Source organism: Leopardus geoffroyi, chromosome C1, assembly GCF_018350155.1.
Source record: "Leopardus geoffroyi isolate Oge1 chromosome C1, O.geoffroyi_Oge1_pat1.0, whole genome shotgun sequence".
Taxonomy (NCBI): Eukaryota; Metazoa; Chordata; class Mammalia; order Carnivora; family Felidae; genus Leopardus; species Leopardus geoffroyi.
This window is the reverse complement of record NC_059328.1, coordinates 103,655,321-103,790,365: the sequence shown is the minus strand read 5'-3', so window position 1 is coordinate 103,790,365 and position 135,045 is coordinate 103,655,321. Positions and strand designations below refer to the sequence as shown.

General features: G+C 45.7%; 1 protein-coding gene and 1 long non-coding RNA gene across 10 annotated transcripts in view; both read right to left on the bottom strand.

The window, feature by feature from the left end:
• Positions 1-21,490: 21,490 nt before the first annotated feature.
• BCL9 (BCL9 transcription coactivator) lies at positions 21,491-105,708 on the bottom strand. 9 transcript variants are annotated; one of them, XM_045478887.1, is made up of 10 exons: positions 105,395-105,708; positions 42,527-42,659; positions 40,301-40,392; positions 35,572-35,884; positions 34,044-34,360; positions 32,635-32,824; positions 31,647-31,746; positions 26,554-28,795; positions 25,027-25,287; positions 21,491-23,924 (listed from the first exon to the last, which is right to left on the bottom strand). In XM_045478887.1, exons 4-10 carry the CDS (start codon positions 35,622-35,624, stop codon positions 22,807-22,809), a joined length of 4,281 nt encoding a protein of 1,426 aa, XP_045334843.1. In that variant the 5' UTR covers positions 35,625-35,884; positions 40,301-40,392; positions 42,527-42,659; positions 105,395-105,708; the 3' UTR covers positions 21,491-22,806. The 9 variants fall into 9 exon arrangements, with proteins under 9 accessions (XP_045334843.1, XP_045334850.1, XP_045334847.1 ...); XM_045478894.1 differs by lacking the exon at positions 105,395-105,708 and adding an exon at positions 47,272-47,452 and having other exon boundaries at positions 21,491-23,888; positions 34,266-34,360; XM_045478891.1 differs by lacking the exon at positions 105,395-105,708 and adding an exon at positions 46,254-46,461 and having other exon boundaries at positions 31,593-31,746; positions 34,266-34,360.
• A 22,756-nt stretch (positions 105,709-128,464) lies between these two features.
• The window catches only part of LOC123596691, an 8,281-nt gene continuing 1,700 nt past the window's right edge, over positions 128,465-135,045 (bottom strand). The window contains exons 2-3 of the long non-coding RNA XR_006711808.1: positions 134,465-134,525; positions 128,465-129,357 (exon numbers count right to left, since the gene is read on the bottom strand). This is a non-coding gene — a long non-coding RNA (uncharacterized LOC123596691). The remainder of the gene's footprint in view (positions 129,358-134,464; positions 134,526-135,045) is intronic.

Genomic DNA, 135,045 nt, shown 5'->3' with positions numbered 1-135,045 from the left:
ATCACGAAACCCTCTCCACTTCCAACCATCTTTGTGGTGACAGCTCCCAGACCTACTTCTGTAGCTGAGGTTTTTCATCTGGCCTGCAGACACTCATGACCACTAGGACGTCCCATAGGCCCCGAACTTTCAATGTCAGAATCAGCCCCCTCTCTCTCAGACTTACTCCTCCCTCAGCCTTCTGTATCTGAATGAAAGACCCCTCCACCGTCCACTCAGTTGCTAAAGCAGAAATCCATTCTTGTCTTTTTCCTCTCCCATTTTCCTGTGTCTCATCAGTTAAGTTCTACCAGTCTCTCATGTTTGTTGTTTGAATCTATTCATATCTATCTTTGACGGTCATTGTCCCCTCCCCATCCTCACTCTGCTAATTACTATATTTCCTATTTCGCCAAGAAAGTAAAAGCAATCAGAAGATTGCTCACCCCCGACCGCTGCCAAATCTCTTAACTCACATGCATTGGTGCCCATAAGGCCTTCTGTCCTGTTACTAAGAATGAACCATCCCACTCCTATCTAAGGCCAACCTCCAGCTTTGCACTGACTCCTACAATTACCTTTTTTCTACATTGTTACTTTTATCTTCCTACCCTACTTATTCTCACTAGCATACAAATGTGCTGTAAAATCTGTCTTACAACTTTTTCCCACATCTTTGACCTACTATGGCTACTTTTCTTTCCCCTTTTACAGCAAAACATCTCAAAACTTTTCAAAAGTCATTTAGACTCTGATTCTTCCCATTCTGTCTTGAGCCAACTGATTCACCCCACCACTGCACGGAAACAGCTTCTGTCAACGTCATCAGCGACCTCTGAGTGCTAAATCCAACAGCCAATTTCCGGGCTCACTCAGCTTCTCATCAACAGTCTGGGGATATTTTCTTCATTTGGCTTCCATGACAAATACTCTCTTGGTTTCCCTCAAATTTCTCAACTTCTTGATTTTTGCTAAATCTACCTTTTCCTAATCTCTAGGTGTTGGAGTATCTCAGGTCTTAGTCTTTGGATCTTTTCTCTACCTTTTTTCTACCTTTTCCCTCCCTACATGATCTCAGGCAGTTCCATAGTTTAACATATTTTTACACAAATTTATCCCCAGATTTATATCTTCGCTCTGGACCTTTCCCTTGAATTCTAGTCTCATTTCCAACTGTCAACTCAACATCTCTACATGGATATTTAAGATATTTACTGTATATTAAACTTCCCATTGTTCACGATAAACTTAATTTCTCCCTCTTCAAACCTACTTGTCGCACAGGCTTCCGCATCTAGGTTTAAATGGTACCACCTCGGGCAGTTGCTTGGGCTAAGAACTTGGGAATTTCCCTTGCTGCCCCTGTTCCTCATGTCTTACATCTAATGCATCAGTAAATCCTATTGTGTCTCTCTTCAGACTGCATTGACCGCTTCTCAAGACATCCATTGCTACTTAGTCTCGGCATCATCTCTTACCTCTTCGAAGTCTCCCTGTTTCTGCCCTGTCCTTCCCCCCCCCCCAACTTCTCAGCATAGGTGTTGCTTTTAAAACAGACCATGTCACTCCTCGAAATTTGCCCCAGCTTCCCATCTCAAAGAAAGAGCCAGTCATCATAATGGTCCTCAGGACCTTATGACATCCTCTCCTATCTCTTCCCACTGTCCTCCGTCTGTGCAAGCCTTCTTGCTGTCCTCGTATGCCTCATAGCCATGCAGTGAGCCTCACCTCAGCTTGGGGCCTTGGCACAAGCGGTTTCCTCTCCCTGGAATGCTCTCCTAGACATTTGCATGGTTAGCTTCCTCTCTTCATTCAGATCTCAGCTCACTGCCATCTCAGAGAGGCCCTCCCATGTTAGCTTATGTAGAAGATTTCAGACCCTTCTCTTCCCTCTACGTCCAGCCTTAGTTATGCTCTATCACCTTGTGTTAACGGGCTGAATGATGTCGCTTCAAAATTCCTATGTTGAAGTCCTCTAACTCCCAGTACCTCAATGTGACTCTGTGGAGATGGGGCCTTTAAAGAGGCAATTAAGATAAAAAGAGGTCATGTGGGTGGGCCCTAATCCAGTGTCTTATGAGAAGAGGGGAGATGAGGACATTCACAGAGAGGGAGGACCATGTGAAGAGACAGGGAGAAGATGGTCATCTGTAAGTAAGGGAGAGAGACCTCAGAAGAAACCCAGCCTGTTGACACCGTGATCCTGGACTTCAAGCCTCCAGAACTGTAAGGAAATACATTTCTGCTGTTTAAGCCACCTGATCTGTAGTATTTTGTATGGCAGCCCTAATCAACCAATACACCTGGTCCTGTATCTTTTTCTCTCGTGATATTTATCAGTGCTTGATATTTATTTGCTTGACTAGAATGCAAGCTTTATAAAGATAGACTTCACCTTGTTCACTGATATGCCCTCAGCAGCAAGAATAGTGCCTAGTACATGCTAGCACTCAAACATTTGTTGAATGAACACATCCCCTCTGTCACTACTATCTTGGGGCCCATAATATCCTCCTGCATTACTTAGTGGCATCCTAATACCCTTTCTTGCCTTCTGTTTCCCTTTGAGAGCTGGCCCCTGCTTATCTCCAATCCACGCCTCGCACCTCCTCACATATCCCCCCTGGCCAGACTGAACCGTTTTAGGAACAGGAAGCCTCCTGTGGCCTCTGGACTTTGGTACACATTGTTCCATCCCCTGACCCCTGACGTACTCCCTTTTCCCACCTCACCCCTGCTTATCTAGATACCTCTCATGTTTCTGCTTGTCTCGCAACAGGGGGCTGTCTGTCTTGTTTATTGTGTTCCTAGAGCCAAGTACAAGAGTTGGCACAATGGACTTCAGCAAAGATTTGGGTTTTTTTTTAATATTCTTTTTTCTTAAATGTACTTATTTTGAGGGGGGTGCACAGAGGGAGAGTGAGAATCCAAGCAGGCTCTGGGCATCAGCCCTGGGCCCAATCCCATGAACTGTGAGATTCTGACCTGAGCCCAAATCAAGAGTGTGATGCCCAGGGGGCAAAGATTTATTGAATGGATTTTTTTTTAATGTTTTTATTTTTGAGAGAGAGACAGAGCATGAGTGGGGAGGGGCAGAAAGACAGTATCCAAAGCAGGCCCCAGGCTCCGAGCTGTCAGCACAGAGCCCCATGTGGGGCCTGAACCCACAGACTGTGGCAATCATGACCTGAGCCGAAGTCGGAGGCTGAACCCACTGAGCCACCCAGAGGCCCTTACTGATGGATTCTGAAATCCCTCCTTGTTTGTGCTCCTGTGCACTCTTTCCCACTCGCCACCAGGGGGAAACATAGAGTGAAGGCAAACACCCAGGCTTCCACTGGGTTCAAATTATACACTACTCTGTGCTTTTCTGTGACTCCTGGACAGGAATTTCTGAGCCTCTCACGTAAAATGAGATGATTATACCAACTAATTAGGGTTGTTGTGAGAATTAATTAAGTAAATGTAAGAGACTTCAGAGAGGGTTTTTTGTTTGTTTGTTTGTTTGTTTGTTTTGCCTTTTTGTTATTTCTGCCCTCTAGATTCTGAGTTGAGACAGGCTTCCTCACCTCGTAGGGAAATTTGGGAGTGCACTTTCCAGCCTCCCTCTCAGCAGACAGTGCCTCCTCTCTTACCCCTTACCAGGGGCAGTGTGCTTGTGTGTACAGGGGAGCCCTGACTCCCTCCCTCACCAGTCACGTGGCTGTGGGCAAGTCACTTAACTTCTCTGAGCTTGTGTTTTTCCAATTATTAAGCAGGGATGTTAACATTTGCCTACCTGACAACCTGCCCTCAGGATAGATGTGAGCATTTCATAAACTCCTCACCCGCCCTTGGCCTTGACTCCTTTCTTTTTATGTTTTTAAGCGAGTGCTCCTAAGGTTAAAAGGATTTGCAGAGGGAGTCGCTCCTTGGATGGCCAAAGTTAGGGCCTCCCCAGGTAGCAGACAGTGGTGACTCTTCTCCCACATCCCCCGGCTTGTATGGGTAGATTGACTTTGGTGGGAATTCACCCGGCAGACCCTCCTGAGGACCTCGTGGCTGATCTTACTTCCCAGAGCTCTTGGCTGTCTGGCAGGTGCTGAGATGAAATAATTGGCATTAGACAAGGCCAGTCACTGCTATGTGCTGACTCCCCTTTAATAGTTTCATGTAGATGGTTCAAAAGGACAGCCAGGGGATCAAAACTCCAAAGGGCCCACCTGCAGAGGAGGAAGAGAGTCCCCATCCCACCCCAGCGCCAGTTCTCAGAGCACCAGGACCTGGCATTGCTGGCCCGTTTGTATTTGTTGTAAGCAACTCAGGTCTTTGCACGTGGTACCTGGCACTCCTTCTCTTTGCTGGAATCCTCGGGGGGCATTGCCCATGTATCTGCAACGGAGGCAGGAGGGGTTAAGAACAACTATTTCATATATATTTTACTATATGCCAGGGAAGTATCATTCTTCAACACTGGGGCTAGAGTTGCCATTCCCTGAGTACCCTGGGGCTGCGAGAGAAAGCTCAAGTCCCTCTGCCTGGCTGGGGAACTCTCTAGGAAGAGGGCTGTGTGCTCCATTCAGACCCTGCCCTCTAGTGGCCCAGGGGACTGGCCTTGCAGTCCTGACTGCTCTGTCTACCCTGCCAGCCTCTAGGAACCTGGTCCCTGTCTAAGGAGGGGGAGAGAGAGAGAGATGAAAAGCACTGTCCTCAATAAAAAGCTGATCTTCCCAAGGACTCCTTTCTCTCTACCTGGCTTTTGAAATGTAGGCTTCCCTGAAGGATGGAGTTGGGGTGAGGTGGCATGACCCACAGTCTTCATTTTGGAAGCAAAGATCCAAACTGGTATCAGAACTTGAGAGAGCACCGGTCCGGGAATCACAGGCTGCGAGTTCAAGTCCTACCTCTGTATGTACCATCTGTGTGACTTTGGGTAAGTCCGTTAACTTCCCGTGAACAAGCTTGTATATCCTCATTTGTGAAATGAGGCTCTCATATAGTGTCTCCTTCCCAGAATTATCCCCGGGCTCTTCTCCTTGATTAGCTATGCCATGCACTTAATGTTGTGAGGAGGAAAGTGCCATACAAATGTAAGGCATCACTCACATTATTCCTCAGAAACCTCTTCTGAGCGTTCCTCTGAGGGTTCCCGAGGCATGGGCACCCTGTGCTGGATAGCGTACTGTTGGTGAGAAGATCCTGGTGACTGTTTTGGGGGAGTTTAAGCTGCTTGTGGGACGGGGAAAGAAACGCCTACCTTGGAGTAAAGATAAAGAGTCAGGGATTTGGATTCCAGCCTTAACGCTCTCCCGGGCCCTATGACCTTGGACAACCCACTTAACATTGCAGAGCCTCTGTTCACGAGAATATTGATGGGGAGGCTGCTCTCTGTGAGTGGGAGGGAGCAAGTGGTAGAGGGTGAGAGCAAAAGAGCTCTGGGAAAGGTCTGGAACATGTAGCTGCTCAAGAACAGCTTCTTGAATGAATCTACATCTTCATGTGTTTGGGCCTTAAACTAGACTTCAGTGGCTCACCATAGGCCCAGAAGTGTGAGTCGCTCCTTGTGGTGTGGGGATCCTTAGAGAAGGCAGGTGTGTGCTTTGGAATCCAAGGCATGGCCCAGGTAAACAAGTAAAGCAGGTGTGCCATGAGGTTGGGGCCAATGGTGATAAGGCTGTTTGTACCGGTTGGGAAAGCAGGGCATTTTTCTCTGAGGCAGGCTTTCTGCAGAGGAAACTCTGGATTCGAGAGAGATTAAACGTCTCAAAGGTAAAGGAGAGATGTAAGGAAATGGCCTGCACTGAATCACTGCAAAGGACAGTATTCATCAGAGAATTAATTTGGAAGGAAATAGAGTGTGAAATAGCAGCAGAGCTTTCAACTCTGGGCACTGTGGCCTTAGAAACGAGGCTTGCCAAGGCCCAGCCCGGGAGCTCCTTCCAGAAAAGCAGTCGGGGGATGCCCAGAGACCACAAATTGCTGAGCTCGGAAGGAACTGATTGAGTGTGTAATTAAGGGGAGGGTTGTATAACACTTGGGTAAGTCGAATTTGATGGGGTCAAACCAGTGGGGCTTCTGGGAGATGAGAGAGCGGTCCCTGGAGCTGTTGGTAAGGGAAGCCAGATGCATAAGTTTAGATCCAGCTTACCTGAGCCTTGTGGAGACGAGGGTGGAAAAGATCAGGAAGGGGAAAGGTTGAGTGAGTGTTCCCTAAATCAGACGGTCCCCAGATGCTCAATACCATGGTGGTTCTGTTCTGGGAGTGAGGTAACATTACGGAGCAATGGGAAAAATCCCCAGAAACTGAAAGATCAGAGGGCCTGTGACTTGGCCAACGACCCATAGCATGAAGGAGCTTTAATGGACTCTGAGTCCTGATTGTGGGTCCAGAGTGTGTCTTGCGGTGCCACGCGGAGGGTGACAGCTGGAAGGGAACTGGCCAGTGTGTGAAGGGGGTGTCCTGTATCCGGGATGAGGGTAATCCCGGGAAAGGGTACCATTCACAGTATATCTGTGGACAAGATGGATATGTGTTGGCCAGATACCGAAACAATTAGGTCTGTTCATAACTGGTTGAATTCCTATACCCCAAATCCCTACCTAGTATTCCCTAATCCGCAAGGCCCCACCTGACAGGACCCCTGCCCACCCTTCCACCTCATCCCCTACCCCTTGCTTTCCCCTCAGATCTTGAGATGTTGGCTCCTGTTTGTGATTCAGACCTCAGCTTGAATGTGATTCTGTCTTGTGTGGGTTATTTCCTTATGTGCTTATGTGTATGGTTAATTTAGTGTTTACTTTTGTAGAGATACACTAGAAGCCTGGTGGCTAGACGCTCAGGCCCTGCAGCCGGACTGCCGAGGTTGACGGTCCATCATTTAGAATCTGTACGATCTCGAGCAAGTAACTTCACTCCTCTGGGTCTCTGTACACTTAATCTAGAAAATGGAACAGTGATAGTATTTACCTCACAAGATTTTGTGAAGAACAAACACGTGCAGTGTTTAGAACAATGCCTGGCACATAGGAAACACTCAATAAATGTCAGCTATCATTATTATTTTTATCATCCTCTGTCTCCCCCTCTGCAATCAGCGGGAATCTTGTCTGGTTCGCTCACTGCAGGATGTTTCTCTAGCACGTAGATCAGGACCTGGTACATAGGAGGGTTTCAATATATATTTAATTTGAATGTGTTTGCTGAATTCATAAAGTAACTAAGTCAATAGTCAATCGTTTTTCAGGGACGTGTTTTGTGGCATATGTAGGCCTCTGCCCATTTGGACATATTTGTCAATAATCTGAGTAAAAAATACAACTGAACAACCAGGGTGTGCAGGCTGGATACACTTACTAAAGACATAAAACTGGGAGGAATAGCTTATTGAATGACTGAATGACTGAGTGGATAAATGATAGGTGTATTAGATATGTCCATGCCAATATCATTTGTTTGTTTGTTTGTTTGTTTGTTTTGATGCTGGGCCGAATATTTTTTTTTTTTTTTTTTTTAAATTTTTTTTTTCAACGTTTATTTATTTTTGGGACAGAGAGAGACAGAGCATGAATGGGGGAGGGGCAGAGAGAGAGGGAGACACAGAATCGGAAACAGGCTCCAGGCTCTGAGCCATCAGCCCAGAGCCCGATGCGGGGCTCGAACTCACGGACCGCGAGATCGTGACCTGGCTGAAGTCGGACGCTTAACCGACTGCGCCACCCAGGCGCCCCGATGCTGGGCCGAATATTATGAGATGGAACTTACTGGGAATGAATACAAAGTTCTTGATCTCAAAATCAATTGCCCACAACGGGATAAGGGTGGTTGTGAGCAATGTGTTCCGTGTGAATCAAGAGTATGATGTGTTCCTCAAAGTTCTAAATGTGCTGTGGCTGTGCCGGTGCCTGGAATGAGGGCCGTGGTGCTGTCCCTCTGCAGAACCCAGAGACCTGTGCTTGGATCTGGCAGCCACACTTGCTAAGCAGAAACAGACAAACACGCCAACCGGAGAAGGACCTCCCTTGGGGGAGGGATCAAAGGGGCTGAGGACATATTTGATACAGTATTTACATGGGCCCTGAGGACCGCACTCAGACCAGTATATAGGCTACAGGGCCATGGAGACCTGAGGTCAATGTAAGGAAAACCTTTGAGATACTCTGAGCTGGCCATGGGTGAATCGGGCTATCTCGGAGGGTTCCTGTCACGGAAGGATTTTGAGTTTACACTGGCATTTAGCCAGACTATTGTAAAGGCTCATACACCATCCAAGGGGTTAGAATAAATGGTTTTAAAGTCTCTACCCACCCTGAGAATCCATGGCTCTGTGATTCCACAGCATCTTTCATTCCCTGTAAACAGTCTGAGTCAGAGGCAGGCCTCATTTTTCTTTTCATGTGGTCAGGGATGGGGTTTGGTCCTCTAATTTGATGATTCTGAACCTTAAAGAATCCCTTGAAGAGTCCACCATGTTGGGCCCAATTGGGCTTGGAGGCGCCAGGGAAGAGTAGCCCTTGCAGACACCTTCTTGGGGCTGCTCCCCCCATCCCATCTTACAATGTCCATTGTAGTTGGTGCAGCTTTCTCTAAGGCTTTTCTGGGCTACCTTTCAGGGGAGCAGCGAGAGGACTCCCTGGGTCTCCCTTCTGAAAGAAGAAAGTTTCCAGCTCCAAATAGAACTTTCTTATTGTCCAACCAGCACATCTGTGAAGCTTTTAGAATTTACTCACTAGCAGAGACATTTCAGATGTCTGCATTGTGAGCTCTGGGGTAAATCTCAGAAATGCTCTGATAACTCAGCTGGTAGTAGACCTATGCACATATGTTATCTGAAATCAGTCTCACAAACTCAGTGGCATTGAAATGTGAAGCAGCTGGCTCAGAGAGTTCAAAGTGAATGATCTGGCAAGAGGCAGAGGCAGGACGTAGACCCCCTACCTTTGACCTTGGGGTAGGCTTGGTTTTTCTCCCCACATCTGTCCCCTGGGATGTTGCTTTCCCTTTGGCTTTGTCTCCTTCCCCACATGTGGTACCTCCTTCCTTTTGGTGTCTTCCTTTTTCCAAAGCTTACCTCCACGCATGCTCTGGTTCTTCACCTCCTTCTTGAGGTCTTCCTGCCAAGGATGGCACAAGTTCTCTCGTATCCTTGGTCCCTCCCACTCAATTAATTGCTTCCTTTCTTCCTGACTTAGTAATATTACCATTGTCTCAAACTGTATTTCTGCTTTCCTTCTAGCCAGCATCCTGTTTCTCTTGCCTAGTACTGCCAAACCCACTGAATGTGTACAATTCAGCATCTCCGTCTCTTTCATACCCAGACCCTTTCCCCTGATCCTTACGCTGGCAATCTGACTTCCATTTCTTAACCAGAAACACCCTCTGGGGGACCAGAGCATCAGTCAATCAATTTTGAGAGCCATTCTTAGCATCCTCACCTTCCTGGATTCCTCAGGAGCATTTGGCCCTGTGGACCACCTCCTGGATCTTGCAAGCCACTTTCCCACCCCCTCAGGATTTATGCAACTCTATACTTTTGTAGCTACCCCAGTGACCGGATTGATTCTTTTTTTATCTGGACAACCATTTCTTCATCAGTTACATGAGAGAGGTGGGCTAGGATCATTTCTAAGGTTTCTTCCTATGTTACGAATTTCAGCCTTCTTTCTCTGGAATTTCTTCCCCTACTTCCAATGGTGCCAATCCTTCATGACTTAGTTCCTTGCCCTCCACTTGGTTCTCTCTTCTCTTACTTCCACGGAGAGATAACCCATACTCAGCTCCCGGTGGAGGAATTCACATTTCCATAGCTAATCCAAACCTGTCATCCCCCTGCTCTTATTTCCAACTGTCTGCACATAGTGGCTAAACCATCCCTTCATACTGAGCACTTCCTCAACCCCAACAAGCACTGGCTTCCCAACTTCCCCAGTTTTTACACATGATACCAGAGGCTTGTGTGAGGCGGGGCAGGGAGGGGAAGCTAACAGCCTCTAGGCTACAGTCTGAGAAAATAATGAAGAAGTAAAAAACGGGCTGCTATCTGGGTAAAGGGATTTTGTAGAGGAAAGACAAAATGAAACCATTTAACTCCAGATCCTTCTCTCTTCCCTAATCAGGATTTTCTAAGAAGGGAAGCCATCTTCAAGCCAAAAAAGGCCAAGCATTGTTGGGATGGATGAAAAACTTAGATGAGCATATAGCACCTGGTTGCTTCTAATGAGTTCAGATCTTCGTGTGCAGATGCATAATGCCCTGAGATAGAGGAAGAAGTTCTAGATGTTACTTCAGAGAGTAGCCTAGGGCAAGTTATAATTATCTCAGAGAACCAAAATATAAAGGCAAATGTGGTCCTAGTTTTTCAAAACCCACAAAATGAGAGACTGTAGAATCTGAAGACCAAGAGCTTCTTTGTCCCCAGTAGGTCTAGAGTTGGTTCTTTTTTTTTTTTTTTAGGGGAGTTTTTTATTCTGTATAACTTTTTTTAAACGTTTATTTATTTATTTTTGAGAGAGAGAGAGAGAGAGAACAAGAGCAAGGGAGGGGCAGAGAGAGAGGGAGACAGAGAATCCCAAACAGGCTCTGTACTGTCAGCACAGAGCCTGATGCAGGGCTTGAACCCACGAACCATGGGATCATGACCTGAGCTGAAATCAAGAGTTGGACACTTAACCAACTGAGCCACCCAAGCCCTAGAGTGGATTCTTTAACAAGTAAAAGTCTGTGAGCAAACTCTCTTCTCTGTTTGGGTTAATAGACCAATAAATCAAATATTCCCAAGAAATTCGATAAAAATCTTTCCAGTCAAGATGCTCAACGTCGCTCCTCATCAGGGAAATACAAATCAAAACCACACTCAAATATCACCTCATGCCAGTCAGAGTGGCCAAAATGAACAAATCAGGAGACTATAGATGCTGGAGAGGATGTGGAGAAACGGGAACCCTCTTGCACTGTTGGTGGGAATGCAAATTGGTGCAGCCGCTCTGGAAAGCAGTGTGGAGGTTCCTCAGAAAATTAAAAATAGACCTACCCTATGACCCAGCAATAGCACTGCTAGGAATTTATCCAAGGGATACAGGAGTACTGATGCATAGAGGCACTTGTACCCCAATGTTTATAGCAGCACTGTCAACAATAGCCAAATTATGGAAAGAGCCTAAATGTCCATCAACTGATGAATGGATAAAGAAATTGTGGTTTATATACACAATGGAATACTACGTGGCAATGAGAAAAAATGAAATATGGCCTTTTGTAGCAATGTGGATGGAACTGGAGAGTGTGATGCTAAGTGAAATAAGCCATACAGAGAAAGACAGATACCATATGGTTTCACTCTTATGTGGATCCTGAGAAACCTAACAGAAACCCATGGGGGAGAGGAAGGAAAAAAAAAAAAAAAAAAAAAAAGAGGTTAGAGTGGGAGAGAGCCAAAGCATAAGAGACTGTTAAAAACTGAGAACAACTGAGGGTTGATGGGGGTGGGAGGGAGGAGAGGGTGGGTGATGGGTATTGAGGAGGGCACCTTTTGGGATGAGCACTGGGTGTTGTATGGAAACCAATTTGACAATAAATTTCATATATTAAAAAAATAAATAAATAAAAATAAAAATAAAAAATAAAGAATTAAAAAAAAAAAAAATCTTTCCAGTCAGTGTATGTTTCCCAGTCTTAACATACTGGCAACTTCCTTTTCTTCTGTTGTGTCATATGTGTGTTTGTGACCACTTGTTTCGTGTCTGACTTCTTTAGTAGACTATGAGCTTGGTGAGGATCAGAATGTGACCATCCCTGACCAGTTTGCTGCCATATCCATCATTCTAGCTTTGTACGTTCTGACTAAAAAAACAAATAAAAGAATCAATCACTTAATAGGTAGATGGGAAATGTGAGCTGGATGATAATGGACTTATAAGTGATTGTAAAAGTACATTTAAAAATTAACAAACTACTGAAGTGATGTCAATCTGAAGATTAGTTCCAACTATAAAACTCTTAGAAGAAAACATAGAGGAAAAGCTTTATGACCTTGAATTCGGCAGTGATCTCTTGGATATGACGCCAAAAGCACAGGCAAGAGAAGAAAAACTAGACAAGTTAAACTTCATCAAAATTTTAAAACGTTTGTGTATCAAAGGACACTGTCAACAGAGTAAAAAGGCAGCCCATAGAATGGAAGAATATGTTTACAAATCCTATATCTGATAAAGGATTGCTATCCAGAATATATAAAGAGCTCCTACAACTCAATGCGCGCGCGCGCGCGCACACACACACACACACGCACACATACCGGTTCAAAATGGGCAAAGGACTTGAATAGACATTTCTCTAAAGAAGACATACAAATGGCCCATAAGCACATGAGAAGACGCTCATCATCAGGAAAATGCAAATCAAAAGCACAATGAGATACCACTTCACACCATAAGCCATCAGATAGCTATGATTTTAAAAACCCAGAAAATAACGAGTATTGATAAGGATGTAGAAAACGTAGAACCCTTGTACACTCCTGGTGGGAATGTAAAATGATATAGCCATTGTGGGAAACTGTGTTGGTAGTTCCTCAAAAATTTAAGCTTAGAATTGCCATAGGATTCAGCACTTCCACCTCTGTAATGAAGTCAAAAGAGAGGGGCACCCTGGGTGGTTCAGGTGGCTAAGCATCACTTTGGCTCAGGTCACGATCTCACGGTTTGTGGGCTCAAGCCCCCTGTCAGGCTCTGTGCTGACAGCTAGAAGCCTGGAGCCCACTTCAAATTTTGTGTCTCCCTCTCTCTGCCCCTCTTCTGCTTGTGCTCTCTCTCTCTCAAAAATAAACATTTTTTTTTAAAAGGAAAGTCAAAAGAGAAAAGAAGTTAAACTAAAAGAAGTTTAAGGAAAAAAAAAAGTTAAAACAGGGACTCAAACAGATATTTGTACACCCATGTTTATAGCACATGATTCACCATAGCAAAAAGGCAGAAGTAAACTGAGTGTCCATAGATAGAGGAATGGGATGAACAAAATGTGGCAGATACATGCAGTGGAGTATTACACAGGCTGGAAAAGGAAGGAAACCCTGCCACATTGCTACCACATGGATGAACCTTGAGGACATTACACGAAGGGAAATAAGCCAGTCATAAAAGGACAAAGACCGTATGTTCCCACATATATGAGGTAGAGTGGTCAAATTCATAGACACAGAGAGTAGAATGGTGGTTGCTAGGGCTACATGAAGGGCAAAATGGGGACTTACTGTTTACAGGGGACAGGGTTTCAGTTTTGCCAGATGAAAGGCATCCTAGAGATGGATGGTGGTGACGGTTGCATGGCAATGATGCCCTTACCGCTGCAGAACTATGCACTTTAAATTGTTACAATGGTAAACTTTGTTTTTGTTTTTGTTTTTTTTTACCACAATAAAAACAAACGGGTTTTAAAAAAATGTAGCTTTAATGGTGAGCTTCAGGACTTTATTCTGGACCCTTTCATCACTTGGATGAAAATCTTAACATCTTTGCTTTTGATATAAAAATCAGAACCAATGCCAAGGATTTTAGGACAGGTTTTTAAGGACTTGAAGATTCTAGGATAATAGATCAGAATTGGACTTGAAAGTAAAGAGGAATAACTGTAAAATCCTGAATTCAGGGTAAAAAAATATACGGAATTAGGGGCAAGGGTTAATTTTACATGAAAAAGATCTTGGGGTTTTCATTTCCTAAAATTCCCCCCACAGAAAGGGGGGGGGAAGGTGAACTTTCACCAAGGAGAGGAACTTTGTTTAGATAAAAGGGGGCAACAGTCTCACTGGGCTCTGTGTTGACCAGACATTACTAGGGCACCAAATACTACTGTCTTAAGTTCTTGGTGGCATACTTTTAAGAGGTTTATAAATTGTAATGAAACAGAATAAAACTATGGGGGCTATTAGGGAACCCAAAACCAGACCTCATTGGTCGTGATTGATGGACCAGGGAATTTAGCCTGGGAAGAAGAAAATTAGGAGGGACCTGATAACTGTTTTCGAACATCTGGAAGGCTGGCCTGTGAAGTAAGGACTGTCCTTATTCTATATTCCTAAGGGCAAAATTGGGATGGCCAAAGAGCTAACGGAAACCTGACTCATTGTGTCCAGAATTTTTTTTTTAATGTTTATTTATATTTTGAGAGAGACAGAGAGAGAGGGAGAGAATGAGCAGGGGAGGGGCAGAGAGAGAATTGGACAGAGGATCTGAAGCAGGCTCTGTACTGCCAGCACAGAGCCCGACGCGGGGCTCGAATTCACAAACCGTGAGATCATGACCTGAGCTGAAGTCGGACGCTTAACCAACTGAGCCACCCAGGCGCCCCCGTGTTCAGAATTTTCTAAATATTAGAACTGATGTTATTCAACAGCATGGCCTCCTGTTACAGGACGGCCACCTGCCAGGGATACTGCAGAGCAGGAGGTAGGTCCTTTCCAACGCCATAATTCCTTCTTTCAGTTCCTTGGTCTCGAAATCTTGGTGTCTTGTTTGAGTCCTCCCTCCTCCTCCCCCCCACCCCGTGTCTGATGAAAGCTTGGGGCTTCTTCCCTCACAGCTCTCTTGGCTCCACTCTTCACTCTCCATTGCCAGCAGCCTCTCGTCCTCCACCCTGGAGGACTTGTACATGCCGCCAGTCAGCTCTCCCAGCTTTGGGGCTGCCCCTTGCTTCAGTCCCTTCTGAGTCCCCCCGCCAGACCCTACCCATTTTATACACTAATTATCTTATCGTGTAGTTCCCCTGATCTAGACCAAAGAGTGGCTTCTGCTGCTTCCCATATCAAGATGAGATTACCTTTCTTGGCTTTTGGAGCCATTCTTCTTTCCCTCTCTTTTCAGTTTCATTCTGTTACCCAAATGACTATTTTGCTGAAGCTGTTCCCTTCAATGTCAAGTGGTCTGATTGTCTCCCCCTGTTCATTCCTTCTTCCATTCCCTCACGTGTGTTGTCCCCACCCCCAGCTTTATTATACAGACCACCTCATGTACCATAACCACCATGATGTCTTGGCCACCCAAACTCACACGGACCCTTCGTTTCTCTCATTGGCAGATATTTACTGATCCCTCTTAGAAGGTGGGCACTATGCTAGATGCTGGTGAATAAGTGATAAGCCAGAAAATTCAGTTTTTGACTTCATGGAGTGGGTGAAATAGAATGAACCCTTGCTATAAGGGACACAAATGGGATGTTGTGATGCAAAATGGTGTGTGTGTGTGTGTGTGTGTGTGTGTGTGTGGTAGGGATGGGCAGGTATTTAGATGGATGATCAGAAAAGGCCTGAGGAGGTGACAATCTGGGACGTAAGGAGGTGAAGGCATCAGTCACTGGGAGTGGCTGGAGTTAAGAGCATGTAGTCCAAGGAACCAGTGTATGTGAGTCCTGGCACACTGGAGATACTGGACTTAGAGTGGTTTGGCTGGAGCACAGTGAGTAAGGATAGAAGGGCATGAAGTGAAACTGGAGAGGTACCTGGGTCATGTGAAAGATCTTCGATTTTATACAAATTGCACTGGGAAGCCATTACAGATTTTTAAGGAAGGAATTGATGTATCTGGGCTATACTTTTTAAGATCGCTCTGGCTACCATGTGGAGAGTAGACTGGAGAACAGCAAGACTGGAAGCAGAAGTTAAGAAATGAATGTAGGTTGAGACACCACCTCACGCCAGTCAGAGTGGCTAAAATGAACAACTCAGGAAACAACAGATGCTGGTGAGGATGTGGAGAAATGGGAACCCTCTTGCACTGTTGGTGGGAATGCAAACCGGCGCAGCCACTCTGGAATCAGTGTGGAGGTTCCTCAAAACATTAAAAATAGAAATAGGGGCACTTGTACCCCAATGTTTATAGCAGCACTTTCAACAATAGCCAAATTCTGGAAAGAGCCTAAATGTCCATCAACTGACGAATGGATAAAGAAGATGTGGTTTATATATACAATGGAATACTACTTGGCAATGAGAAAGAATGAAATCCTGCCATTTGCAGCAACGTGGATGGAACTGGAGGGTATTATGCTGAGTGAAGTAAGCCAGTCAGAGAAGGACAGATATCATATGTTTTCACTCATATGTGGAAATTGAGAAACTGAACAGAAGACCATGGGGGGGAAGGGAAGGGGAAAAAATAGTTACAAACAGAGAGGGAGGGAGACAAACCACAAGAGACTATTACAGAGAACAAACTAAGGGTGGATGGGGGCTGGAGGAGAGGGGAAAGTGGGTGATGGGCATTGAGAAGGGCACTTGTTGGGATGAGCCCTGGGTGTTGTATGTAAGTGATGAATCATGGGAATCCACTCCCAAAACCAAGAGCACACTGTATATACTGTATGTTAGCTAACTTGATAATGAATTATATTTAGAAAATAAAATAAAATAAAATAAAATAAAATAAAAATTTTAAAAAAAGAAAAAGAAGTGAATGTAGGGCACCTGGCTGGCTCAGTTGGAAGAGCAGGCAGCTCTTGATCTCAGGGTTGTGAGTTTGAGTCCCACGTTGGGTGTAGGGATTACTTAAATCAATAAACATATAAGAGCTTAAGGAAAAAAAAATGAATATAATAGAGCAGGTGAAAGATGGTAACTTGAACTGGAATGGAGAGAAGAATGGAAAATAGACATAAAAGGATTTGCTGCTGGCTTCATGTGAGAAGTAAAGAATTAAGAATGACTCCCTGTGTCTGAGCTGAGAACTAAGTGGATGGACCTATATCACTTATGAAGATTAGATGTGGGGGAAATTCAGAAGTCAAGTGTGGGACTTGTTAAGTTTGAAGTGCCTGCAAGACACCCACAAGGCAGTGTCCAGGCGCCAGTTGACTCTGCAAGTCTAGAACTCCTGTGAATAGGCAGAGAGGGAGATAGAAGTTCTAGAGTTAGCGTACAGACGGTGACTAGATGAATTAGAAGACTAAGCAGAAAGCCTAGGACCAAATGTAGGGCCTGTTTGTATGCTGATGGGAATGATGGAAAGCCAGGGGAGAGATTAATAATGCAGGAAGGGGGTCACAAGTAGTCACAAGATCACTAACTTCATTCTGTATAGCCCCAGTCATCTTTATTGGTGAATTCAGTAATTATTTCGGGGTGTGATATCAACATGAATATGGTGATGCAGAGAATAGAATATGGTCATACTCTATAGTCATTGCTAGCATGTATCTTCTCAATGAGACATATGCACGTTCCTTGTAGGCAACTTGCATACCTTCATATTCCACTGGTGGTAAGACCTTCTTATAACAGTCCTTGCTGAAACCTTGGACTCTGTTACACAGATCCTTTCTTTCCTGGGCCAAGTGATGCCTGGTACTTTGTATGGATCTGTTCCTTGTATTTCCTTACTGGTATCATTACTTTTAAAGGCCTTGCAGGAATGAAGAGAATTCTAGGGATTCTCCAGCCTCATTGACAGGGAAAAAACAAACTAATCTTCACGGCAGCGTGTTGACATTTCAAAACTGGCATTTAATTATTTACATACCTTAGTATATTAAAGGTGCCTATACACTTGAATAAATAAATCCGTGTGTGCAAAAAATTTTAATAGCACAACTACTGACAGCTAGAATAAAGAACTTCACCAAAGCCTGGGAGACCTTTTGCATTTGGGGAAAGAAAGAAATCACAGTTGTCCATGGATTCCCTGTAACCAAATATATTTGGTCTGAACGCAGTGGGGATGACTCAGTCTCTAGCAAGGTGCTGGGCCCGGCTTGGTTGCATTTGATGCTGAGAACCTAGCAACCGGAGGCCAGTACTCTCGAGCTCTTATAGCACCACTGAGAACTGAACATGCGTGCTTAGATCAGATTGATGTGTGGGGATGGGCAGGAGTCTCCAGGCAAAGAAGCTCACGGAGGGTTTCTGTGTGGGAAGCTGGGAAAATGAAAGCTCCTGGAGGCTTGGTAAAGATGAGAAAGAAAAAAAAAAACAAAAAACAAAAAACCACAGGCTCCAGGAGCCTTTAACAGAAAGAACTTGGGCTGCGGCAAAAACAAAAATCAAAAAACAAAAAACTTTAAAATTTCAATCCATCTCGAACGCTAACTAATTAGACACTGAATACCATTAAGATTTGTAAGTTCTTTCTGCCCTCAACTCTAGCTCCAGACGCTGCTGGAGAAAGGAAGAGGGTGGTTAGCACCGAGCACCTTCTCTTTATCTACTGTGTCTGTGATCATATACTCACCTTCTTTCTCTAGCAGTATTGGTTGCCAAACACAACTAAGCACTGAACCAGAAAGTTAACAGTTGAAGTGTGGTCACCTACAGGCAGAAAACAGATGGAGTCTATTACAGTAACCCAGATAAAGAGCCATGTTAAAGAGCAAGACCATTTTTATTCCCACAGTCCCCATAGCATACCTTCTTTTTAACCTCGTTTATTATTTAACTCCCTCCAGTATAAAATATACCAGTTGGCCACAAACTGGTCTTTCTGCTTTGCAAACTGTTTGCTTTAGATGTATCGTTCGAATTTTACCACCGAACTGAGATGCCATGACTGTTCTTAAGAGACAAGGGTTTGTGGCTCTGAAAAACAATGACTGGTGTAGGTGAGAGGAAAGAAAGCAGCAGTAAGCCTTAAGTTGTTTAAACAAGCACCGAAGATACAGTTCAATCTAATGTTTTTTAAAGCAAAAGAGATGAGTCTGTGCACTTACGGATTTTGCAGAATAAGCACGTCTTTGCAAGTGACCTTCCTGTGTTCTCCCACCCCACCCCCAGCCTGACTCCCACACCACAGCACACTCCTGAAGGGCCAAGCTGATCACCTGCGTCCCTTGCTCAAATGTTGAAGTTCGGGCCCCTCCATGGGCCCCACCCGGCTCTCTGTGACCTCTCTCCCTCTGCTCATTTCTTACCTCCACCTCCTCTATAGCGCCCATCCAATTTCAACAGGCAGGCCTGTTGAAAGGTCCACCACCACCTTCCACCAGGAAAAATCACCTTCCCCGCTGGCCTGTTGCACCCTGCACCTTCACCACGGTAATGACCGTATTGTACTGTAATGATCAATTTCTGCACCTGTTCCCTCGTCCCAGCCTCAGCACGGTTCTGGACACACCGTAGGTGCTCTCTAGATGGTGGTTGCTAAGGCAATGAGTCCTTGTGTTAAATACAGCTTCCCCATCCTCGCAGCACTTTGAAAGTACTCAGAAAAGGAAATGACTAAAGTGTAGACTGTTCAAACGGAACACCACCACCACCCTGCCTGGGGTACCCGTGCCACTGGGGAGGAGGAAGGACTGAGGCCGAGAGCCCAGCGCCGCTATGGAGCTGCTGTGATTGTCCAGTTTACAACAGTCAGGACTGGCTACACCATCTGTGGGGCCCAGTGCAGAATGGCACTGTGGGGTCCCCTATCCAACGATTACTGAGAATTTCAAAAGGTGACAGCAGACCAAGCCCCAGCCCTGGGCAGCTGCACAGGTTTCCCATCCATGAAAGCTGGCCCTGGTGACAGCAGGGGAGTAGGGAGTCTGGGAGAAATTTTGGATGAATTTTTTTAAAAAGTAGCTTTAAAATCTGCAAATTTGTTTTAAAATTTCTATTTTCTCATGCCTCGCCCTTCACAAGACCCCCACAGTGGTTTATTTTCATTTATAAGTGCAGATCCTTTTAAAAAGCTTATTTTATTTCACGTTGTTTTAGGGAAAAAAAACACCACACTCTGTTAGTCCTTAAGAAATAATGCTATGATCCACACCCCACCACTTACCCCCTGAAATGAAGTAACCCATCATTATTGCACTTCCTCCATTTCGCCCTGAAATTGCGGGGAGATGGGCTGGGCTTTCACAGGATTATGTTAACATGAAATATCTTTATCAACCTTTTGCTAATTTTTAAAAATTAGTTCTCTGTGCAACAGCATCCAGTCCCTCAAATGTGATTTTATTTCACAGCATTCTTAGTAAATTAGAAATTGTTCTGTTCAAACCCCAAATGAACTTAGTTTATCAGATATCATCGTGATGAAATGTTGTTGGTATCTGCTGACAGTGTAAATGAATGAAGATTTATGAAGGGGGCTTTTCAAAACTGCGCGGCTCTGCAGCGGGCAGCTCATCTGCACTGCCGCACTTGTCCAGCAGGGGGCGGCGCGAGCAGTGCCACATTCCCAGCGCCTCCCAGCAGGGGCCACCCCGCTCTTGCCCTCCCGTGGCTCTCTCTTAGGGACAGTAGCAAGGGACCACGCACTGTCGGTGAGCACAGCACCATCAGGTGCAGCAGGCAGTGGGGCTGCCCAAGAAGCCAGTCCAGTGGGCAAATGCCAGGTCCCAGCCTTCCTTAGGGCTCTCCTCCCACGTTCCCCATGCTTCGCTGTTCCCTGCTCTCCTCTCTATGCTTCAAAGCCAGAGGACCTAGGAATATGGCTAAGTTCATGAAACAAAACCCTCATTTTTGCTCCCCTAGCATAAACTTTTCACCACGCAGGACCATCTGAATAGATCTGCGCCAGAATCCTTAAACTTGAGCTCAGCTTTCTCATCTGCAAAGGAGATGAGTACCACCTACTTCGTAGGCCCCTCAAAGATCTGCACGAGAACACACATGGAGGGGACCGTGGGGGAGGTGCTCTCACGTTTGTTGTCTGGGGCTCCAGTGTTACCGAGAAGCCAGGGCTGCCGACGGTGGGAGAGAAAAACGGCTCTCAAACACCCTTCCCGGAGACAGAAACGGTCACAGGAAAAACTCCGGACTGTAGAACGCCAGCAGAGCCCAATTTGTCCAAGTTTGTCTGCAGCTGACTCCGCACCTGCAGCTCCTCACTTCTTCTCTCACCTGTGAACGAACACGCACACAGACGCCCACTCGCTCCGCTAAAAACGCCTAGGACCTAAAGAAATCCACACGCCGGAACAAATCCAAAGGCACAGAAACACAAACAGCCAGTCCCTCAGACGAGTACCTTGCAGGGTGCACGCTGCTGCGCTGGGGGGCCTGTGTGTGTGGTGGGGGATCGAACCGAGCACAGCCTGAGCAGGGCCGGGGGAGGGGAAGACACCGACGAGCAGGCAGCGAGGAGGGGAGGCAGAAGGGACCGCAGAAACCCACCGACTGTGGAGAGCCGCGATTTGCAGGGACAGCAGGAATGCGTTGCCTTAAGATCCAGGGACATTTCACAGCTTATGCAAATGACTGCAAATCTACCTTCAGCCTTAATTACTTCACGCCATTAAACTGACTCTCACAGAAATTCCTGGGAAAGACCATTCTGGTAAAGAGGTGAATTGCAGCACTGGGGACGGGGGTTGCTCTTCTGCCGACAGCCTGGCTTTCACGACTAGGACACGACCCAGTCCGGCAGGATAAATCCTCGGGGGCTTATTCCTCATTCCGCCTCGTCCACAGGGAAGAGGCTTCACCTGGGCCGCTGTAGACTTTGCTAGCCTTCCTTTCCTCATCAGCCAACTCCCTACAAGGTGGAAGCCTCTGGGCCACTTGGCAGCCACCATGCCCCATACCGAACAGCACAGGAACCCAAATGAACAAAAAAGGCAATTGGATTTTGTAAGAAACAATATATTTTATTTTTCTGACACCACAGCTCTGGTGAGTGGTTTTGTACCAAATTTAATGGAGGTTACACAGAACGTTTTACGCATGGGAGGGGGAGGGCAGGGGAGGAACCACAAAATTAAAAACAAAAACAAAAACGAAATCCTGGATAGCTTTTAGCATCTGTTCCACTCCCACATCGATAAAATTCACTTGGGAATTCCTAAGAAAAGGAGAACAGAAAACAAGGTGGGCAGGGAAGGGCGTGTCGGGGAAGAAGAGAAAGGGAGCAGAAGACCGCCGAGCATCCCAAGCACAGGCCTTTCCCTCGCGGAGCCGGGACGACGCTCGGCCTGGAAGGCGAGGCTTTCATTAGATTTACTTCCCCAAAAGAACACCGTGTATTGCAGCTGCCAAAGGGAAAGAGGAGGAAAGCAGGGGTCACCAGTTGGGGGCGGGGGCACGGGAGAAGGAGATACACTTAACCAAGAAGATGAGGGCAGGGTGGGGGGCGGGGAGGAGAGGGAAACTGAGAGAAAAACGTGAAGGTGGGCTTGCAGACTGGAAGAGACAGACCGTGCCGGAGAGCACTCGAACCGAAAAACAAACGTCCTAAGCTTCATTATTTTTGAAAAGAAAAATCTCCCCCCTCCCCCCACCCCTCGCTGAACTTAGTTCCTTTTTTTTTGTGCTTTTCATTAATACTCTGCTCTGAGGTCGTAGTTTGGTTTTTTTCTATACACTGGAGTTGAAAGAAAATAGTCCAAAGGTCTGAAGACGGATTCTCCACCTAAACGGCCCAGCATTCCTGTTCTCCTCTTGTCCCAAAGACTAAAGTCTCTGCTAAAATCCCTTTTACAATATAGTACAGTACACAAAAAAATAAAGCCCAAAGCAAATAAAAAAACAAACAAAAACAAAAAAACGAAACAAAACAAAAAAACAAAAACAAAACCAGAAAAGAATCCTGGGAGAAGCCAGTCCAAAGGACGTAAACATACAGAGAACGGTGCAACACATGACCGATGGCAATTCTCGAAGCACAGGCTACAGATTCCCAAAAGTAGGTGCCATCATGGGATACCCAAGTCCACAAAAATAATTTTTAAAAAATAAATCTTAAAAAAAACACACCTGTTGATTAAATGAATCATTTGTGTTCAGGTAAATCCATACATTCTCGAGTTCCCCCCTCCCCCAAAGCAGCCCTCGGGTCTCTGCTCTCCTATTGCCTGACCAACAGCACTCCCGGAACTCCCTCAAGGCAGCTCTCAGGACCCGGAATCTCATCTTGACAAGGATCGGCACATCCAATCTTAGCAGCTTAAAACATCATGTTTCCTGGGTTGCCAGGTCCTTGGCTGAATCCACCCATGCCCACGTCAGCGGCCATGCCCCGGGGCCTCATCTGTGGGGGGATCATGATGTTCTGTTGGGGTCCCATCATGCCCTGCATGGACATCATCATGCCTGGGGAGCCCACAGGCCCAGGGTGGGTGTAGAGCCCAGCAGGCCCCCGATCCTTGCCGGGAATCATGCCCACGGCGGCAGCCGGATTGCTCATCAGGGTAGGCTGGCCGGGCATTGTAGATTGTGCTGGTGACATCATCCGATGGTGAGGTCCCATCATGCCTTGCTGGAGAAAGGCTGGTGGTCTCATTGGGTTGTGGCCTGGCATGGATGGAGCCGTGCCAAGAGGGATGTCCGGAGTTCCCACTGGCCCTGGCCCTCCCATGCCAGGTAATGCTAGTCCCATTCTGGGGGCCTGTTCGCCCATCATCCCCTGCATGTGCGAAAACCCAGGCCCAGGCCCCTGGGGCTGTTTACGGCCTGGGACTTCCCCTCGAGGGAAATATTGCAGTGTCTGGCTAGGCTTCTCAGATGGAATAATGCGAGACAGATCAAACTCCGGGATTCCGGTGGCTCCAGGTCGGATGACCTCCTGCAGGTCTGGGTCTGTAAACACCGAAGGCATGCTGTTCCCCAGGACGGTGAAGGAGTCGGGACCCCCGGGGCCTCCAGGCTTGCAAAGTGCTGCATCTGCTGAACTCTGGGGCAGGGTGCTGGGGCGGCCAAGGGGGCCTTCTCCTGGGAAACCCATAGCTCCTGGGAAGCTGCCCTGCCCCCCACTGGGGCCGTTGTGAGGGAACGGAGCCTGCTGTGGAGGAGACTGTACTGGCGGGAAGCCCTGGGGGAAACCCATCCGTCCTTGAGGTACCATCGGAGGCTCCTGGGACCCATGCCCCATGATAGGATTGTGTGACATCAAGCCAGGCCCCATCGGGACCCCATGAGGAGGTATGTTGGGTCCCATGGCATTCGGAGAGGGCATCTGATTGGAGTGAGAGAGCGGCTGGGTCATTCCCATTGGGCTGAGGGTTGGCATCGGAACCACGGGGTTTGGACCTGAAATTCGAGGATTCTGTGTATTAATGCCCATCCCTAGAAAAATAAAGATATCAAAGGAATCACCTTAACCGAGAGCAACTTAGAAAAACTACAACAAATCCAATCAGCAACAACAAAAAGCCAAATGTGCAAGGTACTCTGTTGGGAAAACATACGTCACGAAATCCCTGCCCTCAACAAGATCGAAATGCATTCTGGAGCACAGACACCCAACAGCTCTACGAGAGGTTATATTTTGAGTGTCAAACTGTATGACGTAAGAGTATGTAGAAAACAACCAGGAAGAAAGTCTCCTGTGCGAAAAGTTACAAATTAATATGCAAACCAGTGTAGTCTTCTTCATTGGAGACATTTCATACAGAAAAAAAGAATCTGTCTGAAGTAAGTATGGTCCTCTTTGGAGAAAGAGGATTAATCAGTCCTACAAGTCCAAGAATCAGAAATAATAGCAAGGAAACCAAACAGGCCTTTACCAACTGACGTCTAGCATTATCTTTTTAGACTGCCTTACTCAGAGAGCATTTCACACTCTAGGGTGTATGAAACGTTAAAGAAACATAGCTTTTAACAGAGAGGGAAAGCATGCAGTTTCTACTATAGTCTCTGGGACATTCAAGTATTTGGTTTCTCTGTGGAATTACTACTGAGTATGGTAAAGACGGTGCTTGCTAGGAAACGGGGGCTTTCCACCATCTCAAATCCCGTGGCTGCTTGTGGTTGGAGGCTGCCCTTCCAGAAAAACACTTAAAAACTAAAGACATCCAATCAGAATGTTAAAAGGAAACTGCTTTCAGTCTTGCTCCAGGAGGACCCTCCCTACTCTGACCCTCGACACCCCCCCCACCACAAAAAGGGAAAAACGAACCCATCCAGGCACACAGAAGCATCAGAACTTCTATAAGTTCATTCTAAGAACTGTCAAGAAATCTGCTTTTCAATAAGCACGGACTGAGTCAAACTAATACAAAATTGCTATCTTCCTCTAGTGCAGACACTTTAATTCTATCGACGGTATTCTTTCTCAACTCGTTGCACCTCCACCCGTTGAGGTCTGCAGCTGTCGACAAAGCACGCGAGAAGTCTCTCTTTTGTCTAACACGGGCTCTGTATCCTAGCTTCCTTCCTGATTGCTTACCTGGCATATTATTCATTGATGGCAAGTTGGGAGAGCGAGCTGGAGGGGAGTCGTCATCGGAGCTGGCCACAGTCTTGATGGCGTCGTGGTATAAAGGGGTAGAACTGGGCATTGCGAACTTGGACATTCGAGACATCATAATAGACAGAGGGTTCTGGGAAAGGGTTGGCTCGGGAGGCATGGTGTAAGGTGTACTAGAGGGAAGACTTCCAGGGATATTCACAGAGGCAGACTGGCTGGCTGTAGGAGGTGGGGGGCCGCCTAGAAGAAAGCAAAATAAAACAAAAACAGGCAGGGAATTAGATTGCTCTTGAAGGCTATCGGGCCTATGATTATGAACTAGCAAGGCCAGGGATGCGACAGATGAACAGGACAGTGTTATTAGACCCGGGACACGAATCATCAGTCTTCTAGTCAAGATCTGTGTGTGTGCAGAGGGCAGACCGCAGCGCAATACAGAGGTGACGAATCAGCAGACGTGAAGACAAACACGCCAAGAATGGCTCAGACAGAACTTGAAGCTTGGGAAAAACACGGCTTACGGACAACTATTTCACTGAAAAGAACACGACATAAGCGGGTCTTTCCCTTGCTGATCACAACTCAAAATTCAACTCCGGTATTTAGTCTGCTGTGGAGCCAGACTAGCGATCCGACCCCAGCCACCAACCCTACACATGCTCTTGATTAATTCCCACAACCAAAGCGTTTGAACAAAAAAGTTCTGAGGGGGCTGTCCCACCGTCCTGCTTTCATGACCCGCTAACCAATGGAGAGGGGCACTTTAACTTGGTAGTATACGTTTTCTATCTTACTCGGAGTCTAGTTTTTCTCAAGTGGGGACAAGGCGGACCTAGTATTTACACCTCGGTGCTCATCTTCCACGGACCACCTCTGGTCCCATTCATAAAACCACCATCATCAGTGACAGCTTCTCCTGGGAAGAAAATACTGATAAATTGCGGCTGATCTGTGAGAACAGCAGTCTACCAAAGAGGTTTTGGGAACTGCTTCTGTGGCCAACGTGTATTTACGAGAACCACTCAAATCTCTCAGCGGCCTCCCCTTTGTGCTTAGGATTATACTCAGAGCCTGTGGATGCGAGGGCAGCCCCCTCCAGTGGGCGGGCCTAGTATTTAAAGCAGCCACATTTACCCACCCTTAAGGCATTTTATTTCACCAACATGTTCACCGTGCAAATGTAAATTTGTCTGTGAAATGACAAATACTTCCCATTTTCTCCTCTTCCTTTTAACAGTCCCATCTGACACACATACTCTGCCCTGAGAGCCGTGTTTCTCTGCCAGGATGGGACGCCTGTGCCTAACCCCGTGGAAGTACCGACGATGCACCCGGCCACAGATACGTCCGTCTCGGTGGAGGCCACCTCTGAGTGCAGAGCTCAGAGACATGTCTCCGGGCACCAGCTGCATCAAGTCAGGACACCAGCTTCCTCAAAGGACATAAACCAGGCTTTTGCAATCTCTGGCTCACAAGGGGCGACCGTGAGGACGCGAGCGTACTGACCTGACTCTACACTGCCCAGCATGGCTGGGGAGGCCATGGTGAGGGGTGCTTTATGGTTTGGAGGGATCCCGGGACTCTGGAGGGGAGGTTTTGGAGAGGAGGTCCATCCAGGTGACGGGGCAGGAAGTGATGGAGACTTGAGGTGAACAGGCGAAGCAGCAGCAGACCCCAAGACAGGGGGGGACTTAATGGACGCAGCAGCAGCCGGGCCCGCCAGCATGCCTGCCAGCTGCGATGGAGTCTGGGGGGACTTGAGGTTCCCCGAGGGCGAGCCCAGCATTGGTGACTGGACTTGGCACACCGTGGGAGACTTCAGAGGGTTGATGCCTGGGGAGTGCCCCTGGCTGCCTGCCGCAGATATATCCAAGGGCTTCCGCCCCAGGCCACGCTGCACTGGAGGAGCGGTGTTGAGGCTAGTGGGGTTACTGGAAGGGTTGAGAGGTAGTGCTGGCATATGACTGAGCCGGCTGTTAGTCCTTTGGTCGGGCCCGACTGGTTCTCTGAGACTCCGCAAGCCACTGTTGCTGCCTGGACCCTGAGACATGGGGAGAAACGGCCTGGGGCCCATGCCGTACTCTTGCTGGGGGTGCTCCCCAAACGGCAGGGGCACCATCTTCTGCTGAGCAGACAGCACGTCTGTGCCACCCGGGCGTAACTTCATCATCTCCTCAGGGCCCGTCCCAGCCTCTCTCATCTTCTGAGGTATCATCTGAGGGTTGGATCCCATGTTGACGTTCAGACTGACATCTCCCTTCATCCCACCGGGAACCATCCCAAACTCCAGTTCCCGACCAGGGCCCATCTGCGGGGGCATTCCTTTCGGAAAGTCGCCCCGAGAGGGACTCAGAGGGCCCTCGACGGGTATTCGAGGGAAAATGGGACTGCTCCCAGGCTCCATGTGTCGCTGGGAGCCGGGGATCAGCCTGTTCATCTCCATGCTGGGCCTGATGCTTTCCATGCTCATCCCCGGGGGGAGGCCCAGCTGCTTCTCCGCCAGCTGCTGTTGAAACATCTCTTCGGACAATCCTTGGGGGTTTGGGAAGCGTTCCCCTCGGCCAGGACCACTGAAGACACCCTGGCCAGGCGGGAAGTTTCGACCGTCTGCGATTTTTGGCACATCGTCTGGCCAACTGACTCCAGAAAGACCCGGTCTCGATGCTGGGTTGGGGACGTTCGGTCCCTCCATTTCAGAGTTGATCATTCCCGCAAACCCAGGGAGGCGCATCTGGCTCCCTGCCATGTTGGGGTGGGGAGCCATGCCCCTCGGGGGCAGAGAATGAGGCATGCTGATCCCATCAGCAAAGGGCTCTGCGCCCCCCGGACCCCAGCCTTCACCGGGGGCCATCTGGTATGGAGGGGGAGGCCCTCGGCCCACGCCCCGAGGCCCATGCTGATGGACCATCATGTCCTGGAGGGAGCACTGCTGCACGACAGCGTGCTCCTGCTTCCTCCTTTTCTCCTCGTAAAACTCCTGCTGCAGCTTCAGCCAAGCTATCTGCTCGGGGGTCATGTGGTCCAGGTGGTCAGGTCCCATGGGCCCAGACTGGGAGTTCATGGAAGGTGGAACCATTTCATCTGGAGAAAAGGGCACATCTCTATGTCCTTGAGGGCCAAATGGAGCTCCCACATCTGTCCGGGGCCCAGGTCCCTTCCCTAGGCTTTGGGATTGAGCCATCATGGCCTGGATCGGCCCTTCTGGTTTTTTCTGAGGTCCATCTAATACCCCAGTGTTCTGCTGGGGTCCCCCACTTTGTCCTCCTGTGAATTCTTTCTCGTCGGGGAAAAGCATCCGTTGGATATCTCGGAGCGTTTGTAAGGAGCGCTCCCGGTGCTCCAGCTGCTCCTGAGACAGGCCATCGGGGTTCTCTCCCAGCGCGGGGGGCTCGCCACTGGACGCTGGTGGAGGTGGGGCGGCTTTGGGATCTGCTGAAGAGCTGCTGCTCCCCTGGGAGACAGGGGTCACCGCTCGGTTATTGGGTGTCGAGTTCGGCCCAGTACCGTCTGGGGGCAGTGGCGTGGAGCTGGCGGGGCTGCCCCCAGGAGGGATCAGTTTGTTTTCTACACCAGGACTGTCCCGGTCCAGAGGACGCGGGGGTGCAGCAGGCTTGGGTGCTGGTGCCGGAGTGGGCGGGGTCGGCTGCAGCCTGGTATTCTGGGAAGAATTCTGGTCCTGGCTGGCCGGAGCTGGGGGCTGTGGTGGGAGGGGTTTCGGATCATTCCGAAGGGCAGATATCTGTGTGTTCTGAAAACAAACGAGATTTTAAAAAATCATTGGTAAGTTGTACAAAGAGGCGATGAAAAAGGCAAGGCACGTTATAAAGGATTTGTCCCCGTCACATAAATCTACTCTGACATTTGCTGTACAGCCCCACTCTGGACATGGGGACGTTCTGATTTTTTTCTTTCCCTTTACTGTCAAATGGCATCCTCTTTCCCGTGCTGAAGATCAGGTTTCAATAACTTTATAAGCATGCCAGGGGGAGAGCCACTCTGCCAAAGTGAATACATTTGAGTATCTATTTCGAGGAACAGGTTTGATATCGCATGTACCGTGTGTTGCTGATTCAAAGAAAGATTAGTTTCTTGGTATGTGGGAGGCTGTACCTAACACCTTTTCTTTTCCCCGAAAGTACAACTGGGTATGCAGACTTCTCACTGTCAATCAAGAGGGCTGATGTTTTCAACCGAAAGAGAAAGTCCCTGTCACTGACAGCTCTGTACTCTCCCAGCTGGAGGAAGCAGGGAAGGCCGCTCAGTGTCAGCGTCTCCTCTGGCAGGGGGACTACCTAAGTACTCCTCTCCTTGAGTTTCCAGGGGGCCTGACATCTCTGGTTTCTGTTTTCAGTTTGTGATCACTGATTCCATATTCGATAAGAATTTGTACATTAACTGTAGTAAGATAATCCGCAGGCAGGAAGCGTCCGTGGAGAAATCTGAGGCTATCTAGCTCATGGTGTCTCTCGGTCTGTTCTTTCCAATAGTCGGCAGACCGCCCTTTCTATAGGCTGGATGATAGCCTCGTTATTATTTATTAAGTACCAGCGCTACACTAAGTCCTGCAATAGGTGACAAGGATGCTGTTAGTGCCTGGAAGAGGGACGTGTGTGTCCTGGGTCTACACCCTGGTGCTGCGGGAGGTACTGGAGGAGAACCGAAGGGCCCTGCCTACAAACCCCAGCTCAGGGATCTTTCGCCAGGCTCCAGGGAGCCGCACGATCCGTTTTTTGATGTTCATTCACTCCTACTTGTTCACTCAATCCAGTCTGCGTTTCCAAACCCCTGCCTCCCCACTGACTCCCTGGAATGGTTCCCTGTGTGCACATTTGTACACGACTCATCATGTGTATCTCCGCATGGAACAGTTTGTGTTGCATAAACACAAAGACTATCCTCGGGTGTTCCCGTTCTGTGAATATGTATGTAAATGTTTCGCTTGCAGGTAGCCACACACATATGTCTGCAGACAGAGACCGGTTCGGGGAAGGCTGGCTAAACCTGAGAGGGCTCTGTGTGCTCCGAGTGTTTTCCATGTCCCCGCCTCCCTCACTGGAGCGTGGAGGTCACCTTCATCCTCCTTCCAGGGCCATTTTAAGTTTGCCTTTGGTGGCCAGGTTTTGTTTGTTTGTTGAGGGGGTGGGCATGGACTCTGTCATGTGACCAGAACAGAGGAAGCACTTCAGTGCCACTTTCGATTTCAGATTTGGAGCAACGGCAATCTGATTATTCCCAATTCCAGCTCCTTCTCCGACTCATTTCAGTACTGGAGAAGGTGGAGGTGAAAACTGGTACAATCTGTCATCCAATCGATCAAATGTTAGTCTGTACTACAACGTACCCTGTGCATTCCAGATAATATAAATCTTAAACATTGTATATGTGTATAAAAGGTTTAAGTGTCAATTAAAAAAACATATACATATATCAAAAAATATTATGTATGTCCACCTCTATCCTTCTTGACTAGCAGAAATGTAAGAGCAGCGCGAAATGCCTTTTCCAAGTCTAGCAAAGCCCAAGCTCTGCTATGTCAACAGAGAGGGGCTTCGTTGATAAACGACACAGATGAAAACTTTATTTTATCTTGAATTGCCACTCCAGTCATTTAATGTCACTTAACTGTTCCCATGTCGAAGACCCAACCCAGCGCTAGATCTTAGGCTTCCTGAAAGCAGGGACTGTGTCTGGAACCTCTTAGTGTCCCCACGGCACTCGCCAACACCTGTCCCAAGAAATAACTTTTGGTTCCATCTGGAATGCTGTCTTGAAGCAACCACAGTATGCTTTTTCTAATGTGGTTTGCAGCAGGCACTTAAGTTCCAGACAGGAAACAGACTAACGTTTATTATAATTTTGGAAATATCAAGCGATTAAAAGCACTCAATGGTCCTCTCACTCTGAAATACATGAGGATCATTCTGAAAGTCACTGAGACTGTAATTATGGTATTATCAGCATGTGCTCCAGGACTGTGGCTTTAGTTATTCCTTTTCTGTTCTGCAACTAACTCAAGAACATTTGTCAGTTTTTAGAAACCTGCCCCGTACACAGGGTCTGAAGTCAGCTTTTCCCAGAGATGGTGAGTTAACATGAAGGAAATCTAAGGTCTCCACATAACTCCTTTTTTATTGTGTCTTTCTCCCAGTAATCCATCAGTATACCAGCATGCTGATAGAAAAGGCTGGTACAGGGGCGCCTGGGTGGCTCAGTCGGTTGGACGTCCGACTTTGGCTCAGGTCATGATCTCGCGGTCTGTGAGGTTGAGCCCCGCGTTGGGCTCTGTGCTGACAGCTCAGAGCCTGGAGCCTGTTTCAGATTCTGGGTCTCCCTCTCTCTCTGACCTTCCCCCGTTCATGCTCTGTTTCTCTCTGTCTCAAAAATGAATGTTAAAAAAATTTAAAAAGAAAAAAAAGAAAAAAGAAAAGAAAAGGCCAGTACAGTGTGATCCGCCTGAAGCCACACAGCGCCAGGACTAGGTGTCCAGAATGCAGCTTACACCATCAAGACTACCCTCCCTGCCAATGACATTCACCGTCTCCCACCTGTACAGCTGCTGTAGAGCCTTTAAACCACACTCCACTTCCAGAATGGCCTACCAGAGGGGCTGTGCTTCGCTCTGTCTTGCTGTTAGAGATGTTCTGGATGTGGAAAGTGACGATAGTTTCAACCTGGCCCTTCAACACAGCTTCCGCAGCTCTGCAGAGACGAAAGAGACGTATACGCTAGGACGTGCTTCTATTTCACTACCTGTAATTCCAAAACGTTTTAACCCCAGACTGAACTTGTACAAGGGGAAGGAAGGCGGTTCCGTGTAGACAGCCACCAGAAATGTTGAATAAGAATCGAGAAACACAGGGTTTTCATTATCTGTGTCTATCACTTACCACCAGACTTCTGAAATCTAATGACAGCCATTAGCAAATCTCAAAAGAGGCATGTAAAAAACCTGAGATTTTCTCCTTCAAACCAATGTCCTGTGGTAGGTGTGTTTTTATGGAATCCTAGTTCAAAATCCCAACCACGAATATGAAATCTCACAATACCTAATGATACTCTAAGGCTGTCAAAATTCACTTTGTATGTATGTAAGGTATAGTCACATTTTTTATAAATTAAATAAGTAAAAAATCTGCTGGTCCATCCACCAGAGACATAGGTACCAAAACGTTCACTGTAGTTACCTCTATGAACTCCAGGCAGATTTTTCTTTTTAGTTATTCATATTTTCTAATTATTCCAAGATAGACCTGTATTACTTGTGTTATTTAAAAAAGGATGCTAAATCACAGAAAAGTGTATATTGTGTAATTAATCTCTTTTATGTTTAAAAAAGATCTAGATGTATATTACAAGCATAAAAAACTTCTGGAAGGAAAGCCCAAGTATCATTAGCGGTTGCCTCTGGGGAGAGAGGGTAGGGAGGTTTAATATTTTATTTTACTTTACCCCTTTCTGTCCTGTTAACTTTAAGTGATCGTAACACAGGTCAGGGGAGGGGGGAAGGAGTAGTCCTCAGTGGGAATAAGAACTTAGGTATCCAAACACACAAGCCATGCCAACAGCAAGACACAGCCATTAACTTACTTATTGGCCATCTCAGTAGAAAACACATACACCACTTTGGCGGGAGTCTTCTGAGCAGGTGTGGGCTCTGGAGCAGTAGTCTGGCCATGGGAGGGGGTGGAAGACCTGGGGGCTGTAGCATTTGACGGGGTCATCGAGTGTGGCGTGTGCTGGGAATCCTGGGACTTTATGTGGTCAGCAGAATTACATTCTAGAAGAATGAAAAGATCCGCGTCACGGAGAGAATAAAACTTCTTCTGCCAGCATTTATATAGCACAAGCCCACCTTGAGAATTTCAAGGAGGAGGCACCTTGCTAACAGGAGACCTCTAATTTTAAAAACTCCAACACACTTGCCCCGAAATGATGAATTACAAAGCACTCCTCCCCCACCTCCTTACTTCTCTAGGGCGCATCCTTCAGATATCAGCGCAAACATCCCTCCTTCCTGGAAACCTTTTTGGAACCTCTTGGACTGGATGCCCCTGTGGGTTGAACCCATAGCCCCCACATTCTCTGATTTCAGCATTTGTCCAATTTGATTGTAATCGTTTAACGATGTGCCATCTAGGTGCGCTCACATCCTCGGGGACAGCAGCTGCATCCGTCTTGCTGACCGTGGCCCCCCAGCACCCAGCACAGCGCTGGCACTCATGACAGGCCTCCCCACAAACACCCGAGGGAGGAATGAAAGACGGGGGACAGTCACCAGGTTTTCATCTCTAATTTGGGTTAGGGGCTCACACTTCCTCTCCTGGAATGCTAACTTCATGCTCTTGCCTACAGTTAGGATTTTTGGTTTTACACTAGGAGGAAAAACAACTAAAACCACAGCCATTGGTCCCACATTTCTCCTGGCTGGCCCCACTGCGGGGCCTCCCCTATGTCTCCCCCAACGTAGCCACTCATCCTGCCACACTGAAATCAGCCGGGACAAACCCACACTAGTGCCAGCGCTAACCCTCGTGCCTACAACGCTGGCAAGGTGGGAGCCAGAGAGCACAAAACCCACGTCTTAGAGGGCGAATCTGACAGAGAAAAGGAAGGGATGCCAGGAAAACTGCTCGAGTGCGGGCCACTGGGGTCGACAGGCTGGAGCTGCTGGTTTGATTCTGGAGTATAAATAGCACGGAGGCCAGACACATCCATAAGAACGTGGTTAGGACCACGGAACGTCCTACTGTAACCCCCAGAACACCTGCATCATCAAGAGCAAGAGCTCCTCAACAAAGTGGTTCCACACTGCTCTTCACAGTGAGCAGGAAAATGAGAAGAAATGGTTCCCTCTTAATAAGCCGTGACAACGCCTGAGTCTGATACCTACTCTCCCCACTCGGCTGCTATTAGGCTCTCCGGCATCCAGCAATGGCGGAGGCCTTCCCTCGGGAATACCTACTTCCCTCTGAGTCTCAAAGATCTTATAGACATACCTTTAATGTCAGAGTCATCGTTTGGAGTCCCAGGATCTCTCTGATCAAAGGAGTCGGCGGAAATACTTCGCTCCCTTTTCCCCTTGCCCTTGGCACCATTTCCAGCCCCATTCTTCAGCCCCATGCTCCCACCTGGGCCAGGGGGTGCTTTAGGGGTATGGCCCCCACTCTTGGAGTCACAGGGGGATGGCTGGGATTGGCTGGCTGAGCCCCCCTGTTTACCCTGATTGGAGAATTTGGAATCCAGCTGGGGGTTTCCAGATGGGGACATCACTGTAGGGGGACGGACCATCACCTCCTGCTTTGACTTAGGGCTACTAAAAGAGACAAATAATAAAGAGAGATCAGATGCCGGATACAGCTGGGCAGCCCAAATCAGGAAGAAGCAGTTTCTAGGAGCGGGTCAAGGAGACACAGAGGACTAAGTAACTACCCCACCTTTCACCTCGGCTCCTTCCTCACCCCCTCCAACCCCACTCTCATCTCGGAGCTATCGACAGAGAGGAGGGTCAGGCAGAGTGGCCTGCCAGGTCTCAGGAACCCTAGAGTCACATGGGGACCCATCTCTAGGGCTTCTGTCAATAAAGGACAATGGTTTCTATGTACATAGAGAAGTGACTCTCACACTAAGACTAGCTCAGAGTAAACAAACAGGCATCGTTAAGATCAAAATACTACCCACCCCCTGGCTGATGACAAGGAACAGCTGTAACGAGAGCCTAGCTTCCCTGCTGGAAAATACGAGCAAGACCCGGAGAGTACACGAGGAAACCCGCTGCTGAATGGCAGGTTAGGGAAACCCTGCCAGACACGAGTCCCTCAAACAAGCAGTATCGCACGCCAGAGCAGATATGCTAACCAGTGCCCCAAGGGATGTGGAAAAAGTTCTTTCAAATATCCATTTAAGGGGCCCCCGGGTGGCTCAGTCAGTTGAGTGTCCGACTCTCGGTTTTGGCTCAGGTCATGATCTCACAGTTGGTGGGTCGAGCCCCGTGTTGGGCTCTGTGCTGACAGTGTGGAGCCTGCTTGGGATTCCCTCTCGGATCCCCCCCCCCCCCCCGCCTCTCCCCTGCTTGTGCTCTCTCTGTCTCTCTCTCAAAACAAAGAAAAAAAAGTTTCAATTTAAGTACTGTGGAACAGAGGAGAAAGCTTCACAGCAGGAGTCCAGTCCAGGGCTGGTGTTTTAGTCCTAGGATCTCAGGCCTCCTCACCATTCCAGACCTCGGCTTCCTCACTCGCCAAGGTTAGCACATGGTGCTGGGTGAACTCTAAGGTCCTCTCCTTTGCGCTTTGGGGAGGGGGCGGGGGGTGGAGAGGCGCGGTGGGAGAACAATGGGCGGAAGAACACCAACGGACGTCTCTAACAGAAAGCCCGATGGTACTATAGCCCGTTTATTATTCTGTTTTCTCCTCTTTTCCCCACTCGAGTCTCATCTGCGTCCAACCCAAACACACCGTTCCCTCAAGGAGTGTTCATGGTCCACCTGCGACACCCCCAGGGGGCAGCCGGGCAGGCTCTAGCCCTTACCTCTGTGTGTTTCCTGATGGAGAGTTCCTCACTTTGGGGTTACTGGAATGCATTGATTGAAATCCTGAGCGTGCAGTCACAAACAGGGACGGGCTCACCGAGTTCCTCTCGGGCTGCAGCACAGACAGCTGCTGAGGGCAGTGGCGGCGGCCGGCGGCTTGCTGGGCGCGGCCCTCAGCGCTGGCCACCTGTATGCCTTTTTCCTCTTTGCTTTTCTCTGCTGTGGAAGTGGGTCCTTTCCCCTTGCAGCTCCGGCATCCTCTGGGTGTGTGCCTCCTGCTGCCAAAGGAAAATCTCGCATCTCCAGGGCACACTACGGGAAAAGGCCACCCAGAAAGACATAAAACACCCTTACAACAGGATCAAGGTTACAGTCTAGCCAACTAGACGCGGCGGCAACATCACTCCTCGGCTTCCAACAGGGCCAAAGGGGGAGCGGTGTTCATGCTCTGGCGAGAAGGCAGCTAGAGAGTGACAGGACTCTCTGCCAAGCACACGGGCCTCCCACCAAGTATCATGTACCGGGCGTCGGCAAGCACACGAGAAAAACATTTCATCTTCAGCCATATATTCTCCCTTACGTTTCTCCACTTCCAGATACAAACCCGCCCAAAACGCAGGTTTATCTGCTCTTTTCAAAACAATGCTTTGAAACCACAGGGTACTCCCAAATCCATAGCAACTATCCGGTGTTTCGCCTCTGATGGCAGACAACGGCACTGAAATGTAGCAAACCCATCCCGATTTCAAACCACGAAACAAATTAATCTCTGTTTATATTCTCGGGGCTTCAGGGTGGGGAGACATTGGAGGAGGTCCTTCTGAGATCGGCTGCTGAGCCAATACCAAATACAATCAGTTCTGCCCCCTGACTTCCACGATCTTTCTATTAAATTATGCCAAGGATGTGTCTGGAGTTCTCGCTGTTTAATGACAGGGACCGTAGGCATGGCTAAGCATAGGAATGATCCATCATATTGAAGGTAAAAGAACATCTTTGGAAGCTAAGATAGTTTTTGAGCCAATTTGCAAGGCTAATTTGAAGCATAAAGGTCAAGAAAATATTCCCAAACCTAGCCAGAGAGCAAATGAGAACGCCCTTTACTTCAGGACGCCTGGACTAGTTCAGGGACAACCAAAACCCACTTTCAGTCACTGATCCTTCCAGGGCAGTTCCAATATGGTTTTCTGGTAACCGCTGTCCCCTCTACTCTCTTCTGATAGCTTGGCGGGACTTCTGATAGCTTGGCGAAGGGGCCTGGGACTGAGATAGAAGGATGTAAGATGCAGGACTTGTGGCTGAAGAATCACAGGGAGCCAGAAGTAGCTCGGGTGTTACCGCTTACACACACTTTGTGGGACTCCAGAACCGGACTGGAGATTGGGAGTTGTTACAGGTTTTGGCGCCGAGTCTGATCACGGTCAAGGGTTAAACATCCATGTCTTCCTTTGGAAATCTGCAATAGTCCCAGCTATTTTACCTGAGACGCTAAAAGGAATTTATGGAAGTTCTCAGTGCACACAATTACTTTTTTTTTTTTTTTTTTCTTTTCTTTTTAAATGATGAAGTCAGGAAAAACAACCAGAAGAAAATGGTATGGAATGTTTTCTATGCCGACCTCGGGGGGAGAAACATCCCAAAAAAAACATTTTGGTCTTGATGGTATTTAAGGTTGTACTTTTAGCCCCCACCACCTTCAGCTTTTTTTTTTTTTTCAGTCTGAACTATAAAATTGATCGTGGTTGTCAAGTCTGACATGCATAATCATAAACCATTTTGTAACCTCTCACTAAACATCAGGAATCCCTGGTAACATACAAGTAGCTACTGAATCTTGCATGGACAAAGCCATCAGAAAACATTTACCTCAGGAACAGAAAAGTAGTTACCACCAAATAGTCTCCTTCTGTAACTTCTGGTACTTTCTGTCTGCATCACACATTCTAGCACTCAATCATATGTCATACTGAATAGTCCTATGTGTATGTTTTATCTCCTTATGAAGAAAGACTATGTTCTTTGAAGACAAGAATCTTGTTTTCAAGTTCTTTGGCTTGTCTATAATACTCAGCATGATGTACTAAGATGTGATCGGACCCTCAGTGACATACTCTGTCTGCTTCTCCCAGAACAGAAACACCTGGCATTTGTGGTACACTTTCTCCAAAGGAACTCAAAACATATTACAAATATCAAATCGCCTCAATCTGCCAGGCCTATCTTTAAAAAAATATTTTTTAAATGTTGATTTATGTTTGAAAGAGAGAAACAGAGTGTAAGTAGGGGAGAGGCAGAGAGAGAGGGAGACAACAGGATCCGAAGCAGGTTCCAGGCTCTGAGCTGTCAGCACAGAGCCTGATGCGGGGCTCGAACTCTGGAACTGCAAGATCATGACCTGAGCTGAAGTCGCTTAACCGACTGAGCCACCCAGGTGCCCCAGTCTGCCAGGCATTTCTGATGAACTGGTAGCAAAGATGATTTCTGATAATAATACTGTGAGCACACAACACTTTTATCTTCAAAGTACTCCTAAAGACAGGTTCTTATTCTCACGAGTTTCTCAGCCTTGATGGATTGGCATTTTACAGGTGAATGGAGGGAGCACATGTGAACGGTGTGCATGGCTTCTTCCCAGGTTTGCAATCGGTTCTCCCCAACCCTACTTTTCATCGAAGCCACCTCCTCACCATGACCTTAAGGGCGGAGAGACAGCACGAAGGCTGAAGCAGGCATGTGGACTCCCTGACTAACGGGGAACAAAATCCCGGGTTTTCAAAACCCCTGGATGAGCCAGGGGAGTAGTTGAAGTCAGTCACCCTAGCCTCAGCCTGGCAAAAGAATCCACCAAGTGTCTCATCATATAGTTCCAAAGACTACAATTTGGCTCTTTGGTGCCTACATTTGCAGGCTGGTGCTCAGCTGTCATTTTAAGGACTGGAAAAGGTCTTCCACAGAAGATGATTCATTACAGCCACAGAGAGACTTTTTCCTCCAATAGAACTCAGGCTTCCAACTTGAAGATCTGTTCATTCAATGCTTCTCCCTTTTCTTCTTAGCTCATATTTAAAATTCTCCCTAACGAGGTATCAGGCACTCTTTCAGGCAAGGCCTGTACATATTAAGTCACTGACCACAGCGCCGGGAGGCAGGTGCCCCCACCTATTTGAGAGGTGAGGAAACTGAGGCTCTGAAACGTTTAGCCGTTCGCCAGAGCGAGTTGGGTCATACGTGAGTTAGTCATATGCGAGTTAGTCATACTCTAGTAAGTGGGAGAGCTGGCATTCGGCCAGGCCCCCGGCTGTGCTCTTCATCACTGTCAAGATGGGGACTTGGTGGACAAGGTGAGCTAGCGCCCGGAAGACAGTGCTTGGCGGCATGGTATCAGCCTCTGGGTTAACTGGTACTACGACGACCATCACTGTCTAGCCAGCTCACTCGCTTATCCTGCCCAATGGCATTTCATATCTTGTTCCTCTCCAACTGTCCCCTTCCACCCCGCCCTCCCCTCTCTCAGGGCACGGTCCTGCCCAGGACTTAACAAGGAGAAAAGAAGTCACCAGGCAGGACGTGACGTCGTCCTCACCACCAAGTCTGCAAACCTGTTTTCACGGTACCCACCCCCTCCTTCTTCTCTATCATCGAAACAGAGAAAATAGCCCACTTTTCCTCAAAGGTCAGTCCCGCCACAGGCGGTCTAGACCCCATCCCTTCCAGCTTTCCACGAGCACGCTTTCTCTCTCTCTCTCTCTCTCCCCTTGGGTCTTCCCCGCTATCTGCTGTGTGCTTCCAGCCACCACGCAGACACGTGGTATGTCTTCCAGCGTTGAACAGAGACCAAAAAATTACAGGAAAACAAAGCATGTTCTTAGTCCCTCTCAGAGCCAAGTCTCTCCACAGAGTTGACAAGACACGTGGTTTTCCCTTCCTTACTTGCCGTTCACCCTTTAACCATTTTAAACTGACTTCCACCCCCCACCCCCACCCGGATCACAGAAACCACTGTTTTGGTTAAGGTCACCACTGGCCACTTTTGTAACCTCATCGGACTCCACCTCTTAGTCTGCCAGTTGATCACCTCCTTCTTGGAACTCTCCCCTCTCGGTTTCCAGGCCGCCACACTTCCCTGGTTTCCCTCCTGCCTCCCCAGTCGCTCTCCACCTGCGCCCTGTGCCAGCCCCTTCTCCACTCAGCCTCTACGACTCAGAGCTCCTCGGCACTCTTCTCTCCCCATTCTGTAAGCTCTCTCGGAGCCAATGACTCCCAATTGCCCATCTCTAGCTCAGCTGGCGCCCCGCAGACCTGCACACGCAGCCACCACCTTGACGTCTCCCTAGATGGGAGAGGAACTCTTCATCCCTCCCCGACGCACCTGCCCCTCAGTCTTCCACACTGTGGTTAATGGCACTTTCGTCCACCCAGTCGGTTCTTGCCGGAAACACGGGAGTCATTCCCGACATGTCTCTCCCTCACCACAACCCTCCGTATGGAGTCTGAATATTTTTGCCGAATGCCTGAAAGCTCGGCTTCGGGATTTCTTCTTCAGGAAGGGAAGGCAGGGGTCAAGGGTGATTTGTTTGGTCACCTCTGTGTTCCCAGCGCTTACTACAGCACCCAGCATGTGGTGTCTGCTCAAAAAATATCTGTTGAACAAAAGCCGAAGTTCTTCCCCAAGATCATCTTTCTAAGCCAGCCAGGTTCTCTAGTGCCACCATCCATCAGGCTACTCACCGAAACCCCAAGGGTCACGATACCGCAGTGCTCATCCTGGAGGTGAGGAGCTGGGGGAGTCCGGGAACCCCTTTCTCAAAGGTGACCCTCACCTGGATGAGGATGAAGAAGAAAAACTTCTAAATGGATTTAAAAAAAATTTTTTTTTACATTTATTTATTTCTGAGAGTGAGAGACAGAGCACAAGTGGGGGAGGGGCAGAGAGAGAGGGGGGACACAGAATCCGAAACAGGCTCGGGCTCTGAGCTGTCAGCACAGAACCCGACGCAGGGCTCGAACTCACAAACTGTGAGATCATGACCTGAACCGAAGTCAGACGCCTAACCGACTGAGCCACCCAGGCACCCCTAAACGGATTTTTTTTTTTTTTTAAATCCACTATATCGTGTTGTCACTGAACACCTTAAGAGAAGAACAGATTTCCTATTTATTCTAGAATACTACATTGAGAGGCTGTTGTCACCTCCCAGGTAAAGGGAATCAACTTCCAATTTTTTAAAGAGTGTGTTATCCAATCTGCAGACATCTCAAGGCCCTAGGCCTTGGGACTCTGCCTCTTCCCCAACTGCACGTTTTATTTTCAGCGACTGGTGAAATACTAAGAGCAAATAAAATCAATGTTTCTATTTTTTTAAATTTCTGGGCATTTGGTAGGAGAAAAACACCCCTCCCATTTTTGCTTCTGTCCAGTCCTTGTTATTAGGGAGAAGTGAGAGCTGGCTGGGAAGGCGGGAGACACACAACTGGAGACATGATGCCAAAGGCACAGAGCGACGCAGCGCAGTCCTCCCCCTTCTCAACCGGGTTCTGCATCACAAGCGTTCAGCAAGCACGGTTCACATACTTTCGGGAGAACTTGGGGCCAAACGACCTGGCCAGATGATTTCCTCTGACTGAGTGCCTACTGTGGCACAAGGCTACATTGACTTGAGCTAGGTAAGTCAATAAAACAAGCTACTGGTCGAGCAGGACAATTTCCAGTGTGAGTCCTTGTAAAACAGAATTAGAACCCTGAGCCTCCCCCCTTTGCCCAGATTTCATAGTTCTGAAATTGCAAGGAAGAACCAAGTTCCAGACTGTTCTAAGGCCACACTACCTCGGAATCTTTAAAAGGAGACTCTACAAGGTGGTCACAATGTTGTAAAGAAATTCACAAGTTAATCTGACCAAGCTCAGAACCACCTCTACAATTCCAATTTCCATTCCTCCAATGATCCTTTCCCATTTTCCTGCTCTAAGAAGTCAAGTTTATTACAACTATGTCATGTTTAACAAATTTCATTTCTACACTATGACCACTGCTCCATAAAAGGCAGAGTATCAAACTTAGAATGTGGAACGAAAAGGCCGCAGGATTCCATTCCTAGCTCATTCTTGACTTCTGGCATGCCAACTCCTAACAGGCTTCCTTGTAGAAAGAGTACACAACAGGAAGAACCACTCTCTCTCCAACATGTGGGGGAAAGACAACTAGGCGATAGGCATGTGCAGAAAATCTTGGTCCACACAAAATACAAACGTTGTGTTTTCATACTCGAAGGGTCAAAATGCCTCTAGTGCCCTATGGGCCAACAGACCTTAGGCAAGCAAATAAACATTTCTACCAAACTAAAGAGTCTTGGCAAAATGTAAACATTCAAAAATGAACTTCAACTATCATTTGGAATGATGGCCACCCAAAGTAAAATGTCAGCACAGATGTCCCTTCTTTGTGAAATTCTCCTTGATTCCCAGCTATCCCTAGGCATGTCCTCTGTGGCCCTTCAGCGTCATAGTCACAACACTATTACACCTTATAAACTATCCCTGTTATATGGAGACACAGAGCCCCCTGAGAAAAAGGGTCATCATCTCAGCACCCGATGCCCAAGAGAAACTCAATAAATACTGAGTGATCCAAGGATTATAATGAGCTTGGGGCTTAAGTTTTGCTACCTTTGGCTTGTATTTACACAGACCAATGAAGACACGCTAAACACCTGTTTAACGTCTTCCCACCTGCCTTTCCCATGAGGTGAGCAATTGCAGAAGTCCCTGCTCACAGGAAAGTATAAGGTGACTACGCTTACAGTTTAGAGTTGCATTCGACTTGATGACCTTTGCTTTGGGAACTGTTACAATAATGAACAAGTGGAAGGTATAAGAGACCCTACAGAAACAGAAACAAAACTCTAAAATACTCAGAGTGAATCGCAGAAGTTACATGTTCATCATCAGGTTCTTTACCTTTCAAGATGTCCGATCTGCTCTCTCTTCTACATTGGGACACGGAAGAACTTTCCAAGAATGAGCTCTGCCCCAAACAGAAGGGAATTTTTAGGTCAAAGTGGAGTGACACCAGCTAGTCCCACATTGAGTCCTACAGAGACAAGAAGAATGGAGAAGTTCATACCCCAATTCACACCAACTGCAAAGAAAACCACCCATACCCCAATGCTCTGTGGCCAACAGAGTATTTGGAAGGAGTAGTGAGAAAATAATTAGGTCAAAAATGGAGAATGAAGGCAAACCACTAAAACTCAAAATGCAAGGAGACGGAGCAGCACAGCCCAAATCCGCCCCCCTGAAGACGGGGCTGTTTTGCAAAGCAAAATCCGCCAGACGTGAAAGCCTGATGCTAATCATCGTTTTTACTTTTCTCCACAACCAAGAGTAGTCACCAACAGGCTGCAAAACAAACTTTTACTTCATACCTTCTTTACGCTCTTGGATTTGGCATGATGGAGATGTCGAAAAAAATACTGCAAAGCTTTAACCGCGAGTGGCCATAAGATCATTTAATTTTCAAAAATCAGCTGGTCTAGGGCAGGAGCCCTTAACCTGGGACCCACTGCCTCACTTTGGGTCTGTGGAGAGACTTGGTGGCAGCTGTGGACTTACTGGGGGGAAACGTCCATCTTCGTTTGTACTCACTCACCTCTTCAGCAAAAGTCAGCACTGCCTTCAATTGTGAAGGGAGGTAACGACCCGTGATAGTATTAGCAACCCTGTGACTGTCACCAAGACAAACCACAGGACATTTTCATGTCACATTATACTCGCTGCAGATACTTCAACACAATATTTACTCATCGCTAGTTCAAAATTACAGTATGGTTAGACCTGCAGCTACATTTTGTTATTTAATGTGTTAGAAAGAAGCATATGTATTACTATATCGTAACTGATGAACATTTTGATAACTGTTTCCATGTCATTTGTAAGTCCATGTGTTTCATTTTATGCATTTTAAAAACACAGTTCCCAAAAGAGGTCCTATATTTCATTAGCCTGCCAAAGGCGTATGTGGGACATAGGAGGTTAGGAACAAATAAAGTTGCTCTGGGACAAATGAAGTTTCTATAGACTCTAACAGCGCAGTCAACCAAGGCAGACGGACAAGTGGGTTATTCCACCAACAATATTTCATAGTTGAAGAAAATTAAGGCACCATGAAGCCAAGTAACATGTCCAAGATCACACAAATTTAGGGCAGGCATCAGTCTAGGTGAGCATTCACAGCATGTACATTCCTACTCTGCATGGGGACCTCTCCTTACATTCTCCGATTGTCACCACTCTTACTTCCTCGTAAATGGAGAAGAGGTATCACCTTTCAAAAAATCAGTAGGAACCCAAAACCCAGATGATAGAACAAGACAGATGCATAAGGTACTCCTTTTTGTTCCTTGATCAACTATGCTGCCATGATTGTTACAAAAGCTGAAAGTGGTCTGTTCCCGAGAGAGCAGTCTTTTAGAAGTGAGAAAAAAGTTGGGCTACATCATCTCTCATTCTCAGAAGTGTTCAAAGCAGTTTACAGATAGGCATTCACTTGTTAAGCAATACAATGTGTTATGAGTGGTCAGGGCAGTGGGATCCCCACTTCATCAATGGGAAAACTGGAGAATAAATATGAGAGATTGGTTCAAAGTCACAGAAGTCAATGGGAAGCCAGCTTCCTGATTCCAAGTTCATGGCTCTAACCACCATCCCAAGTCACCATGATCAAATAATTTAGTTGGTTATAATGCTTGTGAAACCTCTGTACGTTTTCCCCCCTATAAGCCAGAGAGCATTTTCTTTTGATTCACAGCAGCAGACATTTCTGAAGGCTATGGGGCAAATATCCCATAGAACAAATTCTAATGTGCATAAGTACTTTTTCACCTATGTTAGTCATCTAAAAATCGAGGTCAGGGATCCTGAGCTCAAAAGCCAAGTTACATACAACTTGCCTTCTAAGAAGAGACCAGTGTGGAATCGTTCCTTCACCTTTTAGTCAATGACCTCCTTACCAACCTACCATATCTTGTGGAACTATTATCATCTAACATTCAACACTGTTACTACAAAATAGCATTATAATGGTTCCATTACAGATCCTAGGTCCTAAAACTGTGAGATGTCACCCCAGCCCCAACTTTGCCTTAGATTTTCTCTTTTTATTCAAACCACCTATTACTGGAATCCTCATTCTTCAAAGCATCCTTACATCATCTAACTTGTCCTTTCATGAACTCATCTCTGTCTTTAATAGCTTGGGTCTTTTTTCCATAGTTAGTAAGCATGTCTTTCTTACATTTGTACTTAGGACCAAAACGTTATTCGCAGTAGCATTAATCTCTTGCTAAAATCCCGAACCACTAGTACCAAGACAAAAAACCAAAATCAACAGGGCAATCATGTTGCACAATCTCCATGCAGAGTCAAACTCACACATGACTGTTACCCACCCATAACCTTTTGCCCCTCCCAGGCCCTACCTCTCAACTATTTTACTACTCATCCTTCCTACCTGCTACTTCGGACTCATCATTTTGTGCTCTGTGCACAACAGTCCAAATCTCTGGTCTAAGAATGAACACTTAATTCTTGAATATTTCGAATGCTAGTTATCCACCACACAACACTGATCAAAATGTATCTCTTTACACAGCCACCAAATCACTTTCCCACTGAAGTCACGGCCAGGGAGCAATCCATGTTTGCCTTAACCAAAGACTAACTTTGCACCAATTCCATCCCACCTTAGAGTCTCTCTCCACCAAGAGATACTTATGCCTATTTCTCTACCTTGTCCAGTAACTTTATTCATCCCTAACTGGACTAGAATTTAGGCTCTAAGTCCTTCCTCTTTATCACAGACCAGGGGGCCCTTGGAGGACAGATTTGAGGCCTCCTCCTTCAGGCTTGGGAGCCACCAGGTAAGGCCCCCAGCGACAATATTACAGGCCTCTGGCCCTTCCCTCTGAACATAATAACCAACCCTGCTGTTGTTCTCCTTAGGATATCTCCATTTCACCAGGCTCACCCAACACTAACCAGTGACATCTTAATAGTCTTTGCAACTTTCAAAGGTCAATGGCTAGGGCTCCACTTTGGAAATCACTGTTGTGTCCACGACCCCCACAATGACTCAGTGACCTAGACATCACCACCTCACCTACTGGAGCCCTTTACTACTCATACATGCTTCTTAGCTTTCACTTCCCCTCACCCTTCAACAAGTCCCTGGCCTGCAAAGTCCCCTTTACCTCTCTATCCACCTCCGGGGTCTTACAGACCCCACCAAACTCAACCCGAATTCCCTTATTTAGCTCTCCATCTCCCCCCTCCAAAGCCCCTCCATCCCCGGACCTTGGGACCGTCCCATCTCCTCGTTCAGCCTCTCCAAACACCGCTTGGGACACAACCTCTAAAAAATCGAGAGATGCCGCGGTCTCTTCCCACTGCTCAGTGAGCGGTGGGCAAAGGACGTCCCCCCTCCTCCCCCACAGGTTTCTCCAGACTCAACTCACTAAATCCGCAACCTCGACCCCCGCCCCTTTTCTCCCCTCCCCCCCAACCCCTACGGCTCTTCGCGGCTGTGGCCACCCCTGCCCCCAAACCGGCTCAAAACACGCGGACCCGGCCCCCCCACACCCCCGACTCCGGCCCTTCCCCTCCCCCTCCCCCCCGAGGTGCCACTTACCCCCGAGGCGGGAGTGGGGGAGGGGAGAGGAGGAGCGGAGTAGGGGAGGAGGTTTCGGTCCGGGGCGGCTCTCAGCCCCGGGGGGCCGGGGCCGGGGCCAGCGGCAGCGGCGGCGCAGCGTCTCCCCCCGGCGGCGGCAGCGGCGGCGGCGGCGCCGTCCCACTCCCGCAGGCACACATAGGCTCCATTGTCCGCCGGCGCCTCCCCCTTTCCGGCTCCCCCCTCCCGGTCCCGCCCCTTCCCCCTCCCCTCGGCCCTCCCCCAGCCGCACCGCGCCACGAAAGGTACCGCCGGCCCCGCCTCGGACGCGAGCGGAGAAGTGCCCCCTCCCCCGGCCCCGGCGTCCCGCCCGGCGGGGGACTGGGGACTGCCCCTCCCCGCCTCGGCGCTGGGCCCGCCGCCGGGAAGGGCCCGCCCCCCTCCAAGGGAATGTCACTTGTTCCCCCTCCCGGAACGCGCGCGATGGTACCAACCCGGCCGCTTCCTCCTCCCCTTCCCCGGCCTTCCCGGAGAGGCACCGCCCCCAGCGCCCCGCCCACCAAGTAGCCTCGCCTCCTCGACCCCGCCCCTCCCCGGAACATTTTACTATGGGACCGCCCACCGCCAGCACCACCTCCTGTTTTGCATGGACACGCCCACGGGGTCCCCGCCCCGGTTCGTCACCCGGCCAGAGGTGACGCCTACTCCCCACCTTAAAGCGGCAGAGCCCTGTTTCTCAACTGAAAGCACCTCCCCAAGGGCCGGTGGGGTGGGAGGTGCGGCCGGGGAGGGTCTCTTCTTTCCCCGAGCCGTCCTCCGCGCGCACACACTCACCCGGACCTCCCCGCCGCCTGCTGCAGCACCGGGGAGCAACCCCAGGGGACCAGTAAAGGCACGGAGGGGGGCAGGGCAGCGTGGAATTTGGCCATCTTTGACAGAAACGAATTGGAAGCTGCCAAAGGAGGGGGTCTTTCCCTCACTCTTCCCTGCTGCCCTGGTCCCGGCCTAGTCGTCAGTCTTCAAGGCGACCCCCTCACACCTCCAGGATGCCACTAGCGCAGGTCCCGCGTCTTCACCTCTCAATCTGTGCACTGCATTAGCGGTTGCCTGCTTTCTCCCCTCCCAGGGGAGCAGGCCCCTCTTGGGGTTGCACTCTCCCCCACCCTCTCCAAAGCCGACTCTCGCCCGGGTCCTGCAGACGCGATGGCTGGTGCCGGGTCTCTCCTTCCACGTCCGGCCCAGCCCAGCCCAGCCCAGCCCCGCTCGCGCGTCGCAACCTGGTGCCCTAGAGGACTTAATGCCCAGATCCTCGAATGGCTTCACAACCGCTTTTTGATCGAAGTATCGCTCCCCTGATTTTTCGAGAGGCCTGTGCTTTGGAGGGCTCGAAGCCCAGGCATCCCGGCACTGTCCCCTGTGGAGTGGGAAGGTAACCCCTTAGATTGCACTTTTTCTCAGAAGGAAAAATGACGGCATCCTGGTGAGCGCATGTTGCTGAATAAAGCTCAGATTAAGGCTACTCCTGTTTTATCTTTGTGGCCCTCGTTGCTGCCGTGACCAACTGTTATTACAGACACGTCTACTCCACAGTCCTCCCGGGAACACACTGTTGTTACATCTCTGTATTTGTGCTTTGTAGAATCTTGGTCTAAGACGTTTCTCTGCAACTTCGTGCACTGGCCCTACAGCCTTTCTGAATCAGTTAAGTGAAGACTGCCTATGTTACAATGTACTGCCTAGTCTCCCTGAAGAAAGAGGGGCAACATGGCCAAGAGAAATAGATAAATTTTCTTCTGGTTTTGCTTCTACCACCCATAGTTTTAAGCAGGATGCTTAATTCTGTAGTCAGTTTCCCTGTCTACAAAGTAGGAAACCTACCCTGGGGCAATCTTTTAACTAATGGTGCCGGTTGTAAAGGAGAACCCTGAATGATGAAGCTTTGGAAACCACTTAGAAGTCTTGGGTGGCCATGTAAGTTTCTATTCCGTGTCTCCCCAGCCTAGATCCTATGAAAACCTGTTTTTTCATAGCAAGATGTTTTCTCTTTGTCTTCCATTATGACTAAGGATATAAATAAAGAAAAAAAGACAATAGTATGTTTAAACAATACAAAGCTGGGGAGCCTGGGGGCTCAGTCGGTTAAGCGGCTGACTTCGGCTCAGGTCATGATATCACGGTCTGTGAGTTCGAGCCCCGTCAGGCTCTGTGCTGACAGCTCAGAGCCTGGAGCCTGTTTCGGATTCTGTGTCTCCCCCTCTCTCTGACCCTCCCCCATTCATGCTCTGTCTCTCTCTGTCTCAAAAATAAATAAACGTTAAAAAAAATAAAAAAAAAAAAAACAATACAAAGCTAAGATCAATTGAAGGATTCCAAATGAGAAACAATTAAAATGCTTTTCTGTCAAGTTTTGGAGGTAGGTGAGAACCTCTATAAAAAGAAGACAGGGGGGAAAAGTAAGGTATGCACTTGTGAAAAGACAGCTAAAACCAGGAATACGCAAGAAACATTTGGGATTGCAAATGTAGGTGGAAAGAAAGGATTTACAGAAGGTACCTGTAAGAGAAAACCATTACTAAAATAAGCTCCTGGGTGGGGTGTTCCAGGCCTGATCATTTCTATTCAAAGTCAAGCTCACTATAACAATAATACATACAAAAAACTCTTAACCGTTTCACTAGGCATTACGCCCTCAACTTTATGTGTCAAAATTCAAATTATTTACTGAACCAGAAGAAAAATGTAAATGAATACTAAATGTGCAACACTAGGGTAACGGAGCAATATATTAAGAATAACGTGTGCTAAAAGTCATGAAATCGAAAGGTTAGAGTCTCCATAGTAATGTTAAATTACCTGCATTGCACATGGGATTGAAATGCATTTAAAAATATTATTTATTCTATCAAATCGTTTATTTTACTAGAATTTTTGTCTTCTGAATTTTCTAACTTCCATTCATTTCCATCTCACTTGAGAAATAATTCTATTTTGCTGTATGGAGATCTAGCATGCTGTATATCCATAAATACTAATGGATGATGATGGAATCATTTTTAAAAGCATCCTATAAATAAAAGCTTCAAACTATTTCTGCTCCTCTCGAAATTCTAAGATAAATCATTTTTAATCCAAATGGTTAACAATGTTAAAAACTGAGGCTTTTGACACTGAAGAGACCTGGGTTTGTTGTTGTTGTTGTTGTTTCCTTTTTGAAATTTGCTTCTCATAATGATGATAAAGCACTGACTCTGATGTAAACATGGATGGTATAAATTTGGCCTGTTAGTTCTTCAACTATTCACAGTATCTTTTATTTAAGTTTGACTCCCGTCTTTTTTTTTTTTTTTTACCTGTAAATTCCGCTTTCAAAATGTTTTTGTTCCCCCAGCTCTTGATAAACTTAGACTGAAATTTTAGGGTTGGAAAGAAGCCCCTTCTGTTGTACAGAGGTGAATTCTAAGACATAGACGTTTAATGACTTGCCAAGATTATACCCATTTTTAGGGAGTAGAATTGAAGTCCAACACTCTTCAGCACTGTTCTAACTGCCAAGCGTTGTTCATTCCTACTAATATTTATCATTGTAGAAGAGAACATGAAGTTCTACCTCGGGATGTTGAAAGTAAGACTCAGAAAGGCTGAGCCCACTCAGCCAGCTGGTGCTAGGGCTTTCAGAGGCCCTAACAAATTCTTGCCTTGGTCAAAGCCCTCAGTTTGTCTAGTTTCCTGCTGTTTATACTGTTTCTTACCGATTCATCTACTCCATTGTCCAAACCAAAACAGGCAAGGTTCAACCCCAAAGGAATACTACCAAGAGAGTCATTTGTGACTGAAAATGAAGGGTTAGGATGGAATGGTGTCTTAACCTTTGTAGTCTACTGCCCAATGCTGTAATAAAATACCCAGCAGGCAATTTCTTTGCTAGGGTGCCCATGAAGGAGAATCAAATCTCCCTAACCCAGCTTTCACCAGTCCATTTAAGTCAATGGGGAGTCTCAGAGCTTCATCCCTACTGGGAAAACTTAGGGCTAAGTGTCTCTTTTGTAAGGAAGAAATCAATATTCCCACCTCCTTCCTTCTGGCCACTCCACCTGAGCCATTGGCACTTGAATGTGAGTGTGGGTCTTGCTCTTTGTCACCACAAACCTGCTGTCCACAATCTGGGAATTAGAAGCATCCTCTCTGTGAAAGCTCTGACAGATCTGCGGTGTGACGCTCAGATTCTTTGAAAAATTACCATCGATGTTTCCCTTTTATTTTTCATACTCAGACCTGTGTGGTTGTGTCTCCTAACCTCATGTCTGCTATCTAAAGGTCAAGCCTTGTGACTTTCAGCCTGCTATTTCCTTCCGGAGCCCCGAATGACTGATATATAAATGCTGATCCTCGGGGTGCCTGGGTGGCTCAATCGGTTAAGTGCCCAGTCTCTTGATTTGGGCTCAGGTCATGATCTCACTCAGGGATCCAGCCCTGAGTCAGGCCTGAGTCAGCCCTGCTGACAGTGTGGAGGCTGCGTGGGAATCCCTCTCTCTCTCCCTCTCTCTCTTTCCCACCCCTGCTTGTACTCTCTCTCTCTCTCTCTCTCAAAAATAAATAAATAAACATTTAAAAAATAAAATATAGATGCTGATCTTCTTCCCCAGTCTTTGGACCACAGTCCATCATAGCTTAACGAGAAACACCTGGGATGTTTTAGGTGCTCCAATCATGTCTCCCCAAATCTCTTCATCTTCATTCCAGTCCTTCACATCTGCCATTATAGACCCACAACCCTTTTCCTCTTTAATTGCCATTAATTTCCTGTTTCATTTTGTTCTTCACCTCTTTCCCAGCAATAATTCTAAGTATTTCTACTACTTCATTTCATTTTCTTCTCCCAGACATATCTCTAGAAATGCTGCCCTTCAGATACACCTATTTTATTTCTCCTGGGTTTCCACCTTCCGAGCTGGAGGCCTCCCACTTCCCACAATCACCCTCTCCCTGGCTTCTCTGGAACTGCAACTGGACCACACCTCCATGGTTTGCATCCAGGTTACTCTCATGTGCCACGATGCCTTTCTGGAGTGCCTGGCCACCTATTGTTCCAATAGTGAAAATGCCCAATCTAAGATGTTTGTTTCCACCCCTGGGCTGCCAGACATTATTAGAAAAAAACCCACAAAACCGAGACAGTGGGTCCCAGCCAACATTTAGGCGATAGAGCCTCAACTGAACTTTGTTACTATTTACTCGGCAATTCTTCTATGTATCGTCATCACCTCCTATAACACTTCCTGCAACAATTATCCCAAATTTTATCCACTACTCCTCCTACATTGCAAGACCTACCTTGTCATCTCACCCCACCTCTAAAGGAGTTTTTTACTTGGTTATTTCTCTTCCATCTACTTCGCCTTTGCTTTAGTATCTCAGTAAAATCTTTCTTACTCCAACACTCTTCTTCCCTTTTCTTTTTATTCGCAATTTATCCAAAGGGTAACCTACATTCTCACCATCCATTTTCCTCCTCTGTAATTAACCCAAGCGTTCTACTAGAATTCTCTTCAACATGGCCAAACCTAATCGCCCAAAGCATCCAATGAATATCATTTCCTTTCTGAATCTCTTATAGTTTGAACCGCAAGATAGAATGTTATTCTGATTTTGTCTCCCCCACCACACCCCCAATTTTATTGAGATGTAATTGACACATAACATTGTATAAGTTTAAGGTATACAATAACATACTTTGATGTATGTATGTACTGTGAGATGATTACCACACTATGAGTAGTTACCATCCATCACCTCACATAGTTATAATTTTTTTGTGTGTAATAAGAACTTTTAAGATCTATTCTCTCAGCAACTTCAAATATACAATACAGTATTGTTGACTATAGTCACTACATTCCCAGAACTGATTCATCTTACAACTGGAAGTTTGTACCTTTTGAACACCTTCACCCATTTCCCCCCGACCCCCTACTTCCTGCCTCTGGTAACCACCAATCTGTTCTGTTCTTGTAAGTTTGGGTTTTTTTTGTTTTTTTTGTTTTTTTAGATTCTGCATATAAATGAGATCATACAGTATTTCTCTTTCTCTGACTTATTTTACTCAGCATAATGCCCTCAAGTTTCATACACGTTTTTGCAAATGGCAGGGTTCTTTCTTTTTTATGGCTGAATAATACACCACTGTACATATATAACACATTTTTTAATCCATTCATCCGTTGATGGACACTTAGATCATTTCCATGTCTTGGCTGTTGTAATTAGTGGTGCAGCTGTCTCTTGAGACAGTGATTTCACTTCCTTCACATAGATACCTAGAGGTCTGTCTCCTTTATTGATTTAAATTCCTCTTTTTGTCTCCTAATTGTGAATGTTCCTTAAAGTCCTTGCTTCTTTAATCTTTCCCCTCTCCAAGTCTCCGTAAGATGCCTCTCTCACTCTTCTAACTACAGCCATTGCCCCTTTGCAGAGGACCAACACATCCTAGGGCCTTTGAGCTTAAATCCTGCATTTCTGTCTACTCAGCCTGCCTATCTACAATCAACTCAACATGTCAAAAAACAAACTCACCATCTTTCAAAATTAAGTCTCACCTCTGAATTTACTATCTTTAACTCATGCTCAAAACTTTGGTGTAACCCTGACTCAAAATCTCCATCCATCTATCTCTTCTCAGTCACCAGTGTCCACAAATTCCTCCTTAAATCAATTTCTTGTTTTCTGGTCCCAACTTGGGCCTGCTGTAATAGCCTCCAAATAGTCATTCCAGCCTCTAGCCTCTCCCCTTGTCAGTCAGTTCTCCATGCTCCTTCCAGATAGGTCTTCCTAAAAGACTTGTTTATATATATTACAGTTCATGCAGTGTCTATTCCTGTCTGATTACTTCAGCCCTACTGGTTCTTCTGGGCCCAACTAGGGCCCTTCTACCCTAAGATCTCAATGGTGTGGTGTGACAGGAACAATATTGCCTTTAGAGTCATCTGGACCTGGGTTTGACGGAATGTTAGACTACAGTTTACTAACCAAGTAACTTCAAAATGAAGAAAAAGAAATGTTCTTTTCTTTCTCATCCGTTATAGAAGGAGGTGTTTATATTTCCAATTTTAGAACATAGCATGGATATGCAAACTTTTAACACTCTGTAGTACCTTTTAAGGTAGTTCCTAGTCTTGCCCTATATCTGGAGAGCAAAATCATATACCTCTCTGTGTTTTGCAATCATTTAGTCATTGCTATATTTACTGAGCAGCTACTAAGTGCTGGGCATCTTGGTGGGGGGGGGGCACACAAATATGAATCAGGTATCAAATTTTGTCCTCAAAGTCTAATCAGACTTATACAGATGATTCATTCATTTAAAAAGGGGGGAAGGAAGGGTTCAGTAAGTGCCAGGTATTGTGCAAAGCACCAAAGATTCAAGTAAGTATATGACAAGTCCCCTCATGTTGGTACCTAGGATCAATCTAGTTAAGAATACTGACAAGTGAACCTTTATAATCAAGTATAATAAATGCTAGGAAATGGATAAATACCAGGTGTCCGGGGCACACAGAAGAGAGGCATCTAATCCACACAAGAGAGTCACGGAATGCAACCAGACCTGAGCAGAATCTCAAAGAACGCGTAGGAGTCAGCCCAGCAAAGGACTCAGCAATGTGCAACGGCTCAGCTGTGTGACAGTGTATATAAATAACCACAATACAAGATAGAAAGTAATAAATAAGTGGCAGAGCAGAGGCAAAAAGTAAAATGGCAATCAGAGGAGATATATTATCCGGGGGCTGGGTGAGATGAGCAAAAAATGCATCATGGAAGTGGAGGCATTTGAGACTACCCAAAGGGGGCAACAGACAGGTTGATTCAGACCCGCAGTGGGGCTAAATCAATGTCTTCTCCACATTCTATGCAGCACCCTCGCACAATGGCACCACACCTTGTCTGCTGCCACGAGGATGACAATGATGATGATGGTATCTAAGTCTTGCTCATAAAGTTGGCTCTTCTGATTTCCTAGAATGCTTGTAAGGGGAGACTGAAGATTCAGCAGAGCCATTTCTGGGTAGAGGGGCCCTCCATCAGACTGCCCGGCGTTGAATTCCACCATCAGAGAGTTGTGTGATCTTAGAAAAATTACTTAACCTCTCTAGGGTTTCGTCTTTTCTTTCATAAAGTGGAGCGATACTAATATTTTCCTCCCAGGGTAGCGTGAGGAATAAATGAGCGCCCACATGTAGACATGTAGGACTAGTGCCTGGCACATAGTAAGTCCCCAGTAAATGTTGGTTATTACTACATTTCATCATCTCTGGATTATCCACAATGGGACTGGCTTTAGGGGGAGATTTTAGGAGCACTGAGAAGGTTACCTCCTCAATACCTCACTTATTCTCACATTTAAATCTCTCTCACTGGGATCTCTTCAACTCTCCTAACACACTCCTTTAAACTCTGCCATTAGAAATTCATACCTTTGGATTTAAGATGTCCCTTCCCCAAGCCCTTGGGAAGGGTAACACAACAAATTATTTTAATAATTTATCTGGCCAGACCTCTGTCCTCCTTAACTGTTAACTGTATGGAGGGAATGTTGTGGAGAAGAAAGGAAAAACTAATTCTGGAGTTTGGAGAACCTTCCCAAAAATTAAAGCCAGGAGATGCTCAGAGGGCTTTCTGAAGGCAGTAGGTCCTCTGGGATTAGGGGAAGGGTCGGATTGGACAGAGATGCCAAGATGTAACAGTGAAAACAAAAACAAGGTCATTTGTGTCAGTAAAAACAAGCTTTACTAACTTAACAGACAATGCTGACCTTGACTTGGGGTCTCTCCACTTTCTCTACTCTGTGTTTCAGAATAAATAATTTCACTCAGGATCAAAGTTGAATCGTATCAATGAAGAACACTATCAAAAAAGGTGATCAAAAAAACCCTGGTTTTAAAATTTCATAATGACTTTTACATGTTTGCTTTCTTAGTTATTGTTTATCAATGAGAAGTTAAATTAACACTTAATATGCATTTTAGTGCCAAATTAAATTGAGTGAGAATTTCAGTAGAAGGTGAAGAAATAGTCCTTGTCATGAACCTTACAGTTCAGTTGGGAAAACACAAAAAGTTTAGTAACAATTAATTCCTAAATTGTGTTACAGACTGGACAGACAGGAAACAAACTCGACTTTGGTTAGGGGCAGGGGGCGGGGTGGAAAACAATGAGTAGAGTCTGGAGCAATTATCTGCAGCACCAGAAGTTGAACTAGGCCTTGAATAGGATTTGAGCAGTTCCAGGTGGGGATAGTGACCCAGGAGGGAGAGACAAGGAGCCAAGCAAGAGGCTGAAAGGAGAACAGTGTATGTGTGGACAGAAAACGATAATAGTAATGGTGATTACAAGCCAACACGACCGCTGCCTTTACTTAGTATTTGGTATATGCATGTGCCAGGCAATAGTCTAAGGACTAAATTTATATCGTCTCTTATAATACACACAACGACCCCACAAAGTATGAACTATTGTTCCCATTTTACAGTTGAGGGGTCAGATACTTTGAGAGATAAGTCACTGTCCTAAAATCATGCAGTTTAAGTGGGAGCTGAGATTGAAACTTGAGTGGGAGCTGAGATTAAAACCCAAGTCATTCTGAGGTGAAAGCAGGTGTTGGGTGCAGGGACAAATGCAATTGAATAAATAGGGTAGGAGTTCATTACACAGAACACAACAGTGAAGCATGCACGAATGATAACACCGTTAAAAAAACGAAAAAGCCACCCTTTACCAAACGCTGCTTATGGAATAGGCACCTTCCTTACAGCATCATCCAGAATGGGATTTATAGTTATACCCATTTTACAGATGAGAAAGTCAAAATGGTAAGGTTGAATGACTTGGCCAAGCCTCGCGGCTGTTACATAGCACACAGTTCAGATTTGAACACTAGGCCAGCAGCAAAGCGTGTGTTCCCGCTGCTTTTCCTGCCTGCCTCCCTCCTTGAGCACGGGAAAAACTGGGTAAAAATAACACTACTGCAATTTGCATGGCATTCTTCAAAGCCTTTTCATACTCGCAGCCACACCTGATCCTTATGATAGCCATGTGCTAGGTTTGGAAGAAACCTGCATCATAATGAATAATAATAATAACAGTCATAACAATAATTAAAATAATAATATTACGGGGCACCTGAGTGGCTCAGTCAGTTAAGCGTCTGACTTCAGCTCAGGTCATAATCTCATGGTTCATGAGCTCGAGCCCCGCGTCTGGCTCTGTACTGACAACTCAGAGCCTGGAGCCTACTTCAGATTCTGTGTCTCCCTCTCTCTCTGCCCTCCCCTGCTCACACTCTATCTCTTTCTCTCTCAAAGATAAATAAACATTAAAAAAATTTAAAGTAATAATATTAGGCAGCACTGAGTGTTCCCCATACCACCGGCACTGTGCGGAGGGCTTTACATGGATTGTATGGTTGGCTTACGGCAACCCTATAAGATAGGCTCTATTATCAATCTTACCTCGCACACGAAGAAACCATGGCTCATAGAGGTTAAATAACTTCATGAAGGAGGCTGGGCTCAGCTAAGTTGCAGAACTCATACAAGGTCATGTGACAGTTAAGTGTGATTCCTGGATGAGGGCACAGCTCCCCTGGCTCCACATCCACGCACACCCTTTGTATGTTACTCTTCTAACAATCTGCAGTTCCAGGAAGGAAGGTAGACCCACAGCGGGCCAGGAGAGCAGATGGAAGGCTGCAGAAATTTCGGTGTGAGGTGATGCAGACCCAGAGAGGGTAACATAAAGGTGAATGAAAAGGCGCCACCTGAGGAAGGCTAGAGAAGCTCATTGCTGAAGCGTGTGAACGTAAGAGGAAGGAAAAGAGCTCCAGTTTGGTTTCTAGCCTAAAATGGGGGGGAAGTGGCGGGGTTGGTGGGGGTGGGGGGAGCACTGTGGTCAGAAAGGGGGGGCGCATAGTTCAAAACCGACGCTGGTCCACAGTGAGACGTACTACATGTCACCCAGGGGCAGCCATGAGAGAAAAGACAGGCGACATCAAGTGTTGCGAGAACGGCGGCGGGGGGGGGGGGGGGGGGCACTGTAACCCCCGCAGGTTGCTGGGGGAAACGGAAAATGGTGCCGCCACCTTCAAAAACAGTTTGGTAGTTCCCTAAAAAGTTAAACGTAAGTTGACCATATGACCCAGCAGCCGTTCCACCTCTAGGTGTCTAGCTAAGGGAAAGAAAAACAGGTCCACACAGACTTGTGTGTGAATGTTCTATAGCAGCATTATTCTAACAGCCAAAACGCGGAAATAATCCAAACGTCTATCAAATAATCCAAATGTCTATCAACCGATGCGTGGATAAATAAAATGTGGTGCGTTCCTCAGCAATAAAAAGGAATGGGGTACTGACACACACTATAATGTGGCTGTACCTCAAAATCGCTACACAAAGGGAAAGAAGCCGGGCGCACAAGGACTGTAGCCTGCATCATCCCCTCTATACGCAATGTCCTGGAAAAGGCAAATCTATAGAGACAGAAAGCAGATTAGTGGCAAGGAAAAGGCACACAAGAGGAAAGAAAGGTGTTGCGGACAAAACCTTTGGTGTCACTACCATTCGGGGCAGGGATGATGCTTTGCCTTGGTTGATAGGGTGCTCACTCTGGTAGCCACGTGTCCCACTAATATTAAAATTTACTTATATTCCCTAAGCTCGCACCGCCCCCCCCCCCCCCCCCCCGGAGAACAGAGGTCTGTGCCCCAAGTCACGGCAAACGGCAGGGTCGGTCTGTGTGGGGGGAAATTGCCTGTACGTGACTAAAACACACAAGGAGAGTGGGAATGGACTGAACGTGTTCCCTGCATTTGGCTGCTAAAAAGAGAACTGCACAAACACTTTCACCCAAATTAGAAATAACATCAGCATTAGGGAGTGCGGTGTTTCAAGAGCAATGATATTTCACTTAGTCACTAACCAACACCCGGGGTGGATATCATGCTGGACCACCCCCCGGGAATCAGGCTCTTTGGCCTCCATGTGGACTTCTGACTTCAGAAGGAGCCAGCAGTGATTTTCAGGGAAACTCTGCAACTGCTTTCCCCAGGATGCAGCGACCCCGGGGCACCTGGCTGGCTGGCTCAGCCGGTTGAGTGAGTGCCCCTCCGGGCTCTTGATTTCAGCCCAGGTCATAATACCAGGGTCGTGGAATAGAGTCCCGTGTGGGGCTCCATGCTGAGCATGGAGCCTGCTTGGGATTCTCTCTCTCTCTCTCTCTCTCTCTCTGCTGCTCTCATAAATAAATAAATAAATATATACATACATACATACATACATACATACAATGACCTTCTTCCTCTGGCCCCCACCCCAAGTCTAGGACTTTGGAAAGGGATCCTCCCAGGCTAGGGACTAAAAGATCCCCTCCCTCCCCCAAAGCCTGACAATCCTTTTATGTTTCTCCTTTCACGTCTCCAGTGAAAATGAAACAAATTTAGACTACTGCCCTTGGTTGTGTAATACAGGGGGAAAAAGAAAAGAATCTAGGATCTCCAGATAGAGGCTGTGGAGTATAGACAAGGAAGCCCAGGGCCAGCCAACTGACCCTGGGTTCAGAACCACCCACCACCAACATCACATGGGGGGGGGGGGGCGGGTTGTGCAGTTAAGCAGGGTCTTTTAATCCCAGGTTTACCTGGAGACTAAGGCTGGATTTTGGATGGAGGAAAAAAATATACGTTTACTTGCACTAACTTCTAACTGGAACTTATCATTTCCTTCAAACAGGAACACAGGCAATAGATCAAGGCGTATGAACCACCCATGACTTTTTCACCAATAGAATCACAGGGATTTTTGTATCACCTTTCAGTTGTGGCAGACATCCCAAATATCGCTTAAACCCATCACCGATGACACAATTACAGTAGTTACTAAATTTGCCAGTAGACCTTTTTATTAACGTTCTAATAAAGAAGCACATATATTAGTGTATGGCGGATTTGATGCTTTTGGCATTTTGATCATGTTTCATTGTAACGATTTTTGCAACACTGTGCATTTCATTCTATGTGTTTAAAATTACAATTCCAACCATAGGTTTCACCAGACTGCCCAAAGTGCGTCCATGTCCCAAAAGAGTTGAAGGACTCCAGGGCTGGAAAACTTTACCCGAGTCCCTCTCCAGCACCACCAAAAATGAGCCTTCCTACAATGCAGGCAATCCCACCATTAGAGAACATTTCCTTCGGGTTTTTAAGATTCCCATTAAAATGCAAATGCCCCCAAAGGAGAAGAACTTCTCCGCGTGTTATTTGTTAACCCCTTAAATAGGGTTGTTTACCAGCTAGCTGAGCACAACACCCTACAATTCAATTAAACAAACATTTATTGAGCTCCTGCCACGGGTAAGGAACCGGGCTTGGGGATAGAGAGGGAAATCCTCTAAGGTTTCTCCTCTCAAGAGTGCTTGCAATCTAGTGGGGGGAATAAAACAAAGCACAGAAAGGGCAGGAGGTGACAAATGGCAGGGGAGAAGGGCAGGGAGCAGAGCTCGTTCTGGGACGGAATGGCTCGGAGCAAACAGATTCCTTCAGGCACGCATTCCAGGACTGACAGAGTATGGACCTCAGAGTACAACCTTGGCCAAGTTCACTGCCCAGGGTGGCGTTAACCAGGTTAAGCAAAGCAGGAAGAAAGCCAGGGCAGTTGAGTTCTCGATTGGGGCCTGCAAAGCACAGAGGAGGGAGTGACTTAGGGCCGGTGGGGGCAGGGGAGAGTCTAGAAAGACTGTTGGTTGTGATGAATGTGGCACGGAGGAAATGACACATGAGCTGAGCCTAGTAGGGTAAGTTTTTTAAAAAGAGAGGGGGATGGGGGAGGGGAGGGGGGAGGGGCACCGCATTCCTGGCAGAGGTATGCGTCCTGGGCCTGTTCTGGGGATGCCTGTAAAGTGAGAGTTTAGGGACAGCGAAGGGGCCAGGCAGGAAAGATGGGGACTAGAATGGTAAGACCAAGCTGTGCTGTGAAAGGATCTTAAGTTGAATGCGGAGGAACTCGCACCCCATCCCTCTGGAACAATCAGAAAAGTCTTCATGAAGCAGCGCCTTCATAGTTGAGCTGGGCCATTAAAGCACTGGAAAAATTTCAACAGGTGGGGATGGGGCGGCCAGGGAGGGCTTCAGGCTAAAGGAACAGCAGAGCCAGCAGGGGCCGAAAGCCCAAGGCTTGGTGGGAACCACGCGGCAGTGAGGTGAGCGGCCCAGGATGGGGGCCAGCGGCACACCCGGTGGGGGGGGGGGGGTGCAGGATACCTGGCTGCAGGCGGCGGGCGGGCGGGCAGGGCAGCGTGACCACCGCACACGTTCCTCGCCCCAGAGCCATCCCACCAGGTCAGACCCTCTCTGGCTGGAGCCTGTTTACCAAACGCCATAGGTGATCTTGATGCGCAGGATCAAAGGTGATCTTCAGGGACTGGGTAGGAGAAATGGCTCCTTAGGAAGGTGGGGTCTTGAGTGCTGGCTAGGAGTGTGCACTTGGGTTAGAAGGCCACCCTGAGCTGAGAACGGACCCGGAGGAAGCACAGTGTTTGTGGAGCGGAGGTTGCTTAAGGGAGTGTGAGGGGACTGAAGAGTTTAGGATGGGAAGTGTGGGGACCCAGGAAAAGGGCTATTACAGGGGTCCAGGCAGTGGCAGTGGGAAGGGACGAATGTGAAGATGTTTGGTGACAGAATCTACATGGCACACCGGACAACTAAAGTGGATGGAGGGGCTGAGTCACAGATGACTCCAGGGACTGGAGCTGGGCGGTGAGGAAAACAGCAGGACCTTTACAAGAAAAGCAGGGGGGTAAGGCGCCCTTGTGAGGAAGCCTGTGTGTTTAGATGCCAAGCGCTGGCAGAGTCAGAGGCCAAGAACCGTGTAGATTTTTATTTTGAGGGAGGGCACTCGGTGCTCAGTGGGATATGGGAGGGGACCCAGGTGGCCCACCAGGACTGGGAGGGGGCGGAGCAAGGCCTGCCTGCCTTTATCACCATTTTGTTGAGGGCCCAGTCCCCCAACGGGGTGACAGGAGCCCTGAGCTGTAAACCCAGGCCAGCCCCTTCTCTTCTCAGGAGCTCTTGTTTCCTCTTTGGAAAAGCAGGTGATAATAAAACTTATCACCCACTCATCTCCTGGGAGTGCTGGAGAGCAACCAATATACATACATAAATAAGTTTAAGGCACTCTGCGAGAACAAAGTGTGCTAGAAATGCTAAACAATAATAAATTCAGCCACCTCCTCCACCATGATAGTAAACAAGGTGTCTTCTTTCAAAAACAGATGCGGTTATCCAGATACTAACTTTGAGGCTGTCTGTGGCTTCTAACAAGAAGTAGGGAAATGTAAACTCTCGATTTTCAAGAATTCCCTCATTGGAGAATCTGAGTGACCCTAATACCTGCATCAAACGGAGATCTGGACCAGACTGCAGTGAATCAACATGAAAATTATTTTATCAGCCCACCTCCCATCCTTTGTATCCATGTGTGACTAATATCAGCATCCAAACGGCAGGCAGTCCCCACCCCCACCCCCAACTGCACTCTGTCACACCCCTGAGGTCCCTCTCTTAGCAGAATGGTGCCATATAAAATATTCACATCCTAGGTGGGATGTGTGCAATCTAAAGGGAAAGGAGGCTGTCAGAAAAAGTAAAAGAAAAAAAAATAGCACTCCTAAAATGACAAAGGTTGCAAAAGGTTCCATTTTAAAGGAACACATCTCTAATGGTTTGTTCTGTGCATAAGCATATCTCTTAATAAATCCCACACCAATCTCTGCCCCCCTAAAGAGCAGACCTGATAGGTAATAACTCCCCTCCTCTGTGGTAAAATCCAATTTTCACACCTGGTAAATGAAATAACTCCACTGTGAACCAAGGTCGGGTTGGGGTAAGCCGTTAACAGAAGGTTAGGGGCTGTGCATCATGTAACAGCTCTTCTGGGAACCCTTTTCAGAGATTTGCTCTTTTTATACCAGTTGATACTATTCAGCCAGAAAACCTCCAACCTCCTAGGTTACAAAAGCTGAAGGCTTTGTCACCTGGAGTGGTTATGAACGAGCACTACGGTTCATGGGTCACATATGTGTGAGGCCTGGCTGTGGCCTTTACCTCTTGTTGGTAGGAAGTTTCCTTACGATTTGTGTACTTGTAGGGGATAAGCTTATACTGCATGCCTGACAAATTGACCATGAGAAGGGGCGATGCTACTGAAATTTACCACCGTAAAGGAGTAAGACACCGGAGGGGAAAAAAAAAATAGAATGCCAAAATCCACTAGGATCTGTGTACTGTACAGACCTAATCAGGAACAACAAAGTGGACGTCTGTAGGAAATCAACAACAAAACACACACGTACACACACACAAACAGAATACCAAAAGACGTACACATTGGGGCGCCTGAGTGGCTCGAGTCAGTTAAGCTTCGGACTCTAGGTTTCCCTTCAGGTCGTGATCTCACAGTTTTGTGAGTTTGAGCCCCGCATCGAATTGCCAGCAATTTGGGAAAAATTTAAGATCCTCGTCTCACATCGTATAAGAAATTCCAGAGGGATTAAAGAGATAAATATAAAAACGAATCGGTTAAAAAAAAAACTGGAAGAAAATGTAGATGAATACTTATCTGACCTTGGGGACAGGGAAGGATATTCTCAGAATAAAATCAAAGGAAAAATAAGTAAATAATTCAATAGATTTGACTGCACAAAAATGTAAAATTCTGTCTGTAAAAAAATTCATAAAACTGGAAGACCAACAACCTAATAGAAACAAAGTAGTTCCAACAAATAGGATTTTAACAAATATGACTGAAAAAGAAATTAACCTTATTAGTATATAAAGAGCTCATACAAAGCAATATGAAAAACATAAACACCTGAGTTAAAATTTGACATTTCAATTTTTAACATTTCAAAATTTACCATTTAACACCCACAGAAAACTAATAGAAAAAAAATCACTTGAAGTCGCGAACACATCATTCTAACTAATGACTGAAGAAGTAGGAAGTCAATTGTATTTTCTATGATGGCCCAGCACATGGTAAACACTTCATAATTATTTGTTGACTTGTTCAGATTAACAAGAAGTAAGAAAATCCCACTGGCAATTTGTAGGATCACATACTAATGCAGGGGTCAGCAAACTGTTTCCGCAAACTATTTCCGTAAAGGGCAGACAGTAAATATTTTGGGGTTTGTGGGCCATATAGTCCCCGTTGCAACTATTCAGCTCTGCCACTGTAGGGCGAAAGCAGCCACAGACGAGACGTCAATGAAAGAATATGACCATGTCCCCAACATGCGTTCTTTGTGCAAACTTAAATGTGAATTCCATATAATTTTAACTTGTCATAAAATATTCTTCTTCTTTTGATTTTTCTTCCCCAACCATTGAAATGTGTAAAAACCATTGTTAGCTCATGGGTGGTACAAAAACAGGTCACGGGACAAATGTGGCCCATGGTTCACAGACTGACCTGTCCTAGAGCAACATTTTTGGAAATCAATTTAACACTATATATCAAGAGACTTTGACAAGGCTTTGACTGTACACAGGTTGGCCAGTATTAAAGTAATCAGGTACAAATACTTTTTTAAATAAAAAATTAAAAGTATATACTCTATTCCCTGATTTCCCAATAATTCCCTTTCTAGGAATTATTTATAAGGAAAAAGAAAGTGTGGACACTCAAATTTTTACAAAGAAGCGTCTAAACATCAGCCGAATAGGGATGGTTAAGTGTTCCCTGGTACATTCATACAGTGAAATATTATACAGCCATAAATCTTTAAAAAAATGTATGACATGAGAAGAATGCTCATGATATAAAGCTACGTGAAAAAAGCAGAATACAAAATGTATACATCCTAATTTTTCAAAACATACGTAATACAATTTACAGAGATAGAAACATGTATGTGCATAGAAGAATGAAGGAAATGAATTAAAATGTGAATAGCGTTCTAAAAGCCGGGTTCGTGGGTCATTACGTTTTTCTTTCTTCTTTTGTCCTAATTCTCTACGATGAATCATTATTAATTTTGTAATTAAAACAATACACTGGGGTGCCTGGATGGCTCAGTCGGTGGATGGAGTGTGTGCCTCTTGATCTCAGGGTTGTGAGTTCGAGCCCTGTATTGGATGTAGTGACTGCTTAAAAATAAAACCTTTAGAAAAAGAAAGTTCACCAATATTACATTTAAAATAGAATAAACTGGGCAGCAGGGGGGAAGTCCAGAATCTCAAGTTCACATAGAATATTCAGAGAAGAAAAAAAGAAAAGCCTTTCAAATGCCACCTAAATGTAAAATCTTGACAAAATCTGCAATGAAAACCAGATCCAGGCAACTGAAAGTTGCCAGGGTCTAAAATTCATGCAAAATCACCACAGGAGGGGAAAAAAGTTCTGATCAAAAGCAGCTGAGACTCGGAATCTACAACTGCCCCTGCACTGAACACATCCAGAGAAGAAGAGATGAAAAGGCGGCCTTGGGTCCTTGTGCTCCATGGGGCTGGTAGTGGGGACACAGATGGCTTCTTGTTCCTACCCCTGGACACCCCCCCCCCACACACACACACACAATTAACCACAAAACAGCCCTTGCCTCAAGCTTTGGGAGGACAGAATTCTACAACCAAGGCTTGCTTCTTTTGTTTTAGTGTGGAAGAGGTATGGCTTCTCTCTTCCAAGTGTTACACCTAGATGCATCTTTTTGCTAGAGAGAGGAGTTAGGGCAGTCTTTAAACAAGAGAGGGAAAGTTCCCCCAAGCACACTTTAACAGTTTCACAGTTTGGTCTAGAACCTGACCCATACACAATTAGCATGTGTCTATCCTCTCGGGAGTTTACTGCCAGTCAATATACTACACCTTTATATTGGTTGCTTCAGTTAATTCCAAGAAGAAGCCAACGAGGGGAACTTTTCCCAATGTTAAGCAAGTGTCACAGCAGTCAAGACGTACCAGATAAGGCCTGGAGGGATCCAAGTGTTTGCCCAGGCCCATCTAGGTAATAAGAGGCAGAGCCAGCTTTCAAATCTTTTTTTTTTTTTTTTAAGTTTATTTATGTATCTTGAGAGAGAAAGCACGAGCAAGGGAGGAGCAGAGAGAGAGGGAGTGAGAAAGAATCCCAAACAGGGCTCCATGCTGTCAGCGCAGAGCCCGACTTGGGGCTCGAACCCAGGAACCGTGAGATCGTGACCTGAGCTGAAGTCAGACACTTAACCGACTGAGCCACCCAGGCGCCCCTCAAATCTTACTTCTAAGTTTTCGGCATCAGTGGCTGAAATACTTCTACTACCAGACTGTAAGGAGAGGCGGGGAGGGCACAAGTATTACCATCAAACACACAGAGTGCAAGGTTCAAGATCATAGCATGAGTTTATTTCTCTTGGCTTCAGTTTTCTCACCTATAAAAATGGGAATAATAAAACCTATTTCTCAGACTTTTTGCAAGTTCAAAAATAATATAACGAAAATACCTAGTACATAGTAAGTCCTCAATAAATGGTTGCTATTAAGAGAACACAACTACATATATATACTACATATATATACATACTACATATATATATGCTACATATATATACTACATATATATATGCTATATATATATACACTATATATATATGCTACATATATATGTATACACACGCACACACATACATATCTGTATATCTGTATTTTATTTTTTATTTTTTTGCTAAGTCAAAGCTTAGTCAGAAGGTCTCTTCCAGGAAAACAAAAGAGAATTAAAGTCAGGAAATTCCTTAGGTAACTGGGGAAAAGGCTTTTTCTTCCCTTCATTTCCCAGAGATCCTTAATTCTTTGCTTTTCTATTTAAGATAAGGGAAGCATGTTTGGGACACCAGGTTTGGAAATGGGGGTAATTTATAGCATGTTTATACTTTAAAAATCAAGCGTAAACTCTCTAAGACCACAAACCACTACGCAGGGTGCTTTTCTGGAAGAGAAGGAGCAATAAACATATTCCTGTAGGAAGACTCCGTCTCACAGAGCCCATGAGATGAGCCGAAGGAGAATCTTCTACCCACAAAGAGGAAGGTGGTAACGTCCTTCACTTCCTTTGTGGTTTTAACCTAAACCACAAACTCCTCCTTCTTAGCTATAAGTCGTTTCTTTACATCCATTCAGATGTACATTAGCATTCTCCCACCTAATATGTCACTCCCTTCCCTGCCATATGGATAAAGATCATATGCTTCTCTTCCTCCGAAGAAAGTGTCTCCAGCACACAGGAATGGTTTTGAGCTGCTCTCACAACCCATGCATTCTATAGCTGCCTGCATGGGAGTCTGTTCCCAGGGACCCCTGGAAGATTCCAGAGTTCTTCCGATGCCCAGGCCTGTGGCTTGGAGGCAGAGAGGATGAATAAATGTACTGTGCCTCACTTAGGCAAAAGAGGAAAAGCTTTCTGTTCTGAAATGAATGAGAACATCAGAGTTTCCAGTTGGAGACAAATGGAGGAAATACAATGTCCTTGTTTTGGTTTAGGTTTTTTGGTTTTTCGTTTTTGGTGGGTTTTTTGTTTTTGTTTTTGTTTTGTTTTGTTTTGGTGTGTGTGTGTTGTTTTGTTTTGTTTTGTTTTGTTTTGTTTTTAGAGGAGAAAGAAGGGGGAGTACCACTAAGTTTGTTTTGTTTTTAGAGGAGAAATGAATGAAAGGGGGAAATAAATGCAATGCTCAAGCCAAGGAAAGGAAAATCAGAAAACACCCCCAAAGTGGTAGGTTCAGGAAGGTGGGCAGACAGCTGTCTCCTCACTGCTGCTGTGGTTCCCGAGTTAATATTTGCCAGACTTAGCATTCCTATGAGCGCCGTTGGGATAATGGGCCCCACTCAAGCATCACGTCAGTTCTCCATCTCAGCCGAGGGACAGGATTTCAACCATATCACACACAGCTCTCATTACTTGGAAGGAAATGATCTTACTGAGGAAAGCAGCGCAAACCATAAACACATTTACTTAAAAAGGCAAAGCTGTTAGGTGTACCCCTCAACTGCATGACTAACATGTTGTGCTGGTCTTCGCGGCTCGTGTCCGAGTCCAGAATAGCATTTCCTAGAGTGGATCCAAGAGCCACTTTAGGTCATGGGCTATGTTATGAGAAGAGCACTCTTGGGCTTAGCTTTCTTTCCCGAAGGGGTAAAATAACCACCATTTTCTATGGAAGAATTTACTAAGTACCATCTATGTCAAGCCTGTTATCTATTCCAAATTGTAGAAAAAAGAAATTCCTTGGCCCTTGAGAAGTTTATAATCTCTTTAGGGAACCAGTGGGCCCAAAATCGGGATTCTAAGGCTAGAACCGTTAGATCCAGCCACACGGTTGCTCTCCCTCCATCTTTTAGGTTAAATAGCAACAATAACAATTGAGACCTGGGGAGGCTGAGTGACCGTCCTTGATCACTCAATTAGAAAATTTGCAGAGACAGAACCCAAGTTTTCGAATGCCAAGACTGAGGACCTTTCTCTCATACTTTACTTATACTTCAGAAGGAATAGCTAGAACCCAGAACTGCACAAGTTAATATGATGCAAGCCACATGTACAGAAGTAGTATGGCATGCAAATAAAGGGAATGCAAAGTCTGAATTGAGTTAGTCCAGAAAGGTTTCTTTGGAGGAAGTTCTGAAGGATGTGATGGGTAGCAATTGTCAGAAACTCAGCTCCATCAACAACCCTTTCTGAAAGCCCAATATGTACGAGGCACTTGACATAGAGAGAAGGAAGCCCAATAAGATGAATATCGCATGGTCCCTGCTCTAAAAGACAAGAGTACCACTAAGTTTATTAATGGTAGAAGGGGAGTAACTGAAGTCACACAGTTATCAGCCAGCAGGAGGAGAAAGGCAGATTCTTGGAAATATTGTAAAGGCAAAGAAAAACTGGCCAGGAACCAGGAGGGGATATACTTTGAGTGGGAGAATTCAAAATGCATTGAAGTGTCACAGAGGAGGAAGGTTTTCTAGATTTAAGCTGGGTAAAAGGGAAACAATCAATTAACTTCCAAAATATCTGGAGTTTGTCCTTATAGACATAATGACTTACATAGCTAGATTCATTCAGAACTTGATATCATGAAAACATTAAACACACACACACACACACACACACACATACGCACACAACTTTGGAAGCACTGCTCAAGCTCATACTGGTTGAATCTCAAAGACAAAAGGTACCTTAGAGACTGATCCAACATCTCATTACAAATGAAAAGATCAAGGTCCAGAGAAACAAAGCAAAAACTTATTTTTCCACCAAGGAAAGCAAAAAGGGTCGGCCCCCAAACTAGAGCCACTTGGTTCCAGTTCCAGTGGCTATATTGTCTAAGCCAAAAATTGGGACACAAAATACAAGTGCATTTATAAGCATAAGGGGGAGAATATTTAAAATAAAGGCAAAAGGTTACAGTGCTCCTGGGTGATGTTTCCAGAACATTCTATCGCATTGGTCTTTTTGTTTGCCAAAGGCACATTCAGAAGAAAACAGCCTACTCAGAGTCAAGAGAGATTTCCACAGCCGTAAAAGAAGCATCAGAGTCTATCTCCATCCAAGGTGAGCCCTTCGTGAAAAAGAAAAACCACAGGGACTCTAGGCAAGTCTTTGATAAACAAAATGAGATGATAAATAATCAGTTCCCAGGGCACCAGGTTTTCTACAAAGCCTGTATGCGTAGGGCTCCATGAATTCTAAATATAAACTATAACAAGCTGATGACAACCTTGCCTAGTGTACTCCTTGGGTATCATAAGATACTCGGACCGCAACAATTTTAACCTGGTTTACCTGTTACTTGTATAAATGCAAATCCAATTATTTTCATATCATGGTTAGATCATTCCTGGTTATTTAAAAGCCAAAAAAAAAAAAAAAAAAAAAAAGCCCCAAGTACTGCAATACTACAGGAAGCTTAGTGAATTATTCTTGCACTAAAATAGTCATCCAAGATAATAAACCAAGCCCTGTCCACACAAAATAATGTAATGATGATGTCCTTTATATAAAAGAGACTTTTCTCTCTTGGTGGGACTAGATTTGCATGAATTCATCCTCACTTTCTCACCTAACTCCTTTAGTGACAGAGACCAGCAGCAAGTTAAGTTGCTAACAGAGACCGGAACCCATCACCTCCGCCTCATTATGCCGGTACTCAATGAACAGCCCTGTAGAAACATCATCCTAAGAGTCAGTCAGAACAGAAAAACCCAGGAAGATTCAGGACTCACACGTGATGGTGTTATTATTGTCATAAGTCAAGAAGCATTTCTCATTCATTAGCCCAGTACCATTAGTACCATTCAAATTTCAATACATCGCCACGATGTTTAGTAGTAGTTTTGTTTAAAAATAGACTCACAGAGCTTTGTGCTTCTGGTTTCTATGTACTGAATGTCTCATTCTCACTTCCTGTCTTGGCCTAGACTAGGAAGTGAGCTAATTCACTGTTATGATTCAGTGTGTGCTACGGAGTTGGGTCAAGAAATAATGCCTTTCAAAATGGATATATCTGCATATGCATAGAATATCTCCAGAAAGGTATATGCAAATCTGGCCACCTCTGAAGTGATTGGGGGATGGGGTAAGGTGGAAGGAGACCTTTTCACTTAAACACTTTGTGAATTTTATACTTTGTGTATCATCTCGTTTGCAAAAAAAAAAAAAAAGTTATTTGCATAAAAAATTTTTAATGAATAAACAAATATTTCTGTTGAGCTTCTTAATCCCTAAATATGTTTCAGCAGTGACCAAGATTAAATAGCAGCTGAGTTCCAAAGTTTTAAAGGTGTTGGCTCCACTCCAATCTAGCCTGCTCCTTATTCCTCCACAATGCATCCTTTCTTTTAAAGGTTGTCACACTTTCTTTTAAACATCCAGCAAAGTTACATTTTTTAAAAGTTGCACCTTAGGGTCTATTTATTTTATTTATTTATTTGTAGTAAACTCTATGCCCAACATGGGGCTTGAACTCACAACCCCGAGATCTCAATAGTCACATGCTCTAACAACTGAGCCAACCAGGCACCCCGGCAGCAAAGTTAATTTTTTTTTAATTCCTGAGAATCTTGAGAAATGCAAATCAAAACCACAATCAGATATCACCTCACACCTGTCAGAATGGCTAAAATCAAAACCACCAGAAACAACAAGTGTTGATAAGGATGTGGAGAAAAAGGAAAACTCGTGCACTGTTGGTGGGAATGCAAATTGGTGCAGCCACTGTGGAAAATGGTATGGAGGTTCCTCAAAAGTTAAAAATAGAAATACCATATGATCCAGTAATTCCACTACCAGGTATTTACCCCAAGAATATGAAAACACTTAAATCAAAAAGATATATGCACCCCTATGTTTATTACAGCATTATTTACAACAGCCAAGATAGGGAAGCAACCCATGTGTCCATCGATAGATGAATGGATAAAGAAGATATGGTATATAGATACGATGGAATATTATCCAGCCATAAAAAAGAATGAAATCTTGCCATTTGCAACAACATGGATGGAGCTAGAGAGTATAATGCTAAGCGAAATAAGCCAGTCGGAGAAAGACAAATACCATATGATTTACTCATATGTGGAATTTAAGAACCAAAACAAACAAAGAAAAAAAAAGACAAACAAAAAACCAGACTCTTAAATATTGAGAACAAATTGATAGTTACCAGAGGGGAGGTGGATGGGGGGATGGGAGAAACAGGTGATGGGGAAGAAGAGGACATTTATCATGACGATCACTGAGTAATGTACAGAACTGCTGCATCACTATGTTGTGCACCTGAAACTAATATAACACTGTATGTTAGTTATTCTGGAATTAAAAAAATAATAATTCATGAGAATTCTGTGTTGCCAATCGAAATAACTACACATTCTTGGGATATGCCAAAACCATAGCTGGCAATCACTGAAATACAGATTCTGAAAGTGCTCGCCACATTTTTAAAACTTTTCAGAATCCAATGATATATAAATGCACATAAATTCTATCTGGTTTACTCAAATTCTCTTGTGCTTATTAGATCCAATTATCGATTATGTGAGTATGGACAAAAATCTCTACATTGTACCATAAGTTGAAGCATTAAATAGATAAATATGGTGAATGGTTAAGGGATCTATTGCAAAATTGTAATACAGCATTTTGAAATGAGAGGAAAGAAAATCTATTCCCTGATCCCTTGCCCAAATAAATATTCATTGTATGTGTACTACCTGGAAGCTTAATTTCAGAATTTTATTTTTTTAAGTTGGTTTATTTATTTTGAGAGAGAGAGAGAAAACACGAGCAGGGAGAGGCAGAGAGAGAGAGAGAGAGAGAGAGAGGAGAGAAACCCAAGCAGGCTCTGCAGGTAAGCACAGAGCCCTACGTGGGGCTTGAATTTGTGAACCGTGAGATCATGATCTGAGCCGAAATCAAGAGACCACACTTAACCGACTGAGCCACCCAGGAGCCCCCAGAATTTTAAACACGAGAAAAAGAAGCATGATGCAGTGGAAAACAGTCTACGCCAGCACAGAGAGCTGAGTTCGAATCACCCAACTTACCATTCTGACAATTTATTTAACTCCTGTTTGTCAAACACCTGTCCGGTCCTGGCTCGTCGCCAGGTGCTGGGCACTGGGCACAGAGCAGGGGCAGAGGGACATAAAATCATAATACAGCGAGTGAGGAAAACTACAAGGAGCTCGGCAGGGGAGGGAACCTGTCTTGGGTCGGAGGGAGCCTTCTAGAGGGGTGATTGATGGTTCAAGCTGAGACCGGAGGCCGTGACCTCGGAGTTAGCTGAAGCTAATTGTAATTAAGCTCATCTCATCTTCAGGTGTTTGCGTGTAACACAGGGATCGTGGTAGTTATCTCAGAGGTTCACTCTGAAGACTTAATACGTCTGGTATTTAAAGCATTTAGGAGTTTGGGGCACATAGTAAATGCTCAATAAACGATAGCTGTTATTGTTTGCTCTTTTTGCAGCGTCTCCTCTGGGTTACATAGGAGGCGGCCCCCAAAAGTATACAACTTACAAAATCGTCCTTCTGCTAAATGCTTCTGTTCTCCTGCACACACTGCAGGGCAGTGGACGCGGCGGGGAGACAAAGCACACGTCCTCTCAGCAGGAAGGCCTTTGGCTCAGGGCTGCACAGTCACCATGACCGTGAAGGGGGCCCTATTATTTTTTTGTCACAGGGTTAACATGTTATAGGAGTCAGATCCAGAGTCCTGGCCCCCTCAAAGGCTGCTGGGTCTCCCTGTTTAATCAGACATGAAACAAATCGCGTGCTGCGGCAGAGGCGTACAAACACGCTTTAATTACAATATTGTAACACCAATTAGAGATCTATCTAATCGAGGACTCGGCACTTCCTGCTTGGATATTACTCCCATGTTGGGATAATTACTGCTAATTAAGCTTGGAACTAATTAGGCTAAATGATCTCATTTATACCAACAAAGATGACTTCTAGGAGTTCATAAGAAAAACTAGGGTGATTTTATCATTCCTGGACTATTTGGCATTTCACACTGGAGATACAACACCATCCCTTGTCATCAAGGTGCACGGATAGCTTGTTCCTCCGGAATTCTGGTCCCAGATGGCAGTAGGATCTCCATTTGTCTATACAGATCCTATGAGTCAAACAAATAATATAAAAACAGCGGCCACTCAAACCCACTGTGTCCTCCCACAAATGACAATCACAGTCTCACGAAAGGTGGCCACCGAAAGCAGTGACAGCAGTAAAGGGGGGATCCACCTGCAGCCCGGCGGGGCCTGTCTGCCTTGCGCTGATGTTTAAAATGCCTCAATATTCTTACCACAGTCTTCACGGCTAAGAGTAAGGCACGAGTTTGGAGGTCAGGCAGACAGATCTGGGTTTGGGTAGATTATTTATTCCACCTAAGCTGTAGTTCTGTGTCGTTAGTACAGGGATAATGATAATGCCATGTAGTGTCTCTGCAAAGATTAGTAAGATAACACACGTGGAATGCAGGATACGTACTTGGCACACAGCAGCCCTCAGTAAGCAGTGGGGATTTTTTTTTCTTCAAGGCACCGTCATACTCACTTCTGAACTCAGCCTACATTTTACCTGTTCTGCTTCTCTTTTCTGGCCTAGTGTAGGGGTAGTGGGAAAAAAGCACATGACAGGGAGTTAGGGACTGTTGTTATTTTCAGGTTTGTCTCTAACTAGCTGTGCGACTTGAGCAAATCACTTCTTCTTCCAGAAAAATGACATTCGCTGTATGCACTGGACCAGGTCACATGAATTTTCAGACTTAACCTTTATACAATATGCCCCCATTTTAGAGATGAGGGAACTGAGACCTAAATCAATAATTTCCAGGGGCACCTGGGTGGCTCAGTCAGTTGAACATCTGACTTTTGATCTAGTGGTTCATGGGATTGAGCCCCACGTCGGGCTCTGGGCTGACATTGCAGAGACTGCTCGGGATTCTCTCTCTCTCTCTCTCTCTCTCTGTCACGCTCTCTCTCTGCTTGCTCTCTATCCCAAAATAAATAAACACTAAACATTTTTTTGAAAAAAAAAAAAAAAAGGAATAAATGATTTCCAAAAGCAGAAACAAACAAATGACAGTACAACAACCCTCACTGCTATCAAAGGACAAGGTCAGGAATTGAACCCAGGTCTCACTCCAGCATGTACCCTCTTGTTAGATGTTACACTGAATTGCCTTATTCTCCCTTCCCATTTGACATCTCCAAGGTCACTTCTGGCTAAGAATTTCTGGTTCTGTTCCGAGGGGTGAGCCTCTCAACCTTGTTCTTAGCCAGCAACCATCAACAGCTAAGGAGTCTTTACTGCGTGTCTAATACACGCTCCACCCTATGGAAAATGAGATGCCCTCCCAACACAAACCCCCTGACAAGCATATTCATTAGACCACTTGCCTTAGAATTCCTATATTGTGATAGACATCTGCCCCTATCAGAATTACATATTTTAACTCTTTTCACCGCAGAACTCACTTGCATCCATTTGTGGAAAGTCTTTACACTATCTTATCTGAGTGCTAGCACTTGGGTTTTAGTTTGTTGTTTCTTTTTTTTTCCTTCTGAGAAAAAAATGCTAGGGATTCTCTAGTTGTCTCTTATCTTCAGAGTCTAATAAAAGACTCCACAAATATGTGGGTACACATACACACAGATTTTCTTTGCTGGAATGCTCTACCAGGGGAAAACAAACACCAACAGACAAAGCCCAAACCTCTGTTCTTAAATATTACAGAGGGTTGAAACCTTCAACCTGTGGACTTTTTCTTCTAGAAAGGTGTTAATGGGATCAAAGTGTTGGCTGGTCACCTGTGGTCGGTGCGGGTCAGGAATTTCCTGAGCTACCTAAGCTGCAGCCTATCCCAGAAGTGATTTCTATTGATGCTAGAAAAGTCTAGAATGGAAACACATTGGTTGCCTGACTCTTAGGAGCCTCTGCAGCAAAAGCCTTGGTGGCAACCTGGCCTCTGGCCTGTGTCCCGCTGGAATATAAACTCTAGGAGGAGAGTGGTTTTGTACGGTGTTTCATCTCTAGTACTCAGAACAGGGCCTCAATTTAGTAGATGCTTAGTAAATGTATGTGGAGCCAATGACTAGAGTACTGGGTTAATGCAGGAGTTTGGGTGCAAAACCTAGGAACAAAGAAGGTGCCTTGCCTTTGGAGCGTCCTTCCTGTGGCACGTCCTCAACCTGCAGAGGTGTGGCTATACTTCCTCTGGGCGGAGGGGAACAGGAGTGGGATGCAGGGATGAAGGGGATTTCTCACCTGCTGAGGAGGAAGCAGGGACCTCAGTGTCACCTGGGAAGGGGCAGGGGGGTAAACCCTGTCTGAATGCCCCGGATCACTGAGCCCCTCCCAACCCGGAGGCCTGGCTTTGATGGAAGAGGGGGTCTCTGTCTGCAGCTGACTCTTAGGAGACTGACAAACAGAACTACCCTTGCCTCTGTCTGCAGGACTCTGCCCCGGGGTGTGCTGTCAGCTTCGTTCCTCACCTGCAGGGTTGGGGCATCAGAAGGCAAAGGAGAAAAGGAATAATGGACTTGGAATCAGAAAACTCAGGTCTTGAACCAGCAGCCTCACTTTCTTCCCCTGTAAAACAGGGATAATGAGAGCAATCCGCCTTACGTCCGAGCGGTAAGGGCCAAAAGAGACCATGAGGACCACAACTGATCGCACCCTGCAAATGTCATATAACGGTGAGTGACTACCTCTCACCCACTGATTGTCTCTCCTTGTAGTGGGATACGCTTAGGAATGTTCGTGACCCACTGTGTCCTCAGGGGCACCTGAGTGGGCCCGGTGTGTACAGCCTGGTGGATGGGGAATGTGCAGGCCGCTTCCCTGAGACCAAGTGCCAATCTGTCTCTGCCAGGGATTGGTTCTGGCTGCTCAGCCAGCAGGGTGGCTCTAGAGCTTTGGACCTAAGCAGCAGATGACACACATGTGGTATTCCTGACCTCCATTCCTTCCTTTGCTAGAGATGGATTTATGTGAATGAGCACCTATAGGAACTAAGGATTCCTTGCTCATTTGCTATGGGTCACAAGGATTGGTTCCTTACCCTGGCTAAGACCATGGGCAGCCGTGACAAGTGAGGGACTCAGGGAGAGGCCTTGGTCCCAGGGAACCCAAGTGTGACATATTACAAGAGCACACTTATAAAGAATCCTGAAACAGAGCAGGATCCTGTCTCTTAGCACTGGCCTTAGAAACGAACAGGTGAATGGGGCACCTGGCTGGCTCAGTGGCCAGGGCACGCGGCTCTTGATCTCAGGGTTGTGTGTATTTGAGCCTCGGGTGGGTGTGGAGCTTCCAGAAGAAGAGAACAGCAACAGTAAATAAAATAATAATAATAATAATAATAATAGTAATAATAGTAAACCTAACTGGTGATTAATCTAAGAGGATGAAAAATGAACACATCTATTAATGAATAAATAAATGCTCTCGCAAAATGAAGACACCTTTTATAAGGATCGTGGTGCCATTCTCCTGATTCTCTTCTTGTCTTTTGTATGAATACAGAGTTTCAATATGTCAGTTTTTCCTTATATGTTGTTTCCTTAATATAGCTGAGATAATTCAGTTTCCTGTGCTTCTAGGACGTGCCAGACAGAGAGGTGAGGGTGGTGAGGGAAATATTATGAATCCTCAAATCACAGCACACTAGGTCTAAGGGAGAACGTGGGCAAGTCAACCAACCCCTTCGTTTGACAGATGAGAAAATTGTGGCCCAGAAAGCTCACACAACGTGCCCGCGTGCACACAACTATGCTCCTCTGAAGACAGCATGTTGGGATATTTGCCTGAGAAAACATACCAGCTCTTCTCATCTGAGGCAAAAGAAAAACAAAAACGTTTGTACATTTGTTGCTTTAGGGGGAAAAAGTCAACGAAGTTGCCAAAAAACAAGGCTTCCCATTTATAGGCATCAGAAATGACCCAGTGGATATGAAGCTCTGAGCAGCCCAGGACTGACTCCTGCAAATGACAGAGGTACTGGGAAGTCACCTGAGGCAGAGATATCAGGGACTTCATGTCCTGCCTGTTCTTTTACCCCATCTGGCCAGGATGAGCCCCAAAGGGGGCCAGTTGCTTCAAGGCTATGTATATGTCCATCCAGTCCCCTTTAAGGAATATGCCTGTCCCCGAAACTATCATGCCAAGTATTTGTTAAAAAAGAACATGATGACACATTTGGGGGGCTGAAGGGCTAGAATGCTCCTAGTAAGGACCTCATCATCATGCCCACCTTTAAAATGGGTCTTCCTTAAAGCTAATCTTTCCTGCAGGTATGAAAGTGGTTCTTGTTTAAAGTTGGGGGTCTGTGGGGCATCTGGGTGGCTCAGTCGGACTTCAGCTCAGGTCATGATCTCACAGTTGGTGAGTTCAGGCCCCTGCACTGGGTTCTGTGCTGACAGCTCAGATCCTGAAGCCTGCTTCAGATTCTACGTGTGTGTGTGTCTCTCTCTGCCCCTCCCCTGCTTGCCCTCTGTCTCTCTCTCCTTTAAAATAAATAAATATTACAAAAATTTAGCACAAAAAAAATTAAAAAAAAAATAAAGTTGGGGGTCTGATTCACATTTCTCCTCTGCATTCAAGCTTCGGCTCATTCATTTATTCATTTGTTCAGCTGGCACTTACTGGACTCCTATTCTGAGTCTGACATGAGGGTAGCTTTGAGAAGTTAGTAGCCCTGCAATGAAGGAGTAATTACTCTCTGGTAAACACTCACTTCTCCACCCCTAAAGACCGGGTTGTCGGGGCGCCTGGGTGGCGCAGTCGGTTAAGCGTCCGACTTCAGCCAGGTCACGATCTCGCGGTCCGTGAGTTCGAGCCCCGCATCAGGCTCTGGGCTGATGGCTCAGAGCCTGGAGCCTATTTCCGATTCTGTGTCTCCCTCTCTCTCTGCCCCTCCCCTGTTCATGCTCTGTCTCTCTCTGTCCCAAAAATAAATAAACGTTGGAAAAAAAAAAAAAAAAAAAAAAAAAAAAAAAAAGACCGGGTTGTCTACCATTTTTCTTCTCTGAGAAATGTTTTCCCCTATTGGAGGACTGGAGAGGGACAAATTTATAACTGCTTGGTTTAATGCATCTGATCTTCCTCAGGCAAAGGTCACGTGTCACCCAACTAGAGCTAAAGTGAAGCAGGTAGGTTGGTGGGCAGATCAGAGAGCACAAAGGTCAGAACCACAGGCAGAGAAATGGTTCCATAAGCTTTTAGACAGGATGGCGAATGTCACATATGAAAAGATCTTATTCATTCACTCATCCGGTATGTGTTGAGAGTCAGTCGGGTGCCAGGCACTGTACTAGGCATAGGGATATAAGATTAAATAAGGGAATGGTCTTATTCTCAAGGATCTCTGGATTTGAAGGAGGAAACATGCACATATGCAAAATTATAACAGAACGAAAGAAGTCCGAAAAGGAGTATGGACATGGTGCTCGGTGGAGAAAGAAAATGCTGAATTTGGGGACATTTTTGAGGTGGAGTCAACAGATCCTCATGACCATTTGGACGTAGAAGGTAAGGGAGAGAAGGAATTCAATGAGGCCAAGGTATCCAGCTTAAGGGACTGGATGGAAGGTGGTATTATTTAACTAGGACAGGGAATACTGGAGGAGATTCAGGCTTTTTAGATGAAAGCGAATGTGTTTTGTTTTGCTCGAGGTGCCCACGGAAGGCCATCGAAGTGTCTGTGGGCAGTTGAGAATGTGTCTGGAATTAGGGAGAGAAATCAGTCAATAATGTTATATTACGGAGCGGGGATGGGCCAAGGGATAGGGTGACAGAGAGCAGCAAATGGTAGAGAGTATAAATATATAAGAACTTGAAAACACAACCCCTACTCCAAAGACGATGAGGATGCAAATCCCCTGCCTGCCCCACTTCAGACAAACTGCTTCCCCCTACATCACAAATGGCTTCCAGCTGTCAAATGGAAAAAGCACTTTCCAGCCCACACCTTGTCTGCCCGTGGATTTGCACCGTTGACTCCTCCGTGCCTCGTGCGGTTCTCTCCCTGACGTGGCTCCCACGATACCACCTCTCTACTTCTCATTCTCCCTACTTTTCCTCAGCTCTCCTCTCCCTTCTCATTAGGGATCAGGGATCCCCACCATTCCATCCCAAGACCTGTCTTTTTTTCCAACGTGCCCTTCCTGGGTGATTGTGCATAATTTCAATTGCCACTTACAAACAGCTGGCTCTCACACCAATATCTCTAACCCGGACATCCTGGGGAGCACACAGAAAGCACACCATAACTGTTTGCTGAAATGAGCTGAGTTCTAACTGGATTTTTCCAAACACTAGCCCCGTTAGGCATCACCATGCCCATAGAGTCCCACAGAGTCTTCAGATTCAACATAAACAGAACTAATCTCCTGTGGTCAATCCTCCTTTTTTAACCTCTATTTGTTCTTTTTGTTCAGAAAGTGACACCTTTAATGCCGAAGTGCCTGAACCAGAAAACAGCATCTCCTCGACCCTTTCCACTCCTTATTCCCACACTATCTTGCAGATTCTACCTCCGATATGTTTTATTTTTTTTTTTAATGTTTATTTATTTTTGAGACAGAGAGAGACAGAGCATGAACGGGGGAGGAGCAGAGAGAGAGGGAGACACAGAATCCGAAGCAGGCCCCAGGCTCTGAGCTGTCAGCACAGAGCCCGACATGGGACTCGAACTCACGGACCATGAGATCGTGACCTGAGCCGAAGTCGGACGCTTAACCTACTGAGCCACCCAGGTGCCCCTCCGATATGTTTTAAATATGCCCCTTCCTCCTCATTCTACCTGCCAGCAACCCTCACCACCTCTTTCCTGTTTCCCTGTGACAGTCTACTGGTTGATATCTCTGTCCCCAGTCTTGTCCTATTCCAAAGTACTGTCAGAATGACCTTATAGGATAAAGTTCAAATTCCTTATCATGTGACAGACTTTTTCCTCCACTAACCCCCTGCCCATGTCCTTCTACTTTCTCCAAAAAGAATCCTCCTCGAGAAAGTAGTTATTTACTAAGAAGACTTGGGTCTCAAATGTCTCCACGATCTTGCATATTCTGTTCCCTCTTACTGGGTGCCTTTCCTCTACTTGCCTCTCTTCCCCATTTGTTCACCCAGAAGACTCCTCTAGACCTATAAGAATTTCTCCTCCCCTACCTCCCCCAGCTGCCCAGTCATCACCTTCCCTCCTCTCGGCTCCAATTAATATTTTTTTTTTGCTACTTTATATAGGGCTATTTATTTATCACTGTACAACACAGTATGCTTCTTGTAGGGAGGGCATTTATCTTATGATTTCTAGGAATCCTTAGCCCCTGACACAGTGGTGGGTACTCAGGGAATGATTGAATAAGTAAATGAATAATGAGAATGGTGAGGGAGACAGGACAGGTGACCAAGAGAGCCATGGTGGGGGGCGGGGGGAGCCCCTGGCTGGCTCAGTCAGAAGAGCACATAACTCTTCATCTTAGGGTTGTGAGTTCGAGCCCCACGTTGGGTGTAGAGATTACTTAAAGATAAATAAATTAAATAAGTAAGTAAATAAATAAGCAAATAAAACTTTAAAAAAAATAGAAAATGGAAACATGTGCACAAGGACACACATAAAGAAATGCATCCTCTCTTGAACTGCCCTCTGATCTGGGCCTAGACAGAAAGAGGCCTTTCTTCAAAGATGTCCTCAAGTCTAATGATTTCATTTACTAAGTCTTTTAGGAAGATCTGTGGGAAGGAAGGAAGCAGGTAAAAGAAGATTGCTAACAGGTTGCCTGAATTTGTCCTCCTTTTTTCATCTCATCTTTCTCGTACTTGAAAAAAAAAAGTGAAAGGCTCAAGTAAGGGTTTAAGAAATCACCAACGATTACTAATTGTTCTGTTTGGATCCAAGTAAAATGACTAAGAAAGTTGCTTGGTTTTGCTTCTTTTTCATCTTTCTGGTTCCGCATTGCCCAGGTAGGAAATGACTGAGAGAAGGGATTTAAGCATTGTTACAAGTTGGACCAAATGGTATCTCGTCTCTGAAACTTCCCAGTGCCACGAAGTCCAGCATTCTGTGTGGTGTGTGTCAACAGGGCATTGTTACGAAGAATTTGCTCTGTCGGGTTTTAAAGTCTCGTTTGATCACAGTTGTGCCCTAAAACACTTCAATCCTATGACAGAGCGCTATTGGCGAGAAGCAGCATGACTAGAACCTTCTTGGAATGAGAGGGTGCCTTGGACGTCTAAAAAGATAAGGCATTGGCTCCAGAGGTAGGTGGGCTCGTTAGCATATCTAAAGCTCCATAGGCAAAGGCTTCCATTCCTGGGAGGATGAAGCTTGCTCCGTGGAGGGGAGTATAAGGGGTTTGCTAGTGTCCGTGTGTGCAACCACGTTGCAGAGTAGGTTGTGTGCAATTTGAAAGTGCAATTATTAGAGCTGAGATGTAACATAAAATTTGAAATAGAGAGTGGAAAAGCAGTCAGACCTGCTGGGTCACTAGCAAAGCCACCCTCAAAGTAGATAAGGGGATCTCTGCCTTAGGAGGAAGGAGAGATTGGTTCCTGAGATTGGGGGGGGGGGGTGGTCCTAGGACAAGAACGGATTTAGGCTTCATTATGCAGGAACACTACTTGCTTTCACTTCTTACGGTCTCATTATTTCCACCCATATTCTCCTCTAACAGAGTTAGGCATTATTCCCCACTGAAGCTCAGTTACATGCCAAGTTTGATGCTTTAGGAAAATACTGATTTTTATATCATTAATTGTTGAGGATATTTGGTTTTTCAAAATGAAATATTTTCTCCTTGCTTTTACTTGACTCAGAAATAAATGAACAGGTTCCATTTTGTTTTTCCCTCCTAAATTTCCCTTAGGCATATACCAAATGTGTGTGAAATGTCAACTCAATTAGAATATTTTGGAAATAAGGTATCTATAACCGTGAAAAGCAGGCCAGGGTAGAATTCTCTTCCTAAACTTATTAATGATATTGCTTGGTCCACACACATATACGGAGGGATAAAGCAACCACACAGTGCAAATTTTCTGGCACACTTCCTACTTCCAATTGGAAGTTGGCTGTAGAAATGCCAACTCCCTGTTGCCTCTAGAAATGCTTTAAACCAATCAGATCCTTTGTCTTGATGATAAATTAAAAAAATATGTGCCCCCTTCCCCCCATATGTTTACAAATTGTTAATACACTGGTTGTAGTCTCTCTCTGAAGGTTAATGAGAGCGATAAGACTTAAAAAACAGTTGTTTGGGGTTCTAGCAAACTGGGAATTACAAGTATTGTGTTGGTTATCTAGGACAGGGCTGGCAGCTGGTGAGATGATGGGGTGGAAATGGGTGGAGCTGGAGGGATGGAATTAAACATCTATTGGGCACCTACTAGGTACCAAGCGCTATTTAGCATTTTACATCCATATTGCATGTAAGCCTGGGGAATAACAATGCCCATTCTAAATTCCCTAGCAGTTTGCTTAAAGATCAATATTTCATGATTTAAATAAGTGCAAAGATGAAGTGAAGCCAATCTCAGTAATTTGAGCTGGTCTGGGGAATTGATTCAAATTCTGCATCATGGAATACTCTGGTCTGCAGGGCAGCCATTTTCTAGGGCACTTGTAACTTAGAGACAGCATGGAAGGGGCATGCTCTCCAGCTTTCAGCACATCTTCACTGTGACCGAGTGGGGGTTCACTTAGCCAGGCAAGAGAAGGATGCTGAATGACAATAGCAAGCTACTTGTAAATTCTGTCTCAGGCATATCTTCTTCTGAGATGGATGGTATTAGCAGCCCTGCAAAAGGAATATCAGCCTATTCTATTACTCATGTGTCCACGCTTACACTGTGTGAAGAGCAGTGGAAATCCACTGAAGACTTGTATGGGCTGGAGCAAGTGATCTCACCTCTTTGGGCTTCAATTGTCTCATGTGTAAAATTAGAAAGTTGGAGTAGGCGATGGCTTACGATTCTTGATATTCTTCATATAGACGTTGGCAAATACATTAGGTTTCAATGTCCTCATCTGAAGAACAACTAGCTTGGTTTTATTGTGGCTATAGAGTTATGAGAAAGCATGGAAAAATGCAACTCAGGAAAATCAACAATGGTGCTGTTCAACAGAACTTCCTGCAAGGCTGGAAATGTTCTCTAGTGACACTGTCCAAAATGGTGGTCATTAGCTACATGTGGCTCCTAAGTTCTTGAAATGAGGCCAGTGTAATGGAAGAACTGAGTTTTAAACTTTATTTAATTCTACTTAATTTCAATGTAACTGGCTACATGTGGATATTGGCCGCCATATTGGATAGGGCAGATATCAACTGCATTGTAAGCAAGAACTTTAAGTATAAAGATAAAAGATTAAGGGAGTGATTTGGGAATTGTTTCAATTGAAGAATAAAGAAAGGCACGAGTTTAATTTAGGCAATTTACAGACAGAGCAAGCACTATTATTGTATTAGACCTCTGAAAAGAAGGATGGACTCTCATTTTGTAAGGATGGCAATGATAACAATATCTTACAATTGTTTATAACTCTATGCTCTCCCAAGTTCTTTTATGGCTATAATTTGATCCTCACAATAACCCCGTGATGTAGAAGACAAGTCATATGATCTCATTTTACAGATGAGGACATTGAGACCCGGATGTTTGCCCAAGGTCACAGGCTTCAAACAAAAATGAAGTAGAAATCTGAAGCCATCACTTCAGACCGCATTTTCTCCAGTTCCTTTCTCAGACAGTACAACCTCCAATCCTTCCTCTCACCTAACTTCACCAACAGAAGTGGAAACAAATTATATAATCCTTCTAAACATGATAAGAATAAGAAAGATGGGGAGAAAGCAAGGGACTCGGTGATCTACCATCTAGATAATCAAACCCTGAAAAAACCAAGAGTTAGTGGTGTGTCTTATAAGAGAGAAAGGAGTACAAAATGAAGTCCCACTATGTGCCAGGCATTTTGCAGATTAGAGTTGACAGAACACTTCTATGAGGAGCATCTCAGCAAGATTGTATTATTGGGAAAGTTCCTAGTCTGAGATCACACACCTATTGAGTGGTATAACCAGGATTCTATGCTACAGCTCCTGGCTGTTTATAAAAGTCACATTCACGTTCAAAAACGAGGAAGACACCCACCCCCTGCCTGCCCTCCCACACCTCATCCCAGAGGACGCTGTACAGCAGGTAAGCATGCAGGCTTGGGAGTCCCCCAGACTCCATGTGAACCTCACATCTGACATTGCTCACGGGATTTACGTTTCTGGGTCTCGGTTTCCTCAATGCAAAACCGGGGAATCTTTTTACCTGCCTTACAAGGTTTTGAGGTGGACTTAGTGAACTAATTTCTAAGAATACTTAGTATCAGTGCCTGGCACAAGTGCTTAGTGAATAGCGTTATTAATATTTCACAATATTATTGAGATGCTGCAGACTGTCTGCAGTTCTAAAACAGGAATTTCAAAAACTACTTCAGACAAGGTAGCATTTTTGCTAAAGTCTACCAAGTAGACAATCTCTGGAGGGCAACAGACACTCACTTGGACACCACAGGTTGAGTTGGAGACTATAAGTTTAGCATCAGTGATTAAGGCAGAAGCAGTGAAAAGATGCCTTTGCTCAAAGTGGCCCAGGAGCTGACTTTTCCTGACTTTCCAACTCCTGTGAGACAAATAGCAAACATGGTCCTCTCTTGAGCTCTAACCCCACATACCCTAGTCCTCGTTGTCCATCTCTACGTGAATGTGACACCTGCATAAAAAGCCAACATACCCCCGGAAGAACAGATTCTCATTCGTTCATTCACGTGACAACTATTCATGAAACACCTCATACGTGCCAGGCTTGGTTTTATAGACTATGGCTACGAACAAGACGCACTCCTAGAGCTTGCTTTTGGTAGAGGGGAACAGACACAAACAAAGGGAACAAATAAATTAGAGCATTTCGGATTATGGTAAATGCCGTGAAGAATAAAAAACAGGATGATGTGATAAAGGGTGGCTGTGGGCAAAGGGTATGGTAATGGATTGGGTAGGAAAGGCCTCTCCTAGGAGGTGACATTTAAGCTGAGTCCTGACTGGCAAGAAAGGGCCAGGTAGGTGAAGATCTGAGGGCAGAGCGTTGTGGGCAGAGTGTATATTAAATGCAAAGGCCCTGAGGCAGAAATGACCTTGGTACATTTGAGGGACTGCCAGGTGGGCAATGTGGCTAAAACGGAAGCAGGACAGAGTGCTGGGAGATAAGGTTGGAGCAGATCAGGGCCAGCTCACGTGGAGCTTACGCCGGGCAGTGGTAAGAAGTTTGGATTTTATTCTAAATGCAGTGGAAGGCCATTTGGATATTACTAAGCAGGGGAGCAATGAGATTTGATTTGCCTTTTAAAAAGGTTCCCCCTAATCCTGCCACCCCCTCGCCCAAACACGTAAGTGCAAGTGTGCAAGTGCACGCGTTCAGTTCCTCTTAAGAGCGGCGTCATTTTCCCAGTCTTCTGTCATGTGTGAGTCAACCCCCACCCCCGTGTAATCTGTTGCCAAATCCTACCAGGTCTGCCTCCAGTGTTTCTGAAACTCAACCCCCCCTTTGCCTTTCCACGGCCATCACCGCAATTCTAGTCCTCAAGCCTTCACGCCAGAAAGACTTCGGTAGCTCCCCCACTGGTCTTCCGGACTCTCATCTAACCCTTCTGCAGCCCACCCCACATACCACAGCCAAATGAATCTTCCCAAACTAAAGATCTGCTTACACCACCTCTCTGCTCAAGAACTTTCAGTGGCTCCCCGCTGCCCACGAAGCTAAGTTGTAATTCTCTAACCCAGTATTCAAGATCCTACAGCATGTATCCTAAACTGTGCCTCTCTCCACACTCACCCAGTTCCCTTCTATGCTTTGGCCAAACTGATCTACTTGGCTCTTCTTGGAACATGCCTTTGCTTTTACTTTTGTGGTGTTCTGGGTCTGAATGCATGCCCCCTCCGGTCACATCTGTTGAGATCCTATGCTGCTCTATCCCCAGAGTCGAATGATACCATCTTCGCGCTGCCTCTGTTTTTTCTGACTAGATGCGAACCTCCCACAGGATTCTGTCGGAACCTTTTTAAGGCATTTATTCCACTGTTCTTTGTATTACAGCTATCCGCGTACGTCTTACTCCTCTACTAAATGATTAGCTCCTTGAGGATGATGATTGAAGCTTATTCATTTTTTATGCTTGTTAGTCCCTAGCAGAGAACATAGCATGCAGGAGGTGGTTAATAAATATTTGTTGAATGAATGAACAAATGAATAGACAAATATACCTAAAATTCATCTTTAGGCGGCATTGTTCAATGAGATGATTTTAGAAAATTATGAATAATCATAAGAGGGAATAAGAAGAAGGGTCTAGCCCTTTAATCTTCACCATGGCATCTCAGGGCTCCCGGGAAACACAAATAAGCATGGAAATAGGTTTCCATTGTTTTACATGGAATGGATGTCAGAAAAAGTCACTTGGGAGTTGCTGAAAATTATGCACTGTGTTAACAGTGCCCTAGGACATAGATTCCATGTCTGGGGCTCCCCACTACCCATAGTCCTTCAATCCCCAAGGTAGGTTTAGGGAAATAATGTAGAACCATTTCCCTTAGCAATTAATTTTGAGTCAAGCAGTTCCTTTTCAGAAAAAAAAGATAAAAGTTTCATCTAATTCCCTCATTCTTCACTGTAGTATTAGTATATTAGCATTCCAGAAAGACTGACTTAGTGTGTTGGGGTTTACCTCAATCAATTGTGTTGTGAGCTCACTTATCGTAAGTGACTTTGCTTTGGAAGAAAGTACTGAATGAATGTCCCCACGGAGGAAAGGCCCCTATTTATGTAGAAAATGGGTACATTTGCTGGGGAAGCAAGAAGATAACCTTTCCTCACGACTATCTTGGGTGTCATGCATTGATCTTGACCCTTTTCATGAAAGGGGAAAACTAGATGTCCATGTTGTTTTTTTAAGCTATGCATATTGTTAGTACATGGTTTCACTGTGAGCCATCTGTTATTAATTAGAGCTGAGAATCATGAAGATCTCACGAAGCAATGGTACCTGTTTTTATTCCTTCCTAAGAGTTAACAGACTCCTCCTGGAAGATTAAGGGATACACCAGAGGTCAGTCCATCACTGAGACATGTGAAGGTTGATACTTGCTCAGGATGTCTTACCTCACCCTGGGCTGCCACCCCCTGTGAATCTCATTCACGCCAACACAGCTTCTCACCCACCAGCAAGCTGGATACCAGTTGTGGGATTTGAGCCCCAGGAGTAGTTCCCTGTATCATTTCTGTTGTTTTTCTTTTCTTTTTAAACATCACAATAGTAACTTATTCTGAAATATGAAGTCCTTGTAACATGTCCTAAGGTGAGGAGTGAGAGCAAGGCTTTCTAAGTCTGGTTTCTAGAGTGTGTGTGTGTGTGTGTGTGTGTGTGTGTGACTTTATTACCAAGAGTTTAGGTAAACAGCCTTTTTCCAGCTTCTTAAAAACCTCTGTTTTCTCTGGGACTAGTTTCTCACCTTCAGGACCCACGTACTCAAATTGCCCAGAATGTCCAGGAAATCTTTTTCAAACACTGTTCTCACACCTCTTTCTAAGAGACATCAATGGGAAGGTGAGGGCGTAAGTCCTATGCCTAGAGAGGACTGAGGTATCCACACTCTTGCCTGTGGTTCTCTAGGGGAAGGAGGAAGAGAGTGCGATTCTGTTATAACATTTGGCTCTTTGAGGGCAGAAGGGCTCTCCTGTAGCTCAGGAAAATGGGGTAACATTTGCATCTTTGGATCGCAGCAAAGTAATTCATAATGGGTACAGCCATGCAGAGTGGATGGGATGGGAGAAACTGGGTGCAAATGCCAATTCTATTCCTAACAAATGGGCAGTCCTGGGCAAGCAACCCCCTCCTCCAACACTGGCCCCTGGTGAAGCTCAGTTTGCCCAGCTGTTAAAGAGGAGCAGTATTATCTTCCCAGGTTACAAGGGATGGCATATGTGAAGCCTCTTATATTCTTCTAGACAAGATGGAGACATATGGGGGGCACAACGGGAAAATGTGGTAGATTGGTAACTCAACAACTATGACTTCCCAAAGGACTCTGTCTTTGGCCCTGTCCTGCTCCATTTGTACAGCAATGATTTAAAGCTATAGAAGATGTTTTTAAATGTTTTCATTTGTGGATGTTACAATATTGGGAGTCATGGCCATTAAATGCAAACAAACAAAAAATCCAAAGTCAAAAATCCTCAAAATGTCAGTGTTAACAAAAGGAATTTTCAAAGTGACCAAAGCATAAACGACTTAGGTCCAACACAGAAATTACCAAAAAGTCCAGGTTGCCCACATAGCAGCATGTGTTCAAAAAAAAAAAAAAAAAAAAAAAAGGAGGCTCTAGAGGAGAGTAAGGAAGGAGACAGAGCAGGGGAAGGAGAGCTTAACACTTCTCTGATGAGATGCTGGAAAAATCGGATGTACTTGCAGGTTGTACCAAGAGAAGTATGGTACCTAAAGCAAGGGAGGTGATCATTCTCTACTCCTATGGAGCAAAATGATCAATTCTGCATACCTTTCTGTAAAAGGAACACAGACAAACTGAGGTGCATTCAGGAGAGTGGCCAAAGATAAAGATTTCTATACCATGTCCTATGAAGAACTCAGAGTATTCAACTTGGAGAAAAGAAGCCTTAGAGAGACCCTCGTAGCTGTTTCAAACATGGGAAGGGGCCACAAGGGGTTAAGACAGTGAAGCCAACTCTATATATTTCTGCAGACAGAACGAGGACTAGAGAGTAGATGAAAGCCGAGCTCACAACAGGTGCACTGGGCCGCCCAAGTGACTGTCCTGCTGGTGATTCTCAGAGGCTGCGTGGCTCCTTGGGAGAATGTTATCATCAGGGGTTCATGCACCAGAGGAACTCAAGTCTTCCTTCTACTCTTAGAAATCCATGGCCATCATTGACCCCAGTGTCGCTCACAGTTTTCCCTCAAGGAAACGTCTTTGGGAGATAGGTCCTAAGGTAAATACTTTTAGTAGAACACATTTTATTGGGAAAAAAATCTCTGAGTTCTGTAGCAAGCCCTGATTTCGATCAGCAGCACAGGACTATGAAAAGGGGACTGGATTTGGAGACACTAATTGGGGTCAAATTCCAGCCCTGGAGCTTGCCAGCTATTTGCCTTTAGGCCAATTACTTGACTCCTCTGAGCCTCACTTTCTTCATCTGGCAATATTAATACTTATTTCAAGTGTCGTTGGGAGGATTAAATGAGATACCATATCGCCTCAATTCTAAGATGGGTAGTTTTTCACTTTTTAATAGCTCGCAAATCAAGATGCATTCTTTTAAAATATAATTTCTTGTCAAATTGGTTTTCATACAACACCCAGTGCTCATCCCAACAAGTGCTCTCCTCAATGCCCATCACCCACTTTCCCCTCTCCCCCAACCCCTCAAGATGCACTTGAACACTGGTAGTGTGCCATAGTTTAATTGAGAGTGTTATTTTGTGTCATAGTGGCACATAAAGTAATATGGGTCTTACAAAAATCAATGGCAACTTATATTCAAAGGAATATAACACATATTAAACACTTAGCATAATGACTGGCACACCACGAGAGCTCAGTGTCCTGCTAATTCCCTTTTTCCTTTGATAGATAACACCTTCACAACCTCTTGAGAAACAGGGAGGTCCTCAAGAATTAATAATTGGTACTGGTCTACAGATTCTCACAATGGTAAACTAAGGAGAAAGTTCGCACTAGATCCCAAGGAGAATCCATTCTATTCTACACACACATACACACACACACACACATTCTTTATATACTTTATATAAATTTATGTTTATATATATTCTTTATATATTTATATATATGTGTGTGTATTTTTTATCATCCCATTTCCTGTAGTCACGTAAACCTTCTATAATTTTCCAACTTTGCTTAGTGAGTATATTTTGGTTCAACATTTATTGAGCGCAAGGCTAAATGTTTTGCCTACTTTATCTTAGGAAAGAGGATATCCTTGCCTTCACCAGAAGTCTACCACCGTCTTCCAAACCAATCACCTACCACAGAATGTCTTTGTCAAGTTTAATATCCTTCACATCTGACTCCTTTCCTCTTCTGGTGCTCAATTCAAGATGCTTTACTTTGTCACAAGTAGCGTATAATCAACTCCATGCTCCAATGATATATGAGTAAGGGAAATTTTTTCATGACCTGGCTGGCCCTGAACATAATCACCAGAGAGGCTCTTTGTAGTCAGATACTGTGGTTTTAAGTGTGGATTTTTGTCTCACGTAAGGACATATCTTGTCTTTTATAAAATGTTATCAAGCATGCTTGTCTCAATGTTATTTTTTTGTGTTAGAGTTACACAGGTTAATTACATATTACACAAAACCCGATTCTTCTTTCTTTCTTTCTTTCTTTCTTTCTTTCTTTCTTTCTTTCTTTCTTTCTTTCTTTCTTTCCTTTTTTTCTTTTTTTAAGTAGGCTTCACGCCCAGCGTGGAGCCCAACATGGGGCTTGAACGCACGACCCTGAGATCAAGACCTGAGCTGAGATCAAGAGTTGGACGCTTAACCGACTTAGCCGCCCAGGCGCCCCTAAACAAAATCCAATCCTTTATAGCTGCCTCACATTTAACTGTTTAATGGTACATATTATCTTATCTTCCATTAATATTTGAAATTCACTTGCTAGATCTTCTTCTCTCTCCCTAAACCAACTTCTGGACAGGTGGTCGCTGTTTAGTACTCCCAGCAGAAAATGAACAGTGGCAAAGTTATGTTTTGTTTCTGTTGGCACGGCTAGTTGGCGTGTTAGTTGATGTTTATTGAGGGCTCACTATATACCCATCACTGTGCTAGATCCTAACCAGAAAGATAAATGCTAGACCTTCAAGGCATTCATCTTCGAGGCCAGACATGGAGCAGAAGCCACACTGAGCAGGGGCTCCCTTGAGTGACTGACACTTCACTGACTCATCTGTGGCCTCCACTCCATCTGTAAAGGTACAGACATAGGCCCATGATGCGGGGTGATCACGGCCAGTGGTGGGCTCGTCTAGGAGCCTGCCCTCTGCTATTCCCACAGTAGAGTTGTCTGCCCGCCAGAAGTTGGCATGTTTGTTTCCAAACCTACTTAGTCTAGTTCCTCCCATCACTGTTATTACACAATTTAAGTAAATGTACGTAACATAAGGAATACGAATAAAGAAGAGAGAATTTGTTTCTACCGGAGCTCAGGTGAATGTTTGGGAAAGGCACAGGAAAGGTGAATTACTAAAAACATGTGCCGTCAGTGTATGCGTGGGAGAGCCACCTGTAAAAAATCTGGAAAAATCTGATTGCTTCACAGAATGGCTTTAAGATCTTGCTCTACTTTAAAGGAAACCAAGACAAAATGATTGCAAAAGCCTCAGAGGTGTGGCTTATATGAGAAATAGGGCACAGAACTCTAATGGGAGGCCTGAAACTCAAAAGACAAGAGAGGCCTTGGCCTTACATCAAAAATTTGAGGGATGTTTTAAGTTGAAATAAAAGCTTAAGGAACGATTCCATCATTTTGTATGATTCCTGCTTTAACTAACTTGTTCAACCAAATCACCAACTATTCATTGCATAGGGCATAAGAGTTTCCACTGTTAACATAATAGTATGTTTAAAGCTACAATATGGGGGGCTGAGGCATACAAGACGACTTCTTCTTGGGGAAAGGAGGGCTCAGGACAGGCTCCATGGAGGAGGTTAGTCCTGAATTGGGTGCCAAAGAATAGAGTAGGCGTTCCTAGGGAAATAAGTAAGCCAGTCACACCCCAGGAGAGGAATCAGCATAGTCACAAAAGTCGGCTTTCTAGACTTTGTCAATCAACCCAGAGGTAAGACAACACAGGTCTGACTCTGTTCAGTCATTGCTATGTGTCCTTAAGCAAGTCGTGTGTGCTTCCGTGTCTATATCTGGAAGATGAAGACAACTGTGGGTCTGTACCTCAGCAGACTGTTGTGAAAATTACAGGAGATGACCTTTAGATAATCATGCATTAATAAAAACATTGCAAAATTATCTTAAGGCTTACTGGGAGCAAGGGAGTAAGACAATCTGTGGATGATCCTGGAGATTAAAGAAATGTGGCACACCTCTTCTAAAATTTCCTGCCACAAACATAAGCTGGAGAAAGTTCAAGAGAAGGGAAGGTGTGATGTAAGTTCCCAGGTGCCAGGAGACCGGCAAGCCAATACTCTTAACAACCAATCCGCAATATCAAACATCAAGGCTCACCCACCACTTTCAATGGACCCATTTGGTTCTCCCAACAAGCGTGCAAAGCAAGTATTGCTATTATCTCCATCTTACAGATGAGGGGACTGGGTCTCCTAGAAGTCAAGCATAGCACTCAAGGTTGGACAGATGATAAACACAGAATATGGACCAGAACCCTGGTCACCTGATTTCAAACTCTGTGAGGTTCCCAACACCCTGGCTGCCTTTCTTGTCGGCCGTTTAGTTCACAAACCGTGGGCTGCAATGTCCCTATTTGTTCATTTGCTAAAACTTTTCATAGGACGGGAGGCTGCAACTAATAGCTCAAATGAGGGTTGGAGATTATCAAGGATTTCAATTATCCTGCCTATCTCTGACCTCCATTACCAAGGATAATCTGAAGCGAGCTCAAGCAATTTTCTGAAACTTTCATTAATTTTAAATAAATTTATACAATGTCATTCCCCCCCTTCCCCTTTATCCAAATTAAAATGTCCTTGTCTTTTCAGTCTCTCATTATAGGCAAATCCTTTGCATGTCTTGGAGATGGTCTGTTGTTTTTCTCTAGGTCTTTTGTATTTCTGCTTTGTTTTCTTTGAGACGAAAGGACCCAATGCCGAATTCTGATTTTAAGGTGAAGTCATGACATCAATGTATGTCATTAAAATGTTTTATTGTAATTACAGAACTAGTCAATGCCAAATTATGTGCACTATATTATTTTCTGCATCATTCTTTATCCCATTCTCAAAGTTAATACAGCCTATTATATCTCATTCATTCTTCTGGCTGCCTCTGCACAGCAAGCAGATGTCTCCATTGAGCAATCCACAATGAATCCGAGATCTTTTTCCTGGGCACTTACAAGTGGAGTAATTCAGAGCCCATCAGTGAGTATGAGCTGTTTCAATTGTTCCTTCCAGTGTACATTAGCTCGCACTTGTCTACATAAAATTTCAAAGAATCATACATATTACAGATGGAAAAGACCAGTTAGTTCATCAGGCCTGCCCACTCTGCCAGCAAGAGTAAGCATGGAAGCACTTCTACCAGTTCATGCTATTTTAATTATGTGTATTAATAATAATTACAATTACTGTTTATACTACATGGTTTCTTTCATCCTAAAATCAGTTAAAAGGCTTTCTTTTTAAAGCAACGTTTCTTTTCCAAAAGGGAACTGGAGGTCAGACACCAACGTTACTAGACCCAAAGCCAGCCCGACGTGGGGCACCTGGGTGGCTCAGTCGGTTAAGCGTCTGACTCTCGGTGTCACCTCAGGTCATGATCTCATGGTTTCTCGAATTCGAGCCCCGCGTGGGGCTCTGCGCTGGCTGCGTGGAGCCTGCTTGGGATTCTCTCTCTCCCTCTCCCTCTCCCTCTCTGCCCCTCCCCCACTCGCACTGTCTCTGTGTCTCTCAAGATAAATAAATAGCTCTGAAAAACCCAGTCCGACAAAACCCAGAACTCAATTCAGTTCAGTTCAGTAAACATCTCTGAGCGCCAGCTACTCGTAAGGCAGGGGCCGTGTTGGGTGTTTACAGGGATCTGTAGGTGAACGGCACCTAAAACCTGCCCTCTTGTTTATCGCCTATTAAGGGATTTGTGATGGTGAACGTGTAGAGCTCTTACGGTCACTTCAAGAAAGGAACCAGATAACATGGACACTCTGGGGATGGAGAGACTCCTCAGGCTCTAGGAAGGGTGAGCATAATGTCCATCAACAGAGATCGGGGAAAAAAGGGACTTGAGCAAAGAACCAAACAAAAACAAGGGACAAAGTCTGTGAGCAGAAGATGTCTACAGGCCTCTCCAAACATTTAATTGATGACTTTGAATTACAATCAGAACACATAGATTACCAATCATGAATATACTTATGGAGCGAAGGAAGAACGTTTTAAATTGGGACTGGTATTTTGCTTTCTTTTGTTCGTTTTGTTTTTTTGTTTTGTTTGTTTTTGTTTTTGTTTTCAGAAAACCTAGTATTGTATGTAAGAAAAATTGAGAACTCCCAACCACAGACTAAAATCTCCATTCCAAATTTAAATGGATAGGTGACCCACTTGCCGGTAACTTAGTACTTTTAAAGTCTCACGATACAGCTGAAAGCGGACACTGGTGTACCATTTGGCCACTTGGGGGATTTGTAGTTTCTTGTTGGATTGCTGGACAACTTGAGATCTTCAAACTAGAATGCATAGAAAACAGGATTCCATTTTCTGGTCCTTTTAATAGAAACACATGTAAGTGCAGACCAGGAAAACACAAATATATTCTTTAAAACAAAAACAAAAACTTTTTTTAACATTTATTTATTTTGGGAGAGAGAGAGACAGAGACAGAGTGTGAGCCGGGGAGGGGCAGAGAAAGAGGGAGACACAGACTCCGAAGCAGGCTCCAGGCTCCGAGTTGTCAGCACAGAGCCCAGCACGGGGCTCAAACTCACGAACGCAAGATCATGACCTGAGCCGAAGCCGGACATTTAACCAACTGAGCCCCCCCGATGCCCCAAATATATTCTTATGATTAACAAGAGTAGCTGTTTCTTCACACTCAACGAACCTAAGCTTTAAAAACACTACTAACTCTCAATATATTACTGAAGTAGTTACTTTGTACCACCCTTTGTAAAACCATTGGTATCAAGAAAAAGGAAACTATAGGAGGCTTCTTGTCCTTCTGTATCTGTCCCCTCAAAGACCACCGCAGATGTTGTCTACTGCATGAAGCCTTCCTCTGTTCCTTCTACCACCGTTTCCTTCACCCACCAAACTAACCGTTCTCTCCCTTGACTCCCATAGTTCCTTGATCCAGCGCGGCATGCTTTATTAACTGTATGAGCATCTATCTCTTTCCACCAGAATGAAAGCACCTTAAAGGAAGGAATTCAGTCTTACTTGCCTTGCATTCTCACAAGGCCAAGATCATTTTTCATTGCCTGACACACAGTAGACATTCAACACATGTTTGTTAAATCGTTTCATCAGGTCTGGGAGGCCTATTTGGACATATTTTAATTTAAAAAATTTTTTTTCCTTTGTACTCTTTCCAAAATTTGCCCTTGTCTGTCTAGTCATGGTATTCAGACTCAGATGCAGCGTAAGTGTGTGTGTGCTTACCACTATCTGTCATTCAGTCAGTGCATACTTCTGGTGGTGAACTTCAAGAACGCTGCCCTACACAAGACCAGAATCTCGATTCCATCACATTCACATTCAGCCACTAAGTGACTTTGGAAAACATTCGAGTCAGATGGACCTGAGTTCAGACAGACTTACACATAAGCTCTGAGTGGCGCTTACCAGTTGTACGGCTTTGGGCAAGTTAAACTCTCTAGACCTCAATTTCCTCAACTACGACATGAAACATAACGAGCACCTAACTTGATTTAAATAAGACAACACAGGAAAAGGTTCAGGTCAGTGCTTTGCATGTAGCAAATACTCAATTAATTATTAAAATTGTAGCCTTGTTCATAAAGTAGAAATAATAATACAAACCCTTTAGGATTCTTACAAGAGATAAATGATATAAGAAGCAAAATTTTACCCAACACATTCAGTCAATGTTTCCTTCCTTCCTGTGTGCTAGAATCATTGTTACAATGGACTGAGCACCTATGTGCTCATTACCTATCCTAGGTAATATATTATGCCTTTAAATATATTATGCCATCTAACTTAATTCTTGTAATAAGCTATCGAGATAATAATCATTATCCCTATTTTACAGATGAGTAAATTGAGTTTCAGAGAGAATAAATAACCAGCCCAAGGTCACATCATTAGTTCATGACAGATTGTTCCAGAAGCTAAAGTAAGTGGGATCAAGAACAGAATAGGAAGCAGAGAAAGAAAATACAGGCAGAAAGTATAGGCAGAAACTCCCTAAGAAGCCTATTTATCCCCACCCTAATCCCCAGTTTCAAGATTATGCTTGCTTTTTTCTTTTTAATTTTAATGTTTATTTATTTTTGAGAGAGAGAACGACAGAGCACAAGCTGGGGGAGGGGCAGAGAGAGTGAGAGGGAGACACAGAATCCGAAGCAGGCTCCAGGCTCCAAACTGTCAGGACAGAGCCCAACATGGGGCTTGAACCCATGAACTGTGAGATCATGACCTGAGCCAAAGTGGGACGTTTAACTGACTGAGCCACCCAGGCGCCCTGGATTATGTTTGCTTTTAGTTTATTTTTTTAATCTTTATTTTTTTTTGAGAGAGAGACATAGTGCGAGCAAGGGAGGAGCAGAGAGAGAGGGAGACACAGAATCTGAAGCAGGCTCCAGGCTCCCACCTGTTAGCACAGAGCCCGCCACGGGGCATGAACCCACGAACCGTGAGATCATGACCTGAGCCGAAGTTCGATGCTCAACCGACGGAGCCACCCAGGTGCCTCGATTAGGCTTGCTTTTTAAGCCAGCCTCTGGGATCTGACACAATATATTCTCACTTTCACTATTCACACACTCCAGCCTTTTAATAAATGTATGAAATGATGTCACTCATCTAAGAACTAACTCTAATACATTTCCCTCTCCTAATTTCTTTCCTGGTTACAAATTTGCTATTTGTTCCCACAGTCTTCTTATCTCTGTATACTGTCAACCATGAAACATTTTAATTTTTAATAATCTGGTTACCCTTAATTTCTTTAAATTTCCATAATGGACTTATATTAGATATGTCAAATACATTTGTTGCCACCTACATAGAAGGGAAGATGGCCCTTCCATAGTTCCTACTAAACGGCAATCCAATTTTATATTAACACCCCCCCCCCCACCCTCACCCACCTCCCTTTACCGCGGCACTCTAGGCTAGAGGTTTGCGTCTGACCCTCGGGCAAGGCTGGTTAGGGACTTAGAAGAAGGGCAAGGAAAAGGCTAGCTGGGTTATTGGATTCTTTCTTGGGTATCTGAATTAGGAAAACCTGAGAGAATGAAGCAATTATCAGGGAAAATTACAGATGAAAAATGTAGGGAAAGAACGCACGAGGAAGAAGAAACAAAAGAAGCAGGGTAGAGGGGGTAGAGTTCTGGACATGGAGGTCTTGGCAAGTCAAAGAAGCAACACTAGGTGTAAGCAAAAGCTATGAGATGGAGAGAGGTTACGCTGAATAAAGCTGGAAGACCAAATCAGCATGTAGCAAAAGGAGCTAGTAAGGCAAACACACAGTGAGAGAACGAGACTGATATAAAAGAAGAGGTTGCCCTTGGAGCTGCCTCAGGTCCTGAAAGACTTCAGTTCTGATTTCAGGTTCCTTCTTGAGCATCCCCACAGGGAAACCCCTTTCCTTGAGGAAACTTCCATGAGTCAGTTCTTTGCAACCAGAAGGCCTTTTCTTGAGGGTTCAGCACTTAAAACCTCTTTTAGAAAATGAAGTTTAAATTGTATTGTTCTCTTGTTTCAGGTGAGTCTCAGCTGCAGATTCCTGGAAGTCAGGCATTCGTTCACCTGACGACCCTCTGATTGTCCAGACTTCCTCAAAGATCTATTTTCCCTGTTTCTGAGATAGGAGAAACTTCTCCTGTTTAGCTACTACCTAAATATCAATACAGACCGCACCACTCATTTATCGCCTATGACCCTTTGACATAAGAAGTAAACTCTTAGACCAATGAGAAACACAACTAACAAACTTTACAGGAGAAAAGCTGAGCACAAGAAGAGGAAAGATTCAGGGATTCACAAAATACTTTGCTATGAAGGTATAGTTTACTCTGCAAAGGAGGAGAAGGGTGAATATCCTAATACAAGAAACTTCCTTTTTTTAACTTGGGATGTAAGGTTGTATAATTTAAGATTTTTACCTGTTGTTCTTTTTGCATTTAGCTAAATTTCTTCTTCTTTTTTTTTTTAAGTAGGCTTCACGCCCAGCACAGAACCCAGTGCAGGGCTTGAACTCACAACCCTGAGATCAAGACCTGAGCTGAGATCAAGAGTCGCCGAATGAGCCACCCAGGTGCCCCGGTTTAGTTAAATTTCTTAATAAGCTACATTTCACTGTGAATTACCTATTCACTTGACAGCAACAAATGACCACCTGCTGTTTCACCCTGTGCTAGGCAACAGGTGCACAAAAGCTAAAGACAGTCCCAAACCTTGAAGGGGCTACAGCCCAGAGCAGGAAGTATCCTATTCCAGCGCAGTGTCATAAAGGCCACATGAGCATACGCCCGGCCGAAGAGGCAGTGGGACAGAGATAGGATCTAAGAAGGTTCCCAGAAGAAATGCCCAGGATAAGTCTTGAAGGAGCGGCAGGAGTTGGCTTGGAAAAGATGAGGCGGAAGGATGTCCAGGCGAAGGTAATGACCTGGGCACTAATGCTCTGCATCCTTTAGACCACAGTTGCCTTAAAGACCCCGGGATATCATGGACTTCTGTACAATAAGCCACCAATCCAGGCGTCTTTAGAAAAGGCAAGTGTGCCCTTGACTCACATTCAAAAAGTCCCTTAGTCATACACCTTAAGCAAAGTTTTTCTCCCCAAACATACGTTAACTACGCCACCCCCAAGGATAGCAGAAAATCCAACGTAGCTAGTACTAGACAAGGTAAAGCTACTGCAAGGCTCCCAAGTTTCTCTTCTGAGCAAATGATGGCTTGGTTCCTTTCAACTGTCATTACTGTTCATTTTGAGTTTGTGTATGTATTTTTCGAGGAAAAGAATGATTATGGTTTTCTTTTTTTTTTATTAAAATTTTTTTTTTCTTAACATTTATTTATTATTGAGAGACAGAGAGAGACAAAGCATGAGCATGGGAGGGGCAGAGAGAGGAGGAGACATAGAATCCGAAGCAGGCTCCAGGCTCTGAGCTGTCAGCACAGAGCCCGACGCGGGGCTCGAACCCACAAACCGTGAGATCATGACCTGAGCCAAAGTCAGATGCTCAACCGTAGCCACCCAGGCACCCCAACGATTATGGTTTTCACGTAAATTACTAAAGCTCTCCAAAGCTTTTGATTAGAGGCATTTCGAACCTTTCCACGAACAAAATAAAAATACTTTAAGATTTTTATTTTAATTCCAGTATTGTTAACATATAACATAAAAAATACTTTTGATAATTATCTTGATCATCAAAAGTTAGATTGGCTACACTGATATATAGAATATGTTTTTCTTTTCCCTCAAGTTTAGCATTCAACAATAACCACATTTCACATATTTCTATAGAGCATAGTCTTTTTTCTTAAGTTTATTTAATTATTTTTGAGAGATAGAGCACAAGCAGGAGAGGGGCAGAGAGAGAAAGGGAGGGAGACACAGAATCTGAAGAAGGTTTCGAGACGCAGGGCTCAAACGCTCGAACCGTGAGATCATGACCTGAACCGAAGTCGGACGTTCAACCGTCTGAGCCACCCAGGAGCCCCTATAGAGCATAGTCTTATGTTCTAAAAAGCTTGCTGGTATATCATTTCACAAACCTGTTCGTGTTTTCCCATCTATAAAGTCAATAATATATTTCTCTTACATAGTTACTTCTTAGGATTTTATGAAGTTAAGCTAGATACCCAATGTTAGGAATTTTAAGCAACCAAAAATAAAGGTATAAGTCAAAATATTATTAAATATGGTCTTCCAAATTCCCTTCCCCAGTTAAAAGTAATTATATCTTAGATACTTTTTTTTTTAGCAGACAGAAATAAGACCAATTCAAAGAGAGTCAGTGGTTTACTGATCCTCAAAGCGCCTTGAACTAGTCTCCCTTGCCACAAGTAAGATGATAGTCCTAAAATATGGTACAAGTTCTTACTCCGGATTCCGAAAATTGCATTAAGAGCTACCATGTGAAATTTTTAAATTCTATCTTTTCAAAGATTTAGCCAGTTTCAAGCGACTAGTGCTTGGAATTACTCACACAAAACATGATTAATAAAAACATCATTCAGTCTCCACCCTATCTGTCTCTCTTGGTCACGTTTCAGAGGCAGTTTTTCACTCACGTCCTAAAGGTATATTCCACATATGTATGTGTGTGTGTATATATATATATATATATATATATATCTCACACATCATATCAGCAAGTCTTCAGCAATATCCTCCAGGAGCTGCTGATCATAAAGATCGTCAGTAGCCCTGTCATCCCCCAAAGCACGGTGTTTAACACGTAGCGTGTGTCATCGGCACTGCCGTTGCTTAAACTGGTCCCTTGCGCCCTCGAAACAGTATGCAAGCATAGTACGAAAAGGAACAGCACAATTTCTGGGAGGAAGCAGTAAGCATGGTGAAGCTAAGAGATGTACCCGGGGCCCGTCCATTTTCAATTCATACTTATTATAGGAAGATGTGCATTCAAAACAGCCTATTCTTTTGGAACTGGTTCTTTAGTCTCCTTGCACATGCGCCTGCATGCTGACTGGCCAATTCTCTTCAAATCCATAAATTAAAATCCTACTTTTGCTTATTGTGCTTTTCACTTCAAAACGTCAACGTGGTTTGGATGTGTAGGAATGAATCCCATATACCCACAAAACTCACATCTCCCCTCTGGGGACCACAGTTCTTGAATTGGGCTTTGTAAAATGTACCAAAAGACCAGATCCATGGAACATTCTCTTCACAGAATTCGAGACATAGGGAACAACAGGAAGGAAACTTAGATATGAGGCAGCCCAGCCCCTCATTCTGAAAGAGGTCCAGGGGAGCAGAATGGGGAGTCCTGGGTCGTAGAATGGCAAAACCAAAACCAAAAACTGGTCCAATACACTCGTAAAAACCATGTAAAGCTTAAATTAGAATTGGGGCCCCTTCTTTTTTGATCAACACTCTAAATCTCTCTTTTTTTTTTAATTTTTTAACATTTATTTATTTTTGAGAGACAGAACATGAGCAGGGGAGGAGCAGAGAGAGAGGAAGACACAGAATCGGAAGCAGGCTCCAGGCTCTGAGCTGTCAGCACAGAGCCAGACGCGGGGCTCAAACCCACGAACCACGAGATCATGACCTGAGCCGAAGTCGGAGGCCCAACCGACTGAGCCACCCAGGTACCTGAACATTCTAACTCTTGTCTTTCAAGAAAGGAGTAAATTTGTCTGGAATATCAATGGTGACTGCCTCACGTCTCTGCTTCTCATCTCTTGAAGGTATTTGGCCTAATGGAAAAACGGAAATTTAATCAGCTAGCCATGGTGCCCCTTATTTTCTTGTGAGTCCTTGTGTGAGTCACATAACCTTACTCAACTATAACAGAAGGATAACGATACTACTTAATTCATAGGGCTATTGTAAGAGAGGGCTGAGCAGATATTTTAAAGTGCATTAAAATGTCAAGGCTTAAAAGAAATGGAGAAAATTTCCATTTTACACCTTATATTTGTATCTTTTGGGGGAACACACACACACACACACACACACACACACAATTCCCTTCACTAAAGTTACATGCAAAATCGGCATTTGTAACCAAGGAGTTTGGGGAATGTCCCGCACGTAGTAACGGTTTTACCTTCAGAGGGACTAGAAGCTCTCGCACTTTTATTTACACACAGTGCGCAAACAATGCACTTTTTAAATGTCATCAGTCTTCATTTTTATTCCCCCAGAGTTAAGGACGACCTGATGACTGTTGTCTGGCTTCCCAGTTCTGTTAAATTTCTCCCTCAACCAGATCCTCCTTCTATCCACATCTTAGCTCCCCACTCCCCTCCTTGGATTACTCTTCCAAAGCGGACTCAGATTGCCTCCCCCAGAGGCAGCGCCCCAGTGAGTAACACATTGGGGGGCGGGCAGAGTGTGTCGGAAGTGATCAAATACTTGCAAATGAAGTCGTACAGCTCACAGGAGAAGGCAATGGCCACAGGTGCCAAATGCAGATGACGATGGCAAGCTGTGGATAGGGCTGTCGCTACAATGTAGGCCGGTACTTCACCGCGTAACAACGTTGGGTGCAGAGAAATGACTCATCACACGACTTAACCACACGACCTGTGTAGGTTCCCCAAGTAGAGGCACCAAACCTATGATTTATGTGTGGGTGGGCATGTCTGTCTTCCTTTTAAAGTACTAAATTAGCCTAGGAAAAAAAAAAAAAAAAGATGGATTGACAACACTCCTCTGAGTACTAGAGAAACATACCATATAGGAAATGGGGATACAAGCGTGAGCACAAGTCTGCCTGCACGGAAGAGACTGATATTTCAACCATACGTTCCCTCCAAGCAAGACCAAAATGGGGACGGGAGATTCTCCTACTTTGGGGGATCAAGCCAGTCAGATTTTAATAACCCAGGCCAAAGGGGACTATGGTAAGATGAAGAGGCTTTAAAATATTTTGCCCTTTGTAGATACACGTCCTTGTCAGGAGGAATGGGAAAAGCCATGTCATTACGCTATGGTCTTTGGAATTGTGAGGGGACAGTGCTAATGGCGGGGTTTCCCACAGCTACGTGTTTAGTTGGCATCAACTGGAGAAACTATGGAATAAGTGAAATGAGACAAGGGCTTCATGAACCACATGTCTCTCCCAATGCCCATTAGAGGTTAACAGGGTGCAGAGGCCACAGCTAACGTGAGTCACCCGGGCAATGGCTGCCACGGAGGCCAACTCACAATGAGTGTGAAGTTATTTAATAGTACAAGTGTAAAGGGTTAATAGATACTATTTGTATCTCTGTTGCACTGTGGGCAGGTAGGGGGAGGGGTTCTTACTGGAAACACTGGACTCTACCTGAGTTGGGATGCCTCCAGTGAAATGGAAGTTGGCTGGGGGGAGAACTCAGCCAAGAGAAAAGGACAGCTAGCTTAAGTCTAGCTACAAATTTAGGGCAGTTACTTCTACGCCTTTATGCTCTGCCCTACGACGGTATCTGCATGCTGTTCGGTGTGAATTAGCGGTATTATGATTATAATTTAACTGTGTGGTGAATGTTGATTACGCCACCAGGACCAAGTGCTCCAAAAGCAAGGGACCACGAGCCTGGTCCTTCCCTGTGTCCTCGGTGCCCAGCAAGGCGCCTGGTACCTAGGAAATGCCCCTCAAATATCACTTGAACAGACAAGTGAATACATGAATGAATTCCTGCGAAGTCACGCTGTCACACGGGGTCGCCCTGTCCGCTCCGTGTGCCGTGAGCAGGGCTGGGTGTGCCGCTCTAGTCCAGCACAGCAAGCAGAAGCCAAAAGGTGCCAATCTTCTTGGCAGACCCGAGTGCTGGGCCGTACAGGGTCCAGCGTGGAGGCCAGGGAAGGGGGCCAGCGTGACACCATCGGGGCACCCAGAACCCCAGGGCAGCTTCATTGAACCGCTCAGATCACTGCTGATCCTTCCAGGCCTTTGGTGTTCTCATTTAAGACCTGAGGAATACATACCCTTTCTCTCCCCTGGCAGTTCTGAAACTCTAACATTTTAGGAAGATATCCGGAACCAAACCATGGTAAGATCTTCCGCTTTACGAAGTGGAAAAGAATTAAGTTTTTAAATACGAAGTTCAGTTCTATTCCAGTGAAACATTATATGGGTGTGTGGAGGGCGCTTCTTGCCTGATCCAGGCCAATTAGTATCTCTCTTTCAGCCCTTCTCACACCCAGAAGTCAGGTTCTCCAGGCCTCCCAGAGAAAAACATAAATATTCTGAACCAGGGCCGGCCCTTTGCTTCAATCTCCAGCTATCACAGGGAGTCAGTCTGATAAACATTTGCAGTTCAAATGGAAGGAGGCACAGCCTCCCAGACTTTCACAGATTTTTTTCTTGGGGGGGGGGGGGGACAACTAGCAGAGTCACAGAAAACCTAGAATTAGGTAAGAAAGCGAAATTCCCCCAGAGAATTCAAAGAGAGCTACAACTGAGAGCCTTGCCGCGTAAGAAGAGAAGAAAGGAAATCCACAGTTCAAGAAAATAAGCAGACATTTTTTTTCTTAAAAAAATTTTTTTAAGATGAGTATTAGGCACTGAATTTCGCCTTCTCTTCCCATCTCTCAAGATGTCACTTTAAAAAGCAAAAGGTTTTATCCACAAAACCACCAGCGAGTAAACAGTCTTCACATTCTTACCCTCACACACACAGTAAGACATTTACTCTCTGATAAACAGCAATTGTAAATAAATCTCATTTAATCTCTAAAAGCCACAATAAAAATCTTTAACCTCCAAGGTAGAGTTTACAGATGTGTCTACAAGCCTTACCAGAGCCAGAAAACACAAGGTCTTGAATAAACTACTCTAACAGGAGGCACATTTTCTCTCAAGCATCTTACAGGGACCTTCTTTTAAAAAAAAAATATGTACAAGGGAGGAGGAAAGGGGAAAACCTAAGCCCTCCCACCCCATTCTCTGTACAAATCGGCCAATAAATCTAACGAAAAGACACAAGAGGAAAGGACAGAAGCCAACAGGTGGAAAAAGGCATTTTGTTTCCTTAGAAATGCTCAGACACTTGATCTGTGTTCCCCGGTTTTTTGTCTCGGGGTGTCTTTAATGATGGTTTGACGATGATGATGATAACAGTTCTACTTGGGGATCCTGCAGGATTGCCAGCTCGAAGATGTCTCCATGCCTCTTAGACACAAGGATCTGTACCGTGTCGCCAAATCCCAGGCAGACCTGCGGCATCCCCACTCAGCTCTCTGGATTGTACAGAAGGGGAAACTGAGGCACGCCCCCTTCCCCACCCCCCGCACCCCCCCCCACAACTCCTTTACAGCATCTACCACCAGAGAAATCCCCGAGACTGGAAAAGTTTCTGGATTGTCTCGCAGCAGAGTTCTCCTGCTCTCCCTTCTCGTCTGCTTGCCGCTCTGCCTCCGAGACTGGGCTCGGGGTGATGAGGGCTGGGGTGCCTCCCCTTCACAAGGGGGGCCAGGGCCATGTGGGGGAAGTCCACACGCACACCCTCGCACACACAAAGCTCGAGGCCATCTCTGCAGGCGCCCCCCGGCCAGCCCTAGCCCTGCCTGAGAACGCACAGCTCCCAGCCTGCAAGGCCTCCTTGGGCTCCAGGCTGGGGCTGCTCCGAACGAGGGCTCTGCCCTTCTCTCCCTCTCTTTCAGCCTCCCCTCTCTCTCTCCTCTCTCTCTTTCCCCCTCACACCTCCACCCTCACACCCTCCTCCCGCCCCTCTCCATCCACCCCTTCTCCCCCACCAACCCAGAGGCACAGATCGTGTTACTGGGGTTCCCTCGAAAGAGGGGCCATCCCCAGCCCTGCAGCACTTCTAGGGGCAAAGGCAAGAGCTCCAGCGGCAGGACCCCAGCGCTCCCTCCTGAGCAGCGCAGGAATGAGACCCCCACTTCCAGGCACGGGCGAACGAGCCAGCCACAGAAGAAGGAATTGTTAGGGCTCTTACCTTTTTTATGAGGAGAAATTCTGGAGAATCATTTCAGAAACTGAGGGGGGAAAGTGAATGAAGACAAAAAAGGCCCTTTTCCTGCAATCCCCGGCCTCCTGGTATCAAGACACTAGGACAACATCAAAGCAACTTAGGGGGAACACTTTAGGGGCCTATTGTCTGCTCTGGTCTGATCTGTTTTTCTTCTGACTCCCCCTCTTGCTGCGGTGACACTTGGTACGGCCCAGGCATTCATGCCAAGTAGCTTTCACACATGGAAGCTTGTCTCAAGCAATTGCTGACAAGCCACAAACAAGACATTCTCCCTCCCTTCTGGGCGCCCCCCCCCACTCCTCCCCCTCCACCTTTTCCTCCTCCCCCCTTGTCTCCCCTCCTCCTTTCTTCTGAATGCAAACTAAAACTCTCCAGTGACAGGCAGGCTCGCAGGCTTGGCCTAGCTGCGCAGGCAGAAACACACACACACACACACACACACTCTCTCTCTCTCTCTCTCTCTCTCTCTCTCACTCACACGCAAGCAGCTCAGCTAGTTGCTGCACTGGTGGAGTTAAGAGACAGGAAAAAGACTAGGCTGAGTTGGGGGCAGGGAGAGAAAGAGAGAGGGAGCGGGAGAGCAGGAGAGCCTCCTGTGTCCTGGTAAAATGGCAGAAGAGAGGTGAGCCCTTTGGAAAAACAGCAGTGGCCACACACGTGTGCACAGAGACGCCCCCCCCCCCACCCCCGGGGGGTAGCCTGAGCTCCAGGAAGAGTGAAAGAAATGACTCCACAAACAAAACAGCAAGGTCCCGTCAGCTCCACACTGGGGGAGTGGGGACGTGAGAGGGTAGGTGGGCCCAGCTCCGGCTCGTCTGTAGAATGTTATAGGTGCCTTTTCTTCTCTCCGGTAGACAAAAATTGGTCCCCTGAGGAGCTGGTCTCTCTTCACTGCGTAACTGAGCCCAGACCTGAGCTACTAGTTAAAATAAAACCATGAAACATGTCAAGGTGCGAGTAAACTTTAACTGTGCGTTCAACTTGTACCCGGGATATTTTTAAAGTGGATTTGTTTTTTTTTGTTTTTTGGGTTTTGTTTTTTGTTTCGTTTTTGTTTTGTTTTTTTGCAGAAACCCTAGAGAGCAGTAGCCAGGAGAGTAGTAACAAGTAGTGTAAACTCCGAGAGCTGTGAAGTGTGATGCTACAGTTACTGATTGCCAGGCGGCTGGAATGTATGGAGGGTGGGCGCTGCGAGTTGCGGGGAAGGGGGAAGGGGGGGAGGGTGAGTCTCAGTGAGCTGTTTTCGAGGAATGAGGGGGGAATGAGGTAGGATAATGAATATGGCATGAAGCAAGCAGGAATTTGATTGGTGTGGAGGGAGGAGGAAGGTGGGGGTGTAAAGGGGAGAAGAGAAGGGGGGGAAAGAGAGAGAGAGAGAGAGAGAGACTGCATTGAAAAAGGAAGAAGAAAAATGGAAGCCCAGAGATTGAAACATGTGGGGGAAATGAGATGGCAAACGAAGGCATAAAATGTGAACAAGAAGGAGCACAAAAGATGTGCGAATTTGCAGATGGCATGAAATCAGGAGGGCTGATTGAGATCAAGAAGAAGGACAGGATGATTATGTGACATTCATATGCTTACTGTGTTGGGCAGTCACAGACCTGACAGGGTCTCCCCCTAGGCCAGGAAGTGACCCCCCAGCACGCGGGGTCTGTGGGGAAGCTTAGCTCCTAACTGGAGCTGATCTAGACCTGCATTCTTACAGGAAGGTGGCTTAGACTCTATTTCTCAGAATCTTCTACAAAATGCAAATTACGTGGACGCACATCACTCACTCTTCGTAGAGGTGCGACAAAGGGGAAATTAGGGCTCTTTAAACCTAATGCTGACTACATGGCTTGTCACTGCCTAAAACTCACCAGGTCAAAGGCACATCCTTGTTCCTGTTACTTCATCACCTAGTTTGCTTCTCCATTAGGGCCGATCCCTAGAATTTTCTGTCCCAACTCCCATTCGTGGTGATCATAAGAATAATAACCACTTTATTATTATTTTTTTAATGGGCTCCGCACCCAGTATGGAGCCCAGCTTGGGGCTTGAACTCACAGCGCTGAGATTGAGACCTGAGCTAGGATCAAGAGTTGGACACTTAACCAACTGAACCACCCAGGTGCCCCAGAATAGTAACTACTTTTGATTATTTACTTAATTGTTAGCACTTGTCCAAGCATTTGTACCATGAAAGCATTTCTATTCAGACCATCTCCATTTACAGATGATAAAAAATGAGGCACAGAGAGGTTAATTAACTTCCCTGAGGTCACACAGCAAGGTACGAGTGGAGCTGAAATCAGACCCTGAAATCAGGTCTGTGTGATTCCAAAGGCCCGGCATTTGCCCACTAGTTTATGCCCTCTCACCTGCATAGCTCGGGTTCTCCATAACACCCCACTCGGCCATACAAATGCATTGTTTCCTTCTGCACCTCAGAACTGGATTTGAGTCCTCTCACTCTGAGCCAGGGGACCTTCTGACCTCCCCTTAACAGGCTACTGACTCACCGTCCACTTCTAAGCCATGATGACTCACTATACACAATGGGGCCTTCTAGGCAAAAATTGCATAAAGGGTCAACTTAACCTTTAATGACGACACGATTTACAGATTGCCGGGCAATGGAGAAAGGCAGCTGAGGCCAGGAAGGCTTCCCTTCCTTAAAAAAAGAATAAAAGCAAACTAAAAACACCCGCAAGGTGTTGACGATAATGATGATGATGACGGTAGCTAACATTTATTAAGCTCCTCCGTCTGTTAGACAACCCCATAAGGTATAAACTGTTGCCGCTCCCATTTCCTGGATGAAGAAGCTGAGGCACGGAGGTTCAGTAAGGTGCCAAGCTCAGTGAGGCAGGAAGTGCTGGCTGAGATGTGGCCCCAGGCGGCCCTCCTCTCCAGAGACTGTGATCTCTACCGCTGCACAGTAGTGGGAGAGCGAAGACCCCTTCCAGTTATTAGAGTGACAATCTGAATGCTCAGCGAGAGAGAGAGAGAGAGAGAGAGAGAGGAGAGAGGCAATAACAATGCTGATGTCTTCACGTGACATCTCCAGGAGGGGCTAATGGAGAAGAAAGCCTATGCCAGGGTCCCCCCCGACAGCCCCAGTTTTCCAATTCCTCCATAGTCCCACCTGGCAGAGGGCCGAGACTCCCCAGCGCCTGGGTCACCACATGTTGATAGGAACGCCAGGTTGTACTATCTTGCCTCTACCACTGATGGTTTGCACCTGCCAAGTCCAAAGAGCCAAGAAGAGAAAATCCAAATAGGCAAGTGAGCAAGGTCACGGTGTGAGTGTTCCTCAGTTTATTTTAGGAGACTTCTGAATGCTAAGAATGGAGTAGGGTAGAAAATGTCCTGGATTCTTGAGTGGAAGATCTGGATCCTAGTGCCATTCTACCACTCACGGGGATGTGAACCAGGCCCTTCTGTCCGAGCTTGGTGTCGTCAGTTATAAAATGAGCTGACGCCATCAGCCCTAGCGCCGTGTCTAGCACTAAAACGCTATCGTTCTGGTAAGTTTCCCTGGTCAAACCCAAGGTAGCTGATGAGACGTGTGTTTGGGTACGTGTGTACATGTGTGCCGGAGAGGGTCATGGCATGAAGGGATAGAGCAAGGAAGACTCTTTGGGCGGATCTACCCAAATCATGGCACATCTTCCCCCAAATACCTACCCCGTGTTAGCTGTTGTTCACTTTATTTTCTTTCACTGCCAGAATTTCCAACAATTGCACATTCGCTTGCAATATTAACAATCTTAAAAAAAAACAAATGCTTCTAGAGGGGATAAGGAAAATCAGCCACTCTTAGGTTAGTGTGAATTATTTCATTAGGCTACTTTCCTCCAAATACTTAATTCATATCAAATGGCCAGTTAGCTTAGAGAGTGAAGTGGAAAAGACTAGGGGAAGCAGGTAGATAGTTTCAGAATTGAGAAGCGTCTTGGTTTAAGACAGGCCTGATTTGGGGCTTGCTCGAAGCGGGAGAAGATAAAGGGCCACGAGGGGATGGCATTAACTATGAGAAGGTGAGAACACAATAAAGGCAAATAGTTTCAAAATTGTATCTGAGGCGAGTCTGGAATTCAAGGAAGAAGGACCGGGGCACCTGGCTGGCTCAGTCCATAGAGCATGCAACTCTTGATCTCAGGGCTGTGAGTTCAAGCCCCATGTTGGGTGTAGAGATTACTTAAAAATAAAATCTTTTAGGGGTGCCTGGGTGGCTCAGTTGGTTAAGCACTGGACTTCAGCTCAGGTCGTGATCTCACGGTTCATGGGTTCGAGCCCTGCGTTAGGCTCTGTGCTGACAGCCCAGAGCCTGGAGCCTGCTTTGGATTCTGTGTCTCTGTCTCTCTCTGCCCCTGCTCAGCTCTCTCTCTCTCTCTCAGAAATAAATAAACTTTAAAAAATAAAATAAAATCTTTTTTAAAAAATTTAAAAATTGCGGCGCCTGGGTGGCTCAGTCGGTTAAACATCTGACTTCGGCTCAGGTCATGATCTCACAGTTCATGGGTTCAGGCCCTGCGTCGGGCTCTGTGCCGATCGTTCAGAGCCTGAGCCTGTTTCAGATTCTGTGTTTCCCTCTCTCTTTCTGCCCCTCCCCCCACTCACACTCTGTCTCTGACTCTCTCTCTTTCTCTCAAAAATAAATAAACATTAAAAAATAATAAATACATACATACAGGAAGAGGGACCCTGATTTCATCCTCCACACTCTCCTTTCCCTGCACCTGACACATGCTCACAATAGGTCCCTGCGGGGTCCCTATGGGGCTCAAGTTCCATTTCAAACATGGTTTTTATGAGGGAAAAATGCTCAGCCCTCCAAACACCCAACTCACAAATTAATGTTACAAAACCCAGCCCATTCATAATTTGATATCCATCTACCTGTATGTATTTGACTGTGGGAAAAAATGTGGGAGTCAGACAAAAGAGGTTTCTCTCTCCGCATTTCTGGAAGGCGAACTGTCTGACATAAAGGAGAGAATCAAGCAGAAAATCAAGAACCAAGTTTCAAGATTTAGCAAGATAAAGCAGCAATTTAGAGGGCAGGCAAGATTAGAACTCACCTGATTTGAAAATAGCCACTTCTCCTAATAATAAATTAAATAAATCACGTTACATAAAAATATAGCTACCTCCTCCAGGATTAAAAGGCAGGGTGAAGTTTCTGGGTTCTGGAATTGAAAGATATGAGTTCCGATGTGATGTACTTATAAGCTAAATGCCCTTGGCCAAGGCTTTTAACCTTTCTGAGCCACAGTTTGATGATACTTCACATGATATCATGAAGTGATGAGTTACTGTGTCAATGGGCTTGATGAAGAGTAAAGCGCTATACAAATTTTAGCAAGTAATAGGTAAACATTTGTGGCAATAAGAGCCCTACTATGTATCAGGGCTGCTTTTGACGTGCAGTATCTCATTTAATTGCTACAACTCACCCTGTAAGAAAAGTACAGCTAACACAATGCAGCACGGTGCTTTCGTGCTCATACTGGGTCTCTAGAGCCAGCCGGGCATGGTATCGTGTTACAGTGAGTCACAGTCGCTCTGTGATTTCGGACAAACTACTCAACCCTTCTGAGTTTCAGGTTCTTCGTTTGCAAAATGAGGATATCAACAGTACCTTCCTCATGGGATTATTTTGAGGAAGAAATGAGATAATGAATGCATGTGACATAATTAGCACAGTGCCCAGCACATGAAAAGTAATCAGCAGACATTAGATGTTATATTTGTTCTCATTTCACAAACGTGGGGAGATTAAATGCTTTGCTCAAGGTCACACGGCTTATACATATAAGGCACCCAAATGTGGTCCTGTTGGACCCAGAGCCCCTGCTCTTTACTGTTCTTTTATATTGTCTATCTCGCCATTGATTTTTCTGAACCGCAGGTAATTGAAAGGACATGTTAATGGCATCATCATTTGCTTTACCCTTTATTAGCTTTCCCACGTGAACTGTTGGTCTGTAAACATAAACACTCAAGGAAAATATTTTCCATATAGCACATCTTAGAGAAATGATGTTATTATTTGAAAACACTCGTTGGAAGGATCCCTCCAAGTAATCCTGGAACAGAGTACGAGCATCTCAGAAAATGGTTGTGGCAGACTCGTGTTTTAGAAATTAAAAATTATTAGTTTGAATTTTATCTTCTCAGCTAAGCTTCAGGTCAAAAAAAGAGCATAAGTGGCCAAAAAGTATAGTGTAGAAGAAAGAACAGGGGCGCCTGGGTGGCTCAGTCGGTTGAGCATCCGACTTCGGCTCAGGTCATGATCTCACGGTTTTTGAGCTCGAGCCCTGCGTCGGGCTCCATGCTGACAACTCAGAGCCTGGAGCCTGCTTCGGATTCCGTGTCTCTCTCTTTCTCAGCCCTTCCCCTGTTCATACTCTGGCTGTCTCCGTCTCTCTCAAAAATAAACAAACATTAAAAAGATTTTTAAAAAATAAGAAGAAAGAACAAAGCATGTAGGTAATCTACAAATCATAGTATGCTCCCACCCCAAATGTTGAGAGATGCATAGAAATTTGAGAAGATCCATTTTACAGGCAAAAAATATTTAAAGGGAGCACAACTTAAGTTTATATCTTAAGGAGAGATTCACATAATTGAGCTCCAGTGAGAGATGGCAGGTGACCACAGATCATCACGTAGTGAGGAACAGAAACCCCTCTCCTGCAGAGTGAACGAATACGGCTTCTTCCTTCTCTTTAAAGTACAATAAATCAGAAGAACAGGCTCAATGTGGGGAGGTTGACAGGATAACCATTCTGGAAGCGGCCAACAGATTCAATGCCCCAAGGTCTTCACACACCATTTTTTAAGCTCGAGTTATTTCATCTTTTTTTTTTTTTTCCAGGCAACTTTCTGAAAAAGCTCTAATTGTTGCAAAGGACCTATGCATGCTTGTAGAGGACCCTAATTGAATGATAAAGGAGATAAAGGATAGTTGGAGATTTGCTGGAGTTCATATGTATTTGCTTCGTATTTATAATTGTCGTTTAAGTGGGTTAACTAATGATAATTTGGAGTTCTGTGCATTTCACGGGGCGGGGGGGGGGGTGGGACGTGGCACATATATACGTGCTCACGCACACAGTCGTCTTGGGAGAGAGGTGGGCCCGGATCTGCATGATTAAGTACCCCAACTATGCAGGTTGTAGAGTGTCTGTTAGGAACTGGCATTTCAGTGGGACAGAGAGGCCACTGTGTCCCGTCTCCCTCTCCTCTAAGCTAGATGTGGAAGGGAGCTTAGAAGGCCTGAGGAATCGATATTAGCCAAGGCCAGGAAGGCACAAACTAGAACATGCTGCATTTGCCGAGGGCTTTATCTGTAATGCCCCTTCCCGGAGATCTGCTTCTATACATATACAAAGCTTGTAGCTCATCAGCACAGAAAGAGGCAGCAGAGGTACCGATGGGAGCTGCAGGTTTTGGTAAACAATGAGCCAACTTCTCCCCCAAGGGAACAGATCAGAGGCGATGTAGTAACGTGGCTAGAGAGCTTCTCTCCAGCAGTCAGGGAGACAGCCAGGGAAGGACTGCTTCCCCTGATTGACCTTGGAGGCTCGGCCTCCCTGGCCTTGGTTAATGGCAGAGGGATTCAGGTGTGACCTGAGGCCCTCAGCTGCTCCGGGGCCTGCTTAGAAGCCAGCTCAGGCAGCCAGTGCCTCGGCCACCAGCCACAACCACGTAATCCTCTGTTCCAAGCGGCTGGGAGTTCGCTTTTCGCTCACTCTGAGAGGGGTACTTACACAAGGATCTCTCCCTAGACTGGCTCCAGAGTTGGAGCTGTTCCGCCCTGCAGAGCTGGAAGGAGATAATTGCTCTGCAACTATGATAGTGGCATTCACAGTACATCTGGACCCGAGGTCGTTTGACCTCTGAAAACCTGGAATGGAAATAATGCAATTATCTGAGCTTAAGACAATTTAATAATAATAAAAAAAAAAATCCTGAAGCCAGGAAAAGGAAATTTATCTTTCATGCCACCTGTCTTTTGCCTAGCAATGGAATGTGTACCTTTCATAAAGATGAAAGATGAAGTAAAGACTGAATAGAAGGTGGTATTTTCAGTCCAATTCAATAAGCATTTGCTATTACCTGTTGTGTGCAAAACACTGTGCTCGGCCTGGCGCCACCAAAATGAGTAAGACTGCCTCTGTTCTAAAGGAACATACCCTCTAGATAGTGGAAAAGAGAGAGAGATGCTTCCAAGTGAAAACACCAGCCATCACAAGGTAAATGAAGCCAACAGGTGTCACAGGCATTTTTTTTTTAAAGAAGTCCTCATGTGGGGCTAGAACTCACAACCCTGAGATCAAGAGTCGTGTGTTCTACCAACAGAGCCAGCCAGGAACCCAGGTATTGGACATATTTTGAGGCTTCTGCCCAAAACATGTCCTCCATTCCTGGAGTATGACACCCAGGCCACCTGCTCAGAAAAGCTGGAGCACTTATGTTTATACGATGCAACCAGCTCCCCTGGCCAGTAACATTCTGTCTCTAAGAAATTGAATCAGGACTTAACAGAAGCTAGTTGATCTCTCTTAGCTCCTGGATTGAGAGAACTTCTGAGTGGGGGAAGAAAAGTAATGAAATCAACCTACTCAGAGAGGTAGAGAGGAGAATCCATGTGGCTTGACAGAGAGAGAGAGAGAAAGTATCCTTGCTTGTCTGCTCTGGGGGAGGCTTCCTGAATTGAGGTCCCTTGAGATGTTCAGGACACTAAATAACCCCTCTCCAGCTCTCCCCCCAGACTACTTCTAACAGGTTTCTCTTTCTTGCCCCCAGTAGAGAGAATGAAGCTCAGTAACTCAGTTCAACCCTTCTTAGATGCCAAGCAGCATACTTGTTCCAGATGCACGTTAAGTAAATCGAACTCACAAGGAGTTTGAGGCCTAGTAGGGATTCTGGTAGGTGAAAAGTACATATATAGTACTATGAAAGTAGTGTTAAGAGAATCTTGGGAGGAAACAAGCATTTCTTTCTTCAGAGGAATTTTGGGAAACTTTCACAGAGGATGCACTGTGTGATCTAAACCTGGAGTAGGATTTGAAGAGATTTGGTGGGCTCATGCATTTCAAGCAGAGGAAAAGACACTTACTACAGAGAAGGTAGGAAGGTCATATTAAGGTATTACTTCTACACGTCATTGCCTCTCTAGTTTTCAACCACGTTCCAGCATGGCAATCTAGGGTGCTCCCTAGGACCCATGGGCCGTATTCGACCTGTAGCATTTTTGTACGGTATAGCCTGCAATCTAAGAATGGTTTTTACATTTCAAAATAATGGCTGGAAAAATGTTTTAAAAGATGACTATTTCATGACATGTAAATATTAGATGAAATTCAAATTGGTCTCCATGAATAAAGTTTTATCGCAACACAATCACCCTTATTCCTTCATGTAGTATCTACAGTTGCTTTCATACTAGAACCATGGAGTTAAGTAGTTGCAACAGAAACCATATGGTCTGCAAAGTGCAAACTATTTCTTTCTGGCCCTTTGCGGAAAAAGATTGCTGACCTACACCCTATACTTCAGCCTCCAAAGGTTTCCTTGGAACGTTTGCGATATGAAGATGCCACCTTCAGAGAGGGTATATCAGTTATCCATAACTGATGGATATCCATAACAAATGGTGTTACCAATATGTACTTTGTAGGACTGTTTGAGAATCATCTAGAATATTTGTCATGTGAACAAAGATGTGAAATAGTATACATATTTTGGGCCCCACATTATATAGATAGATAGATAGATAGATAGATAGATATAGATAGATAGAAACAAAACCTGAAAAGATATGCAAAGAGCTGTCAATACTGGTTACTTCTGAGATGTGAATTGTGGGGAGCTTCATTTACAGAACAGCAGCAATAATAATAATATCAATTACAGGGGCACCTGGGTGGCTCAGTCGGTTAAGCATCCGACTTCAGCTCAGGTCATGATCTCACAGTCTGTGAGTTCGAGCCCCGTGTCGGGCTCTGTGCTGACAGCTCGGGGCCTGGAGCCTGCTTCGGATTCTGTGTCTCCCTCTCTCTCTCTCTGCCCCTCCCCTGCTCACGCTCGGTCTCTCTCTGTCTCAAAAATAAATAAAAACATTAAAAAAATAATTAAAAAAAATAATAATATCAATTACAATCCCCTTTTACTGACTGCTTACTATGTACCGAGCACGGTGATCAATGCTTTATGTATACAACATCTTACTTAAACTTCCTAAGAACTGTATGACGTTAAGAACTCTTCTTGCCCTCACCTAGCAAATCAGGAAACTGAGGCACGGAAGAGCTAAACAAGATCACACAGCCAACATCAGTAGAGCCCTAATATGAACACAGGCAGTCTGAGCCCAGGGCTTTCCCTCTTCCCAGGACACCACACTTGCCCTTCTTCTGTTATGCATTTCCTGTTAGAACTTTTTAACACTGCCCATCGATTACTTTTGTAATCAGGAAAAGCATATACTTTAAAAGTAAATAAACACATAAGTACGTAGCATGGTATGGTGCCTGGTGCCTGGACACACCGTGATGGTGGTGATGGTGATGATGATGATGATGGTGACGATGATGGTAAGGAGAAGGATGGAGGAAGAAGATGATGGCGACCTACACTTATTGACCTGTTGCTACAATGTAGCAGGACTTGGCATGCTAACGTAATTGAGGATGTATTACAACTTGTTACTATTGCTGCAATTACTCTTCTCTTTCTCAGAGATGGGCTAGGGCTGCGTGGATCTCCAGTCTGAATGCCGAGGGCTAAGAAAAGCTGTCTTAAAATTGCCCCCACTTCCTTGCAATTTTAGGTGGTCAGAGAACGCATGAGTGTAGAGGGGTGGACTGGATGGCTTCTGGGGTCAGGTGGAGGAGGGTTCCAAATCTGGTTCCAGCACTTGCTTGGCACTGTGACCCTGCTCTAGACCTTACATTGTCACAGTTGGACATATTTGGCCTGCTTTTCCAACCCCACCTTATGGAGTAGGACAACAGGTGTTTGAGGCCACTGGGAGGCCCCACTGCCAGGCCTCCTATGCCTGAGACTTCTGCAGGAAAAATTCTTTTCTTTGGGTTAAAGCTTAGCTAAGGAGAAGTAAGGTTGCCTGGCTGGCTCAGTCAATGGACGGTGTGACTCTTGATCTCAGGGTTGGGAGTTCGAGACCCACCTCCACTGGGTGTGGAGATTACTTTAAAATCTTTAAAAAAAAAAAAAAAAAAAAAAAAAGCTTGGCCAAAGACAGGTGCCCCTTAAGCCACTGACTCTGTGGCAATTTAATGTCGTGGAATCCTAAGATGTTAGAGTGAGGAGTCACCTAAAGTCCAAAGCCTCATTGTCCCTGAATCTAAACCCTTTTCCTTTTTCTATCTACAGTGAGAGAGGAGTCCCTGCTCCTGTCTGCGTCAATCCTTCTCCTCCTCTGGATCCCCCTGCCCCCCTCAATCTTCACCCTCTGTCCATCATACTGTCTTTTTCATACCATCACCTTGCTGGCTTCTTTCAGTCAGTCTTTAAATAAGCTCAAGTTCCCCTCATCCTTAAACAAAATAACATATCATAACATAACATAATGTAAAATAAAATAAAAATACAGGCCTCCTGGGCCCCGTATCCTCTATGGCTACTGCCTGGTCTCACTTTTCTCCTTCTCAGCCCAACTGCTTATAAGAATTGCTGATAGACGCTAAGGGGGCGAACAACAGAACCCTGGGTTTTTAGGACGGTCATATGGTTCGGGGAGCAGGTTCAGCCTGGAAGAGGAAGAGTGAATGGCACAGAAATCAGTAGAGAAAAAGAGGAGAAGAAAGTGGGAGGTTCCTGTGGACAAACTGCCTATTTCATACTTTTACCCAAAATCAAAACTAACCCTTCACAACCAATTAATAAATTTTATTGGATCTGGGTACCTGCTCAGAGTCTGCCGGCTCAGTACTGCGGGAGGTAGGGGGAGGAGACAGTCATGTACTTACCGCTGCCTTTGAACTGTTCAGTTTCATCCGGGAGGCAGGATACACACACTCAATTAAGGTATCAATACAGGGCAGTGCATGATTTTTAAAAAATTTTTGTAAATGTTTATTTATTTGAGAGAGAGACACACACACAGAACGTGGGCAGGGAAGGGGCAGAGAGAGACACGTACAATCCGAGACAGGCTCCAGGCTCTGAGCTGTCAGCACAGAGCCTGACACGGGGCTCAAACTCACGAGCTGTGAGATCATGACCTGAACCAAAGTCCAACGCTTAACCGACTGAGTCACCCAGGCGCCCCTGGGCCAGTGCGTGATTAAGGCCACGTGAATGATCTAGATTAGTGGTCCTCAGACCACTAGCTCAGCATCACTTAGAAATTTGTTAGCGATGTCGGTTCTCAGGCCCCACCTCGGGCGTGCTGAATCTGGAACTGGTGGGGGGGGGGGTGTCCCAGCAGTCTGTGTTTTATAAAGCCCCCCAGGTGATTCTGAGGTGGGCTAGCGCCTGAAAGCACAGGGGTAGGCGATTCGGTTCTGGGGCTGGAGGCTCAGGTCAGACTCACAGGGCATTCAGCTTTTAAACTTGGTTCTGATCAATGAGAGAGGGTGAAGGGTTGGGGGTTATCTAGGTGAGTGGATGTATAGGGGTAGGAACGCATAAACCACAGGAGGAGAGGAGGAGACGGTGCCGTTGGGGAGGAAGGTCAGGAAGAGTAGGGACCAGAAGCTGTAGCTTGGACGAAGAGGAAGTGGTTACAGAGGCTGAGGGTGGGGCCAGGGAGCCCTGAATAGCAAACTCCTGTGGGGAAACAGAAACCTCCTCTCGTTCTCTCTAGAGAGGACTCCACCTGCCACATCTCATTTCTTTCTCTCCTTTACCTACTCAGGCACTCTCTCCCCGCCTCTCATCTCCAGAAGCCGGGATCACCCCTCTCCTTTGATCTTTGCTGCTCTGATCCAGGAAGGTGCCTCTCTCCCTGCCTCCCCCATCAGTACTTCCTCTTTCCTCCTCCCAACCCACCCCCTGACTCCTGCTGCAGAGGAGAAATTATAAACCACTCCTTTGAAAAACCATTCCTAGAGAGGCTACATGATTTGAACAAGCTCCTATTCAAAGTGTCAGGGGAGCCACACCTGCCTCTTAGATTCTGACAGTGCGTACCCGGGATTCATTCAGCATGGATCAGAGGACGGTTGTCAGAGCCGGCTGTACGCTGAGCCTCAACAGCGAAGTTACACCGGGGCCTGCGGAAGGCTGTGTGGTGCTGCTCCAAGCAGCTCTCTGTGGGAAGTCCCTCCAAAGCCCAGAGGAATGCTTTAAGGCTTTTGCAGCCTTCCTTCCCAGGGGGATCGTCTCTCAACATAGAGCCACCACATGCACCTTTGGGCTCTGATGTTTAGGCGTCGGATTCCCGGAGAGGCAAGGAGGTGTTGTGGGCTGTGCGTGGGTTGTGAGGGCACAAGGGTTGCTCCTTCCCTTAAAGGTTTTCGATGCAAGACCGAGGTTTAATTTAAGCTGGCAAGGTGGCTTTGTCTGCTTAACTTCGCACAGTTGCCTTATCTGTAAAATGGGGATCACGAGACCAAATGACAGAGTCCCTGTGAACATCAAACGAGAGGGGAGAGCCCATTATAAATTACAGTTGATGCTTGTGGGGGTTAGGGACGCCACGCCTCTGCACAGTCAAAAGCCCAAGCATAACTTTTGACTCCCCCGAAAGCTCCTGTTGGCCGGAAGCCTTACCAATAGCATAGACAGTTGATTAGCCCATATTCTACACGTTATATACACTACACGCTGTGCTCTTACAGGAAAGGAAGCTAGGGAAAAGAAAATGTTATTTAAAAAATCATAAGGAGGAGAAAATACATTTAGAGTTGTGTACGGTACTCATCCCAAAAAACCCGCGTGTAAGTGGACCCACGCGGTTCCTACGCGAGTTGCTCAAGAGTAACTCTGTGTGGCCCATACAACACCCCGTGACCCCGGTAGGCTCCTAATTGGCTTCCCCATTTCCTCGGTTGTCTCCTCACTCCACCAGACCCTGTCCGATGTCGTGAACTGGTTTTCCCAAAATAGGACTCTTATTATGTGGCAGGATAGTGTCTCAAGGTACAAATTAATATTTCCCACTCCATTTCATCTCCCAACATTTCTTTTCATCCTTTACCCTTCGGTCACCATGTGGTAGCAGGAATGAGAAAGACAAAGACAGGAGCTGGGAGTCCTCTGGCCTTTCCCCGGGAGAGAAGGGAAGAGCCCTCGCAGTCCCGACGACGCCCGTGCACGTGGCTCGGAGCAGGCCTGCAGACCTCGGGAGCGAGATGTCTCAGGGGCGCCACATGGGAGGGTGACAACGGCCAAGAGCCAGCCCCTTCTCCAGGGTTTGCTAAGCTGCACAGCACTTGGTCTCCGCCCAGGGAGGTGCTGGCCGATCCTTCCTGATGCGTTATTTTCACCACAGAGTGGAATGGAGTTCTGGTTTAGTTCTTGTATTGTCACTTGAGGCTTGACATTTAAAAAGCTGTTACTGACCATGTTGCTTCCCTAATCAAAGGGCCTCAGTGACTCCTTACTGCCTTCAAACTCACATCCGTGTGTTATCCTGTCATCTGGGCTCTCTACAGTCCAATCAGCCCTGCCCGTCCAGCCAGTCTGTCAGATTGCGTGTCACTTCGTCCAGCCAGCCTGGCTGGACCCATCCCCCACCCACGGGGGTCCTCACTGGATGTCCCACAGCTGCCTTCCCCATCACCTCCATCCCTGCCTCCCTCACTTCCTACAGTTCCGACCCCTGCAGACAGCCCCACAAGAAACACAGTTGTAGGAGCAGAAATCTGGGGGTCGCTCTAGCCCCTCCCCACTTTTCTCCCCACATCTAATCTCTCACAATGCCCAGGAGAGCCTACGTCTTAAATACTTTTGGACTCTGTCTCTTTCTCTACACTCCTTCCCCACTGCTTCAGTTCTGGGCTTAGTATCTTGTGTTCTGACTACAGCTCTGCCTCTTCCCTTCTGGTCCCTTCCATGCGGCAGAGAGGTAGCAGCAGCATGTAGGGCTAAGACAGGAAAGCCTCCTCAGCTCCTCACCCCTTGAGTGAACTTGGGCAAGTTTGTGCATCTCTCTGGAGGTGATAAAGATTAGTGTGAGGTTGAGGTTTATAAATCACAGTTGGCCCTCCCTAAATAATATAAGACACAGTTATCATTATCTTTCCAAAATACAAATGTGGTAGGTCATTTCCCCCGAAAACTTTTACTGATCGTCCTGTCCTCTGAACAAAGCCTAAATTCCATTGAATGGCCTCTAGTGCCCTTATGACCTGATCTCTACCTGTCTAACTACCTGATTTCCCATCACTCTTCATCTGCCCTTATACACTGGCTTCTCCAATGGGCTTCCTAAAGAGCCTTTGCACACGCTGGCCCTTGTTCCTGCAGTCTTGGCTCCCTTGTGACCTGCTGAGTCCCCACGTCATTATAGCCTTCTGCACGTTACTTTACACATACTTCAATTGTTACACATGCCACACTGTAATATGCTTTTTACAAATGCACCTGCCTCCCCCGTTAGCCTACAAATTGAGGGAAGGAACAATTTCTTATTCCTCTTTAAGACCTATAATAGATATTTCCAAAAATAAAGTCTGTTCCATGAATTGATGAATCAACGAAATACAAGCCGGGCTGATCTCTACTTCTGCGAGTTTCCTCCTCGGCATGCCATCTCTGCCCCCATACGTTTACGTCATACTGAGCCTTCAAGTCACGTCAAATTCCACCATCCTCAGAAAGCCACACAAGACCACTCAGGTACATCTGGTAATGCTAACACTGAGCAAATCCCTAAAACATGACTGTGTTCTGCCCTGTATTGGAGCTGTCCTCATACAGACCGCCAGCAGGTTTTTTTTTTTTTTTTTAATTTTTAAAAAATGTATCTTATTTTGAGATGGGGGGAGGGACAGAGAGAGAAGGAGAGAGAGAATCCCAAGCAGGCTCCACGCTGTCAGCACAGAGCCTGATGCAGGGCTTGAACTCACAAACGGTGAGATCATGACCTGAGCTGAAACTGACTGAGCCACCCAGGCCCCCTCGACCACCTTCAGTTTTAAAGTACAGGTTCCTTGAGGGCAGGCATGTAGTTTCCTGAACTTCCTATCCTTTATGACCTTCAGCACAGTGGCTGCTTAGTAAATGTCTGTTAAACAATGAGGCAGTGAGTATTTGCAAGAATGAACAAATGAATCAATGTCTCCCTTGTCTTAAAGTATTGCAGCAGTCACCTGCTTTGTCCACTTAGGGATGTATTCATATACGATCTTAATGTGTCTACTGTATTCTCTCTTCAAGAGATTATAAGCCCAAGAGCAAAGGCTGCCATATACTGCCTTTCTATTTCTCACAACCCTGATCACAGTGCCGAAAAAAATGATAATAGTACAAATTTCGTAAATACTTCTTGAGGAATTGAACCAGCCTCTCTGACTAGTAATGGAAGTAACAAACTGTACAGAAGAAGAAATTGGTCTGGTGAATTACAACAAGTTCTACTCGGTGTCTGTGCTTCTTCACATCACTGTTTTTCTCCTGTTCTGCTGTTGTTCGAGTCTGTTTCTCTAGCCTGCGGCTAAACATTACAACCAGCTCAGTTCCCGCTACTCCATCCTATTCAATGCCAAGAGCAGTTTTCCTGGGGATCTTTCCTCCGTTAATGCCTGCCACTGCCTGCTCCTGTTCCAAATGGATCCTGAGGATGAAACTCAGCCTGTAGATCCGGTCAGATCAGAATGATTTTCTTATACCAAAAGCGATAGCAACAGTAACAATTACTAACATTTAGGGAGAGCTTACAGTGTGGCGGATGATGAGCCGCGGGCTTTAAAATGTTTTTATATTAAAGGGGCGCCTGGGTGGCTCAGTCGAGTGTCCGACTTCAGCTCAGGTCATGATCTCGCAGCTCATGAGTTCAAACCCCGTGTCGGGCTCTGTGCTGACAGCTTGGAGCCTGGAGCCTGCCTCGGATTCTGTGCCTGTCCCTCTGCCCCAACCCACTCACATTCCGTCTCCGTCTCTCTCAAAAATAGATAAACATTAAAAAAAAATTTTTTTTAATGTTTTTATATTAAAAATTTTTCAGGGGTGCCTGGATGGCTCGGGTGGGTAACTGTCTGACTCTCAGTTTCGGCTCAAGTCATGATTTCACGGCTTCATGTGTTCGAGCCCTTCCCCCCCACCCCCAACCCGTGTTGGGCTCTGCACTGATGGTGCAGAGACTGCTTGAGATTCTCTGTCTTCCTCTCTCTCTCTCTCTCTCTCTCTCTCTCTGCCCCTCCCCCGCTGGTGCTGTCTCTGTCTCTCTCAAAATAAATAAATAAACAAAAAATTTTTTTCGGGGCGCCTGGGTGGCTCCATCATCGGTTGGGTGTCCGACTTCGGCTCAGGTCATGGTCTCACAGTCTGTGGGTTCGAGACCCACGTCGGGCTCTGTGCTAACAGCTCAGAGCCTGGAGCTTGCTTTGGATTGTGTGTCTCCCTCTCTCTCTGCCCTTCCATGCTCACACTCTCTGTCTCTCAATAATGAATAAACGTTAAAAAAATTTTTTTTTCAATAACAATATCTGATTACCTTTCATCGTAAGAGAGGTGAATCATTCAGGAGTATATAGAATAGAACACAAGGGCTGAGCATTTCTCTGCCTTTTATCAATTAATCCTCATCACAATGATAATAACTAACAAATATATAACCAGGCACTATTTTATACATTTCACATACATTAAATTAACTTGTTTTAAGCTACACCATACCTGTTTGAGGTAGATGTACTGTTATTTTCTCTATTTTACAGATAAGGAAACTGAGGCACAGAGAGGCATGGAGAGATTCACTAACCTGCCCAAGTTACGTGCTAGAAGTGGCTGAGTTTGAATTCAGATGAATTCTATGTTCTTTGTCATGATGTTTTATTGCCCATGGAGCAGTGGTCACATTACTCCCATTTCATAGGTTTCTGCATTCATTCAGAAAATATGTATTGCCAGGTGCCCTACGAGGCTCCAGGGCTATCACTATGAATAGGGCAAAGTGCCTGTCCTCACGAGGTTTCCACTCTAGTTGAGGAAGCTGTGCTGGGAGGTACGTGTGGAGCAAGGGCTGTTCAGCCTGCCTAAGGCAGCGCTGGGACCCTCGGGTCTGTCGCCCAGGCCAGGATCCTGACCCCTGGGCCACGCGGCTTTCCTGAACAGGGTCCAGAAGACCTGTAGGGCTGGCTGCTGATGCGGAAGCGTTCCGACAGCAATTACAGATGCCATTCCCCCTTCCTTCTTGCCTTTCCCACCGCCCTCTCTCCCCTCCTCTCCACATTGCTTTCCTGCACCTTCAAGTGCACACGGGTAAAATTGAGCCTGATGGCATCACTCAGGGCCAGAGAGATTGTCGAGGAGAACAAGCCTCCCACCACCAATGACTGGGCTTTAGTCGTCCTTAAATGAACCCTGAGTCCTGTTGGTCTTACCAGAAACCCTACTCAGCCATCTACCTCTCTTCAGTCTCCCTGACAATCTTCCCGCCCCCACCTTCCCACCTAATGCAAGGCCTTCACGGTCCTTCTGAGGGAGAAGTTCCCACCAACCTCAGTCTTTCAGGCAATGTCCCATGCCTCTGGCATGGGTCGGTCTGTCTGAATCACTGGGACCATTGGCACGTTGCACATCCTTCCTTCTCACTGAGCTAAGTCACCCTGTTCCTCTCGGCATTCAGTCTAGATCTTTTTCTCAAACCCATATCCCTGTGAGATCCTCTCCAAGCTCTTATTATCATGCTTCACTTGTGAGGCACAAAACTCAACATGGTCTACATTCAGAGAGGATCAGGCGTACTGCCAAGATCAGAGTAAGCCGGTCTGAGGGCCCTTCCGAGCATGCTTTCTGGTGAGGACACAGTGGGGCCGAGCGGTCTGGGGAGGCTGGCTGCGTGCAGACTGAGCAAATGCCAACCTGGGGATGGGTCGGGGGTCTGGAGGGTGCTGAGACCTGGTGGCTTAGGGAGGGAGGAATGTACAGGAGTGCCACAAGGGTGCTGCAGGTAGGCTGAGGTCCAGCTCTCGCCCTCTCCACAAGGCTGGGCCTCAGAGTACAAGAACCCCTTTCAGCTTTCGCTGACAACTGGGGAAAGAGGAGGGCACGGGGCTGGGCTGCTGCAGCCTCAGTGAAGTGTCCTATACTGCACAGAGGTGGCATTCTCCATCACTCAGGCCTCAGGGAGCTCTCCGAAGACCCCCAGGAGGGCTCTAAGTGAAGTCCTGTAGGACCAAGCCAAAAGAAGGAGCAGGTCATCCGCCTGTGAGGTTTGGTAGAGAGATTCGGTACCTCCCTCCCTGTACCGTATTGCATGACTTTCTCCTCTCTCTGGAACACCTGCTTTTCAGGGAGGTCAAGAAAAAGCAACAAGCTCATTCTTAACCTTAGTCCAGACTCTTTCCAAGTCAAGAGCTTGTGTGCAGGCAGTTAGTTTTGGGAAGTGATTCTAAGGAATAGGATTGGGGGCCTGGGGTCTGTAAAGACTGAAACAGGAAAGGAAGAGAAGCCAATCCATGCGGACTTTATTTATCTGATTATCACTGCAGGCAACCCGTGTTCAGTGCTAGTTGGGACGCTTTGAAGAGCCCTTGTATAAGGCATCTCAGACTTGGGAACCCGCAGGGCGGAAGACGGAGGCATCGGTCCACCAGCTTCTGCTCCCCGTTGATCGAGTGCTGTCCATTGGGTGTTAACTTCCACGAGCTGCCAGGTTTGCACGTGTATCAGAGCAGCTGAGCTGGTTCCTGCGGATGGGACGGCGAGGGTGGAGGAAGCCAGGAAGGGAAAGCGAGCACTGCTCCGGGCCCCGAAGTGCCAAATCTTGTTTGCTTGTGGCTGGTTGCTGCAGCAATGGCCGAACTAGCAAAGGGGGCCCGGAGAATGTAGGTGGGGCACTGGATTCGAAAGAGGAAGTCTCTTTCCCCTCCCCTCTGCCTTCAGAATCAGATCCTGACAATCCTTCAAAGTTCAGTTCAGTCCTCTCCCATGAAGATTTCCCAAAGGAATGTGATCACAGCCAGCTTTCCCCCTGAATCTCCTAGAGCACATGCACCAGTCAGCGCTTACTTTTTGCTTGACTTGTGTTACTAACGCACTACAATGGTTTTACTCCTTGGATGATAACAAGGGCAGAGGCTTCATGCGCCCCACTCCCGGGGCCTTGTAGGGTTGTGGACGTACAACAGGCCTCTCATCCAGTGTTCATAAAATTGAACGGCTGTGAGCTTTATTAGCAATAAGAGCTCTGAAGTTTTCAAGTACTTGTTAGAAAGCGTTTGTTCTTTCTTGTCGTTATAAGCTAAGTGGTAGGAATGGAAGTTGGGAACTTGGGTGAAGGTTTTATTTGAGTTTCTGGATTTAAAATTTAGCCAGTGGAAGCATGACACTTTCTTGTTCCTCAAACTCTTCGAGGTATCTCTAGCAGAAAATGTACCCTCTGACCTCCTCTTTGAAGACATGATGTGTTTTGGAACCAAACGTCCCAGCTGGTCATTTCTTCCTGTGCCGTTGTTCTCACTTTAGCCTGGCTCACCCCCTCCTTCCTAAACATTTTAGGGCTAGATCCAGTTGAATCATTGAATATTGACCCAGAGTCTTCTTGGGGTAACTCCACTGATTCTCTACCCCTTTTCCTAGGAGAAAAATTAAAATAACGAGATTTTCTTTCCCAGGCTCCCTGGAATTAGTAATGGATTTGCCCCTCCCTATTCAAATTATTTTGTCCATTCCTTGCTGTTGACCATGACGCTCAGGCAAAACGGTTGATTAGGAGAGTGATCTCTATCTCTGGAACTAAGATTGCTACTGTCTTGGGACAGAAGTAACTGTTCTTTTGAGAACTGAACCAATGCCCTTGACCTTATTGGCACAATGCTTCCACTGACACAGACGAGCCCATCGTGTACTCTTTGCTATCTAGACCAAAGAAGGGGAGCACTGGACATGAATAATAGAAGCCCTAGGTAATTCAACCCAACAAACAGCTAATGAGGGCATATGGCATGCCAGCCTCACATTACTCAGGGACGCAGGGGGGTGCCCTGAAGAGACCATCGCATTTGGCATCAGAAATCCTGGGTTTGAATCGTGGCTCCATCACTTAATAGCTATGTGATCGTAGGGGAGGCATTTGACTTCTAGATGTCTTGATGTCTAGATGTTCCTTGATGGTAAAATGGGACCAATAGTTCTTTGTTCACTGTGATTTTTGTGAGGGTCAAATGAGATACTATATGTGAAAGTACATTTAAACAGTTGAGTGTGAAGTATTACTAAGTTTATGTAAAGACGAACAAGACTCAGTCTCTACCTTGAAGGTTCTTAACTTCTGGCTGGGTCTGATGGGGCTGAATTTCTCCCAGAGAGAAAATGTCTTTGAGGAACAAAGTCGGGGCCCTGGCCCTCTTGGGCAGAAGCAAACTTCTTGTAGGAATAATCCACCTTCCTTCCACAGAGGACCTCCCCAGCTTCCTAACTGGGGAAGGGGGCTGCTGATGTCAGGCCCTCTGAACAGGCAGCAGCTAACTGCTAGGTAAGGGCCCTTACCCTTGATAATACACACACAAATTATGGAGAATTGATAGATATATTTGAGTAGACCCTCAAGCAGGATATATGTAGATATTCTGGAGCAGATCATTCTAAGCAAATGGCTTAAAAGTCAAATTTTCCCAAGGGCGCCTGGGTGACTCAGTCGGCTAAGTGTCTGGCTTTGGCTCAGGTCATGATCTCACGGTCCATGAGTTCGAGCCCCACATCGGGCTCTGTGCTGACAGCTCGGAACCTGGAGCCCGCTTCGCATTCTGTGTCTCCCTCTCTCTCTGCCCCTCCTCCACTTGTACTCGGTTTCTTTCTCTCTCAAAAATGAATAAACATTAAAAAAATTTTTTTAAAAATCAAATTTGCCCACAATTGCCAGTATGACAGAAACTTTTCCCCCGCAAATCCTCCTGGATTTGAGAAGATGTGTACAGTCTGACTGGGGAGCAGTTAGACCCTTAACAACTAATTAAGTTGTAGAAATTTGAACAGTCGTGTACACATTTGGCTAGTACTTAACAAAACACATTAAGGGAGAAACTAGAGTTACCCAAGTTTGGGAACACTGTAAAGTGGTTAGAGTTCAGGGAAGGGGAAAAAAGCTAGAGAGCTTTAAGGGGATTTAATTCACGAGAAAAACCATTAAGCCAGGAATAAAGGAGAAATAGATGAATAAAAAAGTTATGTCGTTTATTCCTCTGACAGTTATTGAGTGTCATGTGGCAGGCTGCATTCAGTTGCTGGGGTGAGTAGCAAATCCTCTTAGCCAGAGGGCGTACCCACCTGCTAGCTGCTAAGGACTCACAGCTGCCCTTTTCTGGAATCCTATGGGTGGGAAGCACTGTCCCCAGTGATGCCAGGGGGTTATGTCCCCGACACACTCTTTCTCTCTTTCTCTCCCTCTCTCTCTCTGAGGGAATGGAAGTTCAGCCCACTTGCTCACTGGAGACGGGACAATCTGTGTTGTCATCAAGACCCAGAGCTCCCTCTGGGACCAGCTTGAGATAAATACTCCCTCAATAAATCGATCACCTGCCAAGAATCCTCACCTGTTTCAAAGGAACCCAACTTAGGGCAAAGGGTGACAATGTATGAATGAGAAGCAGTCTCTACCCTCTGGGAGCTGGTTTTGGTGGGGGACACTGACAAATAAACAGGGACTTCCCATGTTGAGTAACGGCGATACCGTCAGGAAATACACGGGGCTCCGGCAACCGGAGTGGGTCACAGAGAGCTTCTTAGCAGTGAACGTTTCTGAGCTGAGCCCTAGAGTGTGACTTGGGGCCCAGGGGCCGGCTGGGTAAAGAGGTGGGGCAAAGAATTTGCCAGGCACAAGCAAAAGGCGGTATGGACAGATGCGAGACACTGTGAGGTGTGTGCTCAAAACTGCAAATGATTCAATGTGACTGGAGCCCAGGGTGACAGAGGCAAGAAGAGAGTCGGAGAGGTTAATGTGGTCCAGATTGTGAAGGGCCCAGTGAGCTCGAAACAAGTTTGTACCGTATCCAGGGCAAAGGAAAAACAATGAAGAGTTGTCAGTGGAGGATACATGATAAGACTTCTATTTTTAAAAATGCCCCGGGCTATAAGAAGGGAGAAAGGACTTAAAAGGGCAAGGCTGGTGGTAGGGACAGAACACCAGCCCACATTTCAGTTTTCATGGAACGGTCAAGGGCTGGAGCATTAGCATTAGAGAAAGAGGGGCTCGCGTTCCAGCTCCAGCAAGTTATTTATTCTCTCCGAGTTTCAATGTCCTTAACCATCAAATGAGAGACTGGTAATGAGCACTAAGCTACCAAGTAGGCGCGGACATTGAAGGAGTTCGCATATGAAGAGCAACTTACTTAATTCACTTATTTATATACGTACATACTACCACAACACTCGGCACCCCGAAAGCTCCATCAAAATTATCTGCTGTTATCCCTGTGGCCATGGGTGCTTGGGCAATAGCAGTGTCCCACTGGAGGAGAAGCATGTGGAACCAAGAATAGGAGGAGGTGGAATTAAGGGACACGTCACAGGTTGGATGTGGCAATGAAGTGAGGCAGCGGGTGGATGGCAGCATCCTTCATCGAGATGGGACGTCAGGATGGGGTGAGGGTTCTGAACGAAGCTCTGGCCAGTTCTACACGTGTTGCTTTTGAAGAGCCTGGGAGGTCCCCAGGGTGGAATTGTCTGGCACGCAGCTGCACGTGGGAGCCTGAGGCTCAGGAGCGAGCTCTGAGCAGGAGGTCACTGGGAGGGTGGAGGAGAGAGCTCAGAGAGGTGGCCCAGAATGAAGATGTGGCTTGTACTCTCGGGGAACTCACAGGCTGGTGTGGGAAGCAGATATTTCAACAGATTATTAGAATACAATAGATATGTTTTATTTTATTTTTTTTAAACATTTTCTTATATTTGAGAGACAGAGAGAGACAGAGCATGAGCGGGGGAGGCGCAGCGAGAGAGGGAGACACACAATCTGAAGCAGGCTCCAGGCTCTGAGCTATCAGCACAGAGGTTGACACAGGGCTCGAACTCACAGACCATGAGATCATGACCTGAGCCGAAGTCGGATGCTTGACTGACTGAGCCACCCAGGTGCCCCATAGAATACAACAGACATGTTTTAAACTAGAGCTGAGGGGTGAATCCCAGGGGTTACGGGAACTGGGGATAGAAACACCACTCCAAAGGTCGGGACACTCGGAGACAAAATAATTGACTGTAACATCACAGCGTTAGGAAGGGCTTTCATGCAACTGAGTTCCACGTCTCGGAGGCTGTGCTATTCTGGAATCCTTAGGGTTCTGAGGGGCCCCTGGAAGTGGAGCCGGCCACAGTGTGGGGAGCTGAAACCAAGCAGACACCCAACTGGAGAGAGTGTCTGTCATTGTTTTGCAAATTGGGACTGTGTGCAAGCTTTCTTTTGAAAAAACTGTTGTTACCCCCACGTTCCGCCCCACCCCCAAATCAAAGCTATTAATTTAGGTCAAAGTACAGATAAGGAATCTGAGGCCCACAGAGGTTAAGTAACTTTCTTAAGATCATACAGCTAATTAGAGATCAAGCTGGGCCAGCATCTATTTTTTTATGTTTATTTATTTATTTTGAGAGAGAGAGAGAGAGAGCTCGAGCATGCTTGAGTTAGGGAGGGGCAGAGAGCAAGGGAGAGAGAGAATCCCAAGCAGGCTCCATGCTCAGCACAGAGCCCGACACGGGGCTCGATCCCCTGACCAGGGGATCATGACCTGAGCCGAAATCAAGAATTGGACACTCAACTGACTGAGCCACCCAGGCGCCCCTGGGCTAGCATCTAGATATTTGATTCTCAGGCTGTTGTTCATTCTTGCTATCTTTGAGGCCTTATACTTCAAATTTACCTAGTCTACGTTCAATTGCATCTTGACATTTTTCTGAACTATAATAAGAGGGATGTGTATTTTAAAATATCACAGGAATAAGGTCTGGGAGGGATATTATGGAGCAGCAATCAAAGTCATTGACAGCACCTGGTCTTTCGCAAAGGTCTTTCACAATCGAAGTCCCTTTCAATTCCTGTAATGGCAGCTGCAGAACGTGAGCACAGAAGGAAGCCCCTCAGCCTTGCTGGGGTCCCAGGCTTTGCTTCCTGTCAAGGGGTCCCATTTCATCAGAATGGACTTCAGTCTCAACGAACACCACAACCTGATGTTGGCATGAAAGCATTACCATGACCTCTGTTGAAAGATCATCCTTAAGAAAAGGTAGACTCGACGCTCATACAGAGTTAGAATGTTCATGCCTTGCAGATTTTTTTTTACTGCCTTTTTTCTTTTTTAAAGTGATCTCTACCCCCAACGTGGGACTCGAGATCACAACCCTGAGATCAAGAGTCACGTGCTGTACCGACTGAACCAGCCGGGCGCCCCCTTAGAGACTTTATTTAATTCAACCAGTGAGGGAACTAGATGGATGTTACAACTGGATCAAAGAGAATCCAGAGAACAGGGATGTTTCTACATCAGGAATACTGAAAAGAATGTACAAAAAGAGGCAAAACTGGTTTCTTCCATGGGGGGGTGGGAGTCATCCGAACCACTCCCTAAAGTGATAGAATTTGCATGTCTATAGACAGGAATTATTTTGCAATGCTATCAGTTATCTATCATTTTTTTTAAATGTTTACTGATTTATTTTGAGAGAGAGCATGAGTGAGAGAGGGGGCAGAGAGAGAGAGGGAGAGAGAGAATCTCAAGCAGGCTCTGCACTATCAGCACAGAGCCCGATGTGGGGCTCAGTCTCATGAACTGTGAGATCATGACCTGAGCCACAGTTAAGAATCGGATGCTTACCTGACTGAACCACCCAGGCGCCCCAGTGATCTGCAATTTATACAGTTGTCAAATAGATCCCATAGAGTGAAAATCAGATAATGCAAAAGAGTATCCTATAGATACTACATAATTTTCCAGTGATGTACATATTTTTCCCTATACCTATGAAAAAAGCAGAGGCCCATTTTACAAACAAACATGATGATCCCAGGTTCGTTGCCCTGCAGTATACGTATACAAAAATACGTGTGTGTGTATTTACTTATACTTAAAGAAAAGTTTCACAAAACCATACTTGCCGAGTTAAAAACAAACAAATGCATACTCAGCCTTGCTATATGCAATGTGCTGTAATATTTTCTACTCTATTATTTGTTATTGCTGATATCCACTCATGGATCAAGGATCGATCAGGGCTATCTGTTCCAGAGGACTTGTTTTTAAGTTGTTGTTGTTGTTGTTTACCATTTACGGCCCTTCGGTTACTGATAATTTTGTAAAACACAATAAAAATAAATTACTAGAAAAATGAAGTAAAAATAAACCCCCAGACTTACTAAACGCAGGCTCAAATTTTTTTTATCGGTAGATTCAACAGCCATAAAACTGGATGTTGCAGCACAGTCAAATTCCCGTTCAAGTATCAAATGCTTACTCTCACTTTCTGTTCTTGGTTCGCATGCACCGGCCCGGCGGTGGAGTGCACTGGTCCTTGGGCCGTACTTCAGGTAGCACTGATGAAACGATCCCTAACTGGCTGACAGTCCTGGGATATCTTCTTTCCCAGGAACAGACACCACCTCACTCTACCTCAGTCGGTGGGGGCTTACTGAGGCATACCTATGGCAATAGAAGAGGGACACATCCCAGAACCATCTGGCAACAGTAGCCTCTCAACGAGGGAAGTGTCTGATGGGCGCAGGGAGGATCTGCCCCAGGAGGCGGCCCTTCAGCGTTGTACTGTTCGCCACAAGCGTGACCTGCTATTCTCCCCAGTTGCCCTTCCCTGTTGACCTTCTTGACGCTTTTTGTGCTACCGATTCCTTTTTGGAATTTACCGGTTCAAATTTCTAGAGAACCTTATTGCCCTATGTCATCACTTCTGTGGAGCCCACTTGACACACAGTTCAGACTGACTGTCTTTCTTTTCTTTTTTTAATTAAAAAAATTTTTAAATGTTTATTCATTTTTTTTTTCGAGAGAGAAAGAGACAGAGCATGAGTGGGGGAGGGGCAGAGAGAAAGAGGGAGACACAGAATCCGAAGCAGGCTCCAGGCTCTGAGCTGTCAGCCCAGATCCCAACGCGGGGCTCAAACCCACAGACTGTGAGATCATGACCTGAGCTGAAGTCGGCCGCTCAACCGACTGAGCCACCCAAGTGCCCCATTTTTTTAGAAAGAGAGAAAGAGAGTATGTGAGTAGGGGAGAGGGGCACAGGGAGAGAGAGAGAATCCTAAGAAGTCTCCTCAGTGTGGAGCCCAACGTGGGTTCAATCCCATGGCCCTGGGATCATGACCTGAGCCCAAATCAAGAGTTGGTTGCTCAACCGACTGAGCCACCCAGGCGCCCTGGCTGCCTTTCTATCGAGATCCAACTATGCATTCGATCACAGGGCAGAGCGCAGGCTCTCGCAGAGAACATAGCCACCCTGGTTGCAAGAGCAGCCCAGGGCCTTGTCCCGCAGCACAGCAGGGAATGGAGGGTCGAGGCCAGGCACCCTTTGAAGAGAAGGTTGGCCAATCCGAAATACATTTTACAGTTCTCCATCCCCCAAACCCTGAGCAAAACAGAGGTGTTACTCCCAGGAGACAAGAATGGCAAAGCTGTCACAGCAGTGGCTCTGACAGAACCACTGGTACAGACCCCGGTGATTCCACTGGAATTAGACCACAGGGAGGCATCAGAGAACTTACCCCTGCCCAACAGGGGACTTGAACGCCACTCTGAAATCAGGAGACCCCTTGCCTTTATGAAGTGCACGTCATAACATCTTTGCAAGTCTTCAAACTCGCATTTAAAACAGTGGTTTCTAGTCTCCCCCCATGAAGTGCAGTAAAGCATCCTTTCAGAAGAATGACTACAAACTCAATGAAATACATAGAACAAGGAGGTTGTACTGAGATGCAACCAGTGGGCAGTGAAACTTTCTCCCCCAAAGCTAAGAGAGAATCGTCGCCCAACATAAGTCACTCTTATCTGAGCACGTTGCACATTAATCCACGACCTGCACTTTAAGGACTGCTCCTCGATAGTCACTGCTCGTTATGTCAAATCCTGGAATGCCAAAGTCTGTTCCCACACCTCTTCCCTATACCCTTTCATTTATTTCCTTTCATACCAAAATGAACAGGCGTATTACTTGATGTTTCGATTTCCCAGGCTAGTCCACACTTCCCATATATAAGATGTGCATAAAGTGCTTAATACAATATCTGCTGCATAGTAAGTACTCGATAAATGTTAGCCCTGACATACATATGTATTAAATCTATACTATCTAGATTGCTTGAGTTGTCTTTTGTGCATGTGGTTGTATTGCTACCTGCTTAGATTACAGCTATCTTCATTATTCGATATGGCCCTGCTTCCTCTGAAGTTCACAGAAGTGTTGTTTGCTGTGGTGGTTTCCTCCACTAGTTTTTAAGCTCATCCGGGAAGGTCTTTTCAGCCTGGCTAACTCCCCACCGTTATTTGTACCAAGAACGCTCTGTGCACAGTGGGTACCCGCAAACGCTGCTGGCTGGCCGGCTGATTGATTTACTCCCACCTTCCCTCCATCCCGTTATAAGCTTTCATCACTGCAAATATAAGAACCTCCTTATCTACGTCTCCTGCCATCCAGAACAGTCTTCCCCCATCTCCCTGCCTCATTGACTCACCATCTCATTTCACCCTTTCTTCCTTTTCCCGGACCTTCACGACTTGGTTTTTCCCCCAGACCCTCATTTTAACTCAGTGCACACATTATTTGGTTTTGGAATATATTTACCCTGTGCTCCTATATCTTAATTTGGTTGTACCCATTTCTACAGAGCCTACCAGGATAAATGAGTCAATGGCTCAAAGAACCACTTGTGAAAAATGAAAAGCTCCACGCAAATTGTCAGGGAAATGAAATACATACTTGAGGCCAGGAGCCGGATCTGTGGGGGAGAAAGCTTCCTTAGCACATCTTCTCTGTGAAGCTGCATTTGGATGAACGTTTTAATTAATGTATTTATTTTTAAATAATTTTTTTAAACATTTATTTATTACTGAGAGACAGAGAGAGACAGAGCATGAGCAGGGGAAAGGCTGAGAGACGGGAAGACACAGAATCCGAAGCAGACTCCAGGCTCTGAGCTGTCAGCACAGACCCCGACGCGGGGCCCGAACCCACAAACCACGGTTTCAAGACCTGAGCCGAAGTCAGACGCTTAACCGACAAAGCCACCCAGGTGCCCCTGTGTTTTTTATTTTTTTTTAATGTTTATTTATTTATTTATTTTGAGAGACAGAGGGAGTGGGGGAGGGGCAGAGAGAGAGGGAGACGGAGAATCCCAAGCAGGCTCCACGCTCTGGGTGCAGAGCCCGGTGCAGACTCAAGCTCACGAACTGGTCGTCAACTCCACTTCAGCCTCCGTCCAGGAACGGACACCGGGTTCGAGCTCTTTAAATGGCAGCCTTAAGGGGCGCCTGGGTAGCGCAGTCGGTTAAGCGTCCGAC

Coding starts and splice junctions, on each gene's coding strand:
- BCL9 (XM_045478887.1), bottom strand. CDS start 35,624: ATGCATTCCAGTAACCCCAAAGTGAGGAACTCTCCATCAGGAAACACA. Junction 28,796..31,646: donor AGCGAAGCACAGCCCCTCTG/GTAGGCCATTCT, acceptor GTTTGTTTTCAG/AACACACAGATATCTGCCCT. Junction 25,288..26,553: donor GCTGGGCAGTGTAGAGTCAG/GTCAGTACGCTC, acceptor GCTTTCTTCTAG/GCGGCCCCCCACCTCCTACA.